Genomic DNA, 144,179 nt, shown 5'->3' with positions numbered 1-144,179 from the left:
CTTTGTGTTGTTTTTAAATATATTCTTTGTGTAGTTTTCAGTACAAGTTTCCTGATTTTAAAAAAATCCGCCTCTTTTTCATTATTAATATTAATATTGAATTATGTAAATTTCCTTCATTTTGAAAGCTAAGGGGAAAAAGCGATGTCCATTTTCCCGCCATTTCGGATAAGGAATAAAGCAATGGTAAAATTGTATCGAGAAAAATTACGCACATTTATGAGATAGATTACTAATCATGGATTAAATACAAAACAAAGAAATTGAAACAAAAAAAGGAGAAAAAAAAGAAAGAAAGAAGTAAAACCCCCGCAAAATACTCAATTATGATATTGTGCCATTTTTTGGGATTAAATTTAACGCCGTAACGAACAAGATGCAAGGCATAGATATAGGTATAACGGAAGTCAGTCTAAAGCGGCACAATCTGTGCAAAATAATTAGCAAGTTGATATCATTTTTAAAATAAAATATCATGAAGGGGCAAAAATAGTGCCATTCTCCGGGCGACACCTATATTTGTTAACTAAACCTTATGATTATTCCTAACTATATTTGTCACTAAATCATCAAATAAAGGGGTGAACAAATTATATTATTCTGTGGGTACCTATTAGCTGTACTATGCCAATGATTTAAATAAGTCGGAAATTAAAATATAATACACACTTTTAAATCGTACTCAAATATCTTCATAACAAAATGTGTATAATAAAAAATTTCCTTTAAAAAATTGATTATTTGATGAATATCGCTGCTCAAAATATATTCAAATATACATAACTTTATTAACTTTCTAAGCTAGTAAAATGCCTTTTCCAATTTTATTAATTAATTGGAAGACCAAATTTAAATTAAAATCTCGTTTCATATTCTTTAACAAAAAATTTAGTCTTCTAACATAGATTAGATAGCTTATAAAATGTATCTTCACAAATAATGTAAATTTATTTTTCTCGTCATTTAAATGACAACCATAGATATCTAAAATATATATATATATATTTTTTACCAGGAATTCATTTAAACCTACAATTATGACGGTTATTTTTTCATCCATGTTTAAATTATCTGTCTTAATTAATGAATGATACATATTAATTTAAGGTAATACTTAATTTAAAATATTAAGATATCTTGTTTTATCTTTTATAAACTATTTTACTCCAATTAAATGTTTATTTACTTATTTAATTTTATGGAAAATCTATTCTCTATTACAGTTTTTAAAGTATGATTTTCAGAAAACTCTTTATCTGTAATAAACTAAGCAACATTTTACTTATTCTTAAATTGTCTAGTATCGTTTGAGCATGAAATATTTAGCGAACATTTATATGAAAATAGAAGTAAAAAAAAATGAAAAATACTGTTTATAAGAAGAATTGCGATTTGTAAATACAGTCTTCAATAATGGAATATTTACTCATGAAATATTTAGCGAATATTTATATGATAAACAAAAGAAAAAAATGAAAGGTGATGTTTACCAGATGTATTGCTATTTGTAAATGCCGTCTTCAATAATGTATTGAAATATTCGTTTATCTATTATATTTCTTCTTGGCTACATTTTCAGTTCTTTGTAGATGTCATTTTTCTAGTCGTAATTCTTTTCTTTTTCTGTTTTAGCTAACAATTTGGCAAATAGGAATAGATTTCCACGATGACTATATCATAGCTTAAAAAGTAATAATTATATTAAATAGTTCCATAAAATAATTTTATTTCCCAAAGTGTAAGTTTTAAAGATTTTTTTTTTTCGATTTGTTCTCATAATTTTTCACTGATGTTGGATTTTCTCATAATTGCTTAACATTTAACTTGTAGAAAGATTTTGATTAAAAAATGAGCTATTTGATACAAGAAAATAAAACTTATAATTTTGGGAGTTTCACGATGTGATATGTCTGTTTATGGGGTAATATTTTCTCACCGATATATAATACAGACTATTATTTTGTCAGTGAAATTTTAATTAAAATCTTGCTGAATTTGAATTTTGATATAATAATTCTACAATACTTGAAACTTTTCTAATTTGCAAAACATTGACAATTTTTTTATTTTTAATGCAGTGAAATAATTTATAATGAAATCCATTTTCGTAACTAAACTTTTTGAAGAAGAATACGTGATCCCAGATCTCTTGATAATAAATTTAAATCTTATTCCCATGTCTTATGTATTAACTTCTTCGATCAGCAACTCTAAATTTCCATATTATTAAATGAAAAATGTCCATCAATAAAGTTTTATATTAATAAAATTCTCAGTACTTCCTCATCTAAATTAAGTAATAAGTTAAACAAATTAAATTTGAATAAATTTAAATTTAAAATAACTTCAAAAGCCCAACTAAATTCAAAGTAAATGTAAACGACTTTCAGCCATGTCTTTGGAATTGCCAAAAGTAGATAGTTTATCTTCAAAATATAAATATAACTAGCCTACTATCAGGCAAAATTTAATAAAACTGTTATTCAACTTTAAATGAACACTGATAAAATTATAAAAAACATTGGATCATTTTCCCATCGAGTATTAAAATCCTTTGTTAAATTACTGTATGTCTCAAAACTTGTAGGTCTACATTATGAGATCAAAGATTTGAACGTAAGAAGTCAGTAGAGAAATACAAACCAACATTGTCTTTCTCTGCAAAGGATGCAAGTTAGTGTTTGGCAACGTTTATAGAGAAGAGAGTTCCTTTGACTTCTTTTTGTCTAGATTTGACCTTATTTGTCTAGAATATTTTCTTTCTTAAATTCGTTTGTATGAGTATTAATATAAGTATTCATTATTTTTTTTCTTTGCATTTACATTGTCAGTCAAATGCATATGTAATAATTTTAGGTCACGCTTTATTCAAGCCTATAAAAGTATGAAACTATGTATTACTCGCTATAGCATGTTCTGGAGAACCTACGAAATCTGAAAAAAGAGAGAAATGTAACAGAAATAAGTAGTTGTTGTTGTTACTTAGTGTAGTTTTTTTTAGGCGCCCGTTGACGAATTGTCAGCGATTTAAGCCGAGTGTGCAGTAGCTTCTAAAGGCAAAGCCTCTGAGCACCCGAGGGCAGAAGTCTGACTTCTAACTCATATGAAGATGAAACTCGCTTGCACAACTCCTTTTTACGGGGGGGGAGAGGGCTCTTTACACACCTCACAGATAGAACACAGGGAAGAGAACAACCATGCCCGAACTAAGACTCGAAACCGGGACACACAGAGCAAGAAGAAGACGCGCTACCCCTAGGCCAGTTTGCCGACGAAATAAGTAGTAGATGTATTGAAGAGAATTTATATATATATTACATGTGGGGTCGGAAATGCTTTCCTGAAGCGGTGTTGTACACAAAAGCACCATAAAGAAAAGAGACCATAAATGAGAAATCGTTTTAATAATACATGAAAAGAAGCAAAAGGTACATAGATTAAAGTAAATGTTCGAAGTTTCTTCCACGAGCTACAATGCACGCCTCACATCTCTGACGCATGGACATCCGAACATTCTGGAATACTCCAGGCATATCTCGAATCTCTTCGGCAGCTACTGCGATTCTTGCAACGAGCTCTTCGGCAGTGTCAACAGGGGTGTCATAAACTAGCGATTTCATACCACCCCAGAAATAAAAATCAAGACATGATAAGTCGGGTGACCGAGCAGGCCAACGCACGGGACCCCCCATGTCCAATCCACCGTTGACCAAATGTGACATCCAGGTAGTTACGAACCTCTCCGCTATAATGGGCAGGGGCTCCATCGTGTTGGAACCACATTGTCTGTTGCGTGGATGCAGAAATCTGTTCATCTCTCAAAAGTTGTGGCAATACTTGCTGCAGAAAGAGCAAGTACGTAGGTCTGGTTAGACGACCCGGTAACCCGATGAGGTGATCTCCCACAATACCGGCCCATACATTGATCGAAAATCGATTCTGCGCTGCGCGACGTGTAATTCTGCAATCGTGTAATCATCCATCCTACTAACTTGGCGTTCTTGTGCGAAATGAAGATTCCCTGCACGAAAGCTTGGACTTTTCGCACAGCGCCATCTACTGCGTCAGGAAAGCATTTCTGACTGCCCATGGGTATATGATTTTGGTTCGTCAGGATGTACCCTACCCCTCCTAGAAGTTCTGAAACGGTTCACTGAAATACCCTGTACATTGTTGAAAAGTAAGATAGAAATATTTTTGTGAATTTATTAAAAATGGATAAAACCCTCTAAAGTAGCTAATTTTGTGTGAATTAAAAAATAACCTTTGGACTTTCAAGTTGATATAAAGCTTCAATTTCGGGCAATAGTATATCCAGTGGTTATGAAAAGAAAAGGTCGGAATTTAAAATAATTAAAATTTAGATATGTTTTTTTAATTTAAATTCTGATTAAATTTCCAAAAAAAAAAAAAAAAAAAAGAATCCATCCGTTGCTGCATATTTCTATCTAAAAAATTAATTCTATTACGAGTGTGGTGGTAGCTTAAAATCTAACAGTCTCTTTTGTAAAGACTAAACACACTCCTTCACTGTTAATCGGCACTATAAATATGTAAGTGTTAACGATCTTTAATAAAAATATATGGCTATATTTACTATTTAATAAAAGGCATGTTTACTATTTGAAAAAAGCGATTAAGAGATTTCCTGTTTACTAATTTGATTTTAAGATCTTGATGTAAAATTTTTACTATTACGTTATGATTTTTTTTATTAAAAAGCAAAAAGAAAAAAAGTAATATTTGACTTTTTTTAATAATTGGCATACAGTATAGTATAATGACCTTCATTGCTTTTTTTATATCACATTTTCTTTGACATGGTGCTGAAAAAATTTCCTTTCACCTAAAGAAATTAAGAAATAAACTACATTTTTTTCCAGATTTATTGACTTAGTAAATAATGAATTAAACGAAAAAAGCACATTGAAAAATCATTTAAATACTACATAATAAATACTTTCTCACTTAAAACACTATCATTTAGACTCATTAATTCTTGTAACATTTTTTTCCAGATATTCAGCTATATTTCTACAGAATACTTGGAACATAATGAAATCTAGCGTTGGCAACAGAATATTTCATATAAAATATAAATAAATTCGATGGAATAATTTCTTGTGAATTCCTTTTCTTGTCTATGGATGCCTTTATTTTATTTTTTTATTTTATTCGTTCTTTGAAAGAACTGCAATTTTGCGAAAATGTATTAGTTTCACAACAATAGAAGTTCAAAAGCGAAAACATGAAACAGCGATCAAAAGGCAATTTTAAAATATCATATCGGCCCTGACAAAATACTTCCAAAGTAGAGAGCAAAGGGAACTGAAATCATTTTTATTGGGAAAAAATAGGCTTCTTGTGTTCAAAGTTTCTTCATATATATTGTTGTATAGAATTTCTTCTAACAGAATAAAAGAAAGATGACAGCAGTTATAAGTAGAGAATTGCTCACTTTAAGTTCTTTTCATCATTATCATATCTCATAAAATGAAATTCTAAACTTTATATGAACAGAGATTAGAAGTAACTATTATAGTATATTTTTATCATCATATTAATTATTCTAAATTTCGAACACTTTTGATGCATTTGAGTTTTTAATTAATTTGTTTTAAATAAATTTTAAATCATTTTAATGTTTTTTTAAAAAAAACTGCTGAAATGAAAATCTAAATAATCTTTAAAAGTAAGCAAATGTAGAAACAAGAATATTAAAGGTATTTAATGATCAGTTGCCTCAAATTGGAGATAAAGAAAACGCATGAATGCTTTATTGTATACTTCCTAAACCAATAATAATATATTGTTACGAAATTTCCGGGGTTCGTTTGGATAGTGGGGGTTATATGGTGTGAAGAACGCTCAATCACCAGACGGCAGTAGAAAATAAAACAATGACGTTTATTTACACGAAGACATACAGGACAGCACAAAGACGACAACTATATACAGCACAGAAGAAGATTATCTTCAGCCGAGACGTGCAGCATACAACAGCATACACAGCAGCATACAAAACAGCATAAACAGCAGTATACAACAGACTCTACTGCAGACAGTAGCACACAGCTTAGTTCAGCACTAGCTTCACTCCGTCGCTGCTCCGCTTATCCCTGGAAGGCCAGTTCTTTACCGTCGGTTCCGACTACAACGACCCTGGCAGCCGCGGTCGTCTCCTTTTATAGGTCTCAGGGGGCGGGGCTAGAAGTCTCTCAACCAATCAGGAACGTTCAAGGCGTATCTCGGTTCCTACTGGACGGATCGGGAAAATTCTCGATGTTTCGGGTATAATCTATTTTGGCGCCAAGGTCGCCAAATTCATCGCCAAGTCTCCAAATGGTGGCCAAGTTTGTCGCCAAGCTCCGGGACCTCCGACGCGACACACGGACTCCGTCCAATACAGATGACTGTAAAAAATTCTTTCCGAGGGTGGAACCAACTATGCTGGGAAGCAGCATTACAGATTCGTAACCATATCATTTGCAATAAACAGCAGTACACAAACAGCAAATTGGTAATGAATAATCGTAAGAGCACCCGGAGCTCAGAGGTAACACCAACGGCTCACATTTCTCGATTTGACTATTTCTTGAGCTCAACTCTATTCATTATTGATTCCATATATCCGGTTTTTGTAGTCTCGATGAATGAGCATGCAATGTTCTTGAACAAATGCTGACTTTCCGTCATAGTACCAAGATTCTCGAATATTCTCGGTCCTTCACTTTTGTCGTCAAAGTCGCCAAATGTGAAGCAATGTCGTTAAATGGCAGATCAAAATATCGTGAAGGTAGAGGGTTATTGACTGGGTATTCATTCAGCAGCCAATACTATATATGTAAAATATTCTTCATTAGCAGCAGAGGCAGAGGTTGTCCAATACTATATATGTAAAATATTCTTCATTAGCAGCAGAGGCAGAGGTTGTCTGGTGGTAAGGTCTCGTCTTCGGAACTGGAGGATTTCAGGTTCGAGGCCCGATTCCATCAAAGAACCGTCGTGTAAGCAAGTCTGGTGCACGTTAGATCCGTCTGGCACAAGCATTCTGCCGCTGGTGTGGTATGAGAGATGGATGCCAGCTCAAGTGTCGTCATCGTCATCTGACCGCTATTCAAAATTACGAAGTCCGTCCCAAAATAGCCCTAGCGTTGCTCTAAAAACGGGACATTAATATAACTAAATTTATCCTTTCCAGGATACTTACTGATCCGCGAGGTAAAAATTCAAAATCTAGTCCATACATGTGCGTTGAAATGTCCAATAATCTCAATAAAAATTAACAACGCTCTCTCATACACAAAAACGCAATACATAAGTAACAAAACACAAATGAAGCTTACATAAAACAGTACATATAGTAAACAGCAGTACAAAAGCAGCAAATAGGCCATAAAAAAATCGTAAAAGCACATTGAACTCAGAGAGAACTGAAACCCTTCACATCTCTCGATTTGACTGCTCCTTGAACTCAAATCGATTTATCACCGGCTCCATGTATCCGGCTTTAGAGACTCCATGGAAGAGTCTACTATGTTTTGGAACAAGTGCTGGCTCTCTGGTAATAATGGAGCTATCGCGAATATTCTCGGGGCTTTAATTTTGACGGCACCTTCGCCAAATGTGACAGCCTAGTTTATAGTGAATGTAAAATGTTATTAATCAGGTATTCATTCAACAGCCATTACTATATCTATAAAATGTTCTTCCTTACTAGGACACTTACTGCACGAGGAGACAATAATTCGTAACAATATATTTAAAATAGTAATAACAATTTTTGAAATGAGCAAAGTTTGAAACGCAAAGATTTGTCAAAATAGCGTGTTTGAATTTTTTTAATCATTATAATATTTTATTTCCGTAGACAGGAAAGTAAAAATAATTAACAATGATCATTTATAATAATGTTTAAATCACAATTCAGAGATGGTAGTTACTGAATTTCATCACTATAAAATCACGAGAAATTATGGAAAATGTGTCAATTAGAATCAAAAATAATGTTCTCCCTGAAATTTTCTCATACTCTCTCTACTAATAGAATTTCCATTCAGTTCACTACCAATAAAAAAATGTGAAAGAACCTAAAAATGCCTGATCTTCTATATTTTTTTGATGAATAATCATGGAATGAAGTTAATGCTTAGCTTAGTTTTAGTTTTATTAATGTCTTATTTTAAAGCATCATAATGGCTATTTTAGGTCGGATCTCATACTTTTGAGCCGTGGTCAGATAACGAGGACTACACCTGAGCTGGCACCCCCAATCCAATCTTCCATATCACACCAGAGGGAGGACGTTTGCCCCGACGGATTTAGTGTGCATCAGTACCCCTTACACGGAGGTTCTTCGGTGAAATCGGGTCTTGAATCTAAAGATCTCCGGTTCCGAAGCCGAGACATTACCACCAGGACACCGCGTCCGAAGTTAATGCACAAAATACAAAGGACAGATTGCATATATTAAACGCTATTTTTCCAATCAACATATGCCAAAATTTGACAAAGAATTACGATTATAATCATAAAATCAAATGCTGTATTTTTATACATTTAAGACAGAGCCTTTTTGAGTTACCTCGTTTATAAGTTTGTGAAAATACAGATTAATAGATGTGTCATCTCTTCTTAATTTCATTTTAAATATGAGCGATTTCAATATTTTTGATGGTACATCTGTGAGCCAAATTTAATCCATCCAATTTTCTTCATTTTCTAGTTTCTAGGACAGAGACATTTCCTTCCTATGGATTGGGTTCAGAATTAAACAGAAATCTACAAATTGGATGTAAAGATCTACAAATTTCATCAAAATCTCGATAAATTTATTTCAAGATTACAATACTTTATCTACTTTTATATTTCGTATATGAAATAAAGTAAAAATATAGAGCGGCTAGTAAATGTAGTATAATTGTATTTCTTATATATTTTCTAAAAACAGAAGTACATTTTATTTGTTTATTTCCCTCTTTCCAAGAGTCTTATTTCAGAAAACGGATAAAATAGGCTTTCTTGTTTTGGTTTGGAAATCTCGTTTGTAGAGTGATTAGGATGGCTTTCTTCCTTCTTACGGGATTTAATACCACTGAAATTCTTCCTTTGGGATTTCCCTGGCAAGCAAAAAAATAATTGAGGTCCTCTTAACTATTCTCAGAACCTACGACGCTGCAAAATCGATGTTTTATCGTCGGATAAAGCGGCAGCCTGTAGAATGCAGATTGTGATATTTCTTCTATATTCCGTCTACTGCCTGAAGGCGATCAGACTGTAAACTATTGGTAAATGCATCTCGAGATAAAAAAGCTTTTATTGATTTCTAAAGCTTTTCGGAATTAAGAATGCGGGAAATCGTTAATTAATTATTGTGAGTATTTTATTCTCAGTAATCATGTTATGTCATGAAAAATAAATGCTCCATTTAACCTTATTCCCTGAACGGTGGTAATATTTGCAATTTGAAAGAACCATTTTAAATGCAATGATGTCTATTAAACACTTTGTGAATACAATGTTCATGTGATAATATTTATAAGTTTTAAATTGTGTTATTTTAAAATTTTGTATGACAACACACTTTCCTGAAATCATCAATAGATTTATTATTATATACTATTCTATAGAATTCAAATTTTGGTTATTATATTATAAATAAATTACGGAATATTTGGCGTTTTCCTTTATGGGATCAACACCATAATTAGATAATAACGCTAATGGTTATGGATATTTGGTACATTAATATTTTATACTAAATTAATATTAATCAGTTTAATAATCTTAATGTTAATTTTCATGATTTAATATTTAATAATACAGCTGTTTTAGAAATCAAATTTGATCTAATTGGCCGATAAAATATGAAAGAAATTCTTTTCTTTTAACATAGGAAAATTAATGAGTGAAGAATTTCAGTTGAATAAGTTATATTGGATTTTCCTAGATTTCACCGAATGCTTTGTTATTGTATAATTATGTACGGTAAAAGTGAATTTTAGTGTGCACCCTGCTGCGCCAACAATGCCAAGTCGCCAATAAAGATGGCGGACAAAATAAACAAATACCTCCGCGGAACAGTTACGGTTACCATTTCCCGCCATCTAATTAGAACTTATTACTGATAAGTATTTTTTTTTTCATGCTGCCCGGTGCCTTCGGCATCTGTAGAAGGCACCGGGCAGAATATTTTAACTTAAAAAAACATCCTACGGCTTCGCTAGTAGCGGGAGCGGGAACCTAGTAGCTTCGCTAGCACATTGAACATAAAGACTGTGTGGATAACATAAACAGTACATAACCAAAAGAGAAGAAAAAACGGAGAAATAAGCAATCGGAACATTCTCCATACAAAATTTCAAACAAACATAATTTTCCCAACTTCATCAACTCGTAAAAAAATATATTCCACTCACCCTTCATCCATTCTGCCGGTTCGATATCAAACCATTCTCAATACAAAATTTCAAACAAGCATTCTTTCCTAACTTCATCAACTCGTAATATATATATGCATATTTAACTCATCCTTCATCCTTTCTACAGGTTCGAAATACTCTCGACATAACAAATTATGAAGGGAACCAACCGTTAGAACACCAAAAGAATTACGAGAACTGCGAAGAATTCCATTGCAGCTGTCTTTTAAAGTCAGAATGCAGACGATTTTTTTAAAGCGCATATTGACAATTAAAAATTGCAAAAGAATAAATATTTTCTGTTCGTATTCACATTAAAAAAAAGAAAGAAGAAAATAACTTTTAATTATAAGCTTAACTTTCTTTATTTAATAAATTTTAATTATAATAAAAAACGAAATTAAAATCTTTAATCGATATTTTTTTAATATTTTTAATTTAACATTTTTCATAATGTAATTGTAGTTTATGTACAACTCAACCATTGCAAAAAGTAGTAAACAAAACAGAGTACGGTTGCTATAAGAGGGATCCGATGGGTTGCAATATTGGCGACAAACAGCTGGTGCACACTAATCTTCACTTAGGCCTTATGTACAATAAAAATGAAACATAAATATTTGAAAAATGTAAATCTAAGTAGAAATTCTCATCTCAAAAATAAATTGTTTGAAATATAATGCACATAGTCTAGAAAGAAATTAATCATATTTTTTATTTCATTCTAGTAGCTATTCAAGATTTCGAAATTACATTTTTAATATCATCATAATATCGAAAACAGCACTGAATTAGTGTTTGGCGATTTTAGCATTTTAAAGAAACACGAAACATATATGGCACGTACTCTTCGCCTTAGATGGCACTATTGAAAACCAAGAGACGCTTAAAATCGCTGACTTCATCAGCAGGCTTGTCTATGACAAATGTCATTAGAAACAACAACATATATGTATTTTGTAAATTCTGAAAATATTTCGAAATTTAAAAATTATTTACTGCCGGAATGTAATACAAAAAAGCACTTTTTATATAAAAAAAAAAATTCATTTTACATTTGTATGAAATAAAACTATTTAAATTTGCTTAGGAATTAATATATATCCCTTCATACAAAAAGATTAAATCAATAGTTAGTTATAATAAGGATTCCAAAAATTCGGAGCAATAAATTCTAGCCAACGATTTGTGGTCTATTAAAATAGTTTTTGCGTATAAAAAATATCACACAAATATTTAAAATGCTTCATTCAGAAATATTTCATTTGAAAAATGTATTTTATGCTTCGACAATAATGAACGTTTAAACATCACATTTTCGTCAAGACGAAAAAAAAATCTGAATTATTTTTTTTAATTTCTACACAAATTGGTTGCAAATATTATAAAATTACATCATTGCCCCGGAAACAGAATTCGCCATAAACTCTTTCTAAAGATAAGAAAAATGTCAGTGACAATTATGTTTTAGTTTAATTGCTTCAAATATAAATTGCTTTCATTTTTTATTTTAAAAAGGCATTTTTTAGGTAGTTGAAAATGTGGATCCGGTCGATTTTTCTTTTATTTCATTATTTGAAAATGAACAATTTAGGGAGCACATTTAGATATTAATGAGTAGTCAGAAAAGTTTTTCCTTCGCTCCAACGAAGCCAATGTTCTTTCTTTTTTTTAAAAGAAATATGAGAAAGGTTTTTTTTATTGCATTTTTGTTTTATTTAAATTCCTTTCCACTTTTATGATCCTGATTCCTAGTTGACATTACTTTTAATACATTATGTTTTATCTAAAAATTAACAGACATGCAATTTTTGGAATTTATTAACCAGTCTTTTATTCATGCATTGCAGAATCTGAAAAAAATTCTCAAAAGCATTCTCAAAAAAAAAAGAAAGAAAGAAAGAAAAGAAAAGAAAAAGAAAAAAAAGAGGAAGGAAATGTTTTGCCTTGATTAGCAACAATTTAAATACCCCAATCCATAATTATTTCTGCCTCGACTTATTTAAAACATGAAATGACAATAAGAAGGCCAAGAAACTCAACAGAATAATCATTTTTTTAAATATAGGATTCAGAAGAAATATATAAGAAATATATTTTATTATAATTACTGTCACACCTCGAAAGCTCAAAATTTAAATACTGAATTTGAAATATTTAATTGAAAATTAAAAAGAAATTCAAAATTAAGATTTCAAAAATTGGGCGGGTGTGAATACGAACAAAAATGCTGCACAAAATTAAAAATATTTTCTTTAAAGAAATGAACACAACAAATTTTTTAAAATATATGTATGTTTCATGGCATATAAGTTGGCATTCATTTATATTTACTTTGCATGTTGCCAATGAAAATTATTTAGTTGCTCATTGTTTGAATTAATTATTTGTATTCTGAATTTAATTACTTTTGATATTAGGACTGCTATGTGGATTACTACATCAAATATTAACACTTAACTGGAGAGGTACGGTCTACGAGACCGCATTTTCTCTAATCTCAAATTTAGTTTTCTAATGAAAGTATTAGTATGAAAATCTACCAATATATTCTGCAGATAATTTTCTTGATATATAAATATGCTTTAGAAATTTTTCTAAATATATTATCATTGAAAAAAGTAATTGCTTTTGAATATACATTTTGTTCTCAAATTACATGTTACAACAAATACAATTACAATTCTTGTAAATAATACAGTTACAATTCTTGTAAAGACAAATTACATATTATTTTTAAATCATATTTATTTTTCCAATATACAAAGATATATAGAAAACAACATAATGTAAAATTCAATAATTATATGAAAAATAAAAAAATGACTTTTTTTTTCTAGCATCATCGGTTTTCAAGGGCATTTTAAGCATACAGTTTAAGTACTAGTATACAAATCAGCCTTTAAATTGTATAGATATTTCTCTTGGTATATTAATATATTTTAGAGGTTTTTCTAAATACATTATCACTAGAAAAATTAATTATATTTGTACATATATATCAGAATCAGCCGAATGCAAACTTTCATCGAAAAAATCTTCTGTACAATTATCGTCATCACTCAAATCACTTTCTGCTTCATTTCAAAGTTTCTGGAGCTCTTTTTCCTAACTAGGATCAGTAGGTTCTATAATATTTCGAGAACAAAGTTTTAGCACCATCTGCTAAGGCTTGTTTAATACTGGAACACTAAAAAAGAGCTGCGGTCATACAGACGTCGCGCAAAGATATAGCTGAATTATTTTAAAAAGTATCCGCTGAAACCTGTTGAAAAAGTGCACGTGTATTGAAGGTCAGGAAACAGGAAGCTACAGGGTCAATCCATTCGAAAGAGCTAAATAGAATAGGGGTGAACGAAAGTCCATCGTTAGTGGTCAAAATAAAAATGGAAAAAAATAAACGAATGCGATCACAATCAATGTATAAAAAAATATACAGCAATTTCTAAAATCCCGCAACTTTGCAAGGTCGTGATTATTCGGTATCGCTCTGACGCAAGCTTGAGCCAGCGCACGTACTTATGGGTCATCAAGAGGACGCAATGTCTATCCGTAGTCTACACAAAGATAATCAGATCCATGCTGTATGGAAAAAATTAAAGTAGATTACTTATTGTTTGCTATGCACTGTTAGTAGTTAGTCCACTGAAATTAATTCGTGCCTAATTTCAATAAAATATTATATTAAAATATTATAATATATCAATAAAATTTGATCTTATCGTCCTCCTAAGGAAATGTAATTTGATATTATTTTGCAATAAATGTTGAATTATGTAATGGCAACAATGCCATTATATACAGTTGCTTCAATAGGCAACATTCATTGTACCTTTCTAGAATCCTCTTAATCTAATAATATTCAGTGCAAATTAATTTGTAAATATGTGTTTTGAAATCAATATATTTCTATAAGTATTAAATTAAAAGTATTTGAACGCTTTAAAATCTCAAATGTCTCTTTATATCAAAATTAGAAAATATATCATATAAGAAATTGTTATTTCCATTTCGAATGCCATTGCATCTTTTGATTCATTTATAGAATAATGCCGTATACATTCGGTTTCTTCCTAAATTCCTTCTGAACCTTTTTCTCACAATTGTACGCATGAAATAAATTTAATTAACAGCTTCTTCACAGAAATGCCCGAAAGCATTCACATTTCAAAGAACTCTTTGGTAAATTCATCTGAAAATTTAATTATGGCCTCTTCACATCTGCATTTGAAGCATACATTTACAGAAAAATTAAAATTTTCTTACAAAAGTTTGATGAAAATTCATTTGATCATGTGGATTCTAGTTTCTAAGATATTATTCTCACATTGTCATTAAAAAAAAGACAAGAAAGATCGCTGGCTTTTAAACGAAACTGCCTTCCATGTAATAAGATTCCTTAAAGGGAATGAAGTGGAAGGTTTTATAATTAGATTCGAAATAACTGAATTGCCTTGAAAATTAACTACATCCTACACAAATTTCTCTTCAAAGCAAGTGTGGAAGATGAAATAGTTATACAAAGTATGAAGCATTGTCATATCTTATTACCTCTCAAAAATATTTATTGAAATTTATTTCATGTAGATGGTAGTGACAAAGTTGATCATTCAAAGTCAGTTTCTTGCCATACATAATCATTTTTTCTAGTAAACTCTCAATTATTATCCGAAAATCTGTAATTAAGGTAGGAAATACTACTATATTTCAAAAAATAAAATAAAATCGAAGATGATCACAACGTACCTCTCATGCTTATAAAATATAATTTAAATGTTTTAGATTACTTACTTTCTTTTCCTTCGCCTTTTTTTTTTTTTTTTTTTTTTTTTTTGGTATTTTGCAAATTAGGATACGAGCACTGTTAACCTTTATGAAAAAAAAAATCTCCAGTATCTATTTTCTAAATCATTTATGACATTTCGCAGGAGCTTTTTAATAATTTTCAATTCCATGAAAACATCTTCTAATACTATGAATAATTAATTTTCTAATTACTTTTCACATGATAACGCAAATAAATATTTTTTTCTTTTCTTTTTATTTATTTGACAATTTCTCTTTTAGTTATTAAATTCTAGTCCATGCGCGTTAAGAACTTTTCAAACAAGAAGCTATATTATTTATTATAAAAGTTTGTTTATTTAATTATTTATTTTCAATATGGCATTTTGTATAACAACGTACAAAATGATACATTGTACAAGATGTCTTTGAATATTATACTTGGATTTTTATTTCCAGTATTTCATAAAGGAAAATTTTTTTTTCTGAATTTAAGATTAAAAATTTAGACAATTTTCGAATTGAAATTTTCTATTCATCTACGTAAATTCAGCTTCTTATTTCTCAACTTAAATATCTATATTTATATGTTTCCCTAGTTTCATTATAATGTTATAAACTAAAAAAAATCAAGGGATTTAATTGTGTACTTGATATCTCCTAACACAGGATCTTTAATATTAATTATTATTTATATATATATATATATATATATATATATATATATATATATATATATATATATATATATATATATATATACAGTGCGAGTCAAAAAAAAGTAAACACTAATTTTTCATGTGTGAAACAATATATAGCAAATATATTATTGACTTGTAACATAAATTAATATTGCATAGTTAAATAATTAATATTAAAATATTTAAATCGTTATAAATATTAAACAAATTGTAATTACAAGAAGAAATAAGCCGCTTAATCAAAAAATACCCCCCTTTTTGAGCGTCAAAAAAAAGTAAACACTGACAAGTCTTTCACTATAACGTTATCAATTTTGTAAGTGCCACCACTTTTTTTTTCACAGAATCTTAAACAAAAGTGAATTCTTGATGTACATTTCGCTCTTCTGTTAATTTCTGAAATTTTCTGGAACATTTTTAGAAAACTGGATATGGGGAAACAAACATCACTAGAAACGAGAAAAATAATAATAAATTTGAAGAAAAACGGAAAATCATTACGTGAAATAGGACAAATTGTCCAAAGGAATCATTGCACGGTCAAAAAAATCATTGACAAATATACGAAGTATAAGCAGATTAAGGATTTTGAAAGAACAGGAAGACCAAGAAGACTTACTGATGCAGAAGTTAGAACTGTAGTACGAGAGATAAAACAAAATCCAGCTGAAAGTGCTGTAAAGATAGCGCAAAATGTATCTCAGACATCAGGAAAATCAGTAAGCGCAAGTACTATAAGAAGAACTCTTAATGATCATGGGTTACATGGTAGGATACCGCGTAAAAAGCCATTCATATCGAAAACAAATCAAAATAAGCGCCTGAATTTTGCTAGGAAGTACGAAAAAAATGATTTAAATTTTTGGAATAATATTTTATTTAGTGATGAAAAAAATTTGAAATTTTGGCCCCTAAAAAGCAGTCGAAAATATGGCGATCGAAGAACGAAGAATTTGATGATAAATGTACAGTTAAAACAATTAAACATGGGGATGGCTCTATTATGGTCTGGGGATGTATGGCGGCAGCAGGGGTCGGAAATTTGGTATTTATCGAATCTACGATGGATAAAATAGGCTACTTAAATATTTTAAAAGAAAATGTTGGCCCCAGTGTTGAGAAATTAGGACTGTCACGAACTTGGATCTTCCAGCATGACAACGATCCAAAACACACATCTAAAATTGTAAAAGAATGGTTACTATATCGGACACCCAAGACTTTAGACCATCCTCCGCAGTCTCCAGACCTCAACCCCATTGAACATTTATGGGCATATTTAGATAAAAAAGTACGCCAAAGAACGGTTTCAAATAAAGAAGAATTGAAAAAAACTATCTTGGAAGAATGGCAGAAAATCCCGATCGAACTGACGAAAAAATTGGTAGCATCTATGCCTAGAAGGTTAAAAGCTGTAATAAAATCTAAAGGAAAGCAAACAAAGTATTAATTGCTAATTTTTTTCATTCTATTTTGCTATCAGAGTTATCTGTTTACTTTTTTTTGACTCAGAAAGTTGGCTAGACATTTGTTTAAATTGAGCTATTTCTTTTTGTATTTTGTTTTAGCTTAACATTTATAAGCTGTTAAATTCTAATTAAATGAACATTTAATTTTAAGTATTTGTTTTACATTATAAGTCAATAATGCATTTGAAATAAAGCATTTTATACATGAAAAGTTGGTGTTTACTTTCTTTTGACTTTCACTGTATATATATATATATATATATATATATATATATATATATATATATATATATATATCACGAAAAATTCATTTTTACAATTTTAAGTCGATAGAAAATTATCACTATGATCACACATTTACCAAAATCTTTTTAATCGAATTGAAAAATATTTTAATTTGCAGGGATAAGCCTAATTCTTGAATTTTTTTATCAAAAACATGAAATTGCAGTTTTAAAAAGATCTCAAAGAAAGTGCACTTTTGTTTTTAAGTGCAAAATTGTTAAGAATGCTCATTAACATACAAATAATTATATCTGTTGAAGTAAATTTTAAGTATACGTTATTAGTATACCTTTAGAATGGAACTACAATATTTTCAGAATTCGATATTTTTTTTCAATATTTTCAGAATTCGATATTTTTTTTTTCAATATTTTCAGAATTCGATATTTTTTTTCAATATTTTCAGAATTCGATATTTTTTTTCAATATTTTCAATATATTATCCCAAAAAAGGTCTATTGTCAAAGATTTCATTTGTTTCGGTTTTACATATTTATGGACAACTCTCTTTTAACATTGAATATTGAATAAAGGCTCATTCATAAATAATATAAAATACCACTTCTTAGACAGATGAAATATTGTGTGCGGTCGTTGTATCAAAATTGTGGATATGCATTTAATTTGATGAAACTTGTTAACTGATATGGTATAATGTTTTCCTTGTTAGCGCACTATTCAACACAGCATCAAAAATGGAAAGACGCATGGTTTATTGTTTTAATACATGTGTCGAAGTTATTTGTTAAATTTTAGATCCTTTACAATTTGCTTTCTGTGGGCAATTACAAACTCAATAATGCAACTGTAATGAAATTTAACAAACCAGTCTTTCACTTTCAGCTTATATTTGAGAGATTTTGTCTCTAATGACATCTACCTTCTTACAATATTCATAAACATGATTTTTTTCCTTTTAGATTGATGCTGTTCAAAAACATATGTAGTTCTTAATATTCTGTCAACCAGAATATTACGAAATTTGGGAAAAGCATGGAAAAAAAGATCTGGAAATAAGTAAATACTTTTAAGTTTAATTTACAATCTTATATATTGGCACCAACTGTCTTGCATGAGACCGAAATGCGATGCTTTGTTAATTCATTGTCATTTTTTTTGCTTTTTTAAAACTGCAAATATGCAAATTAAATTAAATCCATTTGAAAATACCTCTTTCTCAAAGTTAAGGAGATGAAAAGGGCCGTAAACTTACATTTTCTAAAGATATAGAAACTAATTATTTCGACTTTGCTTACGTAATTTAATATCCGGGGAAACAACGTCACAAGTAATGCAGACAAGTGTTACTTGAAGAACATGTTGGATGGGTGTAATATCTTTATTGCTGTGTTTATGGCATGAATTACCAGAGCTGCAGACCATTACGTAATTAGGAAATCCCATTTAGAAAACTTACATGCGTTTTATGTGCCCAATGTTTTATTTTTCTTTAACAGCAGGAAATTTCTTCTCTAATAAGTCTTTATCAGTTTCCTTACGAAATTTGACTGCATTTTTAGATTATTAAATTGAGAAAATTATGGATCTGAGCAAGTACAATTTAACTGAAACCAGTTTTATATTATACTAGCCACCTTTGGCGACCAGCCGGTTCGCCAATCTTAATGTTTGTTAAAATTTTAATAATTAAATATTTTATGCAATTCCAACTTTAATAGATTCTTCAGCAAAATATTTTAAAACTTCAAATTTTGATAATCATATAATTCACTCATAATATTATAAAGGCCTTCAGTCATAACGTGATATGTATCTCTCTCATTTTCTGTTACACCTCGTAGAATTTATGCTTTAAATTAAAGTGTAAAGAATTAATCTGCAATTAATATAATAATATTTTTTACTGAAACAAAGCATTTTTTTAATAATATGATTACTGATAATAGAGTCACTGAGCGTTTAAACTTTATGGGCACTAAAGAATATCTTTCTTAATTTATGTAATATCTCAAGAATTTGTCAACAAAAATTTCTCAGATTCATCATGAACAGATCGATTCATTAACAATGTTTATTTTTAAATGCATCAAACACTAAGAAAATAAAATGAATCGTTTAAAATAATAGGTTGAAAACAGGTTTAAAAAAACTACTTAAAAAACGATGTACTTAAAACTATAAGCATATACAAAAAAATATATAACTAACATAAATACAATTTACTTACAAAAGCATGCAACTAACCTAAAAATAATTTAAATCATCCGTTGATAGTGGTTCTCATGACAACAATCAGAACAATGCGCATGCGTGAATTTTCTTCGCCAGTTAGGTAACGCAAATGCGTGAATTTTTCTACGCCAGTTGGGGTAACGCTATGCAGATTAGACATTTTTAATTTCCTTTATTCTGTGTTATTTTGATTCAAAAGTACTTCAGAATGAATCTGAAACATGGATTAATTAACAATGTTTAATTTTAAATGCATCAAACATTAAGAAAATAAACAGAATCGTTTGAAATAATCCGCCGAAAGATATTAACCCTAGCCTCATTACTGTTGGGAGAAAAAAACAACTGAGCCTTACTCATTTGGCGGTGGGGAAAATAGAAGATTTTTTTGGCGGGAATGTTAGTTTTTAATTAATAATTAATATTCTAATTAAAATTTCAAAAAAAGGGACCCCAGGTGCACATTTCCGACCTCTAAGGTATACATGTACCAAATTTGAATGCTGTATGTCAAATGACCTGGCCTGTAGAGCGCCTGGCCTGTACAGTCATTCATTGTTTAGAATATTCTAGACTGTGATAGAAAACTTGGAATTCGTATGAGTAATAAAATAAATTTATCAGCTGGTGATTGAATTGCAAAAAAATAATTATCCAAATAGGCCTATTTTTTATATGTTTTTCTGAATAAAATGCATTTTTATTCAAAAATCTCTGAATTTTATAATACTTAAAAAATTATAAAATTAAATTAAATTATTATAAAATTATAAAAAATATTTTTATAATTTTATAAAAAAATTATATGTATATATTTTTTTTAAAAAATTTTAAAACAGAGATATTTGATTTGCAAAAATAGGAATGAAGAAATGTAGATTTCCATATATCAGTGATTATATTTTATCATTAATATTCCGTTTACGAAAAAAAAAGTATTGTATTTTTCTTCCTTCATTTACTTTAAGTAAACATTTAATCTTCGAATATTCTTTATAGCCTCGTATCGCCATTATTAAATACTAAGGTTATTTCTTGGGTAATCGAAGATCATTTTGTTTTTAGACAACTTTTAAATTTAAAGTTCGTGTAAATTCAATTATTAAAATATGAATGTAGATGAAGTTTGGTTCTATATCGTAGGACGGACAAATACAGTACAATAGCCAGATTCAAGACATATATGCACGTATCATTCATTTTATCAGGCTGTAGTGGGACTTTGTACAAAATTCTATCCAAAATTATTTCGTCTGAGGGAACAAAACCAGATTTCAACTAAAAAATTCAAATTTATTTTAAATACAAAATACTAAGTGAAAATGTAAGTAAAAAAACATAATCTCTCTCTCTCTCTCTCTCTCTCTCTCTCTCTCTCTCTCTCTCTCTCTCTCTCTCTCTCTCTCTCTCTCTCTCTCTCTCTCTCTCTCTCTGTCTGTCTGTCTGTCTGTCTGTCTGTCTGTCTGTCTGTCTGTCTGTCTGTCTGTCTGTCTGTCTGTCTGTCTGTCTGTCTGTCTGTCTGTCTGTCTGTCTGTCTGTCTGTCTGTCTGTCTGTCTGTCTGTCTGTCTGTCTGTCTGTCTGTCTCTCTCTCTGTCTGTCTGTCTGTCTGTCTGTCTGTCTGTCTGTCTGTCTGTCTGTCTGTCTGTCTGTCTGTCTGTCTGTCTGTCTGTCTGTCTGTCTGTGTGTGTGTGTGTGTGTGTGTGTGTGTGTGTGTGTGTGTGTGTGTGTGTGTGTGTGCATATAGAGACAAATTACAACAGGCTTACCACCTGTTGTAATTTGGAAAGGAAATCATAAAAAATTACTCAAAAAATAAAAGAGATAGGCCGAAAAATCCATTTAAAAATGTTCCCTATATCATAGAAAAACGCAAGACAAAATTTCACCGAGTTACTTGTCAAACAGCAAAGGTACTTCTAATAAAAATTATAAAACTTTTCACGAATTGAAAAAGTGTTCGTCCTAAAGTTGGGTAATGCATCCTCAGATTCTCCTCCCCCAAATCCGTTTCATAGATTTTTTTTTAAATTTGTTTAATTTCTTCGTTGCTTAAATTTCACTTTGCCGTTACTTAGCTCTGAAAACTGTACGATATTACTGGAGAACATACGTTATCCCCCGGGCTACCTTTGAATTTAATGTTGTAAAAACATTTTAATACTATATACACTGGGCAGTGACGTTATGAACACCTTACACTTTTGTGAAAATTAACCATTGCGTCGCAATGTTGCCGCTAGAGGACGAAATAGATACAAACAGGGAGTGCAGAACAAGTGAATCATTAATTGCATTCTAGTGCTTGTGAAGATATGGGCAGAAAATGTGATTTAACCGAGTTTGAATGCCAGATCATTGTAGGCGATCGGAGCGTCGATACTAGTATGGGCTAAACGGTTGCACTTTATGAAATGTTTGTGAGCAGCAGTTGTTACAGAAAGAGGAATACCAAGCCAAAAGCCCTGTCACAAGGTTGGGCGTTTGGTCATCCCAGGCTACTGAATGCTCGAGCTGAATGGGGACATGCCAGAGTGGTTCAGTTCAATAGAAAAGAAACAGTACGTCAAATAGCGGGGAATTTCAAACAAGAAGCAACTTCAAACATCTTTGAACAAACTATCTGCCGCATATTACACCGAATAGACTATGGAAGTCGACGGCATCTTCGAAAGCCTCTACTGACTGCCTTTTACAAGAGAATACGACTCCAGTTCGCAAAGTAGTAAAAGGATTGGATGGTATATGACTGGAGAAAGGTCACTGATCCGCTGAATCGCGTTTTCAATTAAGTCATGGAAATGACGAGGTGAGAATATGGAGAAAACAGCATGAAAGCATGGGAAACTGCATTGCTACAACATTTCAAGGTGATGAAAGCAATAATATGGTTTTTGGGGTGTTTTCTTAGCATTGTAGGCTTCCATTGATTCCTGTGAAACAACATCTGAATGTCAATAGTATTTAAATGTTATCTCAGATCAAGTACACCTTGTTATATTAATGGTGTACCTTGTCGGGATGTATATTCCCAGCAAGACAATTCTCTTTGTCACATAGCTGGCATTGTAGTTAGATGGTTCGAAAAGCATGCATGGTTCAAAGCATTGACCTTCCTTCGTTCGTTGGCCGACATAATCGCTAGATCTAAATTCTATTGAGAATTTGGAGGATGAAATCGAATGGTATATCAAATAATTGGATCCAGTACCATAAAATCTTATAAAACTGGAAAGTGCAATTCATCGGATATGGTCTCAAATTTCTCTTACACTTACCAACATGTCATAGTACCCATGCCAAGAAAAATGCAAGGTGAAGAAAATAAAAGGTGGTCGAACATTGTATTAAAGGGAGATCATAATTATTTACCACTTAGCATAACACACATTTCTATACTTTGCAGAATCTTTAACGCCAATCGTTTAATCATTGCATACGATTAAAAATTAAAATATTCTTTCTTTAATTCTGTTTTTCTTTAGGTACGCTAATAATTTTAAAATATTTTCTTGGGAGAAGAAGGAGCACATTTTGAAATCAAATCCAGTAGAGTTTCAAAAATAAGAACCGTTAGAGCCTTTTTATGCCTTTATATAAACATACCCGAATTTAATTCCAGTTTATATAATTACATATATAGTATATAATAGCAAGTCTCCAGACTTAAATGTCTAAAGAACATTATCTTCACAATCCTATTTCATAAATTCGTATCTGCCTGAACCATTCACCGATTGTACCGTTAATATGTTCATAATTTTATAGCTTCCCCCCCCCTAAGACCATGCTTTTTATTATTTCATTTGAATTCAGGTTTATTGGAATAGAAGAAAACTAAGAAAGCAGTTGAACTTTCTCATTACGTGATTACATTAATAATGAAATAAAACCATAACGATAAAAGATAAGAGTCCAATTTACGTTATTTTAATGATTCATAATTTTTTTCCAACTTGCCAGGATGCTGAATATTTAAGATCTTTTCACCAATTTGAATGTTATGAATGTCGTTAGATAAAATATGAAATTTCTTTCAAAACATTATTCGTGAATTCTTTTAACACCCAAGTTCTAAATAAAAACGCGACATTTTAAAACATGATTTTAACGAAGCCTTCAGTTCATTAAAATAAGGATTTTTACCGTTTTACGTAATTAGACTTCAACACAAATATTTGTTACACATGAACTGATATAAAAACTTAAAATCTGATTAAAGATCATTTAATGACATCTTCCCGTTATATTGTGTTCGAAATATTACTTATGGAGCTAAGCATTCAAATTATGGATAAAATTATGTGCGAGTTCGAACCCCCATTACTATCTTATTTTTCATAAAAACGTTTTTCATAAAGAATTCTAACATCAGCGAAATTAGTTCCCAACACTTCCGAATCTATTAAAAAGCTTACTATTGACATCCATTCCTGTCAAACCGAAGGGGGTAGCAAAAGAGGAAGAGAATTTTCGTCTGCAAAATCCAATTTAAGATGAGCTGTTTGCACTACATCTAACTCGCAGAGCACGACAGAATACGATCCGCAGAATCGTAAAGTGAATTCTATTTGCTCAAGAAAAGGCCTCACCTCCATTAGGAATGTAGATAAAATCTCTCATTAAGATATTGAAAATCAATATTATATTCTGAATAATTAATAGCTAAATATTTGTCTAATATAGAGGACATTTCCCTAATTTATTATTTCTGCACTGTTCGTGGGCCATACCCTGTGCCCGTGCTAGAAAAAAAAATCCAGAAGATTCTGCGCAAGAAAAATCAGGAAACAGTTTTCTTGACTAGACATCCATTATTCAATTGAGCCATACCTTATTTTTATACAATTTACGATAAGCAATTCCATATCACGTTTACGAAAGGGAAATAAAAATTTACTTAATAAACTACTAATTTTACAAGAAACTCGCACGGTATCACGTGTAATCGGTAAAAAAAAAAATTGCTCCGCTTTTCCTCGCGATCTACTGATCGCCCACACTCTACGTGAACGTCTACGTTTGACTCCCAAGTAATATTTTCAGCATAACTTTAAAGACAGCGGGAATGAGCTGTTATTTGTTAGGAAGAGGAACTCCCAACAATACTTGGGTCAAAAACACTGAAGCAATATTCCAACTTCAAATATTGCTGAGAAGCGAATTTGGACTATAATAAGGGAATAAGTTTGCATAAGAAATATCAAGTTGGGCAAACTCTTACTAGCTTGGAAACTTGTGTTTACAAATTCTCATTGGCACAATTTTAAAACCATTTACGACTAATACATAATTTAATTATTATTCTAATTGAGGTTATCAAATTAAAAAAAATCAAATTCGATAGAAATTTCCTATAAACCCAACTGATCATAGAAAGAAATCATTTAGCTGAACATAACTGTTCAGGAAGAAAGTTCTCATGCAAATGGATTTCAACACGCGTAACTAAAATATGCACCGCCACAGAATTTTCAAATAATGAAATGCAATAATAGCAATTGAATCGATCAGCTATTCTGCACGATTAGTTTAAATAAATCCAAATAAGGCTCGAATTAGAAAAAGCGTTTTATTTGAATTTCGTAGTCGGATATTTGAAAATATTAATGACTTGAACTTCTATCGCTTATAAAAGATGTAGGAATGGGTCTTGCCATTAAGAATAAAACTTGGCACAAATGAATATTAACAAAAAAGCACCCCAAATTATCAAGAACCAAGTTTATTAAGATATTTATAGGAATTTCACAATTCAAATTCAATGTTCATAACATCAATACATGGAAATGGTTGGAACATTTGAATAATTACAGACAAATTTTAGAAATGAATCAAACTGTACATTGTACGGTGTTAACATTACATTTTGGTTTATTTGAAGAAAAAACTTGACAATTACAATATCGAATATAGAAGATTCAATTATCAAGACAACTGCGAGAGCTTATTTGCCATTTTAAACTTCAAATATATATAACCATTAATCCGCAGTTGAAGAAAATTCAATTCTAAAGAGCATTTCATACGGTACAGCTGGTTCATGCGGTTTGAAAAAGGCACAAAAAGATGGCAAGGCCTTTAAATTTCAGGAAGCGAATTAAAATATTTTATTAAAACACTCCAATTAACACTTATAAATGTTACAATTTGACAGTTTCCTAAATACATCATAAATTTGTTATATCGTTTATATCTATGATAGCCATGGTAAATTAAATATTGAAAAGTGGAGGAGAGATTCCACTGCTGTATGAATGCATGCTTACTTAAAAGATTAAATGCAGTCATAATGGAGGACATGTATTCAACTAGCTACACAGAAGTACATAAAGAGTAAGTGTTTACATAAAAAGTTTGATGTAAAGATAGAGTCGCACATTAGAAATTTACATTTTTGCAAGATATTAATTTATATACAAACATCCGAAAAGTAGGAACAATCCCATGCAACACTGAAATGGAATTGAATACACCATACAAGATTTAAATAGAAGTTTTAATAGATTTGAAAAACTGGCAATACGTCTTATTGAAATTTTAAACTCTGAAGTTCCATGGAATTTCAGTAGTTATTGCAGTACTTTCTGTGAATAAAGAACATGGTAAAAATCCATGGAAGTTTTTAATCCACTAAATTTCCACAAGTACATAAGATTTTTTATTGCAATTAGAATCTATACAGCAGACATCAACACATTAAGCGATTACAGAATATCACACTTAATAAAGACAGCCTAACACTTTAGAAATCATAATAACAAGAGTGCATCTATAAGTTTGTATTATACAGCAAGAAAGTATTCGAATACTTCAGTTTAATTATTTAAATTAAAAACAGTTCTACATGGATGCTCTAAAGCGTTGAATGAGAATTTATTTTGACTTGTTAAACTACTTAAGGCTGGATGATGTAACTTCATAATTAAAAACCAAGGCCCGAATCAATCCTGTGAGTGTTTAACAAATTCTCTACTATTGCAAACGATTTCTCAAAAGATTAAATTCGACATTAAAGGCATGACATATTTTCAAGATTTAACATGTTAAATAAAGGAATCCATAAAATTACCAAGTCGTAAGTTTCGCTTGAAGTTTAATTTAAATTGCCATATTGAAAAAGCAATTGCATTGGTTTTAAAACACATTCGTTTAATTGCTAATTTGCCCCATAATATGCCAGTGTGGAGAGTTAAAGCAGATAAGAAGTTTCAGTATATTGGAAAAAAGGGGGGGGAATAAATGTTTTGGTGACAAAACAATTCCCTTTAAATTTTCGTTCTGGCTGAAATTAGGACAAACTTTCTGTAATGCATTGGACATCTACCTTACTAAATGAAATAACCATTTCTATTTGCAAACGAAGGGTCATGTTACGCACTCTCGGTATAAAGATGTAAACAATTTAATATTTACGATTTAAAAAGATCGATTCTGAATTTTCTTGGAAATCGGAAAAAATTGCATCGCTACTGTAACATTAATTAGTTGCAAAATTAGTGTAATTGGGTACTGCTAATAACCGATGCTAAATAACCGATGTCTATAAAGAAATTCTTAAAACGTATGATGCTTCTGGACGTTATTCGTTCCATTTATCACAATCCTATTCGAATCTATGCCACCTAATGTACTGTAGGGATTAAAATTCCCAGGCATTTCGACTTCGATGGTGATCAGGCATCGAATTCAAAAATGTCTTCAGGAATTTAGATTGCCAGGTAACTGGCTAGCACAGTCACCGGCAATTTTTAGAAAAAAAAAAAATTGATATAGGAAAGTCAACGCTTAAACCCTGAAACAATTGTAGAACAAATTAAGGAGAGTTTCATGGAGAATCAAGTGAAATTTATCACAATTTTAGAGAAATCGTATTTATTATCGTTGGAATTTGCTTGCTCCTACTGAAACCAAGATTCTTAAAAAAAAATCCCTAAAGCTCGTTTTCAATAGATAAGAAATTGTTTAAGTTGAAGATTTCTATATTGAAATTTCATGGTTTTGCGTGGGGTTCACGGTATTTTAATCCTTTGTACAACTTGTGAGCTTAAAGCTTAAACTGAATTTCTAACCTCTGATCTTAATCCTTTCGGAACGGGAAGCCTCTATCCTAGACAAACGCACCGGACAAAGCATACGCGAAAGGAATCGTCTCATTGGGCGGGGGTTTTGCATCGCTAAGCCTAACTTAAACTGTGAAAGAAGAATAAATCAAAATTAAAGTCTTAACTAATCTAAAAAGGACATCGCTAATTTATAATACCAACTTCCTAATGATCTTCCTTTCACAAATAGGTTTTTCTCGCCCTAACAAGCCGAAGCCAGGACTTTCCGTAACAAAAGAATGCGCGAAATTATGCAAAAGCTCCTCAAAATACATCTTAATTGACGGTATAACCCAAAAAGACTAGTTATTTACACAGTAATAAGAGAAAGTTCGGTGGAGGGGATGTACCAGAAACATGAAGGATTCTATGAAGTGGAAAATTACATAACCCAGCTCTATTTACATTACTCTTGCCCTCTCCTCCGCAACAGCTGAGGAGTAAAATACCAAAGTCGGGCTGCAGACGAGCGGGCTGAAAGTTAGGATACTCCGATTATATTCCAAAAGTGGACACAGGGAGCCATCTAGGCGTTTAAAGACTGTTCCAGTTTAGAATGCACATATGCATCACAATACCACGAGTTCAATTTCCAGAAATGACACGCGGTACGCCCGCTTGTGAAAGGCATTTGAAGGTGATGCATACGACACGCCCGTCGCGAAAAAGTCGAGGGTTTTAGTACCAATTAAAATCGGAATGAAAATCGAAGTTGACTCATCGAATCTAGATTCTTTAAAATAAATTTCTAGAATATATTCATTGTGTAGACGTTTCTAAATTCATGCCTCGATCACTGGATTCAACTAAAATTAAGACAAGTTAAATATGGGGAGATTCTAAACATTTATCTGTAAGCAATAGAACTGGCATCAACCGACTTTCATTAACTAGAGCGTACGAAAATTAAGGAATACGCGATTTTATACTGATTTATAAGCACGCAAAATATGCTAGTTCAGAGAAGACTTAAAATAAGACTGCAAGTATACAGCGAGGCGCGAAATACTCTTTACCAGATCCGAATCGATCGTTAAAAAGCTGCCAGATGCAATTTACTGCAGAAAGATTAGAATTATTGCAATATACGATACGAGAATTTTGTATTTTAAAAGCTCTACCATGCAAATATTTACCAGACAAGTTCCGTTATGAAAAATTAACAGTCGCCTACTGGAGCTAGAAGTTACGCAATTGTTACCCAAAGTTTTGGTTTACTAATCCTTCAGGTATTTACTAAGCTTTAAACTAATAAGGATAGAAACTTGTAGCTTTCTTACAAAAAAAAATGAATTCGGGTATTTCGATTGCTTTCCAAAGTTTGCCTTTCAGACATTTAGAAGTTTCTCGGTTAAACTAAAAACTTCTGCTAACAACCGATTCGAACCATTGTTTGAAGCGTTTTGATCCGATGTTGGCCAGGCATCAAGATCAAAGTGCTTCATTTGTTAATGGAGGCTCAAGGCGGTCGTTTAGCTTTCCGGCTAAGCTATAGTCCGCCTTTAGGTAAAAGTTAATTTAATATTAGGCATTAGACTTAAGTGCAGTTGTTTGATTTGCAATAGAAAAGTTTAAGTTAAAGATTTTGAACGATTTATGATAGAAATATGAATTTGAAAAGCTTTCGTCTATAAGCAAGATTAGACTTCAGATAATAGGGTTACGGACTTGTCTGGTTCTCGCATTTTAGATAGAAAAGCTAGATTTGTTTTCTGAAGATAAAGTTCCTTTACCATTACCGGGTTCATTAATTGCTTCGTAAAAGTAATAGCTCAAGGTGGCGTAAGCCTACATTTTCAACGCTCGTTGCGACATGAGATTATAGTAAGCAAGCCCGTAAGTAACGCATTTCCTTCGATTTTGGTTAATTTTTATACATTAGTGTAGAAGTTTTTTTTATCCCTTGCATTCAAAATATTACTTTAAAAAGTTCTTTAATACCTATCGTTTACTTACTGCGACATGAAAAATTAAATCTGCTACCGGGAATTACCATGTTAAAAATATTGTTAACTCACGGTCAGCGACAGAGGCTAGGCGATCGATTTTTTTTTTTGTTTTTTTTAATGCAAGAATAAAAGACTAGATTAAAATTTTAGTTATATCCATTTAAAATTAAATAAAAGATGTAAGCAAATTTTGATTGAGTTAAGTTGATATTTGAATTAATTTACGAAAAATATCCCAGATTTTCATATGGGAATCCCAACTTTCTAGTCTAAATATATTGCATATTCGAATTCTAAAGCTCGATAGTAGGGATTTTGACATTGAAAACATGCATTTGAAAAGGCAGTACTTCGGCCTTTATAAGCCAATATTTGAATTTGAGAATTCGAGCTTAGTATACCGTAACTTCAGACGCGATTTAAAGAGTAAGAAACGACCGAAAATAAAAGTTTAGGAACGTCTAGAAATTCTAACTCAAATTCAGACTTCGTTCAAACATTTTACAACAGATTAACAAAAGTTTCAAATGGAAATCCAGATGATATGGGACAATAAGTTTTATTGACTAAACTAACAATTAAATTGAGTATTTTCACAGGAGATTTTACCCATACACCATCCAGCCTTGAAATGTGTATACATTAAATTTTAATATGCAAGATAAAGAAACTATTACAATTACAAGATAACAGCTTAGATAGCTAGGAGCAATTTTATAAAATATTTAAAAAATCGCCTAAGTGAATACAATCTTAATTCAATTTGACGTGGACAATACAGTTTAGCCTTCGTCGTTTAGAAACGATTCACAGCAACTTCAAGATGTTTACTCCAAGTATACATTCAAATTTATTAATTTTACAGAATTTTAATTAAGTTAACAAAAATTTACTTAAAGTTAAGATGGCAAGGGAACTTCAAGATTCAATGAAAATCTAATATTCTGAAGCGAGTTCTTAAGTTACATTGCAAGAATAAAGTCTTAATTGCTAACTAGTAAACAAACACAGCCAAGATACAAGTGCATGATAGAATTTTTGAATTAATGTAAATTATGCATTCTCTAATAAGATTCCTTTAAATTTCCATGTCAGAATATTATGGTAATTTAATACGGGCTAGTAGTTAACTAAACATTCCTTACAAATTAAACAAATGTTTAAAACTTTATATTCAAATGAAATAGACAGTTTCAAATCTAAACCTTCAATGATCAGAATTCGAATTGGACCAATTAAAGCCGTTGGTATAATTAAGTGAACTGCTTTAGAAAACTTTAACCTTATAGGTGTTAAATTAACAGAAGTATTTAAATAAATTTAGTTCGATTAAGATTTTAGTCTTAATTTTCGAAAGTATATTGTAAATAGATGAAGGAAACGTTTGGTACCCACGCAAGTTGGAGTGAAATGGTGTATAAGTTTCCAACTGAAATTGGAATTCGTTGAAGTAAATATACCAAGAAACGCAAATTCCAATTCGTGTCACAAGTCATCTTTGGTTAAGCTGCGCTGCATCTCGCTACTGGAGCGAAAGGAATATAGATAAAATATTGGTAAGCTTTCTTGCAAATAATGTGTAGCCCCTTCCAAATTAAATTCGAAACCTACAAAGTTTTAAACTGTACTGTGAGGAATGATTCTTTTAACTACAAAAAAGGATTAAGGGAAGAGAAAATTTTAGAATTCGAGAGACTAACACTTCAAATTTCTCCACTTATCATTAGCAGAACATTTTCATTGCTCTCTAAGTATTGGAAAGTTTCGCAATTGAATTTAAAAAACCTTCAAATTAACTTTATATCGAATTGTTAATTTTCTCGCTAGATAGGATACCTACAAATTATCGCTCGATGCATTTCTAATTTGATCCGAGCTAAAAGATTGAAAACTGGTATTTAAATGGGTCTGCAATACTATTCGTTTTGAGAAGATAGGCAAGCAAAATTCCTATATTTAGCTTAGATAAGAACATTTATGAATTAAAAAATATTAGACTAAATTTACAGTCAACATTCGAATTTCCAATACCGTTGCTGATATTTAAAGAATAAATTACACTTGACAGGTCATTTACCTAGTTTCCACCTATAAGCATCTCCCCACCCCCAACGCACCGACATTCAGCTAAGTCAGTTATTTTAACTACCGATATCGTCCTTAGATAGCCCACTTCACCAAGATAATCAACCTAATTTATCGGTAACGCGTTAAATACCGGTTTCCTGGGGACCGATACTTTCCATTTAGACCGCCGGTCCCAAACAGCCTAGATGGAAAGTAAACAGGGACCAGTATATTAACGTGTTAATCTCCGTTCCAACCACCCATTCTCCAAGCCTTATTCGATCCTTTCACTAACCCAAAATGAACCTGTCAAGAGCAACTTACACTTTTAACCTGGATATTCTATAAATAAGGACTCGATGAACCGAATTAGAGATGGCCTTTCTTTTACCGGAGTAACGAATTTAAATGCCTAAGCTAACTCTTTGAAAGTTTAATTCATAAGTTAATCGATGGATTTTATATTTTGATAAATAATTCAGCTTCATATTACAGATTAAGAAGCTGAAACTTTAGATCCATTTCTCTACCGATCTCAAAGTTTTATATACCAGTCAATTTTTATAGGCTAACTTATTGTATAGGCATTTTAAACCAATACTGGAGGATTTATTATTTATACGAATTTTGACTTTCGTGATTATATTCAGAATTGAAGTCGTAAAACTGGAGACACTCATTACCCGATGATTATAAAAACCACTTAAAGATTAAACTTGCCTTTCTAATTAAGAGCAGAGGTCTGATTAGATTAATTTTGAAACCATCGCATGTACTTCTAAAAATTCGGTTACTACCGAACATATTTAAGAGATTAATACGATGTGGAGAGATTTGAAGCGATTGATTCTTTACGTCAAGTATTTGCAAGAAAGCGTGCAAGGAGATAATCTCATAGGAAGGGTCGAGAATTGGTTGTCTTCATTATTTCAGTACAGTATACCAAGCGAGTGTGGCAGAATTAAGATTGTGATAGACCGAATGCCAAAAGGATTCTATAGATATATGATCGGAATTTATTAGAAGACCCGAAGTGCGTGTTAAGTAAACCGATATTCGAGATGTAAACTATACAGACTTAAGCTGAACAAGAGAGATCCGTTTGTAGCTTCCGATTCCTCTGAAACCGAACATGCGATTTAAGCGCCTGTCAGCCTAACCGCCAGCTGCTATAGAAAATGTATAGCTGCAGGTAGTCTTGTCCATTTCATTTGAAATGCGAAAATAGGAAATTTAAGTATTTTATTAAAAAAAGTAGAAACGTAACCAATAAATGCATTGAAGTTCCCTTGCATGATGGACAAGGACCATTTGCTATTATTCAGTTAAATTAACTTTAAACTGAAGCTTATATCTTAAAACTTGTACATCAAACTAATCATTAAGAACTGTAATTTTATATGGCATTTATCTCTAACGACTTTATATAAGCAGAGTTCTGTGTCATTACTTGTATGTATAAGTCAATTCAGCATTTATTGATTTACCATCTAGTTTCATTTCAGACTGAAGAGCTCAGTTGATCCCACTTTGCTCCCATCTCGATAATCGTACATCTTCTGAATATCCATGTTCCATGCAATGGATTTACCGGCAGACCTGAAAAGAATATTGGTTGCACTCATTAATCCAATACAGAGCTTAATCTTCCGCCATGTTTAAATGGCTCGTTAAGTCATACATAAAAATTTTATGCAGAAATAACAGATTCGGGCTTAGGATTCCAAAGGGATTTTGTTGTATAATAACTGGTAAAATAAACAATGAAACGGTCTATTCGCAGATATAAATGTAATATTCCGCAACTTGAGCCGTTAGCCCTTTACTTCGGCATCCCTTTGAATATCCAATTTCGTCTTTCCACGCTTAATTATAAAACATCAGGTTTTGAAACAACACTAGGACTATTTGGGGACGAGAATTTTGAATCACGGTCAGATGACGAGGAAGACACCCGAGTTGGAAACCCCCTCTCCACTCAATACCAGCGGGAGGGCGTTTGACCACGAGGGATTTACACGTGTACCAAATCCACTTGCACGAAGGTTCTTGTAACCTAAAATCTGCGGTTTTGAAGTCGTGACCTTACCAAAAGGCCAACGCGGCCTTCCTCCGTCTTGCTAAAAAATGCCTTTAAAATTCGAAAATAGAGGGCACGGATTAAGAAATTAATTCAAAGCGATATTTAACATTGGTAGTATAACTTCAGAATGCTCGGTTATAAAAATAAAGAGCAATAACAAGCCAATGCCACTAAGATTAACTTCTATATTTTAGCAGTTTATGTTCTAGTAAGTTGACGACTGATGAACTAATTAAAGATGGCAAGGTACTAGTTTTGTAACCAAAATTAGGATTCAGACTTCCGTGCATTAATTTTCAAAAATTTTATTTAAGTATTTATAAATGCAAGTTTAATGATTAGTTATATTATTCGGTTTTTAATTTAAAAATTAAGTATTCCAATATTTGAATTAATTTAATCCTAGAATAGAAAAATAAACGCATTCATATCGAGCTTAAGAAAAGCCAATTTAAATAAGTTTGCTTTAATATTGTACTTATCGTTAGGCACAGGCACTTGGTTTTTAGCATTTAACTATCTACAATATATCGAATTGCATAGAAGACGATATGCGGCACTTCAAACTTAGCAAAATTCAAGAACAGTTGGATTCAAAAAGGATTGAAGAATTCAAAATATAGTCAAGGTGCCCTATCGACTTAAATTTTAGTTCTTGCAGACTACCGGTGCGTTCTGACAAAAGTTCCTTCGGGTATTTGTTCGAGTTTGTATTTCATACAAAAGTTCTAATAGATATCCGTGTTAAAGAATACCATTTCCTTCGCCTTTATTCGGATTTGAACCATCATTAAAATTTGGGGCGACCAGTCAGTGCATTGAATAGCTTAATACTCGATATTGCTACTGCCTACAAGCAATTTTCCCGTTCTAGTCACCCTTATTCGTCTGGGAGGCCAGAAAGCATTAATGGTCGTTGCAGGGCAAAAATATATGTAAAAACCAGACGATATAAAATACTAAATCCTTCCGAAAATTAGAAATTAGCGAGATGTTAAGATGTCCACGCTACGTTTGTTATAGCATTACTTTACTATATTGCCATGTTAAGTGTAGGACGCTGTAACGCCTCCCTCCCACATGGTTATTGCAATTCAGACCAGATGCAACGGCTCTCGTTCCACCTCCACACACACAATTCCATACGGACCTCCAGATTTAAATTCTTTCTACAAGGTTTTTTTTTTATTACAATATAGATTAGATTATGGAGTTAATTAAATTTGTTTTTGAAAAAGCAGGGTGGTTATAATCACTTCCCTATAAACAGCACTATGGATGTTAAAACTATGGACATTTATTCACAAAAATTAAATTTGCAGTTATTGAATAATGTAGCATTAAGATATTAAAAAATTGTTCATTCACTTTCCGAGAGTAACGCAATTGCCTAGTGGCAGCTTAAAAACAATTTCGTTATATTAACTCTGTTTGCTTTGTCACCGTTTTAACTTTTCATCAAATACTCAAGAAATTCATCGCAGAACCGGCGAGAAAGTTCAGATTTCCAGAAAACCAAGTATTCAAATTCTTAAATTAAAAGTTCGTTTCTTACCTTGGAAGAAGTTTCAAACAACTTCCTGCTAGAACATTGTAGGGAGCATAGGGGGTTGCTAGTTTCTAATCGAAACTCGAACGTAATGTCCGATGCAGATTCCGATGGAGAATTGGAGTCTTCATTTTAAATGCATACAGAACTTCAGTTTCAAGCAATTTTTTCGAGGCTTCTGCAAAAGAAAAACGATGTTTAAGATTTCTACGCTTTGCGTTTCGACTTGTATCAAACATCAGAAAATTTCGTATTTGTTTATCAATTTTGCCAAAAAACACCAAGATTTTAAAGACTGCTAGCAAGTTCTCAAAATAACAACATGAACATATATTCACATGCATAAAGCCTTCCTCATTTTTACCTCGTAAGGTGGGTGAAAATCGTATACAAATGTAGAATCGTACTGTTCTAATTTACAGAATAATATTTAATAATCGCCATTATTTAATATTTTGTATCTAAATTTCACCGTAAATGCCTCCAATGCTTTTATCCTTAAGGAAGACGGCAAATTGCTTAACACCATATGCATCTGCAACATAAGTATCTGTTGATACGTTATAGGCATTTGTTAGGAATTTCCATTTTAAAATCCACCTCGGAAATCCGTTTAAAGTCGGCATCTTCGCTTATTGTTCGAATAAGGTAGAAGATTTCACAACTGAAGCCAGCTTTAAAATTAAGAAAGTTTTTAGAGAAAGCAATCTAGCGAAATCTTCGAACCGTTAATGCTACAAAGCGAGACAATTTTCTGGGTTATTCTTAATCGCCCTGGCTTCAGTTTAATTTAAGAAACCGAATATTTGGCCTTTATAAAATTATGAAGTCTTGCAGAATTCGGCTATTATTTATATTAACTTTCGCGATAACACATTCAATATATACGCATTAAATACAAGAAAGAATGATGTTAACACTTTACCGACCGGTAGCGGTTCGAACATACTATGCCATTTCACCGCCGGATAATCCGTCGAATAATCGACGACCGGTTGGTAAGCGCTGAGAACAAAACGTCGATTAATCGACGGCCGGTCGGTAAAGTGTTCAGACAGCAGTTACGGGAGCTGGTAACTTTACAGATGTAGACCTTATGCAACTTTTTCCCATTCCGCCATCTCAGAGTTAGACGACGACCATTTTAGAGACCTTTAATTCCTCTGAGTGCATCGATGTTTCGTTATGAACTACGCACATACCATCAGACTAGATATTAATAGCACGTTTTCCTTTTAATATTCAATTTTTCTTGCTGTAAAACAATTTTTAATATTAACATTTATTGTTGAGAATATCTCGGTACTCTTAAGCTATTAAATATGAGGACTTTGAATTGACTGGCAATTTAAACATAACATTAACGCGCTGGCAAAGAGCTGGAGGAAACAGCCACTACTTACACAAAGATTCATCGAGTATACAACTTGAACAATAACTATACCATAATCAAGGAAGTTAATACAATAACTATACTTTTTTTTTTTAAACACTTACCATTTAATATCGACAACAATAGCAGACAAGTAAATAACATGCAACCATCTTTAAGAGAAAACGATCCGGCTCCAAGGACAAATCAATTAATAGACATAGAAATATCATAAAAAGCAAACACATGCAGCTTTTAGTCTGTTTTAAAGCATTTTGAATATTTCCTAGCCAATCAAAATAACCCTAATCGATATTTTTTGCCACACCAAATGACATTCATTTGCATAAAACGTATCCATTTCGGAACCTTGATGGCATGATGATAGGAACTTTACTTCCATAACAAAGGGTCAATGATTAGAAATATGATTTCACAGATGATATGCGTGGAATGCAGGCGTGTTATGTGTTAAAATCAACCATTGTCCATCAAATGGTCACATATTAATATGGCAATTTCAGATATTCGGTATGATCTAGTTTCATTATTTGCCTTTGGTGTAAAATGTTGAGGTTTACCCCAAGTTATCCCACTTTTACCAGCTACGTTCAATGAGTATAAATTTACTTTTGAAATTTTTTAATGAATCTAATAATATTCATTAGCCTAGCTCTTAACGGGATGTTAATCTAATTGAATTGAATAAAATTCATCAGCGCAGTCTTCAAGCAGCTTTAAAAAAACGAAATCGAAAAGGCTACTAAGGAAAGGGCTAGGTTTGGAAAATTGACTTCGAGATGAGATTTATTATAATGGTAGCATATCTTTAGGATGTTCATTCACTAAAATATTAAAACTCAATAGAAAGCCAATTTAGAAAAAATAGCTCTCAAACTGCTTCAACCACCAGAGCCACGAAACTAAGAGAAGGAAACAGTCGAGTGCTGTCCAAAGAAATTTGGGAAAAACTGCACCAAACCGATGGCCCACATACTCCAAGAGTTCCAAAAAGCACCAGGGACTGTTTCGATAAATGCCATCCTCAGGGAAACTTATTTTATTGGCTTCCATAGTCATGCTGTCGCTCATAAGTCTTTGATTAAAAAATACGGGCTGCTCTAGTGAAATGGTGCACAGCACGTCGAAATTGGATTGTAGATGAATGGAAACGGGTTTTCTGGAGTGATGAATCAAAATTCAATGTCTGCCACCCAGATGGCAGAGTGTGGATTTGGCATATGCTTGGTGTACACTTTTTGCCAGAATGCATTGTGTTTAAAGTAAAGTTTGGCGGAAGTGTAATCATGGTCTAGGGATGTTCTCATGGTATGGGCTGGGACCCTTGATCACAATTCAAGGTAAGCTCAACACTGATTCCTACTCAACTATTCTAGACAACAATGTCCTTCCTACACTATGGAACTTTTACTGGTTGGATCATTGTCGTTTCGATGATGAGAACGCCACTTGTCATGTTGCGAGGTCCTCCACCATAGATTGGTATGATGGCAATGGGTTGAACCGACTGAACTGATCTACCTCGAGTACAGACTTGAATCCTATAGAAAATTTCTAGGACGAGTTGGATCACAGAATTAAGGAATGCACCAGCCATCCAAAACAGGTGAGAGAATTTGCACATGTTCTCCTAGCCGAGTGGAAAAAAATGCCACTGTTCACCATTAAAATATTTGTAAAAAGCATGCCTTGCAGTGCTAAGGCTGTCTTCCCTGCAAGTGTTTTTAACTTTTAATTAGTTTTCTTTCAAAATTATTTTAATATAATTTACGCATTTACAAAAGGTTTTATTTGATGTTTTCATTTTTTATGTAAAAACGAATGTTTGTTTTCCAAATTTTGAATTATAATTTACATTTTACATGAAAAATAATTATAAATTTACATGCAACTTTTAAATATTTAGAATTACATAAACTAAATCAACAATTTAAGATGGTTTTAATTAATTTGACTCAATTTTTGAATTCGGGCCTTCTTGTAAGAATTCATCTCGCTGTTCTCCTTGAATTATAAATGTTAATAACATTTTAAGATTTTATTATTTAACTGAGGTAAAAATCCAGAATGAACTTCGAAATTCAGCAATATTGGCCCTTTCTTACTCGCTTCATTTCCCGTTATTTTAATCATGTATATTTTTTATTCTGATGAATACGTATCTTAGTAATCAAAATGTTAGTTTTCATAATGTTTTTAAAACATGAATCAAGTAGTGAATATTTAAAGAATGAATAGGTGCAAAAAGATTTTTAAAAAATGTTGTGGATTGCTTTTTAAAAAGAATAGAAGGCATTCATTGCGATCACTACAATAGTTGGCCGAGATAGCCTGGTTGGCAAGGCGTTGTATTCGCACCCCTTGGGTTGCCGGCAAAAGACGCATCGCGTGTATGGTGACTGGCGCACATATAGATCTGTCGTGGTCACAAAGTACTCCTTGTTGAAAGTAATACCATTGGGGGTATTGGATCAGGGGTGATCGTTCTCTGATTCAGGTCTGAATTACGATGATTGAGTGAAATGCATGAATGAAGTCCGCCCCATAAAAAGGGTTGAAGGCTTGTAACGTGTGTGTAGCTAAGTCGTACCTAGATGGCACTACTGAAAAACAAGAGATGCACCCTTGGCTTAAAATCACTGACTTCTGAAGTCAGAGGGCTTGTCTATGACAAGTGCCATAAGAAACAAGAATTTCCAGTTGAAGTAATACCATAAAATATTTAAATTTTCTTAATGACTTAATCGAGATCGTATACCTCATACGATCGTGATTATCTCCTTGTAAATCTTAGGCATGGAGGTGGGTCTCTCATGGAAATTAACCGTGTCGTGGATTTCTGTTGGCGCAATCGTAACCCAGAAAGAAAGGATCCCTCTGGAGAAATATAGAGATATTTTACCTGACCAGGTCCATCCTATAATGCAACCATTGTTCTAGAAAGACGCTTAATTTTCCAGAATGAAAATGGTCCTACTCATGCAGCAGTATTTCTCCAATCGTGGTTTGTTCAACACGAGGATGAAGCGAAATACAAACCGCATGATCCCAAGAAATTAATATTATAAAAATTTTTACATAATAAATATCTTAATGGAGAAGGGAACAATATTCAGCACTTGTATACAGTTCGAATCCCAGGTGAATTCAAGCTGCATTACATGGCAAATGCCGTCCTACGCCTTATTATACAGGGCCGCCTTATATTATAGGACCGGAATAGCCTGATTGGTAGAACGTTGGATTAGCGCCCCTTGGGTTGAAAGCTCGAACCCCTGAGGCTGAAGACTCTCCATGCGTGTGGTGGCTGGCGCACGCCTAAATCTCTCGTGGTCACAAAGTCCTCCATGTCGAAAGCAATACTAACAGGGGTACTGGTTCAAGGGCGATAGTTCTCCGATTCAGGTCTAAACTATGATTTGTGGATGAGTGAATGAAATGCATGAATGAAGTCCGCCCCGTAAAAAAAGTTGTGACCTGTGTGCAGCTAAATCGTACTCTTGGCCCTAGATGGAGCGACTGAAGAAATAAAAGAAGCACCCTTGGCTTAAAATCATTGACTTCTGAAGTCAATGGGCTTGTCTATGACAAGTGCCATTAGAAAGAACAACAACAAGGCCATATTATTCAAGATCCGTGTATTCGTTTGTGACTTTTCCGTTATTTTTAAAACCACTTGATTATAAAAAACAGTTTTTGAGTCGATTTGTGAAAGAAATATCTTCTCTCTTGGTGGAGTCTTCTATTACACAGTTAATTCTATTATATAGTATAATAGTCATCAGAATCATCTAACAAAGACGTTTTAAAGATAATTCTAATTATATAAATATATAGCAGTTTTATTTTTTTTAAAAAGGCAGCTGCTTTATTCGTTTTGCATAAATAATGAAATTCGCAACAAAAAGTTTATTTTTTGATAATCATTGAAATTATATTTTCTGTTAAAATTCTTCTCTTTCTTGAGTGAAAACACTAAATCACTTATTTTTCAGCTTTTTATTTTATCTGTAAATAAGACTATTTGCAAAATATAAAGAAAAAATAATCAGAGCAGACTAAAATTCGTTTTTACCTCCATCAAAGAAAAGATTTCTTATTTCGCAATGCTACCAAAAACAATGCTGAAACTATTTCTTAAAGATATTTGTATTTATTTGATATTTAATACGCTAAAAAGCCTTTGTGAAAGGATTATAAATTTTAAATTCCTGCTAAAAATTTTTAAAAAATAGCTATTTTGCATACTATTTCAATTTATAAAGGAAAAAAAGGATATAATCAGTATATTTCTGGATATACTGAAAAACATTTTGATAAAATTAAATAAAAACGATCAATACCACTTATACTAACATTGTTTTTTCGATTAATAACGTGATAAAAACAGTCCACATTTTAAATGACTATTGTTTCATAGTTAAAGCAAGACAAGATAAATAAGAAAAGTTAATAAATTAAATTATCCAACACGAAAATGTAAGTAGATAATTTCAAGGGAAAGACTGATTTCGTCAAACGAAATGAAATAAATCTCATAATAATTAATTAGGAATTTTATTGAATAATTGAAATATTAGAGGTATACTGATTCTGTTATCTTGAACCACATAATTATTTTTCATTAAATGTTTTTTTTAGGATTCTTTTCTTGTCAGTATAACTGTGTTTATAGAATATATATATATATATTGAAAATACAATAACTGGTCAGAAGCTTGAAACTGATAACGATTTAAGAATCCGTTTATATTAAATATTTTGAAAAGATTTTTTTATTAATAACTATAAGATATTTCTTCTTAGACTTTATGAAATTCGGAAATTTAAAAAAAAAATGAAATTCTTCTTATTCATTCGAAAAAAAAATTTTCAAGCATGGAAATATATTAAAAAATAAAATTGTATGTTTCAACTACTGAACGTCCCAAAAAGGACTGATGAATTTTGAAAATCGGTTTTAAAAAAAGACAAAATGCGATAGAAATGTATTGTTTGAGGTCTTAAGCTTGGGAACTCAGAAAATTTTATTCCAATAAGTTGCTAATTTTATTAATATTCTTCGAAAAGACTGAAATAAACATCTAGAGTATCTACAAAGTTTTATTTAATTATTTTCAAGCTGACAACAATAACATTACTATTGTAGAATTTTAAAAAACTATCAAATACGACGATGCATGTATGTAAATATAGGCAAATAATAATATAAATATGTGTGCTAAATATAATAATAAATAAATGTTTATAAAGGGCCAGTTAATCATCCATCTAAAATAGGTGGGCTGCTATTTCAAATTCACTACAATTAATAAACAGGTGAATAAAAAAAGGTATGAGAAAGACTGTTGCAAAACATTAAATAGCGATATGTAATTCCCGTTTGCAGCGACAACGTGGAACAATCTGAGGCAAACATTTCTAGATCCCTCATATCTCATTGGATGTCACCTGCAGTGCCATCTGCCGGATGCAATGTTAACTGAATTTGCAATTTGGTGGAATGACATTCTCTGATTTCACAAGTGTATGACACATTATACATTTCTATTTCATTCCAGCGCTTTTTTTTTTTTTGGGTATTAATTTTCAAAATTCATCAGTCATTTTTCGGGACATGCGGTAGTTTTACATAAAAGAAAAAGTGTTCAATTAAGATAACGATGTTCAGAAAAATGGTTAGGAACACAAGCGGCCGTTGCCAAAGAACATTTTCTACATTCAAGAAAGGAGCTTTAACGAGGTAAATAAAACATATTTTTATTTTTTTAAACAGTTATTTATTATGATGAAAATCACCTACAAAGAAAAATAAGGAATTGAACTCCAAATAATATTGAAAATAAATAAAGTTTAGCGAATTTATTAAGCTATTCGGTAATTAGATTCATTTGAATGTTTTTCATATTTCAAATAAAAACGTTAAATAAGGCAGAATAAATTAAAAACGAAGTAAATCCAGAAGTGTTTTATAATGACTTGAAATGTCGGACAGTTTTCCCAGGTCAATAACCCGAAGATATCGAAATCATTTATAAAGCAACTACAAGCGAAAGAGAAGGGAATGTTTTCTGCAGGGATGAAGGCACTAGAGAGTAGTTTTCAAATAAATATAAATCTCAAACGCGTTAAGAAAGAAAGAAAGAATGCTTTTCAAACTTATCTTTTGTCACGGAGTATTTAAATGCTTGTGACTTCCGTCAGTTCCTTTAAACCTTTTCCCCAGGGTATTAGGAATTATTGTTATTAATGAGAGTAGTGGGGAAAATAAATGAATTCTTAGTTCTTTTCAGATAACCATATTTATCAGAAAAGAATAGTGTATATTTTAAGGGAAAAACATACGTTAGAAGAATTGATGTACTAAATAGCGTATAATAGGGAATTATTGTACAGTCATGAACATTAATTTCCATTAATTCTATGTCTCTTACTTGACGGGCTGGAATGTGCACCTTATAACGAGGTTTAAAAAATGTAATTGATTAGAATGAAGCTGAATTTTTGCGTTTATACGCGATTATTTCTGAAAATATTGCCGCATTGAAAAGGGGCAGTCGACTCTCCATGGCCGAATGGTCATAGCACTGATCTGAACTTTTCTTAGTGTCTCCAGAAAAGTATTCTGGAACTTTCCCTGCTAGTATAAAAGCAGAAGATTTGTCAGTCACTGTGTTCCGAGTTCCAAGTTCAGTTAATAAATTGGTTTTGCTCTACTTCTTGTATGTGTCATTGAGTTCTATACTAAAGTATTTACGTGACAATATTATTGTTCAAACATAAATTTCAGACCGTTTCAAAAAATTTTAAATGTATTTTGAAGACAAAAAGTTAATAGTCGCGCGAATTTTTTCCTCAATGTTAAGATTTTTTTTAAAAATGGATTTATCTTAATTCCCAAGAATAAACCACATTGTTGTCCTGAAATGAAAAAAAAAAAAATGTTTTCATTATTTCATCAAATATTCAATTGCATGATCTTCGTTCATTATTGAAAGCTAGAGAAAGATTATTCTTTTAAATATTTGTGTAGTGTATCACACAAATGAAAGAAAAACTGCGAAACTCAGAAAATAGAATAACCGGATATTTTCATTTTTAATAACACTTACCGTTTAAATGTTATGGGATTGTCTCCATTTGAAAGATCCATATACATAATGCAGTGAACTTAAAATAACACGATTTTAATGCCAAACAATTTGTTGCAATCATGGACATGACGTTAGAACTAAACGATTAATCAAATCGAATATAACCACTATTTCCGGCTAAAACCAACTTGAGAGGAATTAAAAAATGGAAATTATAATACCAGAAAAGTTAGATTATTCTAATAGCAATATTTTTAATAATATTATGTTGCCATTACATTTGATTCTATTAGAATACAAAATGAACAAAACAAATATAAGGCTATGGAAAATGCACAGCTTTGAAGATTCTCATAATATGTTACATAAAAATATTAAGAAGTTAAAAAATTACCATGCAATTTAAGTTGGTAAAAGGTTTAAAGTAGTTATGATTTTTTTTATATAATTACTGCGAGAGTATTTCTTGTATTACTTATACAAATCATCAGTTATCAAAAGGTGTCTGGTTAATTTTTTCCAGCAATTTTTAGCTGCGATTCTTTTTTATCATAATTGCCACAATATTGTCACAATTTCTGTATTGCCACAATTTTCATAATTGCCACAATATTGTCACAGTTTCTGTATTTCCACAATTTTCATAATTGCCACAATATTGTCACAGTTTCTGTATTTCCACAATTTTCATAATTGCCACAATATTGTCACAATTTCTGTATTGTCACAATAATCTCCTACTGGAACGCCACAAGATTTATTTAGCATGAAACTTGAAACATAAAAGGTTGATGAAAAGTTATGACAATTTGATCAGCTATAGTGTAGAAGTGAAAGAAAAGTGTCAAGAGCGTGCTTTTAAATTTTTAATACCTTTCTTGGATGCAGAATTTACGTATCTGAAAATAAATATCACAGTAAGGAGCATTCAGAACATGAGGCTATATTTATCTTCGTTTAAAGCTAATTTTGTAAAACCGGTTCAATAATCATAATGAAATTATCTTTAATCTGAATTGCTGGATACTTGGTGAATAATTGTTAGATTTCATCATAACTTAATTCGAAATTATTTCATGTTGTTTTTTTTATAGGCCTATATTTTTATAAAAATCGGGGGGGGGATGAAAAATCAAAAATAAATCCAACACATATTTTTTCAGTTTTTCTTCCCATATATTGTAGTAGTTTGATTCACAACTAAATCAAACCCTTAACATTCATAATAATAAATCATTTTGTGCGATATGATAGTTTAATAGAACACGACAGTGGATGGTCTCAAAACTAGTCAAGAATACTGAAAAAGTTCAGGAGTGAAACATTAGAACTAGAATGTTGCATTTTAGAAAAAAAAAACGTAGTAGCAATATTCACAAATTTAACATTCGGAGGATTCTCTAAAACGTTGCGATTCATTACGGTCTAAAGATGAATCTTTCTGGGTGACTCAACTCTGTGTCTGTGTATAAGTTGGAAACTGAAACTTGAAAGGAAAAATTTTAGATATGCATATCTTTATTTTCCATAAAGAAACTTTTTAACCCTGTACTTTTTACTCATTTTTTCCTTTTGAGACAAAGTTGAATGGTTTGAATCTTACAGGAACAATAATAAATATTGTTAAAAATCTTCTATATAAATATTGTTAAAAATTTGGAAAAATCAGGGATAGGTTAGAATTATTAAATTGAATTCAATTAAAAGATCATTGCAAAACTAACACTAAATGGATATTAAAACCATATTTTTTTAAAGTAATTTAGAAAAATTTAGAGGAAAATACCAACTTATTGCTTATTAGTCTATAGACACTTCAATCCAAAAATTTATAGTAATGATAATGATGACATTTAGGAAAGTCATAGTTCTAACTCTCCGACCCGCCATGAAGGCACACGGATTTAAACCATAAAACTGAATGACCGGACCGCCACAACAGCAACACTGGCGGAAACTGTGGTTGAGTCCTAAGGGCCATCACCGGCCACGGTACAACCCTCCCCCACCTAATTCTGTACCCTCCAGGTGGCAAGATCCTACCACCATGCCGGAAGCATCTCATCCTCATTTCGAGGTGCCCTACCGGGGGTTTGACATTTAGGAAAAAAAGCGATTAGTTTTTTACATGATAATGCTTGAAGGCTAGCAAATTTGTATGAATTGCTTTATGCACCATGCGATATATATGCTGCAAAAGTTTTCAATACACTCTTCAGGACAAGCCATCAAATTTAGATTTACCAAATTTCACGCACTACTTCTTCTTGTACAACTATTGTTCCTTGAGAGATGGTTTGAAAAAATTTTAATTAGATTAATAACTGAAAATTATTTATTATATCAAACTTTTCCTTCGCCTGTTTTGGAATATATCCTCAGACATACAAAAAAAATCAATTTTTACAGTAGTACAATCAATTTTTACATACATATTTTAGGATCTAAAATCGCCTCATATCCAATTCAAAGCAAGACAGTCAGGAAGCATTTTTAGATCTAGCAAACCTTATATATAAGAGGTCTTCAAAAAATGAAGCAAGAAATAATCAAAAGCTAATTTTAATCGAGACTTAGTTACTTTAACCATTTCTAGGACCATGGGAAGTATACTTCCCACCAAAATCGCCAATTTTGCATGAAGTAATGTAGATTGGCACAAGTGCTGACAAATTTTTCAATATCAAATAAACTTAGATGCTTCAATTCCTTATCTAGCACAACATTATATGCCTTCATTTGTTTCTTAATTATTAATTAACAATATAATTAATTAATCGAATTAAATTTTTGTAATAAACTAAATGAATCACTTTTCTTAAACCATTCTTAGTCCTATATTATATTTTATTATACCATGGCAAGAAAAAAGGACCTTTTATAGAGTTAAAGCCCCATCGAAGCACATGAGGAAAGTAATTTTAAATTACATTAATTTAATTTGAAGCAACGCAAGGGTTATGTTGGCTAGTTGGCTAAGGGGTACCGCTAATGTAACCAATGATGATAAGAGATTTTAAGCAATTGTATTTGCAGACTTCACTGTCCTTACGAAACTTTAAAAAAATGTTTACGAAAAACATGCAGATTACTTGTAAGAAATCTATTTCAAAATAGGAAACTAAAACCATTTGGATGCATGAAAACAAGATGAAAAATATATAGGATGATTCAAATTTCTTCGATAAATATGTACAGAGATCGAAAACACACAAAAAAGGCTGAATTCTTACATTAAGCAAGGATAGAAATGGCTAAGGAGCCAGCTGAAAGTCGCTACTTTCCATCATTTTAATAAAATTGTAAAAGAGAACAGACGACATGAATATTAATCATCTCGTTATTCATCTGATGAATAAAGAGATGACTGTTGCGTCAACCTAGCTACAATAATTTTTACAAGAGCTGTATATGTTCACGAAATGCAGATTATTTCCAAAGCTTTTTGCCACTCGGAGCTCTGTGGTCACAATGATATAATCACGAATGTGAATGATAAGAAGGAGCAATATGAGTTACAACTAGACATAAGTAAATTCACTTTAAGTGCAAATTCCTTTCAAAAAACAATGATTATTCTATTTAACTGATATTTTGAGTGTTATTCTATTCTTTATATATTCTTCTTCATATATATGTGAAAATTTCAATCAAATATTCATAATGATTTCTGGCTTACTTTTAACAGCAACACGTTGTAATTACCGAAACGTAAGCAATTATCGGCTATTTAATAAATGTGAAATCCATGGATAAACATAATGTTTTAGAGTTTAAATTCACATAGGGGAAAAAGCAATTTCAGAATAATGCAAATTTGAAAGAAACAGTTAACGATGTCCCCTGGGAAATCCCCCATATCATCCAATTAAAAAACACGCGACACCAACCTACCATTTAATCAAGTGTATTCGATTAAATTTTCAATGAAATTTGCCGAATTTTACATGACTGCCCATAATAAAAGAATTAAAACTGATCGTATGAATTAGACACTGGTGGAGACTGTCTTCGTTACTGCCATATCAACCCTTTCGCGGCGGAGCGCTCAGAAATGAATTGCGCTCTAGGCAGCCGGCGTTACGGTGGAAGATAGACCGAGCGGGCAACACGACACGCGAATTGTTTCGAACGCGGTGTGCGGAGTTGATTTTGCTGGTCATTTCCTTGAAGCAGCTGGCCGGCACGACGATCAAACAGTAATTATGACAACAACAATTTTACTAATCTTTAATAATCTTCAACAATTTTTAATAATTTTCCTTTGCACGATATAATTTAAAACAGGGTTAAATACATAATCTGCAATCTTTATATTCCAATCGTGTTTCGGGTCGCTTTTTATGTTTGCTGAAGGATATATCATAGTGTAGGATATATCACGAATGAAGGATATGTCCAAAAGACGCTGTTCGTTCGGAGAGAGCAACTCTGTCTGAGCGCCTATAGGTGCTGTTCGTTCTGAGTAAGCGTCTACAGCTGAAGGGTTAATTTAGGTCACTGAACCATTTCGGATCCCAAGTCTAAAGAAAAACTTTAGTTATAAACTAAAAAATATCTTTTAATTTAACAAACACTTAGCAGAGTTTGATCTCACGATTTTTAAAAATGTACTAGAGTAAGAAAATTCGGCTCCTAAAATTGAGAGAAAAAAAATTAAAGAAGGAGCATTCAAAACAAATTTCACAATGGGTCAATTCACGGTTACGTGTCAGGTACGAAACAAACTGCTTCTGTTCAATTTTCAACCGTTCTGCGCATGTCGTGATGTCTGCCGATAACGTTGACGAAACGCTTGTTTAGTAAATATTACGCTAGCCGATCAATTATTAAAAACTTCCGATTTCTTTTTAAAGATATTATTTCGAATTATTTTCTCCAACTTTTCTTAGTTACATAATTTTATTTCTTATATTAAAATTTTAATTAGTATTTTCAATGGAATTATTGTTTTTGCATAATTAAATTAACATCGCTTTTTAATTCGTTTGGTGCCGCTTTATTCTTTCCTCCTCCCCCCCCCCCCTTTTTATCCGATGGATACATTTTGACAAATGACTATGGCAGTGTTTTTGAAAAATTACATGTTCTTTTTTACATATTATTTAAATAGTATTGAATGTTGAATCTTATGAATATATTTCCCCCAGTTAGTTCTTTTTAAAAATAATTATTACTCTTAGATAAGTTAATATTTTAAAGCTTACTAATAAAATTATTACATATTTTTTTCTTATGTAATTACTTTTATAAATATTGAGACTTTGATGTTTTCAGTTTGCTCAGAGGAAAGAACATGAAACTCAAATTAGTATATATTAAATAAATTATGTTTACAATTTCAAATTATGAAATATAAAAGGTATGGATATCTTTTTTTAAATCTATGCAACTTATAAATAAGTAATTTAATTTTAATTTGTAGGAAGAATTAAAGAAAAACAAACAAAATTACGCTTTTATAATTTTTATTTACACATTACAAATATATATATATAGAGAGAGATAGAAAATTTGTGATAATTATTTGATAAAATGTGATCAACGTACTCACTAATTCAAACAACTAAAAAACTATTTTACTATTTATCAACATTTATTTTTCTAGACAGAAATACTATAAACACAGTATGGCAAAAATGTCAATGTAAATGATGAAATCAATTTTATTCAACAGAAACATCCCAGATACTAACGAAGTTTTTTTTTCTATCACTAATAAAAACACAATGTTGAACAATATACTTTTAAAGCAGAACATTTATGAAATTTTTTTAAATGCTTAAGTTACATTCATAAAAATTACATTGAATAAATATAATAAAAGAAAAACATACAATACTGCAAATTTAACAAACAAGAATAAAGTCACGATGTATATATGTAACTTCGCTTCCAATATAAAGCCGAGTTGAAAGAAACACTTTTATGCGTTCACAGAATTTTACATTTCAAAACTGATATGTTAAAGACAGAAAAAAAAAAAAAAAGTGAAACGTGCATGTAGCAATAAAGTGCGGCATAAAAATTATATAATAAATGCCGATATGGTAGTATGCGACACTACGAGAGAGCGATGTGTGCGACTAGCGAGAAGGGGGCACGAGCACGAGTTTGGCAAACGAAAAAGGAAAGGGAGCGGGATCTGCGAGACCGTTGCGCGTTGCGAGACAGAGGGGAAGTGGAGCTAGGGCATCGCGTGTGGCTAGACGAGATTAGAAAGATAGCGTTGTGTATGCGATGGAAGAGGAAGTGTAGTAGTAGAATTTGTGTCATGCTAGAGCTTAGTGTAGCGAGCGATGATGCTGTGCGTTACAATGATTTTGTGTTGCGGGCGAGGGATTGGGGAGGGATGGGACTGAAGCCCGTGTCGAGTGTGTGGTGGGCGGGAAGAAGCGAGGGGACAGGGGGTTGAGAGTGGTACGTGTCACTCTGAAAGGCCAGCGATGGGCGAAAAATGAGCATCTTGTCTGCGTCGCGCTAGAAGTTTTGCCGTTAGCGTAGTTAAGCGAGGAAAAGGGGATGTGGGAGGAAGTGGGGGGGGGGCTGTGCGTCGCGTTAGCTTTGTTCGGCGTAAATGGGGAGGTGGTGTGAGTGTCGCGCTAGAGCTGCACGTGTAGCGAGGTACGAGACAGGACGGTAAAGCGAGTGTTCGGTGTGACGCGCTAGAGCCATTGTGAGACTAGCGAGCGGTGAAGGGGGATGGTTAGAACCGATGGCATTGTGTCGCACAGTAGCTTTACGCGTGGTGAGGGGGGGGTTAGGGAAAGATGGACGGAAGTACAAGCGTTGTACTAGGAGCGTGAGGGGGAAGGAGCGTGCACGTCGCACTAGAAATTTTGTTTGGCGAGGGAAGGGGAAGGGTAAGTAAGGAGAGGGGGGAGGCGTTGTGTACGAAAGGAGCGAGCGATGTGTCGCGATTGTGTTACGTGCGTAACGAGGTTAGGGAAGCAGCGCGGGAGGTGGATGGCTAGTGTGTCGCTCTAGAGCTTTTGTGCGAGTGCTGTGAAGGCGAAGGGGTTGCGAGATGAAAGAAGGGAGGGTGTCCCAACCTTAATAAGAATGTTGCGAGTAATAGAAATCTTATTAATTAGATTCAATTTAATTACGTTCCATGTACCTTAAATATGTACATAATATCTTCACTGAAATTGTTCTAGTTTTTGTTTTTTTTATTAATTACAATTTATAAAAAAATTAAAATTGTTTTTAAAGTTTAAATTTATATTTCAGCTAAAATAATTTTATAATTAACTAACCTGTTAATTTAAAAAGATATCTTCCAGAACTATTGAAAATACCTTTTTGTGTGTTATTAGTGTATCTACTAATCATTTCTAATTTTTATCTTTTAAATGTTACTTTTACACAAGTTTTATAAGAATATTTATATGTCCCAATAAGCAATTATTATTTTTTTTTTATCATTTAAATGTTACTTTTCAACATTAAATTTTAAATGAACAATATAAGTCTTATAAGAATATTACAAGTTTCTATATGTGATAATTATATTATTTCTCCTTACCAAACTTCAAGTAAAAATAAGAACATACATCACACACCTACTGACAACGTAGCAATCGCATTCAGCTCATAAAGCAAGTGTCTGGATGCGAGAAAGTTGTTCGCATACAGCTCATAAGTGTCTGGATACATCCAGCTCATAAAGCAGCGATTCTCAATTTTATTTTATTTTTTGTCGCGGCTTTCTTAAAATGATATCAAAAAATATAAGTACATATTATTTTATTTTAGATTCAAAAATAAGGTACGTAAACAACTTTTACACTTATAAATTTCTTTGTCAATTAAGGGATTAATTAATTATTTCACTTTATGGAATGTTTCACATTTATCGAAAATAAAAACGGTTAAAAACTGTCCTCTAGAAAAACAGTTTTTAACTATTGTAAAAACAAATTTTTTTTATAGTGTAATTTTCTTTAACTTAATTAAATTTTACTCTTTAAAAAAAGGCATAATTTTTACTATTATTAATATACCTATTATTTGGCGGCACACTTTAGCACAATGATTAAGAATCACTATCATAAAGCATGATTAAGAATCACTATCATAAAGCAAGTGTCTGGATGCGAGAGATACGTGTCCACACGAGCCTTTCCGGCTATCTAATTACCTCCATTTCATTTGTTGGAGGTTACATATTTTTGTTTTATACAATATAAAGTTTACACATCACTTCAATTTTGTTACAAAAGGAATCCTATACATGCAAAAATAGTTTTCACAAAACAGCTAATCAAATGTAGTCAGAAAATTTCCATAACATATTAGAAGAGTTCATCCAAATTACTGTCCCAGTAGTGATTCGAAGTTCATTTTTTAAAAATAAAAATCCATGAATATAAAGTTTCTAAGGATAAATCGAGTTCATGAAAAAATGTCCAAGTCCACTAAAAAATAAAATCAAATATAGTCAGGGAAATTGTCCGCTAGAGAGATAAAACTCGTAAAACAAAAGTTGCGTTTCGATGTTCATTTTTTTTATGAAGAGAATATAAAGTTTGCATAAATAAACGAGTTTATGAATAGAAGTCTAATATTTAGTTTCTTGAAGTCATACAAGAACGGCAGAATTTTACGTGTTTGCTATATATAAGGGGAAATGTTTAAATGCTAGAGAGCAACATCGTTTTCTCATTCAACAACATTTTCATTCAGAATCGTCGTCAAATGCTGAGCGGAAAACCAGAACAAAAATTGCCACACGATTCCCAAGTGCATAGCATATTCTTCGATCATTGCTTTTGATCTTGCAGAAGGGTTCCAATGAAGAGGTCTTGCACGTATCGGTTCTTCGAATGAGGAGTCTCAGCACATACGGATGACGATAGACATATAAAAGAAGAAAAAAACAGAGTTAATAAAATATATGCAAAATGACATATTTAATGATAGGTGATTTATCTGGAATGGATAACCACAAATAGTAAAAATATTGTCAACATTAGCTATCTTTTTTCCGAATAATATTATTTTTAATATACACTTCATAGGAATAATACTATATTATTCTTATATTTCTCGTCTTCTATTACAGTAATACAAAAAAGGCTGATAAAAAGGAATTTTAAAAAATCCTATTCTTATTATATGATATATTATATGATATGATTATATTATAAATACAAAGAAAATGCATAAAGAATAATTATAAAAATATTCATCATATAATTATTATTATAAAAAAATACAAACAAAATAAATGTACAGAAATTCATTTTAAAAAATTTTAATATATCTAAAATATATATTCAACTATTTATATTTATATCTACTATACTAAAAGTATTATAAAATTACAAATAAGAATAATTTTAAAAGTAATTGTAAAATACTATAACATAGTTAAAGTATTTTTTATTGCTACCTCCAGTTCTTTTATTGGAAGAAGTTGGAAGTTAAACGATTTTAACTGACTTCCAAATTTCTTTAAATAGCTTGCATTTAGCGTACAATTCAATTTAACGGGATAGCTTTCATAGAATCATGAATTGTTCAAGATTTAAATGAATTAGCATTTTTTCATTAGAAATGTTAATGAAGCAACCAAACTGAGACATATTAATTGTGTCAAAACCCGAATATTACAGCACTGAATTAACAAAAATGGATTTAAATTATCTCTATTTATTCTAATATAGCCCTGAATAAAAAAAGGAAAATGTATTTGATCAATGTATCTAAATAGATAAACATAAATCCATAAAATTTAAATAAAAAGGATATTTCCTATTATACAAGAAACAATAACGAAGTTTTCACTTACCTTACATTAAAATATTTATTGGCAGCTATTTTTGTTAATATGGAGAAAATATTTATCATAAAGTAAAATATTGATTAACTCCGGTTTTTGCAGAAGGGGGAAATAATTGGAATCCATAAAAATGATTATTGGATGGCTTTTTTTTCCCCAGATAGAGGGAAAATATTGAAAGAAGTTACTACATAGTTAACATTTCTGACAATTTACTGCTATTGAACAAATTAATGTTTCAATGATTTTCCATGACCGGTGAAATAATATGTATTCTCCTTCCTAATTTATGAACATTACTGTCGTTTTTTTGTAACAAGATTTAAAGACAATGCCATATTAAAACACCTTTCAAATCCCTCTATCTAAAATGTAATCTACTTATTTAAGTTTAACAACGGACAATAAGAAAAAAAAAAGATTTTTTTTTTTGTAATGTCTGCAGTTTCTACTAAATTACATAAATGACACTCCGGCTAAATATATAATAGATAAGACCTTCTGATTTGGTTTAAGTGAAGTCGACAAATTTAGTTTTCCAAAAATCAATTTCTATAAGCTCTCTTCTATTCAAAACTTTCTTAAAAAATCATTTTCAGATTTTTTTTTTCAATAATCAATCATACGACATCAATTTTTCTCAATACAGTCTCAGAGGAACATAATTAATTTTAAAAACTTAACAAATTTTTAAATAATTAAGTTCTGAAATTGCAAAAACCATATTTGTATTGCCAAAAAAAAACAAGTTCGCGAAATTTCATTTGTCTAGCACATTAGGAAGCAGGTAAAAAATTGAATGCAGGAAGCAGGTAAAAAATTGAATGCAATGTTTCCATTTTCAGAAGTATGAACCAAATCAAATTAAATAAAAGCGTATAAAAATAAAATCAGGCACATAAAATACTTTCACATACCATGGTTATCACATACAGATAATCCATCACATTTTAAATGGCTTCGTTTTAATTTACAAAAATAGCTATTAGCGAGATAGAATCTAAAGTAAAGAATCTGGCTGTGGGTCGAAATCAAGATTTTGCCGAAGTAAAAATTAACATACAAAAATGCAACTAGCTAAAGTTGTTTTAGTTTAATTTAATTGAAAACTAAAGTTAGTAGGAAAAAAAAGATTGTTTAAGAGCTGTATTTAATTTTTACTATGGGAAGGACACAGACGGCGATTGAAAGTTCATGAAATAATTTGTGCGATTTCGAACTATTAATAATCTCTTTCTCATTTAATTTACTGAAGAATTGCTGCTTTTAGTAAATACACGTTCTATATGGAGACGAATTTCTGATTCTTAGTGTCCTTATTTAGACACAATATTTTAAACTTAAAAGGAAACCAGAGGATACGTACAGTTATAAAAGATTTAGAATATCATTTTAATAAGTAATAACATTTTTACGATTCTTTGAAGAAGAGATGGCTTTTTCCAAAATACCTCTTTGTTAAACGAATTCACATAACAAATAAGAATAGACTTCCTACAATCCCATGAAATCCACGAAAACCAGTTGCTATAAAAAAGACTGAACCAAACACGGGATCAGAAATTCTAAACTCTGCTATATAATAATACAATCGCTGCAATGCTAAAAAATAAACTCCTAATATTCAGGTTAGCATTAAAGAATAATTTGATATCTTTCAATTCTCGCTTAAATAGACTGATGAACCCAAATAACGGATACTCCTGATGCTAATAAAATAAAAGCACCTGAAATGGACTAAAAACCTTAATACCTTGAGGAGGCCACACTACATATGTTAGGATTTAACATTAGAATTTAATCTTGAATGAAAAAATGCTAAAAACAGATTTAAGAAAAAGAAAACTTCTCTAACAACAAATAAAATTATAACTAATTTTAATCTCTCAAAACATTACTAGAATGATATATTTGAAATGTTCTTTCACGAACTACATCTCATCATCATCCAAATGCCATTAGTCTATACTTATAATAAAGCTCAATGTGTGTGTGTTGGCGCTCTACAGGCCAGACCGTTTGACCTACAGCTACCAAATTTGGTACATGTATACCTTGGAGGTCGGGAATGTGCACCTGGGGTCCCTTTTTTCGAATTCTTAATTAGAATTTTAATTATTAATTAAAAACTAACTTTCACGCCAAAAGAATCTGCCATTTTCCCCACCGCCAACTTTTCCGCCAAAAAAAATCTTCCATTTTCTCCACCGCCAAATGAGTAAAGCTTTCTGTTTTTTTTTTCTCCCAACAGTAATGAGGCTAGGGTTAGTATTTTTCGGCGGATTATTTCAAACGATTCTGTTTATTTTCTTAATGTTTGATGCATTTAAAATTAAACATTGTTAATTAATCGATCCTTCAGATTCATTCTGAAGAACTTTTGAATTAAAATAACACAGAATAAAGGAAATTAAAAATGTATAATCTGCATAGCGTTACCCCAACTGGCGTACAAAAATTCACGCATTTGCGTTAACGTAACTGGCGAAGAAAATTCACGCATGCGCACTGTGTTCTGATTGTTGCCATGACAACCGTTATCAACGGATGATTTAAATTATTTTTAGGTTAGTTGCATGCTCTTGTAAGTAAATTGTATTTATGTTAGTTTATATTTTTTGTATATGCTTATACTTTTAAGTAAAGCGTTTTTTAAGTAGTTTTTTTAAACCTGTTTTCAATGATTTAAATTATTTTTAGGTAAGTTGCATGCTTTTTTTAATTAAATTGTATTTATGTTAGTTATATATATATATATTTGTATATGCTTATAGTTTTAAGTACATCGTTTTTTAAGTAGTTTTTTTAAACATGTTTTAGACCGATTATTTTAAACGATTCATTTTATTTTCTTAGTGTTTGATGCATTTAAAATTAAACATTGTTAATGAATCGATCGGCTCATGATGAATCTGAGAAAATTTTGCTGACAAATTCTTGAGATATTACATAAATTAAGAAAGATATTCTTTAGGGCCCATAAAGTTTAAACGCTCAGTGACTCTATTATCAGAAATCATATTATTAAAAAAATGCTTTGTTTCAGTAAAAAATATTATATTAATTGCAGATTAATCATTTACATTTTAATTTAAAGCATACATTCTACGAGGGGTAACAGAAAATGAGAGAGATACATATCACGTTATGACTAAAGGCCTTTATAATATTATGAGTGAATTATATGACTATAAAAATTTGAAGTATTAAAATATTTTGCTGAAGAATCTATTAAAGTTGGAATTGCATAAAATATTTAATTATTAAAATTTTAACGAACATTAAGATTGGCGAACCGGCTGGTCGCCAAAGGCGACTAGTATAATAATAAAAAAAAGATAAATATAACAAATCGAACTTTATAAACATTTTTACTATTCCAATAACTCTAATACTTCTCCAAACCCTATTAATAAAAAAGCCATTGAGAGATTGTAAATATATGAAACGAATAAAATGTCTTTTCCAAAAATAAATAACACTCAAGAGCGTATAATACTAAAATACTAAATACAAATCCCTGTATCATTGAAACAGCAAACTCAAGAATCAATCAAATCCTTTGTAATAAAATTGGACTACAAAATCCCATAAATCTTATTAAAAGAATTATTGCTATTAATTTCATAATTAAATGCCCATCCATTATATTAGCTGCTAATTGGTTTGTAAACTAAATTGTCTTATCAATGTCTAATTCTTCCAATAATACCTATTAAAGGGGATAAATAAATTTGTCTCCCTTCAGGAACTAAATGAGCTGCTCTATGCTTAAATAATTTTAATTCTTTACTCACCACCATGTTAAAAAAAATAAATACTAATGCTAATCCTATAGAAATTGTAAGATAAGCAGTTCTAGAAAAAACAAATGGAAACAGTCCTAAAATATTTCTAATAATTAAGTATATAAAAGTCACCGGACATTCAAATAAAATAGCTAAGTTTCTTGATACAGCTACTTCAGTAAATGTGTTATAAATTTCGGATGAAAAATTAATAAATACGCTTTGTACTTCACCTTCGAATATAACAATATTTTAAAGGAAATAAAGATATTACTAAATCAACGATAATTCAATTTATTGAATTTCCAAAATATGAAGAGGGATCAAATACAGAAAATAAATTTAACAAATTCATGTATCTGTTTTACTCCTTACTCTTTGCCTACCATCCTTAAATATAAAAATGTCCATTTTCTCTCTCTAAATTACACGTGCTCTTACGACAATTAATCTAATTATAAATATTGAAAAAAAACACAATTTAAAGGTATTAATTGAGAAATTTTTCTTTCTTTAATAAAGTATAAGTTTGTCAAATTAAACTAATTTCTCCATAATTAATTTAAGAGACAAACACCTTAAATCGATCACTTATTTAAACACAACTTTATAAAAATATTAACTGAGGAGAAACAGAAATTATATTAATAGGTATATATTTATGATTTGCCCCGCGAATTTCGGAACATTGCCCAAAGAATGCATCTACTGGATTAAATACAAACGATAACTGATGCAATCGTCCAGGAATAGCATGTACCTTAACTCCTAAAGAAGGAATAGTTCAAGAATGAATTACACCCATTCTTGAAACTATTATTCGAACATCAGTATTATAAGGGACCACTAACCTATTATCAACATTTAATAAGCGAAAATTATTCTCTTGTAAAAAATAATACCCTTTATAACGATAAGAAAAAACTTAAAAGACACAGTATTTCAAAATATATAAGCAGCAGGATAGTCAGAATATTGTCGAGGCTTTGCATTTGACCCTAAAAAATGTTGAGGGAAAAATATTATACTATAGAAATATTACAAAAAACAGTAACTTAGTCTTCTTTCCATTTATTACCATCCCAAAGAAAAGTGAAAATCAATGTTATTCCAGCTAAAATTGTAAACACAGGTTCTATTCTTAATACATAATGAAAATGAGCTACTACACATAATAAGTATCACGAAGACCTATATATAAAGAAGAATTAGACAAAACTACACCTGTAATCCTTCCTATAGTAAATAAAAAAACAATTCAAATATTAAAGGTGTTTCAAATTTAAAATAAGAACCATGTAATGTCACTATTCATCTAAATGCCTTAATACCAGTAGGGACCGCAATAATTGTTGTGGCTGCGGTAAAATAGGCTCGAGTATCGACGTCTATCCCCCTACAGAAAACATATGATGAACCTATACTAGAAATCCTATCCTCCTAATTCCTACTATAGCATAAATCATTCCTGAATTTCCAAAAGGCTGTCGCTTGTCAACAGAACTGATAATGTGAGATACAATTCCAAATCCCGATAAAATTAGAATATAAACCTCAGGATGACAAAAAAAAAAATGAAAATAAATGCTGGAATAAAATTGAATCTCTTCCCCCAGAAAGATCAAAGAAGTATAAAAATTCCGTTCAGTTAATAATATAGTAATAGTTCCAGCTCATACAGGTAATGTAAGAAATAAAAGAACAGCTGTAATTAAAACTGACCAAACGAATAAAGGTACCTTTTACATAGTTATTCCATAAAATCGTATATTAGTAATTGTTGAAATAAAATTATTTTAGCCTATAATTGAAGAAGCACCATCTAAATAAAGAGAAAAAATAGCAAAATCTACTGATCTTCCAGCATAACCCTCTAATTTAACTAAAGAAGGATATTGTTCACCCAACTCCTACCCAAATTTCTACTATTGAAGAAACAAAAGATTTAATAAAGGAGGTAATACTAAAAATCTTAAATTATTTATTCGTGGAAATGCTAAATCAGGAGCACTTAATATTAATTAATTAGTTCCCATACCCACCAATTAAAATTGGCATAACTATAAAAAAATTATAACAATGGGCTGTAACAATCACTTTCTATAGTAGATCATCCCTAATAAATCTTCCAGGTTGTCCTAACTCACAATTCGCATCAATACTCTTATTGTTGTCCAAACTATAGAAGCTCCAACCCCTAAAATTAAATATAAAGTTTCAATATCCTTATGATTTGTTGAATATAATCATCCCAGTAACTAAAGTTTATTTAAAACTTTCAATTCCAAAATTAAAATTCTTCTTAAGAAATCATTGGACGATGAACTGTAAACTCATATTGAAAGTAGCTCATTTTAGCCTTCAAAACTAACAGAATTGATATCCTAATAACCTGTAATATTAACAAAATACTTGTACCAACATTATACATAATAATTACCTATTATAGGTATTATCATAATATTACATATAATAAGTACCTATTACCTATTATATATATTAGGTATACATAATAACTATTATAAATAATAAATCTAACCTTATAATTAGGGATTGCAATACCGGACCAAAATTTCAATACCGGTATTCGGTATTTTTTAAATCTTAATACCGGGATACCGGTTTTAATACCGGTATTAGAAATTTTAGAAAAACAAAGAAAACACAGTTGTTTCTTTGTTTTATTTGCCAGTTTTGTTAGAGAGTGTAAATATCACAAAAAATAATTTGTAACTTATAAATTATAATAGTATATAATCACAAAAAAGTAAAGAAATATCTTATTTATTTAAATCACAAAAAAAGTGTAAATATCACTATTCAGTCTGTGATATTATTACAAATTTTTGAAATGTGATCTTAAAAAATATAATCATCAATTGTACTGTCATTAAGCCTGAAAAGTAATTTTGTGTAAAAATGACCAGCTGTCGAAAACGCTCTTTCGGCATTTACGCTAGTTGGTGGTACTGTTAGTAATGCGCGATATACTTTTTCCAAGTATTTACCTCTAAAACCCTCATCGTCAAACAAATCAATTTCTCGTCGGATGGTTTTGGATATAGCTGATTTCTGTATTGTACTTTGGTTCGTTGAAATTTTTTTATTTATCGCTAATTCTAATTTTTGTTCAAGTGGCAATTCCTTTACACTATCGACATTAGTGACATCATAATCTTCGATAATTGAACCGAATTCTTCTGAATGTGGATAGGTTTGTGGGTAAAAAATTTTAAGAAAATTAACTCTAAACTTAATCAGATTTGAATTGGTTCTTTTCTTTTCTTCTTTTTCATTTTTAAAATCATTATAATTATGTAAATACCATAAGACATTTTCTATTTCGGTATGCCTATCTTCTGTGGGATTTTTCAATGAAATATATAATTCTTCAGATAGGGATGTGTGCTGTTCTTTCAGTGACTGCAACATGAAATTTATTGTTGCATTACCTGTTAATAAATTATAATCTCTCCGACATAATGCCTCAATAGTCAGTTTTATTGGATGTAGAGCTGATATAGTTCTGGATATTAAGTCGAATTCACTATCTGAAAAATTAATTTACAGGTTTAAGTCGATTATTGCTTTTTGGATCGGATTTCTCTGTTTCAAAAATCTCTCCATCATTAGGAGTAAATTGTTCCAACGTATTTTAGAATCTAATATTAACATATATTCTGTTTTATTTTCAGTTAGTATATATTTTAGTAATATATCCTTTTTATAGGGGAACGTTTAAATATCTTAACAATTTTTCGAACTTTATAAATTATAGGAAGCAATTCTTGATAGGTTAATATTTCATCCTCATTAGCAATATCTTCTTCAACAATTACATTGTCATTATCTTCATTGTCAATATCACTCTCACTCTTACTCTCTTCAAAGTTGGAATCCGAAATTTCTATATCCACAGTATTTGAATTCTTCTGTTCTTTATTTTTTTTTGGTATAATACATCTATTACTACTAATTGAATTCCATGAGCATAGCACAATTGCTGATTTGCACCAATCAACTTTGCAACTTTTTTTGTAATTGTTGCTCCATCAGTCGTTATGAATACAATATCTTCTTTCAGGGATAATCCATGTTTCGATTATTTAGATTTAAGCAATTAATTAAGTTATTAATTAGCTAATTAATTTCGCTCGTTAGAGAGACATAAAAACAAAAACGTATACTGTTTTGCTATGTTCGCGATACCTGAACATATAGTTTAGACAATTTTAAAAATTTCTAGTAAATACCGAAAAACCGGTATTTAAACTTGTGAATACCGGTATTACGAAATTGTACGAATGGCTCAAAATACCGGTATTCGGTATCCCGGTATACCAGTATTGCAATCCCTACTTATAATATTCTTATTTGTAATAATTGGATTTCACCCATTTATTCTCACTCTTCTTATAACTAACTACTCTATATGAAATTGGTAAACAGACATAAAATATTAAAATAGGTATTAAAACTATTAATAAAAGAAGTCAAAAATCTGATATTATTAATTATAAAATAGTCACCACTTAAGTATATATATCTAGTATGGAAGGTATTCCTCCCAAATTTAGTATGGAAGGTATTCCTCCCAAATTTAACATTCCTAATACAAAACTCCACTTCGATCTTATTTTATCTAATATTCCCACCTCTAAAATCTTATCCTTCATTAATGTCCAAAAACTCTCTGCAATTAATGCACAATATATTGATAAATAAATTACTCATTTTTTTTTCAAAAAAATTCCTATTAAAATTCACCCAATAGGATGAATTGAAGAATAAGCTATTACCGCTTTACTCTCTTCTGTTTGAAAACACTAAAGTCCCTATAATTACTGTTAGAAATTTAATTCATCAAAGAAATATTCTTACTAAAAAAATTATTAATAAGGGTGAAATCTTCTGGAAGGTAATTAAAAGTAAACATCGTCCTCGTCTTAATCTATATCACACAGCAGGAAACCAGAAACAAAAAGGTCCCCCACCCGTTTTATATCTTAATACTCCTAAACAAGTCTATCATTTACTACAGCAATAAAACTTATTATATTAATTTCCAAGCCAACTCAAATCAAAAACCAATCTCCACATCTTACAGTCAAAATAATACTCAAAGTATAAAATGCTGGGAAAAAAAAGAAATTGTTAGTATAAAATCTGCTCTATACACCAAATAAGGAATTGGCAATATTAAAGCAATTTCTACATCAAAGTTTAAAAACAAAATTGAAATTAAAAAAAAATCGCCAAGAAAAAAAACTCGAGCTACAGACCTAACATTAAACCCACATTCATAAGAAGAAAAAGTTCCAGTGTCTAAAAATTTCTTATATGAGACTAGAAAAAAAAAATAGTATTAATACTACAATCACTAATACCACTAAAAACAATATAGATTTCTTTCCTTTTCATTGAAAATCAAATGCACTTATATACTCTATTACTAAGTTCCTCATCAATAAACTACCGAAAATACAAATTATCATACTACATCAACAAATTGTCAGTATTAAGCAGCGCACACTCAAATAAAAAATGGTGATTTCTTCTAAAATGTATCTTTGTTAAACAAATTCACATTACAAATACGAACAGACTTCCTATAATTACATGAAATCCATGAAAACCAGTTGCAATAAAAAAGACAACCAAAAATCGAGTCAGAAATTCTAAACTCTGCTATATACTACTCAACGCTAAAAAATATACTCTTAATATTACTTTTAATATTTAAAGAATGATTTGCAATTTTTTAATTCTCATTTAAAATAGACTGACGAGCTCTAGTAACGGATACTCCAGATGCCAATAAAATAACATTATTAAATAAAAGCACCTGAAATGGACTAAAAGCCTTAATACTTTGAGAAAGCCACACTACCCCTAATTCCACAGTAGGATTTAATCTTGAATGAAAAAATGCTCAAAGAAGGATTTAAAAAAAGAAAACTTCTCTAAAAATAAATAAAATTATAACTATTATTAATCTCTCAAAACATTACTATAATGATATATTTGAAACGTTCTTTCACGAACTACATCTCATCATCATCCAAATGCCACTAATACAGCAATAAAAATGATTAGAAATAAAAAATCAAACTTCAAAAATATAAAACATTTTTACTATTGCAATAACTCCCGATATTACAAAAAATTCTATTAATAGACGCCGTGGAGAGATTGTAACAATATGAAACGGATGAAATGTCTTTTCTAAAAATTATTAATACTCAAGAGCATATAATAATACTAAAATACTAAATACAAATCCCTGAATCACTAAAAACACCAAAATCAAGAATCAATAAAATAATTTCTAGTAAAATGGAACTACAAAATACTATAAATCTTAGTAAGATAATTCTTACTAATAATCTAATATTTAAATGTCCAGCCATTATATTAGCTGCTAATCCGATTGACAAAAGTAAATGGTTTTAGCAAATGTCTAATTATTTCAATAATAACTATTAAAGGGGATTAATAAATTGTCTCCCTTCAGGAACTAAATGAGCTGCCCTATGCTTAAAATTCTTTACTCGCCCTATTAAAAAAAAGAAAATCAAAATACTAATGCTAATCCTATAGTAATTATAAGAATAAGAAGTTCGACGGAAAAACAAATGGAAACAATCCTAAAAGAGTTCTAATAAATAAGTATATAAAAAGTCACCGTGCAAACAAATACAACAGCTAATTTTCATGATCCAGCTACCTCAGTAAATATCTTATCAATTTGAGAGGAATAATTAATATATACCCTTTCTGCTCCCCCCTTCAATATAATAATATTTTCAAGGAAACAAAGATATTACTAAACCAAAAATAATTCAATTTCGTGAAAGTCCAAAATATGAAAAGGGATCAAATACAAAAAATAAATTTAACAAAATCATGCATCTGTTTTATTCTTTACTCTTTGCCCACTATCCTTAACTATAAAAATTTCCATTTTCTCTCTCTAAATTATACATGCTCTTCCTACAAATTACCTTCATTATAATTCATGAAAACACTCAATTTAAAAGATATTAATTCCGTAATTTTCCTTTCTATAATTTGACAAACAAATACTTTATTAAACTAATTTCACCATAACTAATTTAAGGGACTAACACCTTAAATCGCGCACTAACATTAAACCCAACTTTGTAAAAAGCTCAACTGAGGAATAACAGAAATTATAATAAAAAAATATAAAAGAAAACAAATTTATCAAAATCATATATATGTTTTATTCCTTACTCTTTGCCTACCATCCTTAATTATACAAATTACCATTTTCTCTCTATAAATTACGCAAGCTCTTACAACAATTAATCTAATTATAGATCTAATTAAAGAGCTCGATTTGAAGGTATTAATTGAGAAATTTTCCTTTAATTTGACAAATTAATATTTTTATTAAACTTTCTCCATCATTAATTTAAGATGCTAACACCTTAAATCGGCCACTAACTTAAACCCAACTTTGTAAAAAGCTTAATCTAGGAATAACAGAAATTATAATAGGTATAAATCTACGGTTTGCCCCACAAATTTCAAAACATTACCCAACAAATACTCCCACATCAAACCTAGAAAAACCTAAATCTCTATTCGTACGATCAATATCACTGATGTCCTAAAACCTTAATTTCTTATCTCAGGATATTCATATTCTTCTTATAAATATAATAATCAAATTACAGGAAAAGCAATTAAAACTGAAATCACAGCAGGAAGTACAGTTCAAATTCTATTTCCTACGCCTCAAACAATCCTAAATTATAAAACTTATTCAAACAAAATCTTATTAATACATACCCCACTAAGATTATAATTATAATTATGACCATTATTGTATGATCGCGAAAAAAAATCAACTGTTCCATTACAGCTGATGAGCCATTTTGAATATATAATGAACCTCATGTTGGCAAAAATTACTTAGTTAACATATTATTCTGACAAAAAGTATGATCGAAAGGAGGCGCATTTTTAATTCATTCCAAAGAAGATCTTACATAATAAATTCTTTGATTAGACATATTTACAAATAAACCTTCCCAAAATAACAAAATAAAAAAATAATACTCCTAATAAGAAAGAACTTAAAGCGAAGACACTATATTTCAAAATATGTAAGCACCAGGAAAATTCAGAATATTGTCGAGACATGGTATTTAACCCTAAAAAATGTTGTGGGGAAAATGTTATATTATCCCCTACAAATATTACATAAAACTGTAACTTAAGTCTTCTTTCCATTCATTACCATCCCAAGGAAAAGTGGTAATCTATATGTAATTCTAGCTAAAATTGCAAACACAGCCCCTATTCTCAATACATAATGAAAGTGAGCTACTGCATAGTAAGTATCATGAAGAACAACAGCTAAAGAAGAATTTGACAAAATTACACCAATAACCCCTCCTATAGCAAATAAAAAATATATATATATCCAATACATCACATCAAAGGTGTCTCAAACTTAAAAAAAGAACCATGTTATGGTGCGATTCATCTAAATACCTTAATACCAGTAGGGACCGCAATAATTATCGTAACTGCAGTAAAATAGGCCCGAGTATCGACGTCTATCCCCCTACAGAAAACATATGATGAACCCATACTAGAAATCCTATCCCCCTAATTCCTACTATAGCATAAATCATTCCTGAATTTCCAAAAGGCTCTCGCTTGTCTATAGAAGGCTCTGATAATGTGAGATACAATTCCAAATCCCGGTAAAATTAGAATATAAACTTCTGGATGGCCAAAAAATCAAAATAAATGCTGGGATAAAATTGGATCTCCTTCCCCTGAAGGATCAAAGAAAGAAGTATTAAAATTCCGATAAGTTAATAATATAATGATAGCTACAGGTTATACAGGTAACAAAAGGAATAAAAGAACAGCTGCAATTAAAACTGACCAAGCGAAAGAGTAAGCTATTTTTCCATTGTTATTCCATAAAATCTTATATTAATAATTGTTAAATAAAACTAATTGCCCCTATAATTGAAGAAGCACCAGCTAAATGAATTGAAAAAATAGCAAAATCTACTGAACTTCCGGCATGCCCTTTTAAACAAGCTAAAAGAGGATAGACTGTTCACCCAATTCCTACTCCCATTTCTACTATTGAAAAAACAATGTAGGAGGCAATAATCAAAATCTTAAATTATTTATTGTGGAAATGCTATGTCAGGAGCACCTAATATTAAAGGAACTAATCAATTACCAAGCCCACCAACTAAAATTAGTATTACTGTGAAAAAAAAATTATAACAAATGCATGGGTTGTAACAATCACGTTCTATAAATGATCATTTTCTATAAATCTTCCAACTGATAGGAAATCATTACTCTTATTGTATCCTAACTCAATTCGAATCATTACTCTTATTGTTATTCCTACTATACCAGCTCACGCCCCAAAAATTAAGTATAAAGTTCCAATATCCTTATGATTAGTTGAATATAATCATCCCAGTAACCTAGTTTACTTAAAACCTTAAATTACAAGTTTAAAATTCGTCTTAAGAAATCATTAGATGATGAGCTGTAAACTTAGTTGAAATGAACTCATTTAAGCCTTCAAAACTAACAGAATTTTTATCCTAATAACCTATAATATTAATCACAAACTTACAACAACATTTTCTCCAATTATCTATACTTATAATAAAGCTCAATGTGTGTGTGTGTGTGTGTGTGTGTGTGTGTGTGTGTGTGTGTGTGTGTACGTGTTGCCGCTCTACAAGCCAGACCGTTTGACCTACAGCTACCAAATTTGGTACATGTATACCTTGGAGGTTGGGAATGTGCACCTGGGGTTCCTTTTTTCGAATTTTTAATTATAATTTTAATTATTAATTAAAAACTAACTTTCTCGCCAAAAAAATCTTCCATTTTCCCCATCGCCAACTTTTCCGCCAAAAAAATCTTCCATTTTCCCCACCGCCAAATGAGTAAGGCTTCATTTTTTTTTTCTCCCAACAGTAATGAGGCTAGGGTTAATATTTTTCGGTGGATTATTTCAAACGATTCTGTTTATTTTCTTAATGTTTGATGCATTTAAAATTAAACATTGTTAAGTAATCGATCTTTCGGATTCATTCTGAAGTACTTTTGAATTAAAATAAAAGAGAATAAAGGAAATTAAAAATTTCTAATCCGCATAGCGTTACCCCAACTGGCGTAGAAAAAAAATCACATATTTGCTTTACGTAACTGGCGTTGAAAAGTCACGCATGCGCATTGTGTTCTGAATTCCGCATTCTGTTGACAATTATTATCAACAGATGCGGACTGGATTTAAATTATTTTTAGGTTCGTTGCATGCTTTTGTAATTAAAATGTATTTATGTTAATTATATATTTTTTGTATATGCTTATAGTTTTAAGTACATCGTTTTTTAAGTAGTTTTTTTAAAACCTGTTTTCAACCGTTTATTTTAAACGATTCGTTTTATTTTCTTAGTGTTTGATGCATTTAAAATTAAACATTGTTAATGAATCGATCTGTTCATGATGAATATAAGAAAATTTTTTGACAAATTCTTGAGATATTACATAAATTAAAAAAGATATTCTTTAGTGCCCATAAAGTTTAAACGCCGAGTGACTATTTTCAGTAATCAGATTATAAAAAAAAAAATGCTTTGTTTCAGTAAAACATATTATTATATTAATTGAAAATTAATTCTTTCCACTTTAATTTAAGGCATAAATTCTACGGGTGCTAACAGAAAATTAGAGAGATACATATTACGTTATGACTGAAGGCCTTTATAATATTATGAATGAATTATATGACAATCAAAATTTCAAGTTTTAAAATATTTTGATGAAGAAGATATTAAAGTAGGAATTGCATAAAATATTTAATTATTAAAATTTTAACGAACATTAAGATTGGCGAACCGGCTGGTCGCCAAAGGCGGCTAGTATATAATAAATCTAACCTTATAATATTCTTATTTGTAATAATTGGATTTAGCCCATTTATTCTTACTCTTCCTATTACTACTATATATGAAATTCGTAAATAGACATAAAATATTAACAAAGATATTAAAACTATTAATACGAGAAGCTTTAAAATCTGCTATTATTAAATTATAAAATAGTCACCACTTTAGTATATATATCTAATATGGGAGGTATCCCTCCCAAACTTAACATTCCTAAAACAAAACTCCATTTAGATCTTATTTTTGCTAATATTCCCACCTCTAAAATCTTATTCATTAATGTCCAAATAATCCCCGAAATTAATGCACAAAATATTGATAAATAAATTACTCATATATTTTCTCTCAAAAAATTCCCTATTAAAATCTACCCAATATGATGAATTGAAGAATAAGCTATTAACCGCTTTACTCTCTTCTTCTATTTGAACACACTAAAGTCCCTATAATTACTGTTAGAAATTTAATTAATCAAAGAAATATTCTTACTAAAAATTATTAATAAGGGTGAAATCTTCTGGAAGGTAATTAAAAGTAAACATCTTCCTCGTCTTAATCTGTATCACACAGCAGATTACCAGAAATAAAAAGGTCTCCCATCCATTTTATATCTGAATACTCCTAAGTAAATATATTCAAATAATTAAAACTCCGAATAAAAAAATCCTCAAAATTCCGGAGCCTAAACTCTGAATAAAAAAATATTTTTTACAAGTTTTTACTCTAGATTTTCGATCATATACTAGAGCAATAAAACTTGTTATATTAATTAATTCCAAAGCAACTGAAATCACGAGTATAAAATACTAAAAAAAAATCCTCACTTTGAGCAAAAATGTTTCTATTTGTGAGGTATAAACCCATAAGCTTAATAAGATGACTTTATTATATTATTATACTCATAATTTTTTTTTCTCATTTATACCTCTACGAATAATAAAAAAGAAAATTAGAAGCAATTATTCTCATAATATATATTCAAAACACCTATTAATTTAAAAACATACACTCACAATAAAATAAAAAAAAGAGGGGCAATGGGGGGGGTCCAAATTTGCCGGATTCTACCCTCCACTCCATTCCCAACATTCAGACAAATTTATATATATTTTATTTTTTGTTAAAAGCAAGTTTTTATAATCTTATTTTTAATATAAGATGTAATGACTAACATCCAAGCACTTTTCAAGCGGCACTCCCTTTAACATTCATACTTTCTCGGCGCGTCTCTGGAAGACGTTGATTCTTCCAAGCTTAGGGGCAGTTACTTCCTGGGGTTCGAAGTAATAAATTTGTCATCGTTCTACTTTGAGCAACTGCTTTGCGGTTTTCCCACAGCATATTGCTTTTTCTATCGGCCGAAGAATTTCAATCTAATGTATTGACACTTTTTAGTGTGAAGCTTTTCGTTCATCGACTTTTTGGAGTATTTTTTTCATCACCAAATATTTGATATTTATTTTATAATATAATTTGAAAAATAGTTTTTTATTTTACATTATATTTTCAAACCATTTAAATCATCGAAATAAAAACTGGCATTAATATCCATTTCAAAAACATCTTTATTTTTATCTAATTTTCGATATACTTTTAAAATATCAATTCAATTTTTTTGGCAAAATTAAATAATACGTCATATATTAGAATGTAATGTCTTTTACATAGTAATATGACTTGCGTAGTGTATATATGAATACAATTAGGATATTTTTTACATGGTATAGATGTCAATGCAATTCAGTAATAGACGAGATAATGTTTTAAATTTAATACCGAAATAAAAACATCCATTGAATAAAAAATAAAAAAAGTTGTAAACACAGTACCTCTTGAAAGACATCTCGAAAATAATGCTTTCTTTTAACACTCAGCTAAGAATTCTTATATTTATTATCTTCAGTATTAGATTTTTTAAATATAATAAACTCTTATGGTCATTAAATTTTTGAATATAAAAAATTATTTTGAATTTTCGATCCTAATGCAGATATTTTTTTTTTTTTACCTTTAATTAAATTTTTAAAGAAGTTTTTACATTTTGTTTTCAAAAACTTACACATTCTTGTTTTTACTTAAATCCTCGAAAAAGAATGCGAGTTAAATATTCATTCCCAAAAACATCTTTATTTTGAAATTCATTTTTACAATTCTTTTAAAATTTTTGTCAAGCCAAAAGACTACATTGCGTCAAACGTTATATATCTCATATATCAAAGCAATTCGATAAATCAGATAACATGTTTTTAAAACTTCATTTAATACTGACATACAAAAAATTGTTCAATAAAATCAGGGAAAAAAATTACTCAGCAAAATATATTTCGCAATTACATTCCTTCAGTTTTCAGCCTGAGTATTTTACTTTATTTCATAAATATTTTTTTAGCATAAACAGTTATGCTAAATTTTTCAAGCTGAACTTTGATTTTAAAATGTATAAGTTTTCTAAAGTATTGTTAAGACAAAATCTTATTACAATTATATAAAATGAATTTTTGAACGATAGTTCCATATTAAGTTTCCCCAAATTTACGCATGAGTGAATCACGCGTAAATTTTTAGTAATCACTTTTCGATCAGTGAAATAAAAATTGGGACAAATATCTACACAAAAAAATCTTTATTTTTCATCTTATTTTTATTAGTTTGTACTTGGCATCAAAAATTTCGACGGTCTTTTGATGACAGAATTAGGCGATAGAAATATAAAACGATTTTCCTCCACAGTAAAAAGTGTCGCTACCCATTTTGTGAGAAAATTGCGATATGAATAGGCCGCAGAGTCAATTCAATAGCTTGTCTTAACATCATTACAATAGTATTAATATTAAAGCGAGCTTCTGATGCTTATTCGAAAAATAAACAACGTGCCGGTATTCTTGCATCGTGAAAACAGAGAACTTCAGCTGAAAATTTCTTTTATAAATGGCCATAAAATCTTTCCAATTTTGAGATAACAACACGTGGAAACAGAAAATATGTGCAAACAACCTATATTGTGAATCCCTCCCCAACCCTACCCACCTTAAAGCACAGAGGAATCTGCGAAAAAGCAAAGACCGTCAGAGATAACACGGACCTCCTGGAGTCCGTAACACAGTAGCCGCTTTTAATACCAATCTTCCCTCAAGCAAATGCCCGAAACCGAGCCACTTGGGGTTGTATGATTTTTCCGTACCGATCATAAAACTGTCAATCAGTGGTGTTGTTTACAAGGCGCTTGTGTTACTGATAAGGATCCGTTTTAGAGGAGGTTACAACATTTTAAATGTTATCTAAAAGTGTCAGATTTGGCTAAAGTTAACATGATATTTGACGCATTATCGAATATTTAATGATACGTTCATTAATACAATTTCATGCGTTTTAATACTATCTGAATAATTTGCAATTTGCTTTTTATGAAAGATGAATTGCTTTCAATGAATTTGTTCAAAAATGTATGATAAAAACCATTGAAGAATGATATTTCTTCTCAAATAAGTAAATACTGTATCCACTTCGAAACAATAATCATTTCTTCTAGATTTTAGATGGTAAATTCATTACTTCACATTAATATAATGATTTGCATTAAACGAAAGAGTTTGGGTTTCATTAGTTTTTGCTTTATTTCTTCTTCATTCGTTTGTTTATTTCAATAAGTTCGAACATTGAAATATATGTTATTTAAATATAGGCACTTAAAAAAAGTTGTTTCTTAAGTTTAATTACAATTAAATGAGGTTAGTGGTATTGGAATGATTTGTAAGGAGGGAAAAGTTGCAAAAGCAATTCTTGAAATGCCGTAAGTAGTAAGAAAAACTTCCAATTACGGATGTTAAGTTTCCATGTTGCATCAGTTTAAAAAAAAATCAGTTTCCAGAGTAGAAGTGTCATTACAGATGTAAACTTTTCTGTTTATCATCGCTGATTTAATTTCAATGTTGTTGCATTTTTTAAAAAAATCTGTACTGTGATAAAAATGAATTATTTGTTCATAATATAACTTTTCATATTGTATATGAAATATTGTAAGTACACAGCGCATAAATTAGCTTACTAAAATAGAAGTTTATTAATATTTTGCTGCTGATCTTTGTATCTGCGAAAATTTGTAGATGTTAGCTAAATTCAAATTTAATTTTCTTCTAGATGTGCTATTTACTAAACCATAGCCCAAATCTACTACTGAAAAATAAAGCAGAATTGAAAAAAAAAAACAAAAAAAAAAAACCGATTTTTTTAATTAATGTATGTTGCATATATATTTTCCAAAAACTTTCATTTTTTTTAAAGATCGTTCTTATATTTAAAATAAGTCATTAATTATCGTGATGAATTAAGTTCTGGTAATATACTCTTCAACACCCTACTTTTTATACTCGTCAATACTTTTATTGCAAATTTTTACTGATTAACTATCTTTTTTTTCCATATTTTAAACAATGTAATTATTTCCAATTTCAAAAGAATTCAGGGCCGTTTAAAATCTTCTAGGGGCCCTGAATTGATGCAAATCTCGAAGACCCTCTTTTCCTCCAAATTTTGTATCGATTTTGATTTAATTTTTATTCAGCAGTTTTAAGTAGCAAATTTTGAAAAACTGCAGTTACAAATCCTTTTCTAAAAAGTCCATTTCATTATTTCACATATAAAAAAATGTGCACAGTTACAATGTAAAATTAACTTTAAGCAAAATATTAAAAAACAAAAGACAACTTTTCTTTAATACACTCTAAATTAAAAAACTCCAATTTTTTTAAAATTTTAAAATAGAATAATAAATAACTTGTAAATTGCAAATAGGAATATTACTAGTGTAATTAAGCATATTACTAGAATAAAGTTGCGAAATTAATTTAATGAATACTTGATTTTGACTTGAATAAATTTGATTGCGTGGGCTCTGGTATTAAATGAAGTATAAAGCTAAACTTTCTAAAATTGCCAAGAATTTTCAAGAACTGAGGGGTTCCTTGGCAATTGCCAACTTTGCCTATTTAATAATCCTTCCCTTCTTCCCCCATTGATTAGAATTATTTAAATAATCTCTTTGGACCGTTATCATTACAGCTCCCGTATTGTAGATTCAAATCTCTTGGGATTTTAATTATATTTATTAGAAATGGCTTTAAGGGCACGTTTGGATGTCCCATAGATTCGGACGTTCCTAAGCAATCTTTTTTCCTATGAAAACAATATGCATGTTGCAGACAATTTACTATAAAAAAAGCCTGGTTATCTATCTCACAATGAGCCCATAGTTTGCAGAAATATCAATACAAGATTTCAACAGCAAATGAATTTAGGACATTGGTTTCTTTATTAAAAGAAATAAAGTTAAGACTTCTGTTACTGCATTGCAGGAGAAACTCTCGTTGTAACACTAAAGAAGTTTTTAAGAGATGTTTCATTTCCTCATAATTATATGAATGAACATTCACTTTTATTTCTGTAATTTACTTTTAACCATAACACATGAAACCTTAATTAAATCTTTCGTATATTTTCGTTATAGAAATCTGTAATCGTGTTATTAAAATAAAATGAATAATTTTCTATTAATATATTGTTAAATTTAAAAAAAAATGCATTATAATACTTTTGTAACAGCTGTAATTTTTTTCTCAAAATACCCAATATTGAAACCTACTACTACTAGTCTACTAATAGATTCTCCTACTACTTAGGCATACTTGATTACAAGCATATTTAATATTGAAACCTTAGGAAACCTTCTGGTCACAAGACAAAAAAACAAGATGAAATATTCGGACGATCGGTTTTCAGTTTCTTTTCAACAATAAAATATACTGTCGCAAAATATGGTTAAAATATTTATTAAATATAGAAATAAAAATTATACTGTAAAAAATTTGATATTATTAAAAATAACTTTTTGAAAATCTCTCCGAAAATCACTTTTCAACTCTCCGAAGTATATATTTGCCGAATTTGATAAACCTAAGTCAGGTTTGTACAGAGCCAGCACATACAAACTGTGACAGACATATGCTATGTGCTTTCTTTAAACATCAAAATTAAGTTAAAATACTAATATATTGTCAAAAGATAACATATTTTTAGCAAACCTAGACTAATCACTCCCTACCCTCTTTTTTTTTTTTTTTTTTTTTTTTTTTTTTTGCATGATTTATTGGACGTTTAAAATTGTCCTCAAATTCATTCTACTAATATAACCCAAACATAAGGAATTGCCGACAATAAATTAGTGATAACTGTAGCGGTCCAAAGATATTTGTTGAGGACAAAAGATATTTGTCCTCAAGGAAGAACATATCCTAAAAAAGCTGTTGCCATTCATAATAAAAGAATAGCGACTCCTTTCGATCAAGTTTTGTTAAACCGGTAAGAACCATAACATAATCCCCGACCTCTATGAATATACATAAAAAAATTGTATCTTGTCCAATTAGCATGGGCAACCCGCATCAACCAATCATAATTAACATCCCGAATTATATGAATTACTCTATCAAATGATAGTACTACTCTTCCTGAAAACTGTATTGCTAAAACCAACCTATTACAATTTGCAAAATTAAAAAATCTTAATAATGAGCTAAAATTCCAAAAATAAGTTAATCTAGAAGCTAATAATAATCCAGGAGAACTAACGACCCATTAACAATCTTTAAAATATTATCCTGCTTTCGTACTGAGATAAGAATATTTCATTATCTAAACCAGAGGTTCCCAAACTTTTTTTCTCGTGGACCACTTTCAAAGTTTTACTATTTTCGGTAGACCCCCTGCTGCTACATTTCTACTGTATTCCCAAAACTCCTAAAAAATATCACCCTAAATTGAGGGTGTTAAGAAGGAAAAAAAAGTAGCACATTTTCTTGTGTCCTATTTATTAAACTATTATTATAAAATTATCATTAATAACTATTATTATAAAACTATTATTAGTAAAACTATGTCCTATTATTAAACACTTGTACTATTATCTATTGCTCTATTCAATTCTGTGTTTGAACCGAGTCTCGAATATTTTTGAGTACCTACCTAGTGAATGATGCTACCTGCCTACGTTGATAGGTAAAATCCAAGCCAAAATTTTTGTTCTTTATTATGAAAACCAGAAAATTTTTCGTGGCCCCCCACTTACAACTTGTAAACCCCTGTTTTCTTTTCACGTCTACGTGGTCTCCTATGGACCCCTGGGGGTCCACCTGGACCACTTTGAGAACCTATGATCTAAACCTATGAAGTTGGCCATTTTCCTCAGGCACTTTCTTAAGAAACACGAATAGTTCCCTTTTCTATTATTCTTAATCAAACAATTATTACTATCATAGCCAAAAGATAAATTAATAAAAATATTCCTCTTACTAAAGTTATACTCCCCCAGATTCCTATTCTTTCAATTCTAATATCTAGTATAAAATCCTCGTACCCACTATATTTATACAGCAAAATGATCCCCAATACAAATATTACTAGCCTAGAAACCTCAAATCTTTCATTAGGTAAAACTCTTATTATTTAAGTAAAAACTACAAGTACCCATTTTATTAATACTAAAATAACCATATATTTAAATCAAAATCTTCTTAAATTTCAATGTAAATACATAACTTATAAGAAGGCAGTAAAAATTCATCTTCTAATTACTGTCATCAGTCGAATTCTTAACACAAACAACACCCCCAATATAACTATTATTTTCAAAAATTCTTTTTAGTTTATAAAAATACCTACTTTGGATGCAGGAGATACTTTTATTAATGTAATTAAAACTATAATTCTAATTAGAATTACTAGCTTATGATGTTGACGAAAAAATGTTATCCTTTTGCTCAGATTAGAATTAATATTAATATCAATTCTTACCTTAATTTCTAAAAAAATATTTTCATTATCCTCGATAACCCTTTTAGTAATATTAACAATTATTGTAGCTGGATCATTTCTTGGCCTAGTCTTACTGGAATCTCTATGCCGATTTTTTAAATCTCCTAGCTCCTTAAAAATCTAAATTCTAATTTCAGATTTGATAAAACTAGTTATTCCAATTAAAAATATAAGATTTCTTTATTTTTTTTACTATTCTAATTATTTAATTATCTTAAGATTTTCTCTTCTATATATCTTCTTAAAATTTCCTTCACTACAAATATCAATTTTTAGAAAATTTATATTTAATGATTCAATCTCATTTATTATAATTTTACTATCAATTATTAGAGTATTAATTATTATCTCCTCTTACACCTTAAAACCTTCGTTTGCCTCAATTATATTAATTTTAACTTTTTCTTCCCTTAATATATTTTCATTTTATAAACTTTTTGAAATAGTTCTTATTCCAACATTATTTCTAGTTCCTAAAATCGGTTATCAACCTGAGTGTTTACAAGCAGGAATTTACTTAATAATTTATACTATTCTTGCCTCATTACCTCTTCTATTAGGAATTCTATATTTTAAGTATTCCCCTAATTTTCTTTTTCTTTCATCAAACTGTGAACAAATCAAAATTGTACAATTTTTATTCTTGCTTTTCTAGTAAAAATACCTATATTTTTATTTCATTTATGGCTCCCAAAAGATAATGTTGAAACTCCAGTAGAAGGTTCAATCATTCTTGCAGCAGTTGTATTAAAACTTGGGGGATATGGTATATTCGATTTAGACCTCTTCCTTATGCTAAAATCATTCCATTAAAGTTTTGAATTTAAATAATTAGCTTAATTGGGACAATTATAAGAATAAATTGTATTCGGGAAAAATACAAGTCATCGAATGCCTACTCATCGGTAGCAGAATATAGGTCTAGTTTAAACAAGAATTATAACTTTAAACTTCGTTGGATTTTACGGAGCAATTCTTATAATAGTAGCCCAGGTTTATTTTCATCAGCTTTATTCTTAATAGTAAATATATTTTATACTAAAAATATAATTTATACTTAACATCATACACGAAATATTATCTCATTCAAAGGATTATGAAATTCCTTCCCAAATATTACCTTTTGATTATTTATTTTTATTACAGCAATATTTATGTGATTCCTTCAATTCAATCTAGCCGGAGAAATTTTTATCTTAATGAGATTAATCAATTTAAATACTTTAATTTTAATCCCTTTTATTTTTATTTCTTCAATAAATTCTATTTTTATTTCTTCAATAACTTCTATCTTCTTTTCTTAAACACAGTTCATAACCAAACTAAATTATAATTTAGCCTTCAGTTCTTTTAAACTTTATTTATGTTTATTTATTCATTTATTTCCATTAATCGCAATTATTTCAAAGCTTGATATTTCCTTATTTTATATACTTAATTTATTAAAACAATGGCTTGTGTTGCCATAAATCTAAAAAAAAATTTCAAGGAGTTTTAATATTGTTATTTTCATTTCCCCCCCCCCCTTATATATACTTTATCATTATATCTTTATTTCTATTGAATTTCCTTTAATCTCTGTTTTCTCATTTAATATTCGAATTAGATTTCTTATTTGAATATCATTATTATTTTTATTTACAATAATATTTATCTCCGAAATAATTTTACTTTTCAGAATAGAATTAATCCCCCCCCCCCTCTTTTAGAGCATAAGCAATTTTTTTTAATACTTTTATCCTTCGTTTTATCCATATCATTCCAAATTCTTTCAGATAATATTATTTTTATCCTCCTGGGATGAGATGTTTTAGGACTTACATCTTTTGTTCTAGTAGTATATTATCAAAATTTTTCATCCTCATCATTTTAATTCTACTGTATTGCTTTCTTAACATTACTCTATAATTGAATTTTTTTTTATAAATGAAAATTTTTCCAAAATAATCATTATTTTTAATTCTCGCCGCCTGCTCAAAAAGGACACAATTTCTTGCCTCAGCTTGATAGCCAGCCACTATAGCTGCTCCCACACCAATTACTGCTTAGTCCATTCCTCTATTTTAGTTACAGTGGGAGTTTATCTCCTTATTCGAATTATAAATTTCCCTCAGCCCGCAGCTATACTTTTAATTTTATGAATCTCGAGAGCAACAGCAATCTATGCCTGAATATCTGCTAACTGAGAAATAAATTATTGCCCTCTCTACACTTAGACAAATTGCTATAATAAAATGTGCCAATTTTTGCATTCTTTCACCTAATAATTGATGCTCTATTTAAATATTTCTTTGTGCCGGAACCGTGATTCATTCTTTATCCCATCAAGATATACGAAGTATAGGAACCACAGTACACAATCCTCCTATCGTTTGCCTCTATTTAAGGAATCTTTCCCTTATAGGGGTACCATTTATATCAGGATTCTTTTCTGACGATCCCATTCTTGAAACTGCTATTTTTTCAAAAACATTCTCTTTAATAAGATTTTTTAATAATTCTCTCAATTGGAATAACTTCAGCATATCCCATTCCAACAGTCTCCTAAAATTTTATTGAAAATAAAACTAGATGTGAATATTTATCCAGCCAATTTTAGAGTTTCGAATTATTCTTATAGCTCCTTTTTTTAATTTTTATAGGAACATTCATAATGAGTATCTTCCCCTGAACTTATTATTATACCCAACTGTTTTAAATTTTCTATTATCTTAATTTTACTTATAGGATTAAACTTAGGATGATAATTATCATTTACAGCAAAAAATTATAAAAGATTTGGTCAAGCTTCAAACTCTATATGATTTAAACACTTTTTAACCGTCTTACCATTCCTCCCCCTCCCCTTTATCAATTCTTATAAATTTTTTTTACAAAAAATGATAAGACTTGACAAATTCTTGGCCCAAATTATTGCTTTAAACATTCCTCAATTATATCTTTCCAGCCAGGTGTTATTACAAATCAATTATTATTTGTTATTTTAATAATAACAATTTACCCGATTCTAATTATATCTTTGTAACTTGATAGTTTATTTCAAGAGCAGTTTTCTGAAGATATAGAGGTCTAAATATTTTCATCATGAAATAAGGGCGTGAACTTTACTACTTAATCCACTATTAAAGTCGAAATTAAGCCGTTATACAGTGAAGATGTTAGTGTACATGGGATAAAATTCGGCATTAAAAAAGTATTTTTAGTACTATTTGTAAACCAATTTTGGTACTTGTTCTATGTGCATGTCACTTTTGAATCAATTCAAATATGAGGTGGATGTGGTGTTATAAAAGGGGCAATTTGGTGTTATCAAACCGACACAACAGTAACTTTTGATCTAAAATGATTCCTTGAAATGAGGATAATAAAACAATTATCACTAAAATAAGATTGTTTTATAGCTATAGTAATCCTTCAAATAATCACTTTTTCATTTTAATTCTCATTTCGCATGATGTATCGGTATCACAGTATTTGCTAAGTATCTCTTTAAGATCTTGATTTTTTTTTTAGCTTTCAAACCATATATACCCCTTTTCTGTCTTCTTCATTTCCTATACGACTTCTGCATTTCTCTCGTGAAAAATTTAGAAGATATACGAAGATTTCACGAATTCAAGTTTCAGAATCTATTCATAAATGGTTAGCTTTTCTTTAAATAAGCGAAGCGATTCTACTCATAACAGCAGTATTTATTCAGTAGGATGACAAAAATTTTGGAAACCCAGCTTCATTTCAGATCTAAATGCACAAAGTTTTCTTCTTTAAAGGCTGATTTATTCAGTTTCTATTTACAGAATTGAAGAGGTTTTATCTATTTTATGGAATTCGCACTACATTTCACTTGAAAATTAAAATATCTTTTAGTTTATTTATATTAGTTTTAGTTGTAGTATTTTTATGCTTACAGTTCTTTTCCAAAAATTTCTGGCATGTTCATTATCTCTCCTGTCGATACATTTTCAAACTTCAACAATTTTCAATAATATCCAAAGGAAAATGAATATCCCGATTAATATTGGTTTTTTTTTATGTTTAAAGATGAACCAATCCCGTTTACCAGCTAAAGAGTTGATTTGAGTTAAATATGGATTTTTAATTTTTGATTTAGTTTTGGAAATAAACGATACTAGCCATCCTTGCACCTAATGCTTTGAGATTTATTTTCAGATTAAAAATGTGCAAATAGCCCATAAAATGCCATTATTTTTATTTTCCGCGCCCGTAAACAAACCTTTCAATTACACGAAATATTTATATTACGGTTATCTTAGCTTTTATTTTTGTGAGTTAACATATTTTTATTATAATATTAGGACCAAAAATCTTTATATTTTATAACTTACTTATTCTATTGATTTGATTCAACTATTGTCAAATTTAATTTAAAATCAAATATGTAATATCTTTATTGTGAACAACAACAACAAAAAAGCTATTCAGTTAAAGACCAATCGGATGCATGTTTGGTTAATTTAATAAAATGTCAGTTAATAATAAAGAATTATTATTATGCAATTAATAGAATAATTATTATCCAGTTAATCGAAGTACCAGTTAATTAAAAGAAGCATTTATTTTTACAATTTACAAGGTGAGATTTACTTAAAATGCGACATTGTTTACCGGGTTTATCATTTTCAGGTGGTGTATATAGGAAAACAAAAGGATTTTTTTTTATATATAAACACGTTATCTATTTTCCCACGGCCATAAAATTATACAGCCACAAATGCTCAGATTTTTATATTCAGAATCCTTCACAAAAGAATCGAGAGTTTTGTACTAAAGTAAGGATATCGGTATTTGTGTATTAATTGAAAGGAATTTAAGAACATCAGTTTTTGAAGTGAATCTTGTGTGCGATCATTAACAATATTTTTTGGCTATTAATCATCAGCATGTAGCTAATACAAAAGTACGAATATGTTTCTTGGGCATTTTTTTTTCAACTGATTGAAACCGAAATTAAACAGATAACTAACTACAAATGGAGTCTCAAAATCTCATACCAAATTGTATTTCTTTAAGGTGTACGTACACACTTGAAGATTTTTTTTTTTAATTTTAACTTTAAAACTCCAGTTTTTTCACAGTAGGTTATTAATATATGATTAAACTCATTTAAGTGAGAAAAAAAACCATATTACACTCATTATTAATTAATTAAATAATATTTAATGAGCTAATTAGCCTATTTTTTGAAACATGATATCTTAAATTCTAATTTGTACAGACACACCATTCTAGTTGGAAATGATGCCTAATATTAGTCTTCATGTTGTCTGCCTCAAACAAGTAATAAAAATGTATAGTTTTTTTAAACAATTTTTTCATCAACGATGAGTAGAAAAAGCGAAATTTTTTCAGTAATTTTAACTTTTAAACAACTATTAAAAATTTATTTCTATAAATATAACTTTGATTGAGGCACAAAACATCCGCTATTTCATACAGATTATTTTCATATATAAATAACTGTATTTGTTTAGTTTCTTGTTGAGTTATGATTGTTTGAATGAAGTAACATAGTGGAAAAATATCATTCTTCATAAAATGAGTTTTAAAAAAACCATAACTAGAGTTTTTAACGAAAGCACCTCAAGAAAAATAATCATAACTCGAGAAATATTTCGAATATGGACAACATCTTGGTATCGTTTGAAAGCTAAAGGATCAGAGAACATTATTAAGCAATAAAAAAATGTTCGATATTTTGAACGATTTTCGAAGTTTCAAGTGTGTACATACACCTTAAGTCGGTAGATTTTTAATGTATTGCGGTTACTTACATACAAAAGTATAAACCGAAAGATGTGCGTCCCCTTGACGGATTAGTTTCGAAATTTGATACAGATTTACATTTCAGATGTTAAACTCCGCATAAACTTTTACTTATCTACCTCTTTATGTTTTGTAGCTATTATGTATTCAGACTTCTAAATGGGTTTCATACCAATTTTGAGAGAAATCTACAAATTTAACACTAAGTCCATATGCCAAAATCAATCCATCTAGCTGAAAGGATTTGAGGGTTATAGAACTCACAGACAGGCAGGCAGAGTGACAGGCAGAAATGATTTCTAAAATGTTTTTCGATATGAGGGAGATCTGAAATGTAGAGATTCGAGAATTTTGTTTTCTTATTTTTAGACAATTCACAATAATTTCTTCCCGCATATTTCGTGCACAAAAAAAAAAGAGACTGATCGGATCAGATTGTTGGAAACCGCAGCTTTCGCATTGGAAATTTAAAAATTGCATTTATTTAACTATATTAATTATTTCATTTATATTAATTATTAACTACATTAATTAATTTTCATCTTGAATAAATTTGTACTTTCAAGGCAGTGCCACCAAATCCAATTTTATGAATATACGATAATAAATGCGCCATAAATACAGAAGTTAAAGCTTTTACGTTGACTATAATTAAACAGTTTGTGTAATATATATATACAAGAATAACATGAGTTATAAATATAGTCAGAAACTGCTGTTACTTAATATAATACCATTACAAGTTGCTTTAAAGACCAATGTTAAGGCTTAAATAAATGAAAAAATTAAATGAAATTAATTCTTTACGAGCAAACAATTAACGTAAGGATGAAAAAGTAATATGAAATTTGATGAAGAACGCAAATATGATTAAAAATCTAACTTACCCTATTACTATGGGAAATTAGGAAAAAAAATTGGTTAAGTCCTCTAGCTGTTCAACCATGGTATGATCATAAAAATGCTTTATTTACCAACTAAGTCAATATCATATTAACAATAATAAATGCATAATATCCTAAAAATTAAAAGGAAAGAAAAAAACTATCTTATATTATAAAAAGTGCGACCCTTTTCTGGGTATCCAACAAGTGATTAAATGTTTTGTGTGTGCATGTGTGTGTCTTGCGGTACAGATGTATCCCAATTTCTTTTCATTTCTTCATTTATACGATGTATAAATTAATACATACTGCATATTAAATACCCTATGTTTTTATTGAATTGTAGGGTTGATTCATGATTATTAACAAATTAAATAAAAATCAAACTTGTCCAGAAATTAAGTTTTTTGATTAGTGAATATTTGAAACAAAAATGTGTGCTTAACTCAAACTTCATTTTAAAGAGAACATTTTCTTTAAGGAAACAGTGGACTCGATTAGACACTTTTGGGAATTATTCAGTCAGGGTTATGAAATTTTTTATCCATAGGTATTAAAATATAAATACGTCAAATTTCTTTAATAAACCTTTTAAAACGAGGTATATTCTTTTTTTAAAATTTAAAAGATATATAATTTTTAAAAATTTTCAAATATTCCATGCAAGTTAATTTTTAATTTTTTTAATTATTTTTTCTAATTACCCAATGTAAATTTATTTGAAACAAAACAACGTATGATTTTGTAATTGAAATTAAATGCTAATTTTTTAGAAATATTTTTATTCACACTTACTGAATTTTCATAGGAATTTTATGCTTTTCTGAACTAAAATTGACTTTTAACGAGCTAAAAAAAACTCGAAACATAAAATGCATGCCCCATTTTCTATTAATGTTTGACCGAAATCTTTATTATCAATTTTATTTAATTTCTTGAAAAATTAAGACATGAAACATTTTAAAGATATTTAAATCTAATTACTATATCATTTTGAGGAAAGTCATTGAGATGTACTTTTTTCCTCTTAACCCTTTAAATATTTATTTCATTAAACAATACATTTAATAACACTATTTTAATTAAATATAAACATATATTTTGGTGATGAAACGATAAAAATAAAATTATACGTTTTTGTTCATTTTTGCTTATGTCAAAGTCCACTGTCCCCTTAAATATCTGCTAAGATATGAAGAAAAATTTTCTGACTCTTATTTTAAGTTTTATTCTTTGAATGCCGAAATAAAATTTAAATGTGCGTTACATGTGAAGGAATAAAGTAGTTCTAGAAACCAAATGCAGAACGATGGATACTAGACGTAGCAGAATCCCGAAGAACACTTCCTCTGCATTCTCATACGCGTTTTCATCTCTTTCTACAGCTTACTGACTGCATTTCAAAAACAAAGAGAATGAATAAAGAGAATTCTTTTTTTTTATTGGGTGATTGAGATCTAATCTTATATGTTTCGATACCGAGCAATATACTGTTCCAATTCCTTCACTCTTCACTCGTATAGACTTATAGATTTTCATATTCTTCTTGAAACCTTTGGGTATAGATTTCTGAGAAGTTAACAGATGACGCTGTAAAGATGAAGCTCTTGTGCATTCTGGAAGTTATGCTTTAATATTTATGCTGTTAAGTTATGCGTAAGTTATGCTGTTATGAAGTTATGCTGACATTTCCAGCCCCCATTGATTTCCGCAAAAATCATTTTTCAATCTTTACATTTTTTTGGTTATAAGCATTTTAAATATTATATATACATATATATTTAAATCTCTCATATAAATAATGTTTTTATGCAAGTACTTTGACGGTGAATCTCGCAGTATATAAATTGAAAGCTTTGCATGAACTGTGGCAAATACTAAATGAAATCGGTATTCTAAAAATGGTGAAATTTTGTTCTAAAATCTTGATGAATATCAAATCTCGATTTTGTTCTGTTTATAAAGCAAATAAAGTGATTTTTACCCCATGTATGAATTATTATTTTAGATTACCTTTTCAGAAATCTAAAACCAAATGTGGTCTATTATAAATATATAGCATTATAAGAGTAAACGAATGATAGAGAGTGTGTGTGTTTTATCAAATATGAAAAATGCATAAAAAATAGTTGAAAGAGAATTGGATTATAAATATATAGCTTTATAAGAGTAAACGAATGATAAAGAGAGTGTGTGTGTTTTATCAAATATGAAAAATGAATAAAAAATAGGTGAAAAAGAATTGGAAGCATATGTTTTCTACAGATTCTCACACTAATTTCAAAATCATTCTAAGTAGGAAAAGCCTTCAAAATAACTCAAATTTCATCTTTATTATTCATTAAATCCTTGTTATTAATATCTATGACGGAAATATTTCTACAATCCAAGTGTATCAATAGAAAAGAATACTAGAAATTAAAAAAAATCTTTCCAGCATTACTGTAATTTTATATTTCTGATTTAGTTTCACAAGTCTGCAATGAAAAAATGATTTTATAAATAATTAATGATTTTTATAGATTCTGAATGTTGATTTCCGGAAAAATAATTAAAAATCCTATCACGTACAGTTTAATTTGGAAAAGATTTGGATATTTAAAAAAAAACGTAATATTTATTATATGAATTTATTTGAATTTATTAAATATATTTAAAGATTATGAGTAAAAAAATTTTTAACTTTAAGTATAACTTTAAGTAAAACGTACTATTTAAGTAAGTATAAACTAATAATTATATAGAATTTATCAATAAAGAAATGTTTCAAATCCATTTATGAGCAATTCTCGGATTTATCAAATACAATATAAAGAAAAGCTTTCAAAAGATCTGAAATTATGAAAATGAAGGAAGAATATTTGTAATTAAATGGAGATGAACGTGAGGAAAGCGCGGGAATGTTTCAAACAAACAGCAACCTTTTTCCTGGGAAGTCACAGAAACACAAATTACAAGAAGAAATTTCAAGACGTAAGGCGAAATAGGAGAAATTTTGTTCGATAATTAGAATTATCAGAAACTCTGTCATGAATTTATGGGCGGGTAGCAATTTAATAGGTATATTTTATGGACAAATTGTTTCTCCTCTTGCTTCCACTATTATAATGTGATATGCCTAAAAATAGCATTTCTTATTTTTCTGCTGTGTACCTGGGACTAAAACAAGAATTTTAAATTCGAGTATGAATTTTTGTTTAGCAGTTATTAATGAAAATAGCATTAAATAAAACAGAATATAAAAGAATTAAATTTATAAAATAAAATAATACGATCCTGATACTGATTGTCAAAATTAATGAAATCATTTATTGTTCTAAAATGATGATATTCAAAGCTTTATAATTCGGCCAGGTTTGATCGCAGAGGATTGAAGCGTTTAGTTTAGCTATTTACCGTAAATTGTTTAGAAGCTAAAACTGCATTTTATAATGAATCAGAGAATTATTCATAGAATAATTCTTTGAAATATTGCATAAAAATATTTTGCAGTACAGATAAAATTACAATGCTGAAGGATTCGATTTATTCGATATATGTATTCGTATGATCTAGGATTCGATCTATGTATATATAATTGCTTTCAGGAGAAATGTTTTCGTATTTATTGAAGTTATATTTCTTCCATTTCATATTCAAATTTAAATCTTACAGCAGTTGATAGTAAAATAGAAAGATCTATAGCACAATGAACAAAATACTGGAAGGGTTCTATAATAACATAAGTTATGTGACTATATAAATTTGAAATATAAAATTATTTTACAAAAAGGAGCAATGAAGACACCAAGGTACATAAATATTTAATCGAAAGTTTTAGGGAGCGTTAATTCTGGCCAACCAGCTGGTCGCCAAAGGTGGCTAGTGCTGAGTATAACTAATATACCGTTTTAGAATCAATAAAAATATTGTGAAATAGATTATAGGAAATTTGTCCAAATATTTTGGCAATTGATTGTTCCATACAAAATTATTATACTTATAATAATTCAATGAATTTATATTATTATATTTTATAGGAATTAATTTTTACTAAAATATTTTTAAAGTGAAATATTTAAACAATAAATAATATTAAAAATTATTTATTAACATAATTCATATTAAAAATTAAGTTATTTGTAATCATTCGTTGATGTATGATGGTTATAAATTATTTAGAACAAATTATTAATAACAATATTATTATTAATTTATTAAAATTTATTATTTGCTATTCAAATTATAAATTTAATTCAAAAATTTCAAAAGCAATTTTAACTCAAAATCTTTCATTATAAAACTCTACATTGTTATTGCTTAGTAAGGTGATGTAACTTCAGCTACATAGAGAAATCAATAAAATGTTCCAGAAATACAAATACAGAAAGTTCGGTTCCGGCTTCAAGAGGAAATAAATTGTAGACAGATCCTATTTCTAACAAAATATCTCACTAAATTCTTATATGTGCAGAAAAATAGAAGATCATAATATTTAATGATCTTAACACAAGTGATTGGGAACTTGAAACCGTATAGAATAGTTAAGATTCGACTATTTTTGTTAATCCATACCTACGCAGTCATCTGAAGAGATCTTTTTCCTTACATAGGGATATTACTAAGTTCGGGAGCTATTCAGAACTAAATGATATCGTTATTAACTGAAAATAACATAAATTTTAGAGAAACTTTTTTTTTTTTTTTTTTTTTTGTGCTGCGATAAAAATTGAGTTAGTATGCATAGTTTAGAGGATAAAAAATACTTAAAGATAGCAGCTTTTTAAATTTAAGATTATGATCTCTATCTCTCTCTCAACATACATACATACACCCACACACACTAACACACATTTTATATATGTAAGCATACTACTTTTTAATAGCAGAAGGTAGTTTCGAAGACAGTGAAGAGACTTTCGATTTTAAAGTTCGTATTTATTGCATCCTGGGAAGCAGGTTTATGTGCAAGCGGCGCGGCAAGGCTCACAGCGCGCACAAGAGCAGAATAGCATAGAAGAGAGAGAAATAAATTATAACACGAGATATTGATAGGGAAAATATTTTTTCACAGTGCTTATGTACTATTAAGATTATGATAGGGATTTCTCACAAATGTCGATTCTGATAAGGAAAACACAGGAATCTTTTAAAAGAATGTGATTGCTGGACATTTATCTATCCCTTCACACGGAGCGCGTGAAATTGCAATTGTAAGAATTTTTACAAAGCTTCTCTTGAATTAATTAAATGGAAAAAGTGGAATGGGATCAGGAAATAAGAGAATATTTAAGAATAAAGTTAATATGGGCTAAATTAAACTGAAAGTTACGAAATTAATTAAGTTTTAATTAAATTTTAAAATAACATTACAATTTTTCCCCACTGCAAGACGTAAAAGTGCATCGGGGCCCTTCGACACACAGTCATGCCTTACAGTGGTGACCAAGTAAGCTTAATATATAAATGTATTTTAAAAGCGATACCAAAGTTTAGATGAATATTAATAGAGATACCCAAGTTTCCCTTACCTTTATATTAATACATAAATTCCATTCATCATTTCATATTAGAAACATTAAAAGTCTAAGAATTATATTTGTGAAAACATTAGATAAACTTAAATAATCATTAATAATAACAACAAATTATTAAAACTTAAATAATATTATGCACAAAGTTATTTTGACTATTTTTTTTCTGTAGGAACTCAGCTGTTGAACTGAATTTTGCAAGGATAGTTACTGGTATATTTGCCTATATTATTCTTAAATATTAGGAAGTCTGACTCAACAAGATTATTAAATTAGAAATAAAGTATTAAATTAAAAATTCAAATACTAAACTGTAAAATAAAATATCGATATTATGATTTCATCCAAATGAAATATAATTATGATCTCAAATAAAGTATTTGGAGTGTAAATAAAAAATATTTTTCAAACTTCAAAAAAAATGGAAATGAAAATAATACTTTTAAAATTAAAACATCATAATCTCTTACACCAAGATCTGAAACTGCAATATCTTCAAAATGCAATACCTGAAATTACTTTTCAGTTGGTTGAGCGAATAGACCGTATATCTCTAATTCTTTGAAGCCTACATGTATTTTTATGAACATTTCTCAAGTCAATATGCTTGTCATTGGATTGGTATTTTAATCATTTTTCTTTTTAAATTAAATTTCAGATTTTCAAGGAAAAGAGAGAAAATTAAGATTAATGAAGGTTAACTACAGATTTTAATGAAGGTTAACTACAGATTAAAAGGCTTATTGTGTAAAAACTGGGGACAAAAGTTAACATCTTTCAATAAGTACCACTATCATAAATTTTAAAGGGCAAATTATACCAACTACCTAAAACAAATTAAATGAAATACGCACTATTAATTGAAAAATAACCAAAATTAACAATAATCACAATCGTAGTGATTCTAGAATCATCTAGTTTCCATAGACTAAGAAAGAGAAAGTGTAGCTCATGCCTAATATGTAATATTTGTTAATAGTTTTTTATCACTGCTCACTATAAATGATAACCATCTCCTTAATGCATTATCTAATGCTAAGTAATTTCAATACCTTATGTGAAGGTTAAGAACTTCAAATTACAGAAATCTTTAACGCTCCCCTAAAATCGGTACATTTGAAGAGCGAGTCCTTTTGATTTACTAAATCATAAAAAGTGTCAAACATTTGATTTCGCCGATAATTTTGATTTCTATCACACAAATCAAACTTATTTTAATTTATAAATGTATGCTGTAAATTTTGTGAGAAATTAAGCGAAGTAATTGAACTTTAAAATTATATATTCAGCCAAAGATCTGATTTTGCTAAGATTTTGTATTATAAATAGATTTCTTAATGGGTAACTTTTCCCACATATAAGCAATCAATATCATTAATTAGATTTGCATTATGCTCTATTGAGTAATATGAAACTCCCTGGGCAAGCAAGCACACAAGTATACATACTAATAAAATAATTAAAAATTGAAGAATTTTCAATAGCAAAATGCAAGATAAATGTAATTAATCAGCATAGGATTTTTTTAATAAATATTAAAAGCACAAATGTAGAATCTGAAAAATATTTTTTGACCTCAGGAATCATTTTGAGCAAAAATTTTTTCCCATTTAGGATAAAAAAAAATCGCTCAACAGTTAATATTTTTTAAGATATTCTGACAAATTAGGGAAGTGCAGAAATTTATTTATGTGATTATATAATTTAAAGTTGCAAATTTGTATAATTTTTATGTTTGTATAAATTATGCTAATAATACAATAAAAATTGCAGGTTTTGATACTTAACTTATTGCAATGTGAATTATGTATTCAAGTTACCAACATGCAGATTATTTTTATGTAAATCAATAAAGCTATTTAAAGATTCAAACTCAAAAATAATTATTAATCATTATTTAGCTTTTAAAGGAAGGTCTAATGAAATTTAGTCCACGGAAATCTGATATTTGCATGGACATTAAATGAATGGAAATGGAATATTTATAAAAGCTGCCTTAATGATATTTTCGAAATCTAAAGAAAAATCTACATATTGCACAAATGGAATAAAGATATTTAATTCAAATATATAAAATATTTTGAGTTTTAATAAAATGCTTCAATTGTATATTGTCATTTTTTGAATGCTATTGATCCAAATATTTCGAACTAGGCACAAAAAAAAATCCTGTATTTTAGTCAAAAATCACGTCCTAAAATTTTATTTAGAAAAAAAAATACATCGTCGCGATAATGACTGCCTTCTTGCTAAAGTGCGCTTAAGAACTGCGCATAATAATAAAAACCACCGCTCAAAATTATAATTTTCTGAAAGAGGTGCACTTAAATTATTTTCATCAGTTTCTAATCAATCCCTTGATTATAATATTTACAGTGAAATAAAAATTCAAGTTATTGATTGCATGGTGATGTACAATGGCAATCCGGCAAGGTTTTCTGGAGAATTACCAAAAAAAAAAATGCATAAATCTGAAATTCTTAGCATAATTTTGGTTATTATGTCTGCAACGGTTGTACGCATCTGTCATACAACCATGCCGACATTACCACAAGAAAAAGTAAAAAAAAAAAAAAAAAAAGAATTTTTTGATGTAATAAAAAAAAATCGATTTTTGCAGATATGCCACTGTTCATTTCAAGCAGCGATATAGTCTGTACAGGGCCAAACGTCATCTCGGTGGTATGGAGATGGGTGTGACATCTCAGGTGTCGTCCTCGTCATCTCACCGCGGTTCAAAATTACGAGGTCCGTTCCAAAGTAGTCATAGTGTTGCTTTACAATGGGACGTTAATATAACAAAACTAAAACTAGCCCAGAAAATGCCTTGCATGGTGTTGTCGTACAATAGTTACAAAATATACACTTTGGTGGGTATGTGCATTTTTACTGAATCCATAGTGTGATTTTCGGTGAGTTGCTGGGAGATTTATCCCTGGCATGCAGTTAATAGTACCCGAAATCGAATTTGTGTTTTAAATCCGTTTTTCGGAGGTGAGACGAACGATATGGCTGTTGAGTGGTGATGTATTTAGCTGTTGAGTCTAATGCGTCTGTACCCATTTGAGCAGCGCCAGGCGTTATGACGATCGTGCGTGTGTAAGTGGTTGCTGTTGTGAGTCTGACGACTTTGGATTGCTGTGGGTAGATGTCGCCACAACAGCTATACGAAGGTTGAAGGTTCATCGTCCGAGGTCACCAATGTAGAGTGATTGTTATGAGCGAGGATAGAACCCGGGACCTTGTGCTTCGCAGCAGAGTAACAAGACCACAAGACAAAAGCAATTGCCAGTGTTTCGTAGCTGTTATCTGGCTTATAAGCTTTTCACCACACTTTTATTAAGACTGTCTCGATAGGAAGTGTAAACGACTTTGGAAAAAGATACGTCTAGCAATCTGCGGTATATGCAATAACTGAAAAAAGCAGAGAGATAAATATTTGAAATTTGGCATGCGATTTTGGGACTTCATTTAATTATATGTCACATTTTGGTTTCAATAGGTTGGGGAAAAAATGCATCTAAAAGACGAATTCAGTTTTTGTATACTATCAACCGCATGCTAGGAATAAATACCAAGGATCATGCGATAGATTCAGTAAAAATGCTAAATATAGGCCAAAGATCAATGCGGTGCAACTGCTTGACATGCCTTACCCATGGCTCACAATTTTATGCGGGGTGATAGGATGATAACACCTTTATTAGGGAAAATGCGAGAAAGTATTGGGGAGACACTTCCTACTGGTTTTATTTGTTCCTGACCGATATTTTCTATTTCTTATACAATTTTATCTGCATTTTAAATTTAAATTGAATGAAATATCAGAATTTTAAACAAATTTCTTTATGGATGGTAGTTTACTGTGTGGGAGATCCATATTTTCTTGATTTAATTTTGGTCAAAGCAGAACTTGTGTATTACCTTCATCGAACGATCTGGCGATCGAAATTTTCTTTCACTATTCTTATTTCCTTCATTTTATTTAAATTTTAAATTTAGAGAAAATTATTATTTTTCTTTTCAATTTGTGATATTTTTTTAAAAAAAATATCAATTTTTTATTTAAAAATACTTCCGAAATAAAGAAATTAATTAAATAAAAATCTAAATTCCATCAGAGATTGTGGACATGAGCAGACTTATCCGTTCTGATATACACATGTCTTGGGATTGTCAGGCAGGAAACTTGTTGACCCCGGTTCGACACTCGCTGAACAAATTCGTTTTTCGTTCATTTTTTATTTAATTTAATTTTTTTTTAATTTCAAGTTTAGAGAAAATTATTATTTTCTTCTCAATTTGTGATATATTTTGAAAAATTTAAAAAGAGTGCAATCCTTCATTTAAAATTCCTTCCAAAATAAATAAATAAATGAAATAAAAGCCTAAATTGTGTCAGAGATTCTGCACATGCGCAGACATCCCATATACACGTGGCTTTCATGCAAGCATTCGCACTATTATAGAATATATATACAAAAAATTAGACATACGGCTTTAAGCTGTAACGTTGGATGGTTCGTATGTTACATTGTGGTCCAAGCGTCAGGCTGGCAGCTAGTTGACACAGGTTCAACTCTCGCTGAACGTATTCGTGTTCCTTTCATTTTTTTTTTTTTTTAATTTTATATAAATTTTTTTAAAGTTTGTTTAGAGAAAATTATTATTTTTCCTTTCAATTTCTGATATTTTCACCAAAACTTCAAAGAATTTCTATCTTTTATTTAAAAGTCTCCCCAAAATAAATAAATTGTTCAAATAAAAGTCTAAATTCTGTCAGAGATTCTGGACATGCGGATACATATTCGTTCTGTTATACACATGGCTTTCATGCAGGGATTTGAACGATTATAGAATCTACACAAAGGACTAGACATATGGCTTTAAATTGCCTCCTGTGACGGCTCGTGTGTTGGTTGTGGTCCGAGTGTCACGCTGGCAGCTGGTTTGATCCTCGCTCAATGAATTCGTTTTTGTTTCATCTTTTTATTTTATTTAAAATTTTAATTTTAGTGAAAATTATTGTTTTTCTATTCAATTTATGATATATTTTCAGAAATTTAAAAGGAATTTAATCTTTTATTTAAAAATCCTTCCAAAATAAAGAAATTCAAGAAATAAAAGTCTAAATTCTGTCAGTGATTCCGGACATGCGCAGACATATTCGTTCTGATATGCACAGAGCTTTCTTGCAGGAATTCGCAGGATTATAGAATATGCACAAAAGAATATACGTATGGCTTTAAATTGTATCTTTGGGTGGCTCGTATGTAGATTTGTGTTTCTAGCTTGCAGCTGGTTGAAGCAACTTCGTTTCTCGTTGAATGAATTCGTTTTTCTTTCCTTTTTTTTTATCTTATTTATTTTTGATTTTAAGTTTTAGAAAATTATGATTTTTCTTTGCAATTTGTGATATATTTTCAATTATTTAAAAAGATTCCAATCTTTTATTTAAAAATTCTTCCAAAATAAAAAAATTAATTTACAAAAGTCTGAATCCTCCTGTAAGAGATTCTGGGCATGCGCAGACTTATCCGTTGTTTTATACACATGCCTTTCATACAGAGATTCGCACCATTATAGAGTATACACAACAGCGTGAGACATATGACTTTAAATTACATTTTTGAAAGGCTTGTATGTTGCCTTGTGGTCCGAGTGTCAAGCGAACAGCTAGTCGACGCCGGTTCGAAGATGGCTAAACGAAGTCGTTTTTCTTTCTCAATTTTTTTTTTTTTCATTTTATTTAAATTTTTTAAAATTTTAAGTTTAGAGAAAATTGTTATTTTTCTTTTCAATTTGTGATATTTTTTCCAAAATTGAAAAGAATTTCTATCTTTTATTTAAAAGTCTCTCCAAAATAAATAAATTATTCAAATAAAAGTATAAATTCTTTCAGGAATTCTGGACATGCGAAGACATATTCGTTCTGATATACGCAGGGCTTTCATGCAGTGATTCGCATTATTATACATAGAATATATGCAAAAGACTAAAGAGGGGCTTTAAATTGCAACTTTGGGTGGCTCTTATGTTGCCTTGTGATCCGTTCGTCAGTCTGGCAACTAGTTGATGCCGGTTTGATGCTCGCTGAACGCATTCGCTTCACTTCCATTTTTCTTATTCAATTTAATTTTTTTTAAATTTTAAGTTCAGAGAAAATTATTATTTTTCTATTCAATTTGTGATATATTTTAGAAAATTTGAAAGAATTTCTATCTTTTATTTGAAAGTCACCCCAAAATAAATAAATTATTGAAATAAAAGACTAAAATCTGAGAGATTCTGGACATGCGCAGATATATTCGTTCGATATACACGGGGCTTTCTGGCAGGGATTCTCACTGTTATAGCATATACATAAAAGATTATACATATGGCTTTAAACTGTATACTTGGATGGCTCGTATATTTCCTTGTCGTCTGATTGTCAGACTGACAGTTTGTTAACGCCTGTTCGATACTTGCTGAACGTATTAGTTTTTCTTTCATTTTTTTTCTTTTATTTGAATCTTTTAAAATATTAAGTTTAGAGAAAATTATTATTTTTCTTTTCAGTTTGTAATATATTTTGAAAAATTTAAATAGATTGTTATCTTTTATTTAAAAGTCCTTCCAACATAAATAAATTAATGAAATAAAAGACTAAATTCTGTTAGAGATTCGTGACATGCGCCAACATATTCGTTCTGATATACACAGGGCTTTCATGTCGGCATTCGCATTATTATACAATATCCACAAAAGACTACACATATGACTTTAAATTGCAGCCAAAGAGGGCTGGTATGTTGCCTTGTGGTCCGAGTGTCATTATGGTTACTAGATGACGGTGGTTCGGTCCGCGCTGAACAAATTCAATTTTTCTTGCACTATTTTATTTAATTTTTTTCAAATTTTAAGTGTAGAGAAAATTATAATTTTTCTTTTTTAATTTATGATAATTTTTCAAAAATTTAAAAGGATTTCAATTTTTTATTTAAAAATCCTTCCAAAATAAAGAAATCAATGAAATAAAATTCTAAATTATGTTAGAGATTCTGGACAAGCGCAATATTCGTTCTGATATATACATGGCTTTCATGCAGGGGTTCGCACTGTTATTTATAGAGTATGCGCAAAACACTAGACATACGCATCCTTTGGTCCCAGTGTCACACTGGCAGCTAATTGAAGCCGGTTCGATTTTCGTTGAACATTATCGTTTTTCTCTCATTTTTAAAAATTTTATTTAATTTTTTTTTAAATTTTAATTTGCCGGAAACTTATTGCGGATATAAGGGCTGAGCAGATATATTATAACCAAAGTAAAATATAGAAGGAAAAAAAACTCATTGTTAAGAAGACAAAATCGCATACAAAATTATATTTAATTTGCTCCATTGCATACTCGCTCCACTTAAAACGTCGTCCATATAAAAGTCATCACACAAGACTGATGCAGCACTTAGAAAGAGTTCTCCTCGTCAATGGAAATAATCTAGCCATGAGTGCTTTCTTTGACTGTCATCTATATTAAACATACGGTACATCTGACGAATATCTGCAGTAAATATAAATATATGCTTTCTGAATCTACCTGACAGTGTAAATAGATCATCTTGAATCATTCCACCGTTATACCGAATTGAGTTAAAAGATTTTCCACTAGTAGTCAAGGTGGACACATTAAACACGGTACGTAGTTTAGTTGTGTTTTTTGAAGCCTATACTACATGCCATGATGATGCATATAATATGTCACTTCAGGTCCATCACTTTCTTCTTTATTTCGCATATGTGTCCTAATTCCTCATACTCATTCAGAAAGTCAGAATACAATTTTAGATATGTTTGGTCTCTAGACAGACGAGTCCACAGCGATTCGAGTCGTTTTAGAGCAATATCCCTGAATACCCTAGACATGACCAGTTCTATTTAAATGGCATCTCGACAGTATATTTTCCAGTCTTATCTCTTCTATGTGTTCGCGCATAATGTCCCTAACAAATTGCATTCACTTTACTTTTAGGTAATTCCTTACCCATTTCCTAAATATCCCAAAATTTTCTTAAGTTTGAATTAAATTATTAAAGAGCAATGATTAAAATTTAATTTATATGAGCTCGAAACGCTACCTCCTACAATATACCCAAATGCAGAATTCTGTAACGTCAGATTATCATTTTTAGCATTTAATTTTTCCGACTTAATTATGTCATAATAATATTCAGCATCAATAAAATACATTTTTCACCTGGAATATTAAAATTAGGATCCGCAAGGTCAATTGATTCTGGCATCTGTACACGTGTAGCGATCATCTTATTTGGTATTAAGTCCGTTATTTTCGCTACCAGTTACATCGAAATATTTCTTTCGAAGCTCTTATTTTTATTAGTCACAGTTGCAGTAACTCTGCGATTAAATACCAGCGAGATTGTATTAATGCAGGGAATAAATAGGTTTATTTTTTCACTTTTCAGTTGTAACATCTGCATGCAGTTATGACTCATGAGAGAACACTGCGATCCAAGAGGCGCCTCACTTCCTCCACTGTGAACATCTGCCTTTTATCAAAAAGCTGACAGTAGACAAAACTACATTTTATTTTCGATTAGCTTAGTTTCTACGATAGGCATGCTCTACTCATTAGGGGAAATAGAACATTGAGTTGAATCCTCCCCCTTGCGATTGAGAATTATTTATGACTTCAGCGGTTTCTACATTCGTAATGAGTGGGAAAATACTTTTGATGAAGGTTTAAATTTGTTGTGGTAAATGTTTTGCCCTTTCATCATCTCATTTATGAAATGCCTTTTCTAATTCGAGAGGTGTAAACTACTTTTGGTTTTGTATAATAATGATATGAGTTGCTGTTTATTGCTCTTGTATATGGGATAGTTTATCCGAAATCATCAATTTTTGTAGAGTTTGGAAATCTGTTATCCCTCATAATTTTAAATAATATTCAAAGCTCTTTATTAAGCGTGACGCAAATTGCGCATGACTTTCGTTATCTACAAGCATTTCTAAAATTTTCTAAAACCGCTTCCGCTGTTGGTTCGAAATTTATACCTATAAAACATGTTTCTTTTTATGCAATAAAGAAAAAAATTCATAAGAACCAATTTGACACTTCAATTCCACTTTACACTAAAAGTCGATGTAATTTTGATTTCATTGACATTTTTTTTCTTATTTTGATGAAGAGATTTCATTTGTAGTTGTAAATGAATTTTTTTCTGTTAGTAGAATTATTGTTCAGGTCTGATTGGTGTGTTGATAAACAATATGGATAGGGGAGACCCCACTGAAAGGAAATAAATCATTTCTTTCTTTAGCACCATTCCAATGTGCATATATTTTTGTATAGCAATTTTTGTTTGAAATTCGATTATCTATTCTTAGATATAACTGATTGGCTAAAAATCGGAGAAGTAAAAGAAATAAGTTTTTCAAAATTCTGACTTTACATTTATTACTGTACCGAAGTCGATAGTTTTTTTTTTTTATTTTCTTCCTTCAGATTGAATTCCTTTAATATCAAATTGTGGAAATGCTTTTATCTAAAATAGGATTCTGATTCCTGATATGCGGTTCTTCAAAAGACGGGCGTCCACTTTACTATTAGAGAGCTGACAGATTTCAGACTGCGAGAATTTTCTAAATCTTTTGAATTGTCTTCGAATCCGAATTTTTCCATAAAAACGCACTATATGTTCGCTGTGAAGAATGCATTTTTGGTCTGGAAAAGAGGATAAAAAAATGCAAGTTCTGAAACTATTCTTTTCTTAGTAACTCTTTGCGATTTATCATTTATTTTTATTGCAATTATGTAATTTCTGAGAATATATTATGACTACAATTCCTTAAGGGGGCAGTGGACTTTTAAATAAGCAAAAATGGACAAAAATATGCAATTTTATTTTTCATTTTTTTATTACCAAAATACATGCTTATATTCAACTAAAATAGTGTTTTAAAGTGTATTGTTCTATAACATAAATATTTGAAGGATTAAGAGAAAAATCGAAAATTTTATTGACTTTTCTTAAACTGATATAGTAATTAGATTGAAATATCTTCAAAATGTTCCGGGCATCTTAATTTTTGAAGGAATTAAATGAAATTAATAATAAAGATTTCGGCAAAACATTAAAAGAAAATGGGGTATGCATTTTATGTTTCCGAGTTGTTTTTAGCTCGTTAAAAACCAATTTCAGTTCAGAAAAGCATAAAATTCCTATAGAAATTCAGTAAGTGTGCATAAAAATATTTCTAAAAAATTAGCATTTAATTGGAATTAAAAAATCATATTTTCTAAGTTTTCTAGTTTTCTATCATAATTTTTCTAGCTTTGTCCCTAATAAATGTACATTGGATAATAAGAAAGAAAAATAATAGAAAAAGTTAACAATTAAATCGCCTGGAATATTTTGTAAATTTTAAATATATATATATATATGTTTTAAATTTTTTTCAAAATATTTCGTTTTAAAATGTTTTTTAAGAAATTTTACGTATTTATATTTTGATACATATGCATAAAAAATTTCCTAATCCTGACTGAATAACTCCCAAAAGCGCCTAATTGAGTTCACCAAGCGCCTAATTGAATTGAGAGTGAGACACGAATCAATTCTTATACCGGGAAAAATGAAGGTTAGATTATTTGAACATAAAGCATATTTCAAAATATATATATACATATATATATGTACAAATATATACATACATGTAGATGTAATTTAAAATTATTTGAAAATATTTTAAACATGTGCTGGACGTTTCATTAGTTTCAAGGATGCCCACATTGTTTCACACTTAACTATATATATATATATATATATATATATATATATATAAACATAATAAACATAGTTAAGTACTTCATATCTGAGCTGTTACCACTTCAGCTGAGTCTCGCTAGATAGTTCCCCCCCCCCCTTCCCTTATACAACGAAGGCTACTAAGTGCTTTCCACTTCTTTTCATGTAATTAAACGAATAGCATTCTTGCCTTACTTATTCATTCGTAGACAAGAGAGGTCGGAACGCTAATGTCTTTTTTTTTCAATAATAATGTCCTTACTACAATGTTGCCAATACTGATGTTATAAATGATGTCCTTTGTGGGCGTGGGAATACAGGAAATTGATTTAGCTGGATTTCACTTTAATATAACAGTTTCTTATCAGAACTTCAGATAAGGCAGATATGGGACGCAAATATTCCTATAGGGATATTATTGATTGGTTTTAAACATTCTGCAATAAATTCGACCTGTTTAACATGACTTTTTTCGTTTATCTTCTAACATCGGTTTTCAAATGGCTGCGCTCGAAGTAGAAAAAAATCTGATTTTTATCTTTTTCTTGTTATCATAGTTAGAATTACTTAACTAGGAAAACATATTAGCTGTTAGTATGTAGTTTAACTCCATGCATATCCCGGCACCTCTTGTAATGATTAAGTGTGTCTTTTGTAGTCACTTTCTTTCCTTTTCTTTTGTTTCTATTCTAATATGTTAACGGAACGATGATGTAAAAAGAAAAGACTTTCCATCCAACAATTTTGGTCGAGTGGCTCTATTTTTTTTTAAAGAGGGAAACAAACAATATCTTATGCATCTTTATATTTGTGACGTCATAGATCAGGAGACGAAGACCGTGGGCCTACGTATTTTGTCAGGTCTGCCACATCATAATTACGCCGCATCTGTTGATATTATTAATTCAGCAGTTAGAAGAATTAAGTTAGGAATAATAATGATATATATTAACACATTGGGTAGGGCTCTCTGTGCGCTTAACGAGCTTCCAGGGCTCGCACACTTTTGAAATCTCTGGAAGCATGCTTGGCAAGCACTAGGATGCATATACACATTTTTAATTTGCATTTGATATTATATTTCCATAAACTATTCTTAAATATTACCATATATTTTATACATGTATTTACTATATAAGATTTTTTACATTTAAACAATTATTTATTTCACAGGCTTGAATTATGCTTCAGAATTTTATTTTTGATAAAGCATATTCCATTGTGCAATAGTGTTCGGCACTATTTGTAATAGTATCTTGTTTTAAGACATTAAGGACCGCTTCTTGTGTTTCATGTCTCATCTGTTACGGACTGCTCACGAGTTTTCTCGTGTAGCGTGTTCCATCTGTTATTGCTTCATAACTAACAAAGTTGTGATGACTTTAGAACGTACAAGTTTGCCCCTCCCCCTTGCTGTACCAAGCGTATGTTTTAAGATTTCTTTGCGGTCCTTAATGTATTGAATATTTGTCTCTGGTAGGTTATGCATCGAAAGAAAAAGAAAGAAAGAAAAAAAAATAAGAAAAAGAGAAAAAATAAGAAAAAAAATGAAAACGAGATAATTCGTGACCCGGCTACAACTTTCGACCTGTTAAAAACGAGATATTTCGTGACTCGGCTACAACTTTCGACCTGTTAAAAACGAGAAATCTCGTGAGCCGTACGGAATGTCTTAAGAAATTCAGGAGTAACTGGGCTCTCCTACATTCAATTTTCCTAGTCCTAAAACATTTTTTACCCAATTACCCTGAATTAATTTTCGGAATGGAACATATCTTCATAGTTTTTACTTTCTCGTACGGGCAGTACAGAAAAAGTACGGTAATCGTAAAAATAATGAACTCGAGATTTTGAGAACGTTTCAGACTTCCTTAAAACACATTTTAAGAATATGTCTGCTTATTTGTCTGTGACACATATAACTCAATAACGCTTTGAGCTAGACAGATGAAACTTGATATAGAGTCTTTTAGACCAAATTCGAATTCTGGCTAAAATCTGTTCAGAGGAAGCCATCTATCCGACTTTTTAAATATAAGTTAACACAATAATTACAAAGTGAAAAGAGTTAAATAGTTAAAATTCGGCACACAGATTTAGCATCTATAAGACACCTATCAAATTGTGAACCTAATCCAACAGCATGTTGACTGTCTGTCAGTCTGTAACGACAGAAACATGTAAATAAGATAATTAAAAAAACAAAAGACCTAAATATATCAAATTTGGTATGGTATTCTGCGACTACTGTGCCAAATTTTTGTTTCAATCAATTGAGAAAAAAGCATAAAAAGTATAAATTGGATTTTTAACTCACGCCAGGGATTCATCGACAAAACACTCCCGAGGATCTCATAATAGATTCAGTAAAAATGTGAAATCCACGCTGAAGGTTAATATTTTAACCATTGTACTTCAATACCATGCAAGGCGTTCTCTGTCATAACAAGTTTATTAGAGAATGTGCGAGTAAGTTTTGGGAGGACCACTCCCGTTGGGTTTTTTTCCCAATTCAAAAAAATGAAATCAATAGAAATTAATGTTATTTATAATAATCGCAAATGCATAATTGTTATTTTGGACAAAGGGAAATCAAACGGCATCAGGACATTTCTTTAAAATTATTTTAGTTATTTTTATTGCAATTATAAGATTACATTTAATAGTTTAAACTGGATAGTTTCTGAAGTTGTAAGAAAAAAAAAATCTTCTTTTCATAAATAAAACCTTAGCTTAACATCTTTACTATACTTGGTGATTTGACTGTCATTTAGAATTGGGACAGAATTCTAACTGGTCAAACAGAATTGGGACAGATATAAAACTATTTTAAAAAATGCAACAGATGCATGAAAAGTCCCTTAGCTTGTTGCTTCGCTTTGCAAAAATAATATTCGCAGGGAGAAATTGATTAAGATCAAAAATGAAATCATAAATTTTGAATTGGATAATAAAAAATGAAGGGAAAGATTAAATATTGAATTAGGGATATCTTGAAAAGGAATAAGAAAATAATTTCGTTGCATTAATAATAGTTGTAAAAGTTGATTCAGACTTTGAAAATTTTAATAATGGGAATCAACTTGAAAATATAAGCTATATTTGATTAAACGCAACAAGAAATAAATATCGATCGGCTTAAAATAAAGAAAAATTGTAGGTGTATTGTGTCAAATATTTTGATTCAAAGCTCAAATCAAGAATAATTTAAAATATTATGGATTTATGGCAAGATATATGGTCTAATTCTATGAAAAGTGAAGTTCTTAACAAAATTTTTCTATAAATTTAACTTAGAGAATATAGGGCGACTTTTACCTGTAACAAATTTTTATAGTACATGATATTTTCAAAACCTGCCAGAAGGGATTATTTAACAAGAGCTGCAAGTTAAACAGGATCCGTTGAAATCAGTCCTGTTTCTCTCCAGTTTCTAAAAATTTTTGAGACAGCTCATAAAAAATTCTTAGCTCTGAAATTTTACAGTATTTGGCTGTTTCTTTAAATTCTATCTTTGTTATACTTATTTATTTTAAAATATTTTATTTGTTTATTTTTATATCGTAATATTTATTTTATTTTCACTTCTATAATTAGTGTAAATTTAAGTTTCTTAATCAAAATACTAATTTCTTTTTATTAGTTTTAGTTTAAGACTTTTAATTTCTCAAGATGCATCTAAATTATTCGGTTTAGTTTAGTTATATTAATGTCCCATTTTTAAGCAGCACTAGGGATATTTTGGAACGGACCTCGTAATTTGGAACCGCAGTCAAATGACGAGGACAACACCTGAGCTAAAATGCCCTCTCCAAATTTCCACACCACACCACAAAAGTGGGAGGGCGTTTGCCCGACCGGATTTCGCGTCCACCAGACCCACTTACACTGCGGTTCTTTGGTGGAGTCGGGTCTCGAACCTGAGTTTCAGTTTCAAAGCCGATAGCTTACCATCAGACCACCGCTGCACTTTATATTGCTTGGAATGTTCTTAAAATATCATATGCTTTCATTTGTTTTTTGAATTATCCATTATGTGATATGCATATTTCATATTCTATATTTTTTGTAAATGTGAATAAAGTATTTGTATTTGTGAATAAAGTAGTAGTTGTGAATAAAGTTTTGTATTTGTGAATAAAGCAGTGAATTAGTAAGGCGAAACTTTCTCTATTTCAAACTAAGAAAGTGCGTATACAACTGTAAGTAATGAAAGGTTGTTGTACTGAGTAATTTGTCAATGTGAAGTGGGAAGTAGTTGTATATAAGAAAAATACGTGTATCGGATAATTTTAAGTTATTCTTCGATATATTTATTGTGTGTTTCATTCCATCTTGTCGTCCTCGTCATCTGACCGTGGTTCAAAATGACGAGGTCCTTCCAAATTAGCCCTAATGTTGCTTTAAAAGGGACGTTAATGTAACTAAACTGGACTAAACTAAACATTCCATCTTGAAATAAAGCTGACTAAAAAGTATAATACTTCTTAAAATTAAGAAAAAAAGTAAAAAGTATTATCAACAAATTATATGTGAATTATATATTGAAAAGCATGTCCACTTTGCGAATGTTGTCCAAGCAATATCATATCTCATAATCTAAAATTATCTGAATGTTGCTTTTAACACAAACAGCTGATTTTATACTCATTTGCAATTCAGTTCTATGGTCAAAAATGATTTCTGATAAAAAGAAAACTTCTTGAGATATTTATTTTAATAAAATAAATCAAACTCTAGCATAAATATAGTAATGGAAGTCTTTTATATTTGTATGGGGAGGTGAAAAATCACACTTTTTCATTTTTATTTAAGGTAATAATGTTATTTCTTCATAATAATCAATATGAAAAAGTGATTCTGTTATAAGAATAACGAAATATATTTTGTAAGAAATTGATGTGTGAAAATGAATTTCTTCCCAAAATATATGTCTGGATAGCAGACCTTCTAGATTCTTTTCTCAAGTTAGAAAATGCTTATGAAATACATTTTATACTTTTCTTCAATATTCTTTTATTAAAATTGAATAAAGAAATAAGTTCTAAATATAAAAAAATCCTGAAGCACCTTTCTTTCGAAGTGTTATAAGTTTTAATGGCAGTAATATTTAGGCGGAATGAAAAAAAGGAAAAGAAAATAGTTTGCAAATAGAGAGGAAATCTTATTTATTTTTCATGAGAAAGTTTCTACAAAACGTGAAGAAAAGGGAAAACTGATTACACACATACATTACCATTAAGTTTAAAAATCCAGCTGTAAATAGAAAGATCAATTTATTCTGCGAGATTGCATAAGTTCGGCGAGCTTTCAATAAGATGGAGAATCTTCTTTTGTAAAAAAACATTGTTGTTTTTATGCATATGTATAAACCAAAAATTTCCAAGTTATAAAATTAAAATTATAAATGTAATTCGAGCTTCTAATTCGAAACATTGTAGGATGAAAATATTTAATTTTTATTTTGCTAAATATTTTATTGCCTATCTGAATTTTATTTTTCAGATTCATTTAATTATATTATGCATCTGAATACACAATGTGCAAACAAAATATATGTTTAATCACAGAACACGTGTATTTTTAAAAAAAATGAATAGTATTGTAGAAAAATATGCATGAAATATAGTTAAAAATTATAAAATAAGTGAAAAGTACCGTAAAGACATTAAATCTGTACAAATGAAAAGCTCATTTTCAAAATTTCAAAGTGATAAAAAATCTTTTTTGTGCTTTGATGTTCCGCAGTTATTGAGAAAAAGCATTAAAATATTGATTCATTTATAATTAAAAATCCAATATAAATTTTGGAAACATTTCATAGCCAACACCTATTATTCAAGTAACTGCTTTTTGCTACTGCATGCAGAAAAATGCGGCTTGTGGAGCGTTTTCAACGATTTTTTTAAACCTTGCATTTCCAGTCCTATTTATGCACTTTGTATTTCCATTTCAGATCCCAGTGAGGAATTAATTTAATTTTTAAATTTTGGTTTCTTTCTTTTTAGCTTATAATAATACAATAACAAAATATTATAATTTTTTCGCAGTTAACTTAAAATATGATTAAAAAATCAATTTTGAGATTGTAAATCTATATTTCTTGAAACTCTGTCGAACATATATGCACACTAGAAATTCCATTGCATATGTAACAAAGCTTGAAGATAACCATTCTATTCAAAGAAAACAATAAGAACAGAATTACTAAAAAATAATGAACTAAATACGTAAAAATGCATTGTTAATTTGCTCATTGAGATTACTTCTTCTGATTATTACTTTCATAAACATAGGCAATATAAAAAAATTCCTGTTTTCATGTTTCAATAAAAAGTGTATTTTGTATTTTTCAGCTTTTTTTCCCTCTTTTCAATTAGTATTTTAGTATTGAAATAATATTTATAAAAATATAGTTTGTCTTTTGAATTAACCCCTTAACCATCGGTCCGTATATCATATGGGCATCGTCGCTTTCGAAACATACAAGTTGAGATTAACACATTGTAAATCGCTTTAATTACATTAATAAATTAATTTATAATTAATTTAAAAATTAATCACTTTAATTAATTAATCGCATAATCCACAAACATCTCATATATTCTATTTTAATTGAATCTAAAAGACTGTAGGAACAGAAAGCGACGTATAATTAGAACATGAAAAAAAAAAAAAAACTTTTGTAAGGGTTAAATTATACTGCCAAAAGAAATTAATTTTAAAAATATATATTTTTTGACATTATTTCGAAGACATAGACAAAACTCCGTTTCAAATTATGTTAAAGGATTTTTACACAGACACTCGTTTTAAGAATGAGTGAATAACAAAGACGAAAATATATAAAAACAAGAATAATAATTCATGAACAACAACAAAAAGACAAGAAAACTGGCAGTGCTAATAACGCCTCTTATGGTTTAGCGAAGTCTTTGGAATTGTTGTTGCGACATCGACTCGTGATTTTAGACTTCAGCTGCTTCGATTGCTTTAAACATCTGCTTTTTATTTATTTTTTTTTTGGTGAGATAGATTGTAGTTTATTATAAAGTGTGTATCAGATGATTGAATTTTTGAACCAAATTATTCCTTATCTATGATCATTTTTAATCAACTTCCCTCGAAATGTTGTGGCGTTCGTTTCAAAATTAAGTATTCCCACTGCTGTTAAGTATTCCCACTGCTGTTAAGTATATTAATTAAGTATTCCCAACCAAGACAATTAGCTACAGTTCTATTCAGAAAAACATCTGCGTGATGGATAAAAAATGCTTACATTGCTTCAGCTTATGAATTTCAGTAGACTCCCGTTTGTTATTTCAGATTTTACCAGATGTCTGTTTTCAGATTCCAAACGATCTAAAAATGAGGGGGGGGGGATTGCTTGCGTTGCAATAAGAGTGGAAAAGTAATCGTTTGCGTTGAAACAACTTGGTATACTCCACGACGCCCCACCTACTCGAAAGGGCGTAAGATCTTGATAGTTGCTGGGAAACAGCTTTGCTATGTCTAATTCCAATCACAGCGTAAAGTTTATATCATAATGAACGGCTGCATTTTTGAATCATTTTTAGTAGGAATTTGATGTCAGCTTTATGCTGAATTATAATTTCATCAAAAGAGATTCTCTAGACTATTTTTTTTTTGCTACTAATTTAAATTATTTATTTTTGCTTTAATTTGGTGTTAATTATTATGTGTTTTTCCCTCGCCATGATGATTAAGAATTTTATTGCTTTTAGATAATTATTTTTACTAATTTATAATTTTTAAATTGGGGGAAAAATATAAGTACGTAGAATTTTTTCGCACTGGGATATACAATAAAAGTATTTTAGAACTCTCATATTGTATTTTTAATATTATGATGTTTACAGGAATACAAAATATAGTTCTTATTAAGAAAATAATTTTAAAATTTAAAAAAAATGTGTAATATATAAATGATTGCGAGTCTTTTCTTTCTTTTTTTTAATTGTCAAAAATTGCTGAAATATCAAAGATTCAAAACTGAAATATTTGATTTTTTTAAAAAAAATGAAATGCTTCAGTTTTAAATATTAAACAAATTAGGGAGGTCGGATTATTAATTACTTTCTAAATAGAGTATTTTTTGTTATGCATCATTTATTTCACAGCAGAACTGCAGACAAGTCAAGTTTTTTCTACATTTGAATGTTTTCAATTTTAGAATAACAACAAAAATATATTAGTTATCAAAGGAAAAATACCTCTTACTAATTCTCTACCGACTTGTGATTATTTTTATTACTTTATTCCAAAATCAAAGGCTTTAAGTAAGAGAAAAATTGTTTTAATCAGATATTATTAAATAAAATTCAAAACTAATTAAATTTTAACATTTATAAAATTGATTTGAAATTACATATTGAATTAGCAAAATATTTTTATGAAATTCACTTATTATTGACTTAATCAACGATTTTCTTTAGCAGGAGATTCATACTTTTAAACTTCGAATGCCGGCGTCATGGCATAGGGGTCGCGTGACTTCCCCGTCATCTGGGCGTCCTGGGTTCGAATCCCGGTTCGGGCATGGTTGTTCTTCATTCGTCCTATCTGTGTGAATGTGCCCCCTCCCCTGTAAAAAGGGGTTGTGCAAGCGAATGTGATGTTTGAGTAGCTAAGACGTACTCTTGGCCCTAGTTGGCGCTACTAATAACAAGAAAGGCTTCCTTGGCTTAAAATTGTTACATTAGTCAGCGAGCTTGAACGTGGCAAGTGCCATTATTAACAACAACAAAAAATTTAGAATCATCATCGTAGTTTAAAGATACAATTAAATACCGTGGATCAAAAAAATCATTTGTTAATGACTAATTAGATGCACTTGTTAAACAGATTTAGGATTCTTGTATTTCTGATAGTTGTGAAGCAAATATTATGCCAAAACCGTATCTAAAAATTCTACTAAAGGTACTCTATAGTAATTGAATTTTTTTGTATTGAAAAAGAATGTATTTTCATAGAAATGAGTATTAAATTATGATTCAATGAATGAGAAATTATAATTTTCCAAATATTGTTTTTAAATTACTTCAAACTAATAAAAGGTATTAAAAATGATGTATAATCGGAACTGTTATATTGTGTAATCTAAATTTGTTTTAAGAATTTTGGAAACTATTTTTAAACAGTTTCGGAAACAGACTTAAGTGCCTAGAAATATATATTTTTAAGGAAAATTTTTTCAAGAAATTTCTTGGTTATTTTAAATCAATTTTTCTTGAAATTGCATTTTAAATGTTAGATTTAAATTCCAGTCAAAATTTAAAAATATCTAAAATGTCATATTAAAGAGTTGGTTTTGAGAAGGGAAAAAAAGTATTGCAATAAATTGAATATTTCCGGACAATTAATTTTTTGGTATATTTTTAGCTATCGAAACAAAGCAATATCAGAATGAAGGGCTGACCCATCTAGAATAAGGCTTAAGGGATGGAATGCCATTAATGTTCTTTTGTTAAAGTTTATTAGTTGTATTAACGTCCCGTATTAAAGTAACAATAGGGTACTTCGGAACGGACCTCGTAATTTCGGACAGCTGTCAGGTGATGGGGACCACACTTGAACTGGCGCTCCCTCTCTAAACTGCCACACAACACCAGCGGGAGGACGTTTGGCCGCAGCGGATTTGGCACGCACCATCCCCTTTTATATAACCGTTCTTCGGTGGAACCGATTCTCGAACAACCGTTCCGAAGCCGAGTCCTTAGCCCCAGGCCACCGCGACTCCCATTTTACGTTTATTAAAAAAAATCAGCATTGTCATATTATGTTTTTTAAGGCAAAAACGAATGCGATATTACAAAGCATGATGTAGTTTATTACTTGTTCTGCTTAAAACATGATTCAAAGGAAATTGTATTTCAAAGAAAAAACTTCAAGTTCTCTATCATTTTACAATATCCAATTTCTTTATTTATTTGAAGAATAACAACGTCCCAGTATTCATAATATCTGTATGCTTCAATCTAAAATTTAACTATTTTGGGCTTTCAGCATTTCATTAGTAAATGAAAATCTGAGTTCATGAATGCCTGAACTCTGAATATCTTTCTCATTTATTCATGAAATCTGACAGCTCATGAATAAATAAGAAAACAAGAAAATGCAATTCATTTTTTATTTTAAATGATTGCAGCATTCAGTATCTATACGGAAAGACATCTTTGTTAATTTCATAGGCGATGACTCCAAGAACCATGTGGTTTCAAATGTTCTCCTTTGAAAATTCATACATTTTTGGAAAGAGTTTTATTTCAAGAAACCACGGCGAATCTTTTTAACTTAATTCCTTAAGTCAACAGCTTTCATAAATTGAGAATTTGTTATGATTTACATTTCTTATGATGTTAAAATCTTATATATTGAAAGCATTTAAAAACTGCTTTTACTAATGAGTTAAGTTCCCACTTACATTCTTGCATGCATAATTCCTGATTTCCATACAAAAATTTTAGAAATAAAGAATAAAAATAATTAATTTGTTTATTTATTTTTATATACATTTTTGTTTCTGTTCACTTTGAATACAGAGAAAAATTTGATATATAGCCATAACAGATAATTAGTACGTTATCTTCATGTTATATAAGCATTAGACAAATTTATTCATCACAAAAAAGGAAGCAGCTGATATTGTCTTTTTTTTTTACCGCTGAAATAGTATACAGTTCAATATAAAACGTGTAAAGATTAAAAAAAAAAAATGCCGATATCGCCAAAAGGTGATAAAGAGCTTTTTCATTAACTTTAAACCAACAGTTAGACGTTAAGAAACGCCTATTTCATAATAACAATGAATAGTATTTTGTATGATTGTATGCTGATATTTCCCCTCTTCTCTTCAAATAAGAATAGAGACATGAAACATGAAATAAACATAAAAACATGAGTTTTTTTTTTAATTTTTCTTATAGCCTAATGATCGATAAAATATTAAATATAATTTCTTCTTAAAATTTGTACTTAATTTAAAATAAATTGAAATATCTTGTCTCGCTGGCGTTCTGGCCTAAGGGTAGCGAGTCTTCTCGGTGGTCTGCGCGTCCCCAGTTCGAGTCCTGGTTCGGACATGGTTTTCCTTTCACTGTTTTCTATCTGTGAAGTAAGTTAAAGAGCCCCCCCTTCCCACGTAAAAAGAGGTTGTGCAAGGGAGTGTGTGAGTCTCATCTTCATATAAGCTCGAATTCAGACTTTTGCCCTCGGGCGACCGGGAGTCTTTACCCTCTGAAGCTACTGCACCCCCTTTTCTCAGTAAAGCGGACAAGACATCATCATATTTTGTCTGTCTTCAAACATAAGAGTTTAAGAAAAATTGGCTTATTCTAGCAATGGCAAAGCGGCCGAGGTGACCTGGTGGTAAGGTCCTGGCTTGGAACCGGAGCGCTTCAGACTCGAGAACCAATGCCGCCGAAGAACCTCGTGCAAGCGAGCCTGTTTCAAGCTAAATACGCCGGGGCCAAGCATTCTTCCACTGGCGCGGCTTGGATGAAATTTCAGCTGCGCGGGTGGTACTAACTGCTGTTAGGATCACAAGGACGATGTTCGTTTATTTTCGGGCTTTAATTTCGTTATGTTAACATCCCGTTTTAAAGTTACACTAGGGCCATTTTCGAACTTCGGACAAATGACGAGGACGCCACCTGAGATGGCATCCCCTGTCCTAACTGCCACACCACGGTAGCTTGAGGACTTTCGGCCCCGAAAGTTTCCGTTTCGAACATGAATCCCTCCGAAACCGAGATTTTGCCACCAGGCCAGCGCTGCCCTTCTTTGCTTTGGCTATAAATTTTGAAGAGAGTTTTAGTTACTCTTAATTTATCTCGTATAACTATTAATAGATACAAACATAGCAATGAATAAAATGGAAAAGTTGCTTGCCCTTTCCCGAATTTTTTAATCCCCTCGAAAATTATGTAAAATGATTTTAATGCTCAGATAAATTTAGCTTCCTGCCAAATGTTCATGCCGATTCTTTAAATATTTAGCCAGATTTGAAATTATTAATAAAATATTTAATTTCTCTATAGTTTGTAACAACATTTTCAAGTAAATTAATTAATTAATGTCAATTATTAATTTAAAAAATGTTGATCCAGGTTATATTTTTAGAATCCAGAATCAAATGATTTCGAATATGAAATTTGTTCTTGAATTGTGATCTTTGATCTCACAGGGTTTTGAGAAATGGACAGAGTGCAATGTGAGTCATTTGCAAGTCCCTTATTAAATCATATCACAGAATCAGTCCTCGTATAATTTCACAAGGGTATCCAAGTTTAACAAATCAATTATCAGAAGCGTTTGATTACCGAAATCAGTAAAAGTCTATACATTAAGTTAAATCTTAAATGTTTCAAGCTTTCTGCCTTTCTTATTTCTAATTTGATATCGTCTGCATTTAAAAGAACTATTAAACGATTGAATTAACTTGTATGTGCTCCAATGTTCAGTAGATTTCTGATTATCTTTTCAGAATACACAATATTTATTAACTAGCTGTATAAGGAAGAAGCATCAAAACTGGAATCAGCCATTCTCAGAACCATTCAATTATATCCGATGCAGCGCTTGACATTAATGAGATAAATTCAAAAATCGATGACATCTATTTATTCGTAAATTAAAATGAAACGTTTTGGAAAAAATGATACAGTTAGTAAGATTATTTCGCAGATAAAGAGACATTTTACATTTATATTTCAAATTTTTTTCCAAATATTTTATTTATTTGAGAATAATTTATTGTGTGGTATTTTCTGGAGAAGTATTTCCCTTTGAGATTTTTTTGTATGTAATATGGAAAAGATATTCAAAATTCCAAAAATAATTTCATGTCTAAACTTTTCAATTTTTTATATTGTTAAAAATCACCCGGAACTCTAATATTGGAAAATAAGTATCTCCATTTTTTGTAACTATGTATATTATATAAAAAAAAATAGTAATCCTAATATTCTTATGCATTGTCGACTGATTTCATTGGAAAATTTATTTAAACATTTAAGCTAAGTCATATAACTGACTCTTTAAACTGCCCGAAGACACACGGTAAATAAATACTGAATGACCAGACCACAGCAACATTAATACTGGCGGGAACTGTTATTAGTCCTAAGGGGCATCACCGACCACGGTACAAGCCTTCTCTAAGGAGAAGACATCATCGTCATCGATGGGAGGAGCCAGACCCTCACCTTTTCGTGTACCCACCAAGATGGTGAGATCCGACCATTATGCCGAAAGCATCTCATCCTCATTTCGAAGTGATCTCCAGGGTTTAACATTTAAGCTAAAATGAAGAAATTCAAAAGCCTTGCATATCATTGCAGAAATAAATTGCAAATCATAAAAGTGTCAATTATTATGTATCATTTTGGTAAAATACAGGATCTATTTAGTTAAAAATTAAATTCCATTCGTTCAGATCAATTGTTTTTTTTAAAAATCTTGTACACAAACTTGACAAAGACGCTCAGCATCTATTGATATTTTAAAGAATTACTTTTATCCCAAAATCATGCAGAAGTGAGGATGAAATCACTTAATTGCAATCGCTTTTCCTTTTAGTATTATATCTATCTATATAAAAACTTAGTCTCTTTGAAATATGTTCAGTTCTTCTGAAAATAAGAGTGTTCATCTTTCATCAATTAATCTTTAAAGTCAGTTTTCTTAATTTGTGGAGGGGGGGGGGTATAAATTTAGATTTTTTACAATGTTATCAATTATAAATTTAAATTCTTATCATTTTTTTACATTGTTTTAGATCTACATTTTCTCCTTTAGTTCAAAAATGATAAGTTTTTATTTTATGAATTCTGCGCAATAAACAGATGCATCAAAGTGAACACTATCCATTTTCAAATGGTTGATTGTAGAATATTACAATTATAGAAGGTTTCAGTAAATAGTTCATTAAAATTTAGCAGAAATTTGTTTCCATATTATAAATAATTTATTGAATCTTATATATTATATTCTTTATTATTTTTATTATTAAGTTTAGTGAGACTAAAATTTTCGAAAAAATTGCGAAAAAAAAAGTTTCGCAGGCAGATATATGCAAATATTAGAATAAAATTCAAATATTATAAACTGAATAATACGCCGCCTTTAAATATAATTACAATACACTCCCGAGTATCCGTTTTGCGACTATCCGACTTCCATACTATCCGAACTATTTTGTCGTAATTAAGTGAGGAAGGAAAGGCTTGAAATTAGCAATATTGCCAAGGCATAGGAAGTAGGTGTCTATTACAATTCTGCTACGAGTCGTGTGCAAAATACAAGTTGTAGCAAAAAAAGTTCGTTGTTCATTGTACCGTCAATTTTACTTTTATCCCAATTGTTGCAGCTGTTCCTGATTATAACTGCACAGTATGTACAGTAATCATAAACTCTATAAAGGGGCCTGGATGCAAGACACCGTTTGGGGCCCTAAATGTTTTGTAAAGTACAAAAAAACCCCCTCAAACGTATAGTATTATTGCACGTTTATTTATGCGTGATTTTTGTTTTGCTATTAATTACTTCAAAAATAAATTTTTTTTTGCATTTTTTTCCAATTGTAGTATAGTAAGTACATTTAAGCATTCTGCGCATATGCTTCACCGAAGACAATTATTAAATTTAATTCTCTGAAAGATTGTCCAGTATTTGCTATGGTAGCGGGAAACGTAGAGAAAAGTTATGGCTCAGTTAAAACGTTTCGAATTAACTCATTATAATTATTATTTAGTATATATTGCAATATATCTTGTGGGTTATTTATATCTGTTTTGTTCAAAATCTATTCCGTAGTAAACCAGTTTCTTGATTAGTTTTTCAACTACATCTTTGTTATAAAAACTTTACAAAGTTTTTGGAACATTTTTCTAATCTATGTTTACCTAAAGTTTTTATATCAGTACTTAATACGAAATATTTTAAATTTACCTCCTATCTATACAATAATAAGAGCAATTACAGAGATAAAAAATAGATATAAATTCTTCTGCCGGAGAACTTCAAATTCTGCTATTTTTGAAGATAATCTTTTCGAATTCGTTTTTTAAGAAAATGTTCTGAAATATATAAATTACGGGCTATCACTTTTGTTTCATCTAAAGAATATGAAATTTTGTTCTTGTACTTTGAGTTTTCATTTTAATGTTCTCAATTAATTTAAAAGAAGAGTGAAGAACAACTGTTTTTTCTTGTTCTTCACTTCTTTTGAAAATAGCGTACAACAACAACAAAAAAAAAAAAAAAAAAAAAAAAACCTAGTCCTACTTTTTAAAATAAATTGACCAGCTGCGACGATGGGTTTTATCGTTTGGCATTTTTTTAAGTAGTACGTAGTGAAAAATGATCTATTTTCAGCATTCTCAACAAAAACTCCTATGTGTTGTAAAAGTCCGCCTTTAACACAAAAGATTCAAACTTAACAGTTATAAAACTTACAAGGAGAGGGCACAAGGTTGAAAATTCAGTTCGGGATGAGATTTAGCATAATGGGATAATACATTTAGAGTGTCCATTCATGAAAATATTATAAAATAACATGAAGAAAATAAATAGCCAGTCAATTTCGAGAAAATGGCCCTTAAATTTTTTTTTCTTTTTTTTGCATAGCTTATATACTAATAATGTGTTGCCGATTTTGAGTGTGAATAGTATAGTGGTTAAGGCACTAGTGTAGCATTCGGAAGACAGGGGTTCGATCCTGGGATGGCATTTTTTGCTTTGTAAATTTTTTTTACTTACCTATTTCCAATTAATTTTGCACTTTAATTTTAATTTAACATTTTAACTGTTTTAATTAATCTGTTTTTCATTTTTTATGCAAAAATAAATATTCATTCTCCTAATTCTTAGATAATAATATAATTTTTAGATGGAAAATAATTATAAATATGAATGCGATTTTTTAAATATTCAGAATAACTTAAATTAACATTTTAAAGATCACTTCAATTAGTACGATACTAACTTTATATAAAAAATGAATGCATTTTCTCTTAATACCGGAATTATAATTTTTTTTAAAAATTATGTATGAACTCGTTTTTTAAAAATTATTTAAATAAAATTACAGATAGTTTTAATTAATATAAATTCCTTTATCAGTCAAAAATGAATGTTTTAAAAATAAATCTCCATCAAAAATAAATATTCATCCACATAACAATTGAACTATATTTTTATTTTTAAGCAGGAAAAATAATTACATATGTAACTTAAATGATGATAAATATTAATTAAATTACTGATATCATAAACATATTTCATTAATTTTTATAGCATTCAAGAAACAGAATGATAATTATAAAACATTTCAAAAAAGATAGATATATTTTGGCATCTTGCAAAATTTATAAATAATGATTATCCACAAGAGAAACCTTAAAAGAATCGATAAAAAACTCATTACTCATAAGTAAATTTCATTTACTTAAAAAAAAATGATTTTTCTTCCGAAAATCGGGCAGCGAACAATCGAGCATATCGTAGGTTAATAAAAATTTTGAACCATCTGCCAATGCATTCCATAACTTAACACCTGCTCTCTACTTTTGCGGATATATTTTTTTAAATTTCAGCTGCTCTCTTTTATTCCCGATATGAATACAGCTTCGTTGAGTTATTATAAATATTCATCAATATTCCAGCAATTGAAAGACCTTGCATAGCTTTACAAAAATAAATTGCGAACCATAAAAGTGTCAATTGTTATGTTCCATTTTGGTAAAATTGATACAGCATCTATTTAGTTAAAAATTAAATTCCATTCGTTCAGATCAATTGTTTTTTTTTAAATCATGTATTCAAGCTTGTCGAAGCACGCTCAGTATCTATTGATAGTTTAAAGAATTACTTTTACCCCCAAATCATGCAGAAGTGAGGATGAAATCACTTAATTTCAATCGCTTCTTTTTTTAGTATTATGTCGATCTATATAAAAAAATTAGTATCTTTGAAATATGTTCGGTATTTCTGAAAATAAGAGTGTTCGTCTTTCGTCAATTAATCTTTAATGTCAGTTTTCTTCATTTGAGGGAGAATATCAATTTAGATTTTTTTACATTGTTATCAATTGTAAATTTAAATTCTTATTAATTTTTTGCATTGTTTTGTAGATCTACATTTTCTCCTTCGGTTCAAAAATGATGAGTTTTAATTCTGTGAACACGGCGTATCAAACAGATGTATCAAAGTGAACACTATCCATGTTGAAATAGCTGATTTTAGAATACTACAATTATAGAACGTTTAAACAAATAGTTCGTTAAAATTTAGCAGAAATTTGAGTTCATATTATAAACAATTTACTAAATCTTATATAATATATAAAAAGTGTTGTTATTATTATTAAATTTATTAACACTAAATCTTAAAAGTTGTATAGGTAGTTATATGAAAATATTAGATTATATTTCATATCTATTAAACTAAATAATATGATTTTAAATATCAATACAGTACACTCTCGAGTATCCGGTTCGCGACTATCCGGCTTAGTTTTCTTGTACAGTAATTAAATGAGAAAAGCTAGGTGTCGTATTGGCAACATGGAAGCGGGAGTCTAATTATTCTGCTTTAAAAAAAGGATGTTAATATAAGTAAACTAAACTGAACATCTGGTACTGCTGATTGGCGGAAAAAAAATGAATTCTAAGGACTCCGGCCTGCCTTTGCCAGCACATCAGGTCGGATACTCGGGAGTTACTGTAATAAGCAAAGTATTTATTCTTATTTAGATGCAGATGATACCCTTTAATTGTGTATTCCTTTCGACTTGTGACTCCCTGTTCATACATTTTTTTCTTTATCATTCCGTGATAAACAATACATTTAGTTCAAGATATTATATTGAATTCACAGTAAAAACTCTTTTTTTTTAATAGCAGATGCTTTTTCCTTCGACTAACAATAAATTAATATCTTCTTTTTCAAGTTACGTAAATAACGTAACATAGTGCAAAATAATACTTTTTAATTACGTAACATAGTGTAAAAACATTTAAAAAGTGTTACATTCTAATCTAAACTTCATAGAATGCTAATGCTTTAGATTAACTTCGTTTAACTTAATTGAATCAGTCATTGCATTCTGTTCATCATGTTTTTTACGGCACGCAATCTGCAGAAAGAATACCAGTTAATGTGTATTCTCTTAGTATCTCTTTTTCCTTGAGGTTGTTTCTCCTTTATCATATAATTAACAGGTGGTGTGGTTTGAAAGTTTGGAGAGGGGAATCCAGCTCAGGTGTCGTCCTCGTCATCCAATCACAGTTCAAAATTACGATTTTCGTCCCACTATAACCCTAGTGTTATTTTTAAAAAATGAGACACTAATGTAATTAAACTAAACTAATGAACAGATAAATAACAGCATGAAAATATCATATCATTTTATCCTGTATAGACGCCAATTTCTAATACATACAACTATTTGCGGATCTTTTCTTGCAATAAACACAGTTTTTTGTTTTTGCAGAAACAGACCTAAAAAAAGTTATTTGAAGAAAAGCAGAATTTGGTTCGTATCGTTGGCACAAAATTTCTTTCTGGGTTGTTTGAATAATGAAAAGGTGTCAAAATCATGGTTGCTTTAAAATATTGTTCTCTTCATCATTTCTGATTCTAGTGTTGCATTTTGAAGACGCCCTCCCACTCTGAGCAACCCGTCCTTATCAATGAATGGACAAAATGCTGATAGTGGGCTTTTCTTTGGCATTCGTTGGTTTGACCTTATACAATTGATTTCAGCATCAAAAAATACAGTTTGAACATATTTTACAATAATATTACGAGCAAAAATTCTTTCCTTTGAAGTTATAGGTTCAATTATACCTGTAGAATTATTAACTTTACCAGTTTTACAATTATTTATAAATCTAATACAAAAACATAATACATTAATTAACTTAGTATATGACGAGTATTTTTCAATTAATGAATCTATTAAGTCATTTTTCAAAATTGCAGCAAATGCACATGCAGTTTTTTTCTTTTCCTTAAGGACAGAGTCATTTTTTTTGAATACTGGTTGCTTTGGCCAGTCAGCCTCTGATGATGTTAGGAAAGTAGGGCCCTCCCACCATAGACGACAGTCTGGCAGAACCTTAGGAGACAAACCTCTGGATCCTATATCTGCTGGATTTTCCTTTGACGGCACATACCTCCATCTATTTTGAGGGATGAGGTCCAAGATCTCTGAAGTCCTGTTGGCAAAAAAGGGCTTCCAATTTCGAGGAGGTGAAGACAACCAGGAAAGAACAACTTGAGAATCTGTCCAAGCATATATATTAATAACATGATCATTAAAAGTTTTAATTAGAACAGATAATAATCGGGCTAACAGGAGAGCTCCATTTAACTCCAGCCGTGGAATGGATACAGGCTTTAGCGGAGCTACCTTGCTTTTAGCTGCTAAAATAGTGACTTTCGTAACACCATTATCAGTTCTTTGAACCGCATAAATTACACAGGCATATGCTGATTCCGATGCATCCGAAAATCCATGAAGAGTAATTTCCTTTTCTGTAGTTAGAAGCCATCTCGGAATAGAAATGTGACATATTTGCTGAAATTCCTTTTTGAATTTACGCCACTTAACTGCAAAATGTTCCGGTAAGGCACTGTCCCAATCAAGTTTCAGCAACCATAACTGCTGATAAAAGATTTTTATTAATATTGTGCAGGGTGAAAGAAAACCCAAAGGATCAAATAGCCTTGCTGATTGTGACAGAAAAGATCTTTTGGTGATTTCATTCTCAAAATTAAAGTCAATTTTAAAAACAAAGCAATCAGTAGAAGAGTTCCAAATAAGTCCCAGAGTTTTAGAACAGTTTTCGGGATGAATTTCCACATTAGATTCATTAGCACTCAGGCATTCAGCTAAATTATTTAAGACATGTGGAGAATTAGAACGCCACTTTCTTAAGTGAAATCCTCGGGCATCTAGAATTTCCGACAATTTTTGAATTAACGCGATTGCTTCTTCATTAGATTTTGCTCCAGCCATCAAGTCATCCATATAAAAGGAATTTTGAATTATTTTAGATATTTCAGGATTTATAATTTGAGAATCCAAGCCTATTTGATGTAAACATCTAGTAGCTAAAAATGGAGCGGATGAAGTTCCATAAGTTACAGTAGAAAGTTTGTATTCCTTAATAGTGGAATCAGGTGAATTTCTCCACACTATTTTTTGCAAATTTTGATCTTCTGAATCAATTAAAATTTGTCTATACATTTGCTTTATATCGGAAGTGAAAGCAACTTTATTTAGTCTGAATCTGACAAGAATAGTAAATATATCTGGTTGCAATAATTTTCCTACCCCCAAAACTGAATTCAACGAATTCAAGTTAGGCGGTTTGCAGGATCCATCAAACACAACTCGAAATTTGGTTGTAATGCTGTCTTTCTTTTGCACAGCATGATGAGGAAGAAAGCAATCCGGTTTAGAAGAATCAAAATCTTTATTAGGTGACATATGCCCCAATTCTTCATATTCTCTCATAAAACTCTTGTATTCCATTTCAAATTCTGAGTCAAACTTAAATTTCTTTTCCATAGCTAGAAGCCTAGAAATAGCCATTCCCTTTGTATCTCCTAACTGATTAATGTCCTTATAAACAGGTAATCTTACAACAAATCGACCCTGATCATTTATTCTGTAAGTCGATTTAAAATGATTTTCACAAAATTCTTCTTCATCTGACATAAGAAACTTTTTATCCGGCAACTCTTCCATTTGCCAAAACTTTTGCAAAACAGAATCAATGTTACAATCACTTTCAACGGAAATCAGATGCGATTGTGTGTACGATGATGAAATAGAATCTCTTCAAATCTGACCTGCGACAACCCATCCAAATATTGTGCTTTGCGCAATTGGTTGTCCTTCAGACCCACTAATTTTTCCATTACGAAGGATTGAGAAAAAACAATCAGAACCTAAAATTATATCACATACTGATGGCTTTGAAAAATCTTCATCTGACAGAGTGATGCCCTTCAAATAATCTAATTCTTTAATGTTAATATTCTCAACTGGGATTTGAGAAGTAACCTTATTTAAAATAAAAGCATTAACTGTCACACATTCTTCACTAAATCTTGGCCCAATTTTTAAATTAACTGAGCCACGTGTGGTTCCTGCTTGAACCCCACTTATCCCACTTAGAGACACTCTAGCATTCTTTCTTTTTAGTCCTAAAATATTTATTACATTTTCACTGACAAAACTGGACTCCGAACCACTATCTAGTAAAGCTCTGAATAAGAAAGAATCACCCCCACTATTATACAGTAAAACCTTTGCCGTGGGAAGGAAGGTTATAAATTTGGAGTTGTTTAGACATGTGCTAGAACTAACAGGCCTTTGAGGTTCCACTGATTTATTGCGTTGCGTTTCTCCCCCTTGGCGGATGTCGTCTTCGGAGGGGTGTTTTGGGGTTTGATCGTTAGGTTCGGGTTCGGATTCTGAAACACGTGCACTATTTACTAACCTTTTAACATCTTCATGCAAGAGTGAATTATGGTTTCCTTTACATATGGTACACTTTAAATGGCAATTAGTGCAATCCTTAATTTTATGAGAATTCAAACATAAAAAGCAAAGATAGTTTCGCTTTACAAAATTCTTCCGAGCATTCAAATCCATATTTCTAAATTTAATACACTTAAACAATTTATGCATTCCCGAACATTTCAAACAATTTTTATCACTTTTATTTCTTTGAATATTTTCACATGCAACAAAATTAGACTTAGTAGGAATTTTAGTATCAGATTCATTATAAACCATTAATTCAAGAGATGAACATCTGGTATTTAAAAATTCCAAGAATTCTTCCCACGTAGGAAATTCTATTTCTGAAGTTTTCACGGACCAAAGTCTTCTTGTTTCAGGATCTAATTTTTGCAATAACAAATGAATTAGCCATGGGTCTCTGCTAGATGCCTCTTTTCCTAAAGATTTTAACCCTCTCAAAACCTCATTACTCGTGTCAACTATATTTCTCAAATTCGTTGAATTGGCTTGAGAGATGCCTTTTTGTTCCAAAAATGTTTTGATTAATGCATTAATAATTTTCTTCTTCTTATCATACCTGTCCATTAATTTTCCCCATGCTTCTTCATAGGAATCATTGGACAACGGTATGTGCTTAATTAAAGAAGCGGGTTCATCAGACAACAAACCCTTTAAATATTGAAATTTTTGGCTATTGCTTAGTGAAAGCTGCGAATGAACTGTGGATACAAATAAATCCTTAAAGTTCATCTAATCTTCAAATTTACCAGAAAACACTGGAATAGTAAGTTTTGGTAAACGAAAATTCGAAATAGATTGAATTGAAGAATTTTGTGTTTGAGCAGAAGTAAATTGAGATGTATTAAAGACATCAATTTTATTTTGAAACTTTAATTTCAAGGAAAAATATCTATTTTCGAATTCCTCTATTTCAGAATCCTCAATAGTTAATTCTGAATCTAATTTTTCGAACTCTTTCAAAAGTTCTTCTAACCTCTGCAAACGAATCACTACTTCATTTTTTGATTCTAATTCATCTGCAGAATGTTCTAATCTAGTTAAGGAGGCCTTAACCTTGCCTCTTGCGACTTTAATTTGCGTTATGTGTTCCTTATATCTTTTCGGATCGTCCATGTTGAAAAGAAATTATATAACAAATCGTTTGCGAAACGGAACCGAAACTAAAGAAAATTATGTTCGCTCGCAATTCGAGAACTTCTTATTAACTCTTCAGATGTTCTTCTCTTTAAAAACATCAAACTAATAATCAATAATAATAAGAAACAAATGAAAGAAACTTATCTGTTTCTCATGCTGACATCTCGTCGGTGCCTCCAATTTTTATGTAGAGCTGGTTGTGTGTATTTAAGCCAAAGAAAGATGATTTCTTGTCCTTTCTTATTTATTTTGCACACACACACACATAACAACACATGGACGATGACTTCACATATATAAGGTAACACATAATACTATATACAATTAAAGTAGAAATTGCCGCTAACAAAGAGCGAACGAATACTTCTTTTTGCCGCTAACAAAAGAGCGAGCGGTGCCTACTTGCACCAGTTTCACACCAACTCTCAGGGAAAAGTCTTTACAAAAACAGCTTAAGTGCGCCTCTCCCACATTCCAAACATACATATGGGTTAGCGCATACTGCGCCATCTATGTTCAGTATTAATCTTTACTGTATGAATACATATACAAAGAAACAAAAATACAAATAAAGTAATTAAATAAAAACAAAATATTATAAATAATAAAATCACATAAACAAGTGTGAAAGAGCGATCTTGCAAATTCTCAAAATCTTTATACATTGTTCTACTTAACCAAAATTTTACAAAAATATTATTATTTATCAAAAAATATTATGTTGAAAATATATGGACAAATAAGGTATTTGATTTCTTCTAGCTAATATGCAAAATAATTATTAAAATTAATGAAATTTTGAAGCTGTAAAATTCATCAAATGTGAGTATATTTTTTTCTTAGTTTCATAAAAATATCTTTAAAAATTTCATAAATATGGTTGTAGAAAAATTTAATATTTATAAATGATTTGTTTTAGTTTTTTTCCTTCCATTTTTGTAATAAAATTTGTTTTGATGATAATTTAGTTTTTAATTAATTTGAATATCTCTTGTACTATTTGTACAGGAAGAAACTTGTACAAATGGTACAAGTTTGTATTTCTGTATCCTTAGAATATTTCTTCTTTAATTTCGCTCCTAGCATGTAGTAGCCTTTAATGTATTTTTCGGTTTTTTTTTTTTTTTTTGATGGAATACATTTCGGATTAATGGATGATTTCAAATGTCGAAACGATTTGGTCTTAGAAATCAATTCACCGCATAATACTCGACTTTTGATATGGCTAGATTCGAACATATTTTGGAAGACAAAAGGCCCCAACTTTCTACTTGGATTAAATGAGTATAACTTAAATAAACGTATGCATTTTTGCTGTCAAATGAATTATTTTGATTTTTAACATCTTTGTAATTCTTACTATTGGAGTACATAATCTTATGAGATGTAGAAAATTTCTAAATTAGATAATTGATTCTAAAAATGTGAATAATTGAATTTTATTCCTTTGACAATAATTATTTTAGTTGGTTTCATTTGTGTAATTAAAGAGCATCAATTAATTTCTTAGATTTAGAAATATTTTCTAGTCATACTAATATTACAAACAAACTGTCCTTTTTAGCATCATTTGGGTGGCATTAAAAACAATGAAAAGACTGAATTGATGAAATTTACATGTTTTAAGGATCTTAAGTTTGAATGAAAACTTGGAAAGCTCTGACCTCGAATGTAAACGCGTGTGCACAAAATTCATTGCACGTGGAGATAATCTTCGATAGCAGTCTCTGACCTCGAATGTAAGCGCGTGTGCACAAAATGCATTGCACGTGGAGATAGTAGATATCTTCGATAGCAACCTTTCCCTCCTCAGCTTACCCTATTTTCATTTGATTCTCAAAAAGTAATGGGATATAACCATAAAGAATCAACCTTCAAATAACGTAAGCATTTGAAACTCTGAATAAACAAAACGCAGAGCTAATAACTGTCCACTAATGAGGCACCGATGAGTGTTTTGTCTTCCGTATCTTGAAGTGCTTCCATCTGCAAAACTAAAAGGCAGCTGACTTTTACATAAAGTATACAAGTTCTTACGGGAAAATTCTAGTTTGACATCGTTTATCATATGCCAAGGTTTGTTTTCACGTCCAAACGATTCGAGAATGGCTAGAAAAAAAAACACGCCTGCGTTTGGAAAGATTGCAAGACCATAAAAGGCAAGACTATCCGTTTATTTATCGTTAGACTATCCGAATATATATCGAATATATATCATCCCAGCCAATAGTAATTAAGCTGTTCCAACAAGATAGATGTAAACTCAGATGTAATTCAGATCTCTTCCAGAGCTCGAAGAAGGCGGTTGCGCCAGCAGAGTGACACTCGGGACATCTGCAGTTAATCATTGCCGGAGTTGAGCGACCCATCAACCCAACTCATATATAATTATCGTCTGCAGATTTTAGACTGTTACTTGCGGCGCAATTATTTTGATCCGATTCTAGATTTTATTCTGATGTTTCAGAGAATGCGTTGATGATGAGATGCAGAGATGCTCTGATGATGCATTGAAATAAAGTTATTGAAAAGTTGTGAACTAATTTATTCTGTTCTATTCCTACTATCATTTGCTATAGTATAAGAATTTCTTTTTGATTACATATGTAGTATCATCTTGGTAAGTAGTATTACATGTATGTGGTACTGTCATAGACAAGCCTGATTTAAACCGAGATTTAGCGCCTCTTGTTTCAGTAGTATCATCTTGGGCCAAGAGTGCGTCTTAGCTACTGATACGTCACACCCTTTTGACGGGACGGACTTCATTCATACACAGATCTTAATTTAGAGCTGAATCAGTGAACAATCGTCTCTGATCTAGTAATCCCAATGGTATCGTCTTGACTTGGAGGACTTAGTGGCTGCGACAGATTTGCAAGTCCCCCAGCCAACATATACAAGGAGAATCTCCGGCCGGCGGTGTTCTAACTCGCAGCCCAAGAAAAGCGAAACCAACGGCCTACCAACCAGGATAAATGTAACTGAATCAGCGAACGATCGCCGCTGATCTAGTATCGTCAGTATTATAGTCTCGACTTGGAGGACTTAGTGGCTACGACAAATTTGTACATGGCCCAGCCAACATATACAGGTAGAATCTTTAGACGGCCGTGTTCAAACTCGCAACCTAAGGGAAGCGAATCCAACGCCTTACCAACGAGGATAAATGTAAGTACATATAATATAAAATTTGTATGAATTGTGATGTTTAAGAACTTGGTGATAATTACCTTGTTTAAGAATTTTGTAATGTGCTCGACTTTTTTCGATTTAAGGCATTCACGCTTAAAATCGTTTTATCGTGAAATCAAGATTTCCGACAAATTTTAAAGATAAGCTGTAGAAATTAAATATATTTGAATTTTTGTAGAATTAATTTATAAATTAATTAATTTTCTAAAAAGGAAAATAAATTAGACCTTATATTAAATATTTGTTGAAAGAATGAAATGCATTTAAGATTACACATTTAAGGAAGCCATTAACTTATATATGCATAATTTTATTAATATCGCATATCTTTATAGAATTCAATACATTCTGAACTGTTCAAGGTAATTATCACTTGAATTTTCATCTTGCAATAATTGCACTTTGCTGAAAAAGATCTAGTCTGTTAACATTTTTCCTCCGAGATCAGATTTTTATTTTGCATCATTAATAGAAAAGTTGGGATTCGATTTTTATATTGCGTCATTAATCGAAATTTGAGAGTGTTGTTCCTTTGACAGATTGCATCTTAAACCATTTCAGTGTATACGATGAATAAAATTTGGAAATTTGTATATTTATTACAATCTATCGATAGCTTAATTAAGTTTCTTTTACAAAAAATACGAATGGAACATTAAATGCATTTACTGATTTCATCATTGAAAAGTAATTATTGAAAAATTGTCACCTTATTCATAAGTTTGATTATTGAGAAATGTTATTAGTGTGAGTATATGATAGTTAAACTAATTTAAATTATAAGTTATTATTATTATTATTGAAGAATGTTATTAGCGTGAGTATATGATAGTTAAACATATTTAAATAAGTTTTATTATTATTATTGAGGAATGTTGTTAGTGTGAGTATATGATAGTTAAACTAATTTAAATTATAATTTTTTTTATTATTGAGGAATGTTGTTAGTGTGAGTATATGATAGTTAAATTAATTTTATTTTAAGCTAACTCTTAATTTTTCCATTCCAACCAAAAATGAGTTATAGAAGTTAAAACTATATTGTATTGCACCTTTGACTACTACTATACATTCTATGGTACCTACAGGTTCGCGAAACATATTGACCACATCTGAGGTTTCGTACCTTTTTAGAGAAAACTGTATTAACTATATCCTAAATGATTTTCTCAAGTTGTGACATAATTGGAAATTATTGTTATTTTTATCACTGTTTGAATTTTGGTCACAAGGCCTATTGTAAGAGGTATTTATTCCAATCTGAAAAATTGCAATGATAGATAAATGTTTGAGACCGAAATGAATGTTCCTTTCTGCATTTTTTTTCTTCCTTCTTTGGATTGAAGGTTAATTCTTAAACGAGTGACTTATTAAAATACTTCTTGAGTTTTAAATCTAATTTTATCTATAATTCAATGTACAAAAAGATACAATGTGTTACTTCTGAATGGTTTAGACTTTAGATCCCGTGATTTCCGCGGGTTGGCAATCAATCCATTTTCTGTTGCATCTCGCATTTTTAGCAGTTTAGTGTTTATTTTTACGATTACAAATTTTCATTATATTATTATCGTGTAATTTATATTAATAATTCACTTTCTTTACAAAATTTGAATTTATTTGCAAACATTGCATCTAAATAGTGATTTTAAAGAATTAGCAGCTAGAGGGTTAACAAGGGTAGGGAACGAGGTTGAGAATTCAATTTCGGGATGAGATTTAGTATAATGGCAGCTTACGTTTAAAAGATTCACTCACGAAAATATTTAAGCGCAATTACTAGTGAATTTCGAGAAGATGACCCTGAAACTTTCTGCATAGCTTATATGGTAATAATGAGTTGACGCTGCCGAGGTTCGAATAGTTAGTCTTTTAAGACACTGGTGTAATAAACAGGAGACCGGAATTCGATTCCAGACTAGCATTTTTCGCTTTCTTTATTTATTTGCTAATTTATTTCAAATTAATTAAACATTTTGCAAACAATTTTCAGTAATATTTTTTTCATTTTTTAATGCAAAAATAAATATTCTCTTAATTCGTGGATTACAATTTAATGTTTAGAGGAAATACAATTTTAAGTCTGAATGCATTTAAGTATTCAGAATTACTTAAAGGAAGTTAATAATTTAAAGATGGTTTCAATTGATATGATATTCATCTATCCTAGGCAAGCATTTTTTACTTTAAAATTTTTTTTCTTAATTTATATTAAATTAATTTAACAATTTACAAACAGTTTTAATTAATCTGTTTTTTTTTCTATACAAAAATATTTTTTCCCCTAATTTTTTGATTACAAATTAATTTTAAGAAGAAACATAATATGAATGCATTTTTTTAAATATTCAGAATTACTTTAATTAAGTTAACAATTTAAAGATGGTTTCAATTAATGTGATACTCATTTTTATATGGAAAAAATAAATGTATTTTCTCTTAATACATAATTTATAACTTACTTTTTAAAGAAAAATAATTACGTTCATGTATATTGCTCTTGAAATATAACAATTTTTTTAAAGCATTATTATAAAATTTTAACTATAAAAATCTTTCAAAATAACTATTTTTATCTTAAAATCATTTAAAGTTCTAAATTTTTGGAATTTTATAAATGCAGCTTATTTATAATAACTCAACGAAGCTGTATTTATATTGAGAATTAAAATTATATCCGCGAATTAAAATTACTTAGTATTATATTACTTAATTATTAATTAAAAGTTATTAAATTAAATTTAATTGTAATATTAAATTAAATTGTCATATTAAATTAAAATTGTTAAATTAAATTAAATTAATTATTATTAAAAATTATATTATTAAAATTATATTACTTAATTATTGAGAATTAAAATATATATTATATTCGCAAATATTCAAAATGTTAATAATCGAAAAGAGAAAGTAGAAAGCTGGTGTTAAATTATGGAATTAATTGAAATTATCTGTAAAATGTTAATTCAAGAAATTCTAAATATTTAAAAAATACATTCATAATTATAATTGGTTTTTTATTTATAATTGTTTGCGAATGATCACTCTAAATGCATACTGCCATTATACTAAATTTCATCCCTAACTGAATTTTTACCCTCCCCTTGTAAGTAAAAATAGTGTTACAGGGATCGAATCTTATTAGATACTTGGATCTCATCAAAACGCCAGTATTTCTACCGTGCTGGAGTCTGGTATCACCAAACGCAAATTAGAATTTATATAGGCAGCATATTTTAAAATATAATGCAATTACTTCAGCAATGCGTTTCTCTAGTAAGTTAGACGTTGAAAAAAGTGTCATTAATTGGTATCATTCATTTTCAATTCGATATGTTTCTAATTTTTTATGTAAAATTGTGTACTGAATTGTTAATTATAATTAATTTTTCAAATGTTATAATATAAATATAACTATAAAGATGATAAATAATTTAAATTATTGTAATCTTAAAATATGAGAAGTTTTAAAATTTTTTGATTTCAATAAAGTTGAACTATTTGATCTAATTCAATGAAACTGTATTTAGTATAAAAGAGAGCCGCTGGTAGTTCATTAAATATGGTATTAAACGTTTTACCAATGTTGAAATCGAAAAGAAACGGAAAGCAGGTGTTGGAAGTTATTCATTGCCAAGGAGGATGATTCGAAATTTATAATAACGTAACATATTGCCCAACTTTCGGACTAAAGAGAAATATTTTTTAATGTAAACGAATCCTGTTTTCTTTTAGATCTATTTAATGTTGCTCTTGTGAACAGTCATTAATTATCAATTGTTCAGAATGTTAAAATATATTTTGTTCCCAATAATTCTACGATAAATGCCGCCATTTCAGTGGTATAATGTTATTAAAAATAGCAAATTTCTAGAAAAACTAAGTAATTTCTTTTCAAAAAAATACGGTTATATTTATTTTCCTTTTAAGAATTAAATTATAATTTGAGTATTGAGAAAAAACATTAATTTTTTTTACAAAAAATAAATTAGCATATTGACTGAAATGATCGATAAATTGGTAATTAAATAATTTCAACGTTTTTAAAAATGTATTTAAATTTATATTAGTTTTAATTAAATTATAATTCAAGAATTATGGAAATAAAAGTTTTATCTTAGCAAAAAAATTAATAAATACATTAAAGATAAAATTAGTAATTAAAAAAGATAAAAGATAAAATAAAGAAAAAAGAGATAAAATAAAGAAAAAAGATAAATATAAAACAAAGATAAAATTAGTAATTAAAAAAGATAAAAGATAAAATAAAGAAAAAAGAGATAAAATAAAGAAAAAAGATAAATATAAAATAAAGATAAAATTAGTAATATATTAAAGTGAAATATTTGTAAATTATTAATTCAATTTAAATATTTTTTTTTCTTTTAAAGAACACATCTAAATTTTTTTTCAAAAATTAAATTATAATTCAAGACTTAAGAGAATGAACACTTTATGTGCATTAAAAATTAATAGTACATTTATTAAAATTATTTGCAAATTGTGAAATATTTTTGGATGGAAATGAGGGAAAAAATAAACAAGTCCAGGATAGAACATAGTAGGTATCGCAAGCACGCAGCGGATGCACTTCTGATTGCGCATCAGAATTTCAGGATCAGGATACAAGTTTATGTTCAGAGTTTGAGGGTTATTTTATCGGAAGTGACTGGATATTGCGCTTTGAAATTGTACTGAATTAATATATTACAGTATACACCATCATAGAAAACCCAATCCGAATTTTATTTTTCTAACAAATGAAAAAGGTAAAGCCTGCAAAGAAATATTTAAATTGCATTTATGATATCTCGAATAAAATTAGATGCTTGTAAAAGTTTATATTAAATAATCATTTTGCATTAGATTGAAATAATTCATTAATTCTTATGGAAAGAAATTTATTGTTCTTTATTAATAGTTATAAATTCTTGATAATCTGATTGTAAACCATAACTGAAGTTAATTATTTACTTGAATTCTGTTAATAATCGCATGTTTACTTGGACTGAATCTTTGATGCAGTTATTTTAACAAAATGTTTTATCATCACATTTGCTTCTGAATTATTTTATTTAATACCTTCATTCATCGAATTTAATAATATTTCAAGTGTTTGAATACATATTTGTGATTTTAGAAAGCGCAGATTAATATTGGAATAATTGAAAAATTATTTTATAATTATCTGTGTTCTCTGCATACAATGTCTTGTAATTGTTGAATGTAAAATTTATATCAATATTTGAAATATTTTCTAAATTTAATTAATAATTAATTTAATCAATAATTAAGACTGATAATAGATTATTTAAAATAAATTCAGGTGATTTTTTTTAAAAAATACTGTTGCATAATTTTAAGCATGTATATATCTCTCTAAAAATAATTTGTACATAAAATTATGATAAATTGAAATATGTGTATTTTTAACTTTATTAGCCCCTGGCAAGAAAACAACTGTTATGCACAAATTCTTTAATTGTAGCTGCATCTTGGGCAGTAAATAATGAAAATCTTTTTCTAGAAATATTTATTCTCAGAGAAAACATGTCTTTCATTTCTGAAAGTTATCGGATGTATAAATACTGATTAGAGTATTATTTTTAAAAAATAATTAATTTTACTGAATAATATATTCATGCTAAATACTAAAGATTTGAATAGCTAATTTCTGTTCATGGCTAAGACTAATTTCCTAATTTTAAATTGTTGAACTAAATCCCAGATTGATTGAACCCAAATTTCAGTGTTTCTACTTTGAATTAGTTAGAAAACATCGCATATTATGTCAAATGTAGTTAGGATATTCCTTGCATGTTTAGAATGCTTTTAATGGCAGATCTATTTCATTGGTGACAAAAATTCCAATCAGCCAGACAGATGGAAAAGAACAAGTAGAAACATTCTAAATTGCTTATTTTTAGACATATTTTACTTTTAGACATAGCGTAAAACGTTGCAGACAGACGGTAGTGGGACAGATGCGTACAACCATTTGCGTACGAATCATAAAACTGTCAATCAGTTGTCTCGTTTACAATGCGGTTGAGTTACTGATAAGGTTCAGTTCTAGAAGAGGTTACAACATCTTAAACGTTATCTAAAAGTGTCATATTTGGCGAGAGTTAGCCTGAGGTTTGACACAATTTCGAATACTTAACGATACGTTCATTAATATAATTTAATGCGTTTTAATACTATAGGAGTAATTTCCACTTTGCTTTTTATGAAAGATGGATTGCTTTTCAATGTATATATTTAAAAATGTAAGATAAAAACATTGGGGAATGATATTTTTGCTCATATAAATAGTGTACCCACTTCGAAATAATAATCATTTTTTCTAGATTTCAGATATAAATGCATTACTTTACATAAATATAACGTTTTGCATTAAACGAAAGAGTTTGCGTTTCATTAATTTTTGATTTATTTCTTCTTGATTCGTTTATTTAATTCAATAAATTCGTTATTTAAATATAAGCAATTAAAAATTATTTCTTAAATTTAAAATACAATTAAATGAGGTTAGTGGTATTGGAAGGATTTGTAAGGAGGGATTTGTATTTGTTTAAAAAAAATCAGTTTCCAGAGTAAAACGCCATTCAAATTTAAACTTTTCTGTTTATCATCGTAGATTTAATTTAAATGTTGTTACATTTTTTTCAAAAATCTGTACTCTGATAAAGATAAATTATTTGTTCATTATACGACTTTGCATTTTATGTATGAAATACTTTAAGTATAAGGTGCGTAAAATAAGCAGCTTACTAAATCAGAAGTATATTAATACTTTGCTAACTGATCATTTATACCTGCGAAAATTTGTAGGAAATATTAGCTGAATTCAAATTTAATTTTCTTCTAGTTGCACTATTCATTAAACTATAATCGAAATCTACTGTTAAATATAAAACAAAATTAAGAAAAAGGATTTTTACATTAATATATGTAATATATGGTCTTCAGAAACTTTAATTTCATTAAAGATCGTTCTTATATGTACAAAAAGTCATTAAAAATAGTGTTGAATGAAGTTCTGGTAATACACTCTTCAATATACATCTACCCCTTTATTGAAATGATTACTTATTAGCTATGAGTTTTTTCCATATTTTAAACAATGTAATTATTTCTAATTTCAAAAGAATTCATGGCCGTTTTAAACCTTCCTGAGATAATGCAAATCTCGAAGCCCCTTTTTCCCTCCAAATTTTTTATTGATTTTAATTTAATTTTTATTCAGCAATTTTAAGTAGTAAATTTTGAAAACTGAAGTCGCAAGTCCCTTTCTAGAAAGCCCATTTCAATATTGTACAAATAAAAAAAGTGCACTGTCAAGACGTAAAATTAATTTTAAGCAAAATATCGAAAACAAAAGAAAACTTTCTATAACACTCTAAACAATATTGTTAAAGGAGGGAATATATTTCTTTAAACTGTAAAGCTTCAAATTTTTTAGAATTATAAAATAGCATAACGAGTAAATGGTAATTAGGAATATTACTAGAATAAAGTCTCAAAATTAATTTATAATTTTGATTATAACTTGAATAAATTTGACTGCACGGCCCACTGTCATTAAATGAAAGTATATAACTAAATACATTTCTACAACTATTAAAAATTATCAAGAGCTGAGGGGTGCCTTGACAATTGCCAACTTTACCTATTTAAAAATCTTGTCCCCTCCTCCCTCCAGATTAGAATCATTGAAATAATTTTTTTTGGACTGTTGACATAACAGCTCCTGTATAGTAGATTCAAATCTCATGGGAATTTAATTATATTTAATAGAAATGGCTTCAAGGGCATGTTTCGATTTTCCCATTGATTCGGACGTTCTTAAGCGATTTTTTTCGTGAAAACAATGCGCAATTTGCAGATATTTTGCTACGGAAAAAGTCTGGTTATCTCACAATCAGCCCATAGTTTTCAGAAGTCCAGTTGAGATCCATATAAGATTTTAAGAGCAAATGAATTTAGAACATTAGTTTCTCTATTTAAAAAAAATAAAGTCAGACTTCTTTTACTGCATTGCAGAAGAAATTCTTGCTGTAACATTAAAGAAGTTTTTAAAGAGATGTTTTATTTCTTCATAACTATATAAGTGAACATTCACTTCTATTTCTGTAATTTACTTTCATTCATAATACATGAAACTTTGATTAAATCTTCAGTATTCCATTATAGAAATTTGCAATCTTGTAATTAAAATAAAATGAATAATTTCCTATTAGTATATTGCTAAATAAAAAAACTGCATTATAATACTTATGTAACAGTTATAATATTTTTTCTCAATATAGGCTAAAAGTTTGGTGAGTTTGTATTGGATTTGAAGGAATATTTCACAGAGCATTAATTCTTTAATGCTACTATGTACAAAAAAATAATTTAAATTATTTCTTAGATCATAGTATTCAATACACTGCAATATTATAAAAATCAAATAAATAGTAAATGCGTGATAAGTTTAAAAATTGTGAAAAATGTTTTCTTACATATTATTATTACATTTCCAGTTGTAATGTTCCATTAAAATATCCTGCATTTTATTTTTAATTCATAAAATAAAATAAGGACTGTTTTAGGAACTTAAATAACAAATTACCTAATAACATACGCACACACACACAAACACAAAGGATGGGGGGGGTGTGTGTGGAAAAAATTGGCTTTTAACACGGAAGCATATATTTTAAATTTCACAGATATCTCCAAATTTTTCGTTTAAAATTATTCAAAAATTAAAGTGTGGAATATTCAGATTTTAATCTAAAAGTTTTAATTAACAAAATAAGATTTTCTTCCAAGAATAAAAGTGAATGTATATATATGCCTCTATTGTTATATTTAAAATATAGACCATTGTACGTAGAGATACTAAATTTAACACACGTATATTTGGAAGAAAAAAATATGCAATTCAGTGCATTTAAAAATATTAATACAAAAAATATTATGTCTTACGTAAATTATCTTAAAATTTTTAAAAAATTCATTAATTTTATTGGTTTATCAGTCTTTGCTTAATTTTATTCTGTAAAAAGAATGCAGATCTTAGATAGCATGTACGTTTTATAGTCAAGATCTTCCGTTTATATTTACGTACGAAAAGATAAAGTTTTCACATAAAAGAGAATACTAGATTTTTAAATATAAGATAAGATGTATTTTTATTATATCAGGCTTCTTAAATTATTTATTTCATGTGTATTTGAATTATTTATTTGAGTTCCAGAAATTCAAAAGCTTTGAACAGATTTAATTTCAAATAGTAGTAAATTTATCACTGTTAAATTCTCTTATTGATTTATGTGCTATTAATTAGCTGAAATGCACATTTAAATGATCCACTTATTTTAAAACAATGGGAATCGTTTGTGATGGTAGTAGTTAAGTTCAGGTGTATTTTTTTAGAATGGAATTTCTATTTCGGATTTTTTTAAAGTTTATTGATTTTCATTTCATGAGAACTATATTTAGCATACTTTGATTTTGAATGAATAATGCAGAGAATTTATATGATTTGGAAGTAAAAACTATTTTTTACTGTAAATTTTTAGAAAGTTATCAAAGTTATCAAATAATTCTCTTATTTTTTTGATAAATTAAAATTATAATTAAAAATTCAAAAAATCACTTTCCTACCCTCCAAAATATATATTTGCCAAATTTGATAGGCAGACGGCAAGGTGTGTACAGAGCCAGCATATACACATAGAGACAAAAGTTTTTTCCCTGTGTTTAAGCATCAAAATTTAGTTAAAATACCAATACATTTTCTCGCCAAATACTCTTGCCAACAGTTAACATATGTTTTAGCAAACCTAGACTAATTACTCCCTACCCCCTTTTTTCAAAGAGCTACGCGTGATTTATTGGCTTTTTTATGAGCTGTACGCAAATGGTTGTACGCATCTGTCATACAACCATGTCGGCATATCTCTAGTTTCAAAATATCACGCAGCAATCGCTAGTGTCGTTGTGCATAGTTGGTATTTTGGCGCGCTTCTCCGACACAGCCGCCATTGCGTCAGTTCTGAAGAAGTGCTTGGAGGAGGAACATCTATGTCTCTGTAAGTTGATTCGGCATAAGTACCCTTAATACCATTTTACTTCTATGTTTCACTATGTATTATGAAAATAAAATCGGCATTTCGGCTGATGTGCCGGTGTTACATCGAGTGGGAGACTAACTACTGATCTCTCACTCAAAGTAAAACTGTCACTTGAGCTGATATGCCAGTGTTTCTTCAATGTAAGAATCCGCTAACTCTAGTTTTTTTAAAAAAAAGACTGGAGTATTGGTTGATGTTCTGGTGTTTCCCTCATTTTGGAGAAAACCAGATCAAAATACTTCAAAATAAGTGCGTTGTTTTCTGCATTATTTTAAAGACTTTACTGATTTCAAAGCTTTTTTGCTTCATCCAATTGACTATTGTCCAGACTTCTGCATGCAGTTGTTTAATTTTATTGTTATTTGTTTGTTGTAGTTCTTCATGAATCATGAAACGGCGGACAGCGTAAATTCTTCAGATGGCGAGAAAGCGCCAAACGATAGAAAAAGGCGTTACTGAAGCACCAGGCCCATCACACAGGGATGAATGGCGAATTGTGTCACCAGATCCATCACCAAGGGATGAATGGCGAATTGTGCCACCAGTGTCACCAACAGCGATAGGTTCTACATCAACGGTTTTAGGTACACAAGAATGGGTAAACAACCTGCCGGACCCCGATTATTTTGAACTACAACCAGTACAACCAATGCAGTACAGATGCAATGATAGCAATGAGATGCAAGACTTTTGTGAAGATGCCGGAATAATTAATACTGATGGCACTTTGAATTATATTAAGACTGTAAATAATGGAGTTAACGAAATGAATGAGACTGATGGCGTTTCTAAAAAGACTGAGACTGGAATTCCTGAAACCAGTGAGACTGGATTTACCAAAGTTAATAAGACTAGTACTAGTATTACCAAGATAAATGGGAATAAAATTTCCGAAGAAAATGAGTCTAGTGTTACCAAAATGAATGAGAATGGAGTTAATGAAGAAAATAAGGCTGATGTTACCAAAATAAATGAAAATGAAGTTACCGAAGAAAATGAGACTGCTGTTACCAAAATGAATGAGAATGGAGTTAATGAATTGGATAAGACTGGTAGAGATTCTGATGGGGCACCAGACCCCTTTGCAGCGTCTAACGGCGAAGAAAATGATCCGTCATACAACCCTGACAATGAAATGAGCAATAATAATATTTTATCCCTACCAGATGCCAAAAAACCGAAGCTTTTGACCAAGAAACCCAAGAAAGAGAATCAGAGGAAAACAAGAAAACATTTGAGACAATTGGGTAAAGAATACACTCGTCTTCGGAGATTTTACCCAGACCGATTATCCAACATTTTTCCTTTTTGTGAAAGAGTAAAATTGCTCCTCCTTGAGTCTGAACTCCATGATGTGGGTATTCAGTCATTTGATTTTTTTTTGCGTTTCCCCTCTGGGATATTCCTCAATTTCCCTTTTAAAGCCCTTTCTGTGGATTCCAAAAGTCTAGAACGGTTCCTGTTGTTTTTAAAAAAATTTTCATTTCTCATCGCTGTAGCTTCAATCGTCCATGCCTGTTTTTACAGATTAGAATGCTGATTGATTGAAATATACAAGATAACACAATATTTATGGCCTACGGAATCTTCAACTGGGAATGATAATTTTGGGAGCGTATATATATAGAATATGAGGAATTGAATGTCCCGCAACATGTAAATGAAACACTCCCTTCCTCATAAAACTTAAGCAGTAATTTAAAGAAGCGGCTGTTTTAACGTTTGGGATCACATACCTATTTAGCAGAGACTCATGCCGACATCTGGAGATTTTAATGTAATGATGTCTCACAGTAGCTAGCTTCATGAAGATAAAAATGTAATTTCCAATACAGATGAGATGTTTCGTATGTAACTAAATCTAACTCAAAAATCAAGCATTTCATTCAGCTATCATATACTGAATGTCAAATATAACAAACATAAAAAGGAAAAGTGAATGTAAATTTAAGTGCAGTTTCTTACTTATATGAACTGTCTGTATTGAAATAATAATCTTTCTGTAGCAATGTTGAAAATTAATCTTTCGGTATCCGTTTCATAAAAATAAATAAATAAATAAAAATAATGTAGCTTCAGATCTGGAAGTTAACACAACTGAAATCGCACCAGTGATGATTTGAAAGGATTTAATTATTTTCATAAACATTTTATCGGTTTTTCCGAAAAGTGATTTTCAGAGTGCAAAATTTGTATTCTTTTGGAAAACAGCGATACGAAATATTTCACTCATACTTGCATTGTAAATGATTGAAACTGCTTCAAACTTCGGTCCTCCTATTAATTTTGAAACGTATAAAAAAAAAGGATATGTTCCTTCTACTAAAAAGACATCAGCGGCGTTTCGACGACATCTTTTATTTCCGGGTGGAGCTCACATCAAGTTAATAGATGAAATGGACCGTGCTTACTGTTTACTCTGCAATAATGATATTCTCGATCTCTTTGCTCTAACGTTTTATCGTTTACATTCGAAAAGAAAATATAATGGATAAAGACTAGAAAATGTTATTGAATTTCTTTCTTAAGAACACTCGTATAGTGTTCTTTCGAGTGGTGGATAAAAAAAGGAAGTTGTTTGTAGAAACTAACACGAGCAATCAACACACAAAGACCACAAAATGAAATGAAGAAACGAAAAGAATATAACGAAATAATAATTATCTGGAGGTGTTACATAACTCTGATCATCTAGATGGTATGTTTTCTTCTTTTTCGGCATAACGACTTATGAACAACGTTTAAAAAATATTATTAAAAAATAAGGAAGCTACCCACGCCCAAAAAATAATCGCTTCAAACAAAATGAACTATCTTAAATTATAAAGATATTTCTGTTCGTTTCCTTTCTCAAAAAAATCTTTTGAACAATCATAAATAATATTGGAGAAAAATTAATTTCCCTCTAGTATTATTATTATTTGATTTTAAAGTATTGTACCGTGCTCTAATCGTAATCAAACATACCCATTTTTTTTATTTTTTAGTATACGAAGTATAGAGAAAGAATTGTAATCGTCGAAAAAAATTCGAGCTCTAGATTTTGATGTATCTCCATGATTTAGACCTCCCCCGAGTTCGAAAAAGACATATTTTTAGTATTTTGTTCTCATGTCCGTCTTTTTGTATCAAAAATAGCTGAACTATTTGGTGTAGACAGATGAAATTTAGTATATGGTCTTTACATTTTTTGAAATATTTTTTTTATTTTATTTATTTTTATTTATTTATTTATTATAATAATTAATAAATTTCTATCAAATTTGAGTAAAATTCTCTGACTGTCCGAGTGTTCGAATATAAGTTAACATGACACCTTGCATGATATCGCGTTAACATGACGATGCAAATGCGATAACTCAAAAAATACTTTTGTAAATAAATGAAACTTGGTGTGTGATTTTGTGATTGCAGCAGCAGCTCTGTGTTGAATTTTTGTTTCAATCGGGCTCAGAAAATTCACTTTTCCGTCACTATTAACCTCATGACAGTGTTTTGTTAACTGCATGCTGAAGCAGTCACCAAGAATTGCGTGATTGATTCAGTAAAAATACTAAATTCATGCCAAAGTTATATTTTTCGTGAATATTGTTCGCAAGTTATGCAAGGTGTCCTCTGGAATAATACATTTATAAGAGTATGTGCGGGAAAATTTTGGGAAGACTACTCCTTCTGTTTCCAATATTGATAGAGACGCAGACGTCTTCAGTATTCAGAAACGATAACATACGCAGACGTCTAAAAGGAAAATATTTATAACATTTATAGATATTTCCACTGAGAAATAGTACCCCGTGATTAAATATTCAGATATAATCAAGCAATAATGGAGTGAAATATGAACTCCACTTTGAAAAACGCCACCGCGCATCTAAAAAAATATAAATTAAGAAACAAAATTTATTGTGTTTAATTATTTTCTTGTAGAAATTATTCTTTATCTTGATGCAGTTTTCATGATGCTAATATTTACCCGTTTCATTCCAAGGGCCTACTATAATGTTTAATCAAATATGCAAAATCTTGTACTTAGATCTGAACTGTTAGTATGGCAACCTGTTAACATGAAAAGCATTTATGATTCTAGATTTTACAAAGTTAAGCAGTTGCTTAACTTTGTCTGAATTAAAAAGTGTTGTTTGTCTGAAATGACAAGTTTGTTTAACCTTTAAAAGTCTGATTTTCCAAATTAAATTTAAAAAAAATATCAATGTGTTCATTGCAGGTGCCAAATAAAGGAAAAAATAATAAAATAAATTACGATACATATTTTATATATTTATTTCTAAAAAAGAGCAGGTATCAGTTTTCATACTTGGCCGTTTTCTACATGCAAAAGAGGCCCTTAATCAAAATAATCATATTATGGTAAAAATAAAAAGAGGTCCTTACAGATAAGATACTCACCTCAAAAGATACTCACCTTCAAATAAGATACTCACTCACCTCAAAAGTATTTTTATTTTTCATAAAAATGAAATGCGTCAAAGTTTTTATCTCGCTAAACTTTTTCTAAAAAGTATACCACTCTTTCAATACGGTGAGACAACATATTTGAACAATTCTTAAAGTAGACGTTTATTTTTTTAAACTTTTGTTCGAAAGAGCATTACGCAGTGGTAACATATTTACAGACAAAATATTAAAAACTGACTGCAAGTGTAAATTTTTATTTAAAAATCTGATGTCAAATTTCACATTCCATTTCTAAACCATTTTCAATCCATTTTCTAACTTAGGATATTGAGATTCCCTGGGAAAGTGAACAAAGTCGAAAAATTTTACCAATGAGTTTTTTATTAAGACCATATAAAAATGTCATTTTTTCGTACATTTAAAAACATTTTTTTTATAAAAAGTGCTTTTTCCACTGCTTTCAATTAGCTGTTTTTAATTAGTTGAATCAACCGAGCTATTTGATATTTAACTTCCAGTTAGTAATGGAATCTGCAGTTGACTTAAGTTATTCTTCATCAATTTGGCCCCATTAAAAAAATTTAAAGTGCATTAATGCAATTTATAATTTCAAGTTCATTGCCGATAAAGATGGATTTCTGAAATCGATTTTTCATTCTCACCCTTATACGCTAGAATTCTGAAGTTAACTGGGATTGTGCGTGCCCTTGAGAATATGACATTATAAAATTTTCAACATTTCAGTGCCGGTTACTCTCTTAATTTCATCTAATTTTGAATCCACAGGAGAAGAGACATCTGGTAACAAATTCCGAATTTCAATGGTAATTCTAATGATGAATTACGAAATAAAAAATTTAGAGTACAATAATGAAAGAAGTTTTAAGGCTCATTTTTAAAATTGTACTCAAAAGGAGAAAGTAATTGTTTTTCCCAAAACTCCTGGTTTCAGAATCCTTAAATCCTTTATATTGTACAATTGGGAAATGATATATAATGACTATGAAGACCAGAATACATTTAAATATTCATTAAAAATATTTTTTTTAAATAATCAAACAAAGTTATGAGACTGATGTGAGTTCATAACGACGGCGAGGAATTCTGATTCTCTCAATTTAAAACTGCAATAATAAAACATTCTTTTTAGAAACATTTATATTGTTTTAGCTTTTTTTTATGTTATTAAAATATCAGTAGCCCGTCAGCCGCTGCTCAGTTTCTTAGCAGCGTTGCCCGAGGAACACCACTTGGAGGTCGGCTACCAGAGTCCCTCGAGGGCTGTCCTCCTGCACTCCGATCACTACATTCCGGGACAGCCCCGGGAGGTCGAAAGAACCTCGACCTCCCTCGCACACGCCTAAGAATCGGGTTCCATCTGCTGGTCATAAATTCGGGGTATGAGTAAATTAAAGTGTCGTGCGTTGACGGTAGAGGGGGTGGATCAACGCGTCCACAACAACTTAGCGCACTCCTGCAGACTTAAATATGTAATTATATCTCTAAATCTTTTAATTAGCCGAAACGTAGGAATTGTTGTTGTGTGAATGATACTTAACTAACTGGTATCTTCAACAATCAATTTGGAATGAAGTGATGCCGAATACAGGGTATTGGAGTGCGCTAAGTGCCTCCCTGGAAGGGCTTTGAAAGGAAACTGGCCCACATTCGTGCAAAGCATGGGGAAACCAGGCAAACCCCACGCAGCCAGTCCGGCAGAGAGTCGCTTTTTACAGCGGCGGATTCTGCCTCCCAGTTCAAAGAGCTTCGGCGCTCGGCCACTGGTGGGGCGCTAAAGGTGGCTGGTGAATGGGAGTGGACCAGCGCGGCCACTTTTATTTGAAGACTCATAATCGGGAAATTCAGATATTACTATCGCTCTTAATAGCAAAAAAGCTTTGAAACGTGCCTTTGGGAGATGCTACTTAACTGCGCTAGATTCTTCGAATGGTAGTTGATTACTTAATTATATTAAATTCTATCGAAACAATTTTTTAAATACTTTTGAAACCATCTGTGTTTCACTGTCAGATAATATATAATTATTATTAATTTTAGAATTTATATCTTGTCCTGGAAACATGTGATAAAACAATGGAAGGATAACATTTCATAATAGGAGTGTTTTTTTAATTGCCTGATTAATAATTATTTAAATAGTTTTGTTGATAAATCTTCTGTCAAAGGTATTTTAAATGCTATATTTGAGATTAATTAATAATCTAGTCACTCTAATAACTGCTTTACAAACATTTAATTAACGATAAAATAAACAGTTTGAAATGTTGCACGAAGAGTTATTCTACAAGAATCAGTGAAAATGACAAAAATATTTTACACTTACTATACCAAAATACGTATCTAATCGTAGTTTCAAATTCATCATGAAATTTTAACTTAATGTAGATGATCTTGCATTAAGGGCAATGTAAGGAAGCACGGAATCTATTTTCAGCACGTGAACGTCTTATTAAGCCAAGAAGTGTCTGATTCATATTGCGAAACAAAGTTAATGGACATTCATATATTTATTTCAACTTCTAATCCACACTTACATGCTGTTTTGCTTTTTATGATATCAAAAAAAAAAAAGCTTCCTAACTTTTCTATACTTCATATATCGCTCCAAGAAAAATATCTGATATGTTGTTCGAATATTCGGATTTAAATACACGCAAAAGTTAAAGTAGCAGGGGTATCGATATATAACTTCTTTGGGTGTTTTTTCATCTTATACTATATTTAAAATAATACCAATAAATATGAAAAAAACTTTTGTCACTAAATGGAAGAACAAAATATAAACAACTGAAATATTTAAAAAAAAAATCTAAGTTTGAAACACTAGCTCTTTCAGGGAAATGTAACCGAAACGATAATATTTCTACTTCACTTTGCATGCGATTGATGTCAAGATGACACAACACTAGAACACGTTATTTGATATATTTGAATCAGTCTAGGTGATGTAGAAGAAAATAGATGCTTCCAAGGAAACGTATTAACGTAATTCCAAGGAAATTACGTTAATACGTTTAGCTTCAGTATATTCTATGAGCACATACGCGTGCCTTTATCTCAATAAAATAATCTCCTAATTATTTTTTTTTTTAAATTTTTGTTGGATGTAAGAGTTTTGAACAAAAAAGGATTTATTTTTTCTGCATTAATGATAAAATCAGTTTTCTTTTAAAACAATAGGCTTTTTATCCATCCTATGCTTGCTGATTAAAATATTTTCAGATTTAGAATATTTGTTAGAATTTTTGGATTTAGATTTGAATATTTATTTTTGGAGTAAATTTCAGTATCCAATTTCGCTTTGCAAAAAAATATATAATTAGTAAATTAATAAATAAACTAAAAATTTTTAATGACTCTAAACATTCTTCCCTTAAAATCCTCATACGTATTTCCTTATTTATACTATGAAAAACTGAAACTTAAAATTCATAAAACTGAAGATTTCTTAGAGTGAAACATTTATATCTGCGCACCTCATAAAGAAAAATATAAATTTGAATCTTTAAAACATTAAATATTAGGTTATTTATCGTAGTACCTGAAGATTATAATTCAATTACATTCTGTACTCCATTAATGTTTTAAAGATGTGATGTGAAATTTGAAGTAATTAGAGTATTTTATTCTTAAATTGATATTATTATAACCATTTACATTTCTTCAGAGTTGTATTATTTATGCGATTTCTCTCTATTGTTTTCATTTCGGTGTCGTGTTTTAGGTAAAAATCTTCAAATCCTTTCGATGAGCGAATAATGATTTGAACTTCGTCTTAATGCCCAATCATCTCTATTATTGAACGGACCTCTTTACAATCAAGAAATCATGTTTCACATATCATAGAAACGAAGAAGACTGTATTAATAGATATCTACGCTTAAGTACAATGTCTTTTAAATAATCTAATTTGAAAGAATATTCAATCATCATGCTTATGATCTCGTTTAGAATAGTTTCTCATGCACTTTATCCTTCCCCTTTTACACTGCGTAAGAATTTTATATTTTAATTTCAAGTTATTTTAGAAGCCTATTTCCTCTACACTAATAATAAACTAATTAATAAAGTAGGGTACATTCATAAAATAGTTTTTCTTGCTTTTTTTCACCCAGAAAGATGATGTATAAGTTTAATACTAAAAAATAAATGCAGTTTATTTCCCCAAAAGTTAGTAATTTCTTAATTAATAAATACAT

The 144,179-nt window shown here is 30.0% G+C and overlaps 1 protein-coding gene, 1 long non-coding RNA gene and 1 pseudogene across 2 annotated transcripts; all 3 read right to left on the bottom strand.

Annotated features, from left to right (window-relative positions):
* Positions 1-25,714: 25,714 nt before the first annotated feature.
* On the bottom strand, positions 25,715-37,200 carry LOC129989800 (uncharacterized). Its single transcript, XR_008785823.1, has 4 exons — positions 37,103-37,200; positions 35,612-35,783; positions 33,461-33,572; positions 25,715-25,931 (listed from the first exon to the last, which is right to left on the bottom strand). It is a non-coding gene; the product is annotated as an uncharacterized LOC129989800 (long non-coding RNA).
* Positions 37,201-55,347: 18,147 nt separating this feature from the next.
* LOC129959119 (cytochrome c oxidase subunit 3-like) lies at positions 55,348-66,292 on the bottom strand. Its single transcript, XM_056071939.1, is given in 6 exon segments — positions 55,348-55,533; positions 63,266-63,323; positions 63,325-63,598; positions 63,716-63,738; positions 63,796-63,892; positions 66,202-66,292. Coding segments are annotated over 6 exon segments (729 nt in total).
* Positions 66,293-66,445: 153 nt separating this feature from the next.
* LOC129959111 (cytochrome c oxidase subunit 1-like) lies at positions 66,446-122,197 on the bottom strand (annotated as a pseudogene).
* Between the last annotated feature and the right edge of the window lie 21,982 nt (positions 122,198-144,179).

This window comes from Argiope bruennichi, chromosome 2 (assembly GCF_947563725.1).
Source record: "Argiope bruennichi chromosome 2, qqArgBrue1.1, whole genome shotgun sequence".
Classification (NCBI taxonomy): Eukaryota; Metazoa; Arthropoda; class Arachnida; order Araneae; family Araneidae; genus Argiope; species Argiope bruennichi.
Note: the sequence above shows the minus strand (reverse complement) of the source record. Positions and strands in the feature narration are given on the sequence as shown.